General features: G+C 40.0%; 2 protein-coding genes and 1 long non-coding RNA gene across 5 annotated transcripts in view; 1 reads left to right on the plus strand and 2 right to left on the minus strand.

Annotated features, from left to right (window-relative positions):
* LOC127177498 (uncharacterized) overlaps nucleotides 1-12,851 on the minus strand; it is a 24,906-nt gene extending 12,055 nt beyond the window's left edge. Inside the window, exons 1-2 of the long non-coding RNA XR_007829236.1 lie at nucleotides 11,229-12,851; nucleotides 11,080-11,132 (exon numbers count right to left, since the gene is read on the minus strand). This is a non-coding gene — a long non-coding RNA (uncharacterized LOC127177498). The remainder of the gene's footprint in view (nucleotides 1-11,079; nucleotides 11,133-11,228) is intronic.
* A 4,989-nt stretch (nucleotides 12,852-17,840) lies between these two features.
* LOC127177493 (E3 ubiquitin-protein ligase RNF14) lies at nucleotides 17,841-83,438 on the minus strand. Of its 3 annotated transcripts, XR_007829232.1 has the most exons (10): nucleotides 83,114-83,438; nucleotides 66,370-66,522; nucleotides 65,892-66,022; nucleotides 65,045-65,548; nucleotides 64,698-64,920; nucleotides 31,360-31,532; nucleotides 25,829-25,883; nucleotides 20,666-20,783; nucleotides 20,441-20,543; nucleotides 17,841-20,207 (listed from the first exon to the last, which is right to left on the minus strand). XR_007829232.1 is itself a non-coding variant. In XM_051129792.1 (8 exons), exons 2-8 carry the CDS (start codon nucleotides 66,518-66,520, stop codon nucleotides 26,790-26,792), a joined length of 1,395 nt encoding a protein of 464 aa, XP_050985749.1. In that variant the 5' UTR covers nucleotides 66,521-66,522; nucleotides 83,114-83,438; the 3' UTR covers nucleotides 25,930-26,789. The 3 variants fall into 3 exon arrangements, 1 of the variants encoding a protein (XP_050985749.1); XR_007829233.1 differs by lacking the exons at nucleotides 25,829-25,883; nucleotides 31,360-31,532; XM_051129792.1 differs by lacking the exons at nucleotides 17,841-20,207; nucleotides 20,441-20,543; nucleotides 20,666-20,783; nucleotides 25,829-25,883 and adding exons at nucleotides 25,930-26,862; nucleotides 27,053-27,192.
* A 53,553-nt stretch (nucleotides 83,439-136,991) lies between these two features.
* Nucleotides 136,992-139,744, plus strand: lpar6a (lysophosphatidic acid receptor 6a). The gene has a single exon (XM_051130053.1). The coding sequence runs from the start codon at nucleotides 137,801-137,803 to the stop codon at nucleotides 138,917-138,919; it is 1,119 nt and encodes a 372-aa protein (XP_050986010.1). The 5' UTR covers nucleotides 136,992-137,800; the 3' UTR covers nucleotides 138,920-139,744.
* The last annotated feature ends 4,435 nt before the right edge of the window (nucleotides 139,745-144,179 follow it).

Genomic DNA, 144,179 nt, shown 5'->3' on the forward strand with positions numbered 1-144,179 from the left:
TTTCGCTGTCGACGATACGTTATAACAAGACCGGTACATAGGCCTACAGCTTATATCAAAACTGATTTTAAGAATTAACTATATAAAATTAGCTTTTTGTGCACTGTTAACAAAAACATTGTTCTGTTTTGTATTTTCACTGCTTATAATTGATATCAGTGTACTTTTTTTGTTACCTCAGAAGTCATTTTAAAACTTGCATGCTATTGTTTATTTAGTACTGACCTGAATAAGCTATTTCACATAACAGATGTTTAGATATACTCTACAACTGGATCTATAAAAATGACCCCGTTCAAAGCCGGGGGGCGAAAACTTTTTGCATTTTAAGATCAGGGTAAATTTTACTTATTTTGTCTTCTGGGAAACATGCACCTATGTTCTGTAGCCTCTAAAGGGCAGTACTAAATGAAAAAAATATGATATTTAGGCAAAATAAGAAAAAATTACACATCTCCATTCTGTTCAAATGTTTTCACCCCTGGGCTCTTAATGCATTGTGTTTCCTTCTGGAGCATCAGTGAGTATTTGAACCTTCTGTAATAGTTGCATGAGTCCCTCAGTTGTCCTCAGTGTGAAAAGGTGGATCTCAAAATCATACAGTCAATGTTGGAAAGGGTTCAAATACAAAGAAATGCAGGATGACCAAAGAATTTGTGTTTTTCTTTTTTCTGAGGAACAGCATACAGTTTAACTGTTCAGGACAACCAAGGGACCCATGAACAACTATCACAAAACAGAAAAACAGTCATGGATAATTCAGGAAATGACTCACAGTATTAAGATTCCAGGGTATGTAGACTTTTGAATGGGGACTTTTAAATTTTTTCTTCTTTTGGAGTATATATAAACATTTGTTAAATAACTTATTCAAGTCAGTACTAAATAAAGAATAACATGCAAGTTTCATGATCTGTCTTATTTTGTTAATATATATATATATATATTCATTAATCAATCTATCTATCTATCTTAGAAAATGAAGAAAACATGGGATCTGGTGGAATGGAAGGAGGAGCCACCCACCTATGACATTGTCCCTAAAAAGGACATACTAAAGAAAAATTTGAACCTGGGGATGTTGTGGATGTGGCCTACGAGGACGAAAGTTCACCAGCCACAATTATAGACATTGATGGTAAAAAGTACAGCAAACAAGATTCAGTCATGATAGAAGATATGCATTTCCTACTTTAGTATTTTGTCCCTTTAGAGAACAAAGAAACCCTCAGGAGGAGGATGTTTAGGCTGGAGGGGAAAAGAAGAACACAGACATGTGTGCCAAATACAGAAAAAAAGAAACTCAGCAAGAGCAAGAAATCTTTAAAATCTTTTATATCTGTATTTCTCTGTCTATTTAGCAATCTGTTAGTAGGCTAATCACTTTTAATTGAACTGAGTTGAATTGTTATTATTATTTTTTTAAAGAAATTCTACCAATGCTTGAATCCATGGCCCCAAACATTACACTCAGAACAGATACTCTCAACAATCAAAAATCCCAGGAGAATTTGAACCACAAAAATCCCCCTGAAAAGGTGAATAATAATATATTTGTTTGTTCATATATGTGGCCCTGGACCACAAAACCAGTCTTTAGTAGCACCGGTATATTTGTAGCAATAGCCAAAAATACGTTGTATGGGTCAAAATTATCTATTATTAAATTATTTTTTTCTTTTATGCCAAAAAAATCATAAGGATATTAAGTAAAGATCATGTTCCAAGAAGATATTTTGTCAATTTTCCATTGTAAATATATCAAAACATAATTTTTGATTAGTAATATGCATTGCTAAGAACTTAATTTAGACAACTTTGAAGGTGATATTCTCAGTATTTTGATTTTTTTGCACCCTCAGATTTCAGATTTTCAAATAGTTTAGTGTATCTCCTGACAAACCATACATCAATGAAAAGCTTATTTATTCAGAATTCAGATGATTGCTTATGACTGGTTTTCTGGTCCAGGGTCACATATATTCATGTACAGTGCTGTGCATAAGTCATAGAAGGCATGTTAACTTCATGTACAATTTGATTTACTTGGAACTAAATCCAAATTTGGTCAACCCTTTGCCTTTAAAACAGCTAAAGCTTAAGCAAAAGATGCAGAAAGATTTTTTAAATGCAGAATTTAACAAAACTAACACATTTGCACAGTAATGTATATATAGTCATTGTTACATGCTTTTAATTTTGGTGTCTTTAACTTTTTATTATTGTTGTTATTTTTTATTTCTTGTTTTTTTTTGCAGACACAGGGGCTAGGAATTAGTCCTACTGTCCTGGCAAGTTGTGGACGGGCTGGCACATTATGCTGTGCCATGGTTAAAGATCTGGCAGTAGCAGTGTTTGGACGAGAGATGTTTGGCCACTCATGGGCTGTCTGGAAGGGCTGGTAATGCAAATAAAGGCACTACAGCAAAGCCAGCTCTTGACCAAGACAAAGTAATGCTCATCTTGGGTGAGTTAAATGTCCTTTTTTGTACTTTTTTTTTCTTTGCACAAAGGCTGTTACATTTAAAATAACATAATGATTTCAAAATTGTAATCATTGTAATCAATTTGTGAAATTGCATTTACAGGCAGTACAGAAGAAAATTCCAGATGTTCCAATAAAGTTCATCAGGGCAGCACTCAAAAATTAAATGATGAACACAAGCTACGAGTAAGGTAATAATTTGTTACACAGACACAGACACACACACATTGGGTTTTCATGTTTTATGGGCACATTCCATATACACAAGGTTTTATACTAAACTGCAAGCTTGTTTCCTCATTGGGACCAAAAAAATGATATTACTTTACTTGTGTGGAATAACATATGGGGAATACCAGGACTACACACACACACACACACACACACACACACCTTTTTTGACAATTTCAATAAATTAAATAAAATTGTGAAAATACATTGTTTCGTTGTGAAGTTATTTCTCCTGCATGTATCTTGCAGAAGACAACTGGCAACTAGCAGCAACCTACATAACTTCATATCTGTCCTGCGTACTAATCCTGCAGGAACTGCATGTTTTCCTTCATAGAATTCCTGCAGGTATTCCTTCAGGAAAATGAGCTAAAAATCCTGTAGGAAATCTGCATAATATTCCTGCGGGATTCCTGCAGTTTGTTTTGTAAGGCTTGTTACATGACCGCTTTCCCACCATAGGCAAATTTTAAATTAATAATTTCATTCATAAATACGAAACGATCGACTATTTTTCGAGACAGTATCTGTATGTGCCTTGATGTCATGTAAAGTCCATCTTTTAATGCACTAAATCGCTGATCTTTGGTCCGTGTGGAGTTGATGGCATTGGGGAAACGATCGCCCCTGCTGGTACGCCAGTGGTAATTTCACCGTCCTACATGCGTGCGGTGATTAACCATTTGGATGGATGATAACAGCTTTCTGAGCCTACCAGTAGGCGCAGCAGGCCCCTTCTGGCCCATATCAATGAGCTGATAACCACTGATAACGTCCATTCAATTGAGTGATAAATTTGAATTTGCATTGATCAACTTCTAGACTTGATTGTTTGCACTTTTTGGGGACAGATGGTAATTTGCATGAAAGACACAACCTCTATTACACCCTCTACTGTGAGGAAAATATCTCTGAACTCTCAGGTTGTTTACCAAAATTAGTAGTATACAGTAGTTACTTCTTGTGAGAATGAGACCATTGTACCAGGTGCACAAAGACAGTTCAAATGATACCTAACATGACTATGAATATCGCTCGTATCCATGTAGAATATTATATTATATGCAGTTGATGCAGCTATGGACCACAGGTGAGAGGAGATGGGTGAGGGGAAGTGGATGGAAAGAATAGGTGAAAAGAGACTTTTCTCACATCTTCTCTCAGTGAGATGCGGAAACAAATGTCTTTGTCTGCCTCAGAAAATAAAAGTGTCTGAGGTTCTGTAAACCTTACAAACACTAATAGTGTGTTAGTGCATCTAAGCTTATGAAAAGAATGCATGTTCAGAAATGCTGTAAAACGTCTTTCTCATTCAGATATTGTTAGTTTATGCAATGTTATGAATAAAGATGACCCACATTAAAAATGTTTCATATGTTTTAAGAACAGATACAACAGAAAAGAATTACCAACAGAATGTGTGGTTTGTTTCTCTCTGTATCCACTTTTTACACTGTATACCTGTGTCCCTATTTCCTAATCCCCTGACGACCCGCCTCCTTCTGTATAACACCCACCTTAAAGGGCTGTGGCAACATTTAACATTTCTACATCCTTTCCCTTAAATAACACTCAGAAACTGAATATACAAACTGTAATATTCAAAATTAACTAAGGAGACAATACACCATAACATTTAACATTATAGAAAACTAAAAGAACTGTCCTTAACGAGTGAAATAGTCCTGATAACGGGGATTGGGACGGCTAACTTTTCCTGAACGATTCACCACAGGCTGGGCAATTGCAGCACCAGCACCAGTGGCAGGTGCTTCTCCCTGAGACGACATCACTGCAGGTGACAGGGGGGCTGTAGGAGGTGGAGCTATTATCGAATTCCTGAGCTGTCTGCATCTTTACTGTCTGACCCTGTTGTAAAGGTGGAAGAGTGTGGGCATTGTGATCATAGTATACTTTGCTTTCCTTTCTCCTCCTGGTCAGCACTGCCTTGACGCTACGGCATACAGAGGCTGTCATTCTTCTTTCAACTTAGGAAGAAAAGTTCTTGTACGCCTGGAGAAAAGGAGTTGGGCAGGAGATTTCAGGTCAGTGCGTGGAATATTATGCAGATGGAGTAATGTAGCCTGTATGTCTCTGCGCTCCCTATGGCACTTCTTCAGCAAATGTTTGGCGGATCGCATGGCACACTGTGCAAGGCCATTAGACTGTGGGTAGCGAGGGCCACTCTGAATGTGCTTGAAATCCCATGCATGTGCAAAATCTGTAAATTCATGGCATACAAACTGGTGTGCATTGTCCATCATGACAATCTAGACAATCTGTCTCTTGAGTTTCGAAATTACTGTGACACTCCTCATGTCAGGTAGATGGTCGTTGAAACCAACTAGAGAACGAGTCTACTAGAACCAAGTGCATTTTGCCATGCCAGTCAAATATGTCTGCAGAAGTGAACATCCAGCGGAGGTCAGAAACATTGTGCAGCTGCATAGGTTCTCTTGAGTGATGGGGGCTTGAGAGCATTATAAGAAGCACAACGAGAGAGTGCTCTCTCTATATCACCATACATTGTGGGCCAGTACATTGTTTCTTTTGACCTTTGTTTTGTGCCCGTCAGACCTGGATGGCTTGGTGTAGCTGAGTCACATAGTAACTTTGTAGCGATGTTGGTATTAGGAGTCTCTGTCCACAAAAGATCAGTCCATTCTCAACAACAAATTCCTCTCTCATGGCAAAGAATGGGCAGAGATCATGTGGAAGCTCTTTGAAAGAGCTTGGCCAGCCATGCATTATCATATTAACAAGTCTTTGGCATGTCGGATCCGATTTAAGTACAGATCGGAGCTCTTTTGTCTGTTGTGACAAGAGAACCTGAAGCGTCATTACTGCAAGTCATCCAAAAGAGGAGGCTCAGTGGAAGGGAGATGAGCATGTGATAGGGCATCAGCAACAAAGAGTTCCTTTCCCTGTTTGTAGATTCTATCAAGACTGTAGCTTGAGCATCATGCTTTGAATACGTGCTGATTGCAGTGTGTAATGGCTTTTTTAAGATTGTGATGAGAAGCTGGTGATATGTTTCCACAGTCACGGGTTGACCGTAGATGAAGTCATGAAACTTCTGTGTTGCAAACACCAAGGCTAACATTTCCTTTTCAATTTGGGCATATCAGTAGGTGTTAAAGCGTGTCAGGCAAAAGCAACAGGAGCAACCTCCTAAAGACATACAGCGCCCAGTCCATGTTGGGATGCATCAGCTGAAAGAATAATGGGTTTAGTGACATCAAAGTATTGCAGAACAGGCAGACTGATTAATGCTGGTTTAATGCCGTCAGAAGTCAGGAGATGACCTACATAGGAGACAGAGGTGACACAAAATTGGCACTTATCAGGGTTTAATTTCATGTTACAGGCACATTTTGTGAAGTATCTATTTCAATTGCTCATCATGTTCCTGTAGTGCACGCCCCCAGACAAGGATGTCATCTACCATGATCTGACACGGTTGTCCGTCAAACAGATGCTGTATGGATCGCTGGAATACTTCACTGCCAGTGGAGATTCCTTAAGGCATGTGCAGGAATCTGTACCTGCCAATGGGTGTCATGAATGTGGTCAGCTTTGATGATGCCTTATCTAAAGGTATTTGCCAAAATCCACATTTGGCATCGAGGATACTGAAAAAACATTGTAACATGCACCTGGCATGTCAGTTATGACCTGTTTAATAGTTTTCAATGGATGACGGTGGCCTTAAGAGCACCTTGTTGAGACCATCTTTCTTTTTGGCAATGACCATGGCAGATACCCATTCCATGGCATCAGATTCATGGGGTAATGACCGCCAGTTTAGTCATCCTCTCTCAAGCTCTGCCATGACTTTTTTCTTCATTGCAATGGGTACTTTCTTGGGTGCAAATACAGTGGGCACTATTTACTCACATATAAAAACTGACAGGCAGTTTGCCAAGCACTGTGGTGTCAAACAGATCACTGAATTCCTGTACCTCTGGTTCTTGGTTTTGCACCATATGCACATGTGGTCCTAACTGTATCAGACCCATTGCTATGCTGTCTTGCAATCCAAGCAGTGGTCTCACATTATGATCTACAACATGGAATTTTAGTTGGCTTTGTTCACAGTCTAATATTGTGGTGCCCTCAGTGTTGATAGTTTGCCCACTATATGCAATGAGTAGGGGTGTGACGAGACACTTATCTCACGAGACGAGACACGAGACTGGGTTCACGAGAACGAGACAAGACAAGATTTTTAAACTTTTCTTAAGAAATCCTCAATGATGAAATGTATAGGGAAAATAGTATTTTGTTCAACTGAAAAAGACAAAATGCAAAAACAAAAAAATGTAGGTGCATTTTAAACTTTATGAAATTAAACTTCTATTTTAATGAATTATATGCAGTAATAAACAACATTTAAACAAGAGCTTCACAATTCTGGATAAATTGAGAATCCCAGTTATTTGTAATAAATTGGAGATAACGATTCTCTCACGATTCTGGAGAAAAAAAAATTAGAAAACTAAACAAAATAACGTAATTTACTAGTGGTTCTGACAAACTGTTCATTGCTTAAGTCTTTTAAAAATATATATTTAAAAAAAAAACACATCCAATGAAGGAGTCAGTGTCTCACTTCATTAAGACTTGTTTGACTATTGAAATCTGAATGAATGATTCAATGACATACTCTTTTTAAACGGGCAGTTGTCGCCACCTCCTGGCGGAAGAGGATAAGCGTTACAATACATACAAGTGTTAAGATACTTTCGGTTTGATCGCTACTGGAGACAATAAGTGTTTATACCCAAACTATGAACTTTTATCCCAGTGCTTCTATTATTTAAATGTCTGTAACACATAAATAATGATTATAATGTGGTTAAAAAGGCTGTTTGTGTTGCTCTTTCTGCGTTCACATTTACCCCGACCCTCTGATTCATTAACAAGGGCAGCGACAAAACGTGCTTCTCACGCTCCACTGACACTGGCGATGTGAAACAGTCTTAATAGACATAGCTAAATCGTTGTCATTCGGGAGTAAGATCGCATGGGTGTTTGAAACAAGATCTTGATATTTTAAGGATTGATCGTGCAGTTCTAAAGTAAACACTGCAGAACATTTTATGGTGATCTCGTCACACCCCTAGGAATGAGATTTTATTTTTCAGCAGTGTTTATGTGAGCTGAGGGTACAATGAGGTTTAGCTTTCGGACAGATATAATGTTGCATTTCGAACCTTGTTGTAAATATTTCACCTTTCTGAGAGACATCATCCACTGTCCCGCAATAGAAGGTGTCCTCAGGGACATCCAGAGTTGTGTACAGTTCATTCACTCGATTAGATTTAGAGTTTCTGAATTGCGCTGCAGTTCACTTAGGGTAATAATTACGACTCTGGGACTGTGGTGCTGTTTTGTGTAATGGAGCCGATCTGCAGCACTTTGCAAAGTGGTTCCATTTACCACAGTTGTTGCATTTTTTATTGAAAGCAAAACACTTGACCTCATCAGGGGCATGGTATCTGTTGCAGTTGATGCAGCGATATTGTGTGGTACATACTTCAGCTTTGTGTTTCAGTTCTTTTGTGCTCTTTTCAGATTGCTCACATAGCAAGCATATATTAACTGCAGAACCCAGAGTGAGCTTTTTCTCGCGGAGCAGTTCATTGAAAAAAATGATTCTTTTGACCAACTTAAAAAAATTACTGTAAATTATTACAGCAAAATTTATTAGTTTTCCACAAACGCTACCTTTAATTTGGTTGAAACTTTAAAATTTAATTTAACATCAATCAAAATAGTTCTTCTGCCCAAGAGACAAAATTACACTCACACAACGTCAAAATATTTGTTATTAAAGAGACCAAGAATATATATATATATATATATATATATATTTACTTTGGTACAACTTCAGTTTCTATTTTGGAAAAACCTACTTTTTAACCTACTAACATCCAAGTATAATTTTTACTTTGGACTAAATAAAAAAAAATTTTTGTTACAAGCTATTTTAATTATGTTTACTCAAGTCAAAGTTCTGATTCAGTACAAACTATATTTTTAATGATACCCTAAACAATTTATTTTCTTTAGTCATGACTCACAAGACAAAACTTTACTTAATGTAGGTCAATACAGGTGCATCTCAAAAAATTACAATATTGTTTTTTTTTTTCTGTAACTTAACTGAAACTTTCATATATTCTAGATTCATTACATGTAAAGTAAAACATTTAAGAAGTTATTTTTTGTTTTAATTTCTGAGGATTAGAGCTTACAGTATCTTAAAATATTAGAATATTTACATTTAAGTTTCATTTAATGATCATCCCTACAGTATACATTCCGGCTATCTCATGTTCTTTGAAACCACAATAATATGGAAGACTGCTGACATGGCAATGGTCCAGAAGACAATCACTGACACCCTCCACAAAGAGGATAAATCACAGAAGGTCATTACTGAAAGGGGTGGCTGTTTACAGAGTGTTGTATCAAAGCATATTAAATGTCAAGTTGACTGGAATGAAGAAAATGCTTTGGAAAAGGTACACAAGCAACAGGAATGACTGCAAGCTTGAGAAAACTGTCAAAGAAAGCCAATTCAAACACTTGGGAGAGATTCACAAGGAGTGAAGTGAAGCCGGAGTCAGCGCATCCCAGTCACCATGCTCAGATGTCTTCAGGAAAAGGACTACCAAGCCACTTCTGAAACAGAAACAATGTCAGAAGCATCTTACCTGGGCTAAGGAGAAAAAGATCTGGACTGTTGCTCAGTGGTCCAAAGTCCTCTTTTCCTATAAAAGTAAATTTTGAATTTCATGTTGAAATCATGATCCCAGACTCTGGAGGAAGTCTGGAGAGACACAGAATACAAGCTGCTTCAAGTCCAGTGTGAAGTTTCTGAAGTCAGTGATGATTTGGGGTGCCGTGACGCCTGCTGGTGTTGGTCCCTTGTGTTTTATCCAAAGTCAATTCAGCCGTCTACCAGGAGATTTTGGAGCACTTTATGCTTCCATCTGCTGACAAGCTTTATGGAGATGCTGATTTCTTTTTCCAGCAGGATTTTAGTACCTGCCCACAGTGCAAAAACCACTTCCAAGTGGTTTGCTGACCATGATATTACTGTGCTAAATTGGCCAGCCAACATGCCTGACCTGAATATCTAAATTTTTAAGATATTTTCTAGAGAAAGATGAGAAACAGCCGATCCAACAATATACAGATGAGCTGAAGGCTCAGTAGTGCCACAGGCTGATTGCTTCTATGCCACACCTCAAAGATGCTGTAATTTGTGCTAGGACCAAGAAATTTGCTGTAATTTGTGCTGCTGATCAGGTATTGAGTGTATAAATGAACATAAAAAAAAAAAAAAAAAAAAAAAAAAAACTTCAACTTTTCTGTTTTTTGCAAATCTGTTATTTGATTGATCTTAGTAAATATTCTAATATTTTGAGATACTGGATTTTTGACTTTCATGAACTGTAAATTCTAATCCTCAAAATTAAAACAAAAAAACTTTTGAAATGTTTTACTTTACATGTAATGAATCTAGAATATATGAAAGTTTCAGTTTTTGAAATAAGTTACAGAAAACATTTTCATAATATTCAATTTTTTTTGAGATGCACCTGTATTTTTTTTTTTGCTTTGTTACAATTTAACTTGTACATTACATTTAAGCATTTAGCAGATGCTTTTATTCAAAGCTACTTTCAAATGAGGACAATAGAAGCAATTAAAACCAGCAAAAGAGCAAAAATATGTAAGTGCTGTGATAAGTCTCAGTTATGTATGTATTTGTTTGTACACTGACCAAAATTATAAACGCAACACTTTTGTTTTTGCCCCCATTTTTCATGAGCTAAACTCAAAGATATAATGACTTTTTCTATATACAGTAAAAGACCTATTTCTCTCAAACATTTTTCACAAATCTAAATCTAAATCTGTGTTAGTGAGCACTTCTCCTTTGCCGAGATAATTCATCCACCTCACAGGTGTGGCATATCAAGTTGCTGATTAGGCACCATGATTATTGCAATAACACAATAAAAGTATACAACAGCGTGTTCCAGTTCCTGGCAATATCCAGCAACTTTGCACAGCCATTGAAGAGGAGCGGACCAACATTCCACAGGCCACAATCAACAACCTGATCAACTCTATGCGAAGGAGATGTTTTGCACTGCATGAGGCAAATGGCAGTCACACCAGATACTGACTGCTTTTCGGACCCCCCGTGAGATATTTTGAGAAAAAGAATTAGAACTAATAGTAGTATACACATAAATATCTGAGATCAATACCTTAAATAACAACAGGATAATTTTCATTAAATCATCTCATATAATTTTGTAATATACATTGAAGAACCTTACCTTGAACATGTATATATTGCTTAGGAATTGTCCGGATACTGGCTGGTATGTGTCTGTATTATTAGGGTAAAGATGAAAAAATCTCTTAGACTTAATTAATAAAGCACAGCAGAAATCAACTGGCCTCAATAAAAAAAAGTAGCACTTACAGTTGTCCTGTAACTCGATTACATCTCCAAACTGTTAAGAAAAATCATTAAAAATGTCTTTCCTAAAGAAAAAAAACAAACAAAAAAAAACAAGCCATTACCATCTGGATTAAAGGAAAATGAAACATAGACAAGTAAACAGTACTATTTGGGCAGTAACAGGACCAAAAAATGCAATAGAACAATAACACAAATGGGCTTAACAGTAATGAGAAATACAACTAAATAAACTAACCAAATGTTTTAAAATAATAAATGTCTTTACCTCATTAATTGAGTTAATACCTCATTAATACTGCTGTTCTGAGATGAACGATTTAAGTTAGGTTTCGCGGCTAATATCGCTTTTAATGTATCAAGCTCTTTATTTTTTATTTTTATGGATGCTTTTTAATCGCTATAAAATGTCAATAACTTTATACAATCCGCCTAATGAAAGGTGCGTGGATTTATGTACATGCCTCTACATGTTACCTGTGTGAAAACACCCATTAAGCAGTCAACTTCATCATATACATATATCAACTGTAATAACAATAAAATCAAAGTTATTTGTATAATTACTCCGATATTGTGGAATCGCGTGTCAGCCACGGTCTCGATGCGGGAAAACAAGATGGCCGTCGATCAGAAAATTAGATAAGATCCACTAGATAAGACCCTTCTTTTTTGGCTGGGATCGTTTACAACCGCATTTGGGATCATTTGAAGCTGCATTTAAACTGCATTTTGGAAGTTCAAAATAGGGGCACCAATGAAGTCCATTATATGGAGAAAAATCCTGAAATGCTTTCCTCAAAAACCATAATTTCTTCAAAATCCTTGGCGCATGCCGAGTCGAATGAAGTCCAAAATTCAAAAATCGTAAGGTTTAGTTTTTTTCTATAAATATTTGTTTGTAAAACCTACTTTTTCTCTGATTTTTACTGAAATTGGCTCAGATCATCTTTAGACCATGCTGGCAAAAAGTTATGGAATTCAAGTTGATTAGTCAATCCGTTGTCGAATAACACGCGTTGAAATTCTACAAAAAAACACGCAAAAATGGTTGTGAGGCTTTATCTCTGCAAAGGTTTGGCATATTACCAAACTTTGTGTGTGTAATAATAAGCATGACCTGAGGCTACCTGCAGCGTTTTGTCGCAGTGCCACCTAGTGGTCAGGAGATATGAAAAATGCTTATTTTTGCTTATAACTTCTCAATAGTTTGGCCAAAAATCACAAAAGGTCTCTTAAAATTCGGTGCATAATGCCGAATCCAACCATACCCAATTTTCCCATGTCAGCCATTTTGGCTGTCAGCCATATTGAATTTTGTCCAAAAATGCTATATTTTACGAACGCATTGACATATCGTTACGAAACTCGGTTTGTGTCTTTGGCACCATGCTCTGATAGTACTCAAAAAGTTTGGGGGCAGCGCCACCTTGTGGCCAAAAGTTCTAAAGAAATTTACAAAAATGTTAATAACTTCTGCTTACATTAGACTTTTGTAATGAAGTGATCTCAATAGATTCCTTGGGTAATACCGAGAACATTGATACCCATTATGAAGTATTGGCCAAACATCCTGTCCGCCATTTAATGTTGAAAACCTACTTTTTCAAACTCCTCTTAGACTGTTAGTCCTGCCCAATTATCATTAATTGTTTGTGCTGTTTCCCATAAAACATTTAGTTTGGTATCATCTTCCTACATGTCATAATTCTCATCAACATTCCTATGTTGTTTTTCCTACAATCCCGGTTCAGTTGTAGTCAAGATTAAGCTATTATTCCCTTTCTGACCCTATATCTATCCTAAGTCTCCCATGTGGACCAAAAATCCTCTAAATCTTTCCCCCACATATCATTTTACTTCAGGGGAGAAGTAAAATATCCTGCCTCCCTAATCCTTTTAATATTAAAAGTTCTTTCATGACACAGTTTTACATGTCTTCTTCATTCTCTAATTCTGTCTTTCTTTCTCGTGTTCTCCCTTCTTGTCTGCTCCACATTTCCTTCCCCCTTTTTTCCATCTTCACCAGGGTGACTCTTTGCGAGTCGTTGCAATGGTCTTTCCCTCGTTGGCAAGGGAGGGTCGTTACTAGCACGCCCTTAATCCCTCACTCCATGCTGTGTAGGGTTGTTGAAGCTAGTTGGCGTGTTTTAGGGAGAGAGATGTGGTCCCGTTTTGCTGATCAATGTGATTTTCCCCTTGAGATCATAACTGCATACACTGGTGGGGCAAACCTTCCCTGGCCTTGATAGAACTGCTGTTGCCTGTAAATGGAAACTTTCAGAGGTTTTGGTTAGTGATATCAGGCATGTTCATTTTTTTTTCTGGCCAGTCGTCCTTTTCGGTGAGACCTGTAGAAATGTCAAGTGGGTTGAGGGCTGTCCTGGCCCCTTTTTGGCTTCTCATACATCTGTTTGCAATCCATTGTATTAACATAAAGAGCAGGGTTAATACCCATTTTCTATAATAAAGAATTTGGCTTTATTAAATTGTTTTCATCCTTACTATTTTTGATTAATTTCAATGTTATTCTCAACAATTTGCTAATTAAGTTTTCTTTTTGTTTTATAAATTTAGTCCCTCTATCACTGGATAAAATTTTTTGGTCTATTTTGCTAAGTAGCATAGGCTTTTTAAGCTGGAAAACACTCAACCCACTTTATTAAATGTTGACAATCAGAAAGACAATATTTTATCCTTTTGACACAGAATCAGCTCCATCCTGGGATGCTGGAAAAGAAAGTTAGCTGTGGGGTGGACAGAGCAAGCTTCCTTGCTTTGCCTTCCCACGTAATACGCTGCGCAAGTGTGGCACTGTTTTTCTTTTCGCCACAACAATAATTTAGGTGCTGACCAGGAAACTTAACCAATTCATCCAGGGTCATTTTAAGGGCATAATCTGCCCTGTGGGCCCACATTTAAATTTTTGCATACAGCTGTTTTGGCAAATTAATTGATTTGCCTCAGTGTCTCGTCAGACATCTTCTTTCACTCCATGTCACACCATTGCACACCATCATTCACACTTTTTCACACCCTTTCACACCCCACTCTTAGGCTAAAATCAAGTTTAATTTTTTGTGCAACCTCTTTTTTCAACAAAATTTAATAAATTATTTTGTTTGGAATAATTAGCTCAGGTACTGTGCAATTGAGAAAGCCGATTGTAATTTCTCAAATGTCACATGTTTGTCTACTTTGAATTTTAGTCATGCTATCTAAAAAGGATTGGAGATCTCCACATGATCTAGGATCCATGGCCAAAATAATTTCTATCTTGTTACCCCCAGTGATGACAACATTTGTGATTTCATAATTTTGGAACTTTGCAGACATATTATTCTTATTTAATCTAGTCCTAGAAAATGACCATTAAACAAAATGGAGTGACCAATATTTTTATTTTATCAGCCCTATTTTTGTCTGTTAGAGTCTTCTTCATAAGAACTCAGCATTCTTGTTGACGATTCAGTTGTACCTTTCCCTAGTTTAATTAAATAGCGGTGGTTCCTGCCCGTTCTGCTGAAGAACCACACTCAGAGCCTTTGGTCTTGATTTCAGATGATAGACTTTGTTTACAAAGAGAATAAAGCCGAGAAGTCCTCTGCAGAGCAAATCTAACTAAGTTCTTTGCGTTGCCCCTTTTATACAGCTTTTTAAGGCGTGTTCTATACCTTATGTATATAATAAATTTCTCCCTAGAGTGGAAGAGAGAGGCCCCCAGACTGTTTTGGTATAGAACGAGACCCTTGACAGGTCCATATGTTTCTCATTTCTGAGGGTCCACACTGTTTCACCATGCAGGCCTCTGTCTCCCACCAAGGTTTCTAGGCACTATGCCAAATCCAGCTCCATTTTTGTGTGATCAGTAAGTCATGCACTATCTTCTGTCTGTCAAAATTCCTTTTCTTTAAGACCTAAGGCTGGACTGGTAACTGTTGAAAAGCAGATCAAGAATGTTAGTTAAAACACAGAATTCAAAGAACTGCTGTGAGACCAGTGAATAACCAATACTAATTACTCTAATATAATAAACAAATTTGAAGCAGTCTCTATAGTGATCATTAGATATGCAGCACCTGTGCACTCAATGGGAAGTGATGAAAGTTCTTCTGTGTAGACCATTAGTCTGTTGAAGCTGTTTGTCTGTTGCACTGGGTCGTCAGTCTGTGATGGCCTGATGTGATGTATGGTCTTTGTTGTTTCTCTGCCTCCTCTCAGTCTGGCTTTCCTGTCACAGTTTTGCATTTCAGGATGTTCTCTTCATCCTCAGGAAAAGTCTCAAGTGAAAGATTCACCTTTTCCTGTTTTGAGTCAGCCTTTCTCCATGCAGAAGTATGCACTCCTCTTTCTGGAGGGGGGTGGAAAGTCCATCTGCTTCTCCCTCTTCTTCTCTCTGCAGCTTTGTCTTTGCCTCTTCACCACACTGGTAGACAGACTCCAGCACATTGCTTCCTTTTTTCCAGGCACTGTTGTAGCCATCTGAAACTCTAACACTCAGAGACTGCATTAATCAAATTGACCTTAGTCAAACTTGTGTCTTGAGCAATTAGCTCTTTATATAAATTTCACTTTTCAGCCAAATCTTTCAATGGTCCTACCATATAAAACATTCATCTGGTTAAAGCAGCAGTTCCCTTATTCTATTTTAGTAAAGCAAGTTCTTCATTGCAGGAAAATAGCAAGCAGTTTTTCTTTGCAAAATGCAGAAAACAGCAGTAATCTACCTTTATTATCTAGGAATATTACAATTAAACAAAATAATATTTTCTACAACAGCATGACATGCCTATTGTAAAAACCATCATAATTTTCTTTTAAATTCACATAGATGTTCAGAATAATCTAGTAATGGTGAATGAATTTCCCAACCTACATATATTTAATCACCAAAGTTACATTCTTATTGAGAAATGTCTATGGCTTATGTATCAAAATTTCTATTAATTTGGTCACCCAATCTTGCTCTCATTCAACATTGCTCTCCACAAGTTATCTATTTTTTAATTCAAACCCAAATCTTTGAAACTCTGTAATGGATTAACTTCCATACTGTCTCCCAGGGATAACAAGATACAAATTTTAGACGTCTTCAGACATAATATATACATTTTTAAGCACGTGCAATCTTATTTATTCATCTATTATGATAAATCATTAAATAATAAATGTATATCCTATTTTTATTGGTCTCTTGCTACAATAATCTTCAAAGTCCATATCTTATACCTATTTATAACAAAATTCATATAAGTCACTTTATTATTTAGAGCTCTGCACTCATTTATCCATGTCCTTTTATTTCCAGGGCTAATACATTCACACTGTGTCCCTTATTTTGGGATTCATACATTCACACTGTCCCTTGTTTACAGGTTTCAACTTCATACTCTCCCTGTGAAACACAGGAGAGTCAGCAGCCGCCGCTCACAAGATTCAGAGTTTATCACACACCAATCATTCCCCTACACTTCGCACAACTCCCACTCTGCTCTCTCTGGTGCCGTTTAAATACACCAACCACTGTATTCACTATTTCACTTGCACAATAAATAAATAAATAACCTGACAAGCTTGCACTCTGTCTTCCTGATACCAAGGAAGTAAAACGCTGCCCTTACAAGTTTTTCTCTGTCTTCCCTTGATTAATCTTAAATCAAGGAAAGGCAACCATAGGACTTAATAAATAACCTACAAGTTTGCTCTCTGTCTTCACTTGATAACCTTATATCAAAGAAAGGCAACCCTTGTAGTGCCTAACCCTGTAGGACTTTTGCCTAGGAGGACTTTCTTACCAGCGCTTCTCTTTTAATCTTTTAATCTACTTCTACTTAAATATAAAAAATCTGAATTCACTGTTCTCCTCAAGTCCAACTCAACAGAAAATACAGATCAATGCATGCATTTAGTGCTTTTGGAATCAAAACCCATTTTCCATTTATTTTAACTCTTTCCTCCAATTATTACAGTCCGATAAATTTAGAAGGATGTAAAGTGTCTCACCACAAGCAAACTCTGGAAAACAACACAACCTAACTATGTAAGCAAAACTGCTTACCTTTGGCCAAGTTGTTGTGTTGCTCGTCCAGAGTCCGCTCGCCGTGGTCCACCTCGCTGTCCTTTCGAATCCTGTTCGTGACGCCAATTCTGTTGTGGTTTCCCCTTTTCCCCGCTGGAGAATTACTTTTGAGACTTGGGTTTGGATGCCAAAAGATAGACTTTATTGCCGAGGACAATCAAGCCGAGTTGTCTATAGAGAACTAATCTTTACTCTCTGGTTGAGGACCGTTTATATAGTGGTCTTCGCACGCAAGCATGTCACCCTAAATCACTGGGGTGGGGGTCTTAAGGTAAATACTATCATGGGAAACAGATGGTTTTCCTTAAGGCCTCTTAGTGGCCCCTAAAATAACATAGATATAGCTCTGCTGGGGGCCCACCCAAAAATAATAAATAGCTCATATGGGCTTGTCTATTTTTCCATACTACTATGGGCCTCTTACATCAACATAGAATGTGCTAGGCCCAGCAACACATAAGTAGGAACTATAATTATAATAGTAAATTAATTTGGACACAATTCCTCTATATTTTAGTTAATAAAATCTTTCCTCATTCTGCCTCTTTTGTGCTTGGCCCTGCAATTGCTGCTTGCAGCTATATTTTTTTCTCTGTATCTACTTTTTACACTGTTTACACTGTGTGCCTTTTTCCTAACCCCCTGACGACCCCACCTCCTGTTCATATGCATGAAATAAATCTTATCTGTAATGCAGAAAGACACTGGGTTAGAACTTTTATATATATATCAAATTATGTTAGAGCTTCAATGCAGAAAATGCTTAGTTTAGAGCCTCTGTGAACACTAACACTGTGTTATAAAGCTCTAAACTAACCGTGCACTGCACTGAAGTAATGTGCTTAAAATATCTAAGAAGTGTCTTTCTGCATTGCAAATAAAATTTTATTTTATGCATGAGAAACATTTTTAATTTTGGTCAGCTTTCCTTTTAACATTGCATAAACCAACCTTCTCTGCATGAGAAAGCAGCTTTACAGGATATGCATGGATTCTCTCCATTTGTTCATGGTCAGACGAGGCCTCAGAAGCAGACTTGTGGATAGACGAGACCTCTGGAGCAGACTTGTGGACAGACGAGACCTCTGGAGCAGATTTGTGGGCAGACGAGGCCTCTGAAGCACAGTGTGCAGCCCACACACACACCAAATGGCTAACGCCATTGGGGGAAGAGCAGCAGCGGGTGGCAGGACCTCTTTAATTGTTGGGTTTAAAGGCACTGAAGCCACTGGAATGCTTGCAGCCCGCACAGACACTAGTGGTGGATCCAACACGCTGGCCATCATGATAGGTCGTGACCTTTGGGTGTCAGACGAGATGTGACGAGGCTCTGGGAGGTCAGACGAGACGTGACGAGGCTCTGGGAAGTCAGACGAGATGTGACGAGGCTCTGGGCGGACAGACGAGACATGACGAGGCTCTGGGCGGACAGACGAGACGTGACTTGACTCTGGACGACCAGCTGTGATGTGACTTGACCCAGGAACAACAGCAATAACTTGATCAACTGTAACTTGACTTGGCTCATAAAGATCAGCTGCTACCTGACTTGGCTCATGAAGATCTGCTGTGACTTGACGTGGCTCATGGAGATCGGCTGCGACTTGGCTCCTGGAGATCAGCTGTGACTTGACTTGGCTCATGGAGATCAACTGTGACTTGACTTGGCTCATGGAGATCAGCTGTGACTTGGCTCCTGGAGATCAGCTGTGACTTGACTTGGCTCATGGAGATCAACTGTGATTGACTTGGCTCATGGAGATCAGCTGTGACTTGTCTTGGCTCATGGAGATCAACTGTGACTTGACTTGGCTCATGAAGATCAGCTATGACTTGACTTGGCTCATGGAGATCGGCTGTGACTTGGCTTCTGGAGATTAGCTGTGACTTGGCTCGTGGAGATCGGCTGTGACCTGACTTGGCTCATGGAGATCAGCTGTGACTTGACTTGGCTCAGGAACAACAGCTTTGACTTTACTTGACTCAGGAACGACAGATTTGACTTTGCTTGACTCAGGAATGACAGCCATAGCTTGACTGGACTCAGGAACCACAGCTTTAACTTGACTGGACTCGGGAACCACAGCTTTAACTTGCCTGAACTCGGGAATCACAGCCGTAACTTGACTTGACTGGGGAACAACAGCGGTGAAATTACATGACACTGGTTTGGCAGCAGTGAGATGACGGAGCTTTGCCTTCGCCGCCATTTTGTGAATGGGCTCCGCTGTCGCCGGCATTACGTGAGCGCACTCCGGTGCGGCTGCCATTTCATGAGCGGGTTTCAACACCGGAGTAGCGATCACAATGCTAGAGTGTCCCGGGGTTCCTGGCTGACTTAACGTTGCGGCCGCCATTACCGGCATGGTCGCGATGTTGCGTTCTTCCTCCGCGACACCCACGGTGAATAAAGAGCCAACAGTCGCTAAAGCATAATCCATGAATTGGGGGAGAGATGAATGCTGACCCTTGCGTCTAAGTCTTGCCTTTAACGGTTAATTTACACCAAAAATAGAAAATCTCTATTAAAATACAGTCCGGAAGATCGGAATAGTTTGCAATGGCCAGAAATTCACAAACATGTTGCTCAAGTGTTTGTGGGCCTTGTTTTAGTCTGAAAAGTATTTTTGTTGTGTCCATACCTGACCAGTATCCGTCGGAAAATATGCTAAACCCTTTTGTGACCGAGTATTCTGTAACATAGTGAGGGAGACGTGAAGCGAGCAGATCCAAATGCAAGCTTTTATTAGATTCGGACAAAGATAAAGAGATGGTCACAGACAGGCAGGGTTGAATAATAGCAGACAGGTGCAGCGAAGGCAAGACGTGAGAGTAGTCCGTAAAGCAGGCGAGGGGTGATGAACGGCGAACATAATCCAGGAGGCAGGAGGTAATCCAATACTCTGTGACATGCAAGGGGAAATCAGAGGCTTAAATAGAGCGCCTGATTGGATACAGGTGTTAACGCAATCAGTGCGATGGGTGATGGGTAACGTAGTCTGTGGTGTGATGGAACAGTCTGTGTAGTGTGAGATGTTAATGAAATGCACAGCGACCTCTGGTGGTGGGCAGACCAGACAGGATTCATAACAGTATGTAAACTTGTGACCACATCTAAATCACCTAAGTGAATTACCTCAATCATCAGGGCAACATCGTAGTAGAATGCTGGAAGATGTTCCTTCACATTTCCCACAAACACCAGAATTCCTGGCCACACTATCTTCACTGACACTAGGCTTTAAAAATAGATAACATTTTTACAAACATTTTTTTTTTACTTCTACTTTACATAGAATACACTATTAATTACCCAAATATAGATAAACATCCCAAAATCCATGAAAATTAATAAAGGTACCTTTATTTTTTTCTCATCTTGCCTTGTAAGCTTCTCTCGCATATTTTCATGAAGAATGTTCCTGTATTTACCATGGCTGGCACAACAAAGCTGAAGCCCGTATCCTTGGGTTTGTTACCTGTAAAATATATGATGATTAGCGGGGGATCTGTAAATGCACAGGTGGGAATATATTACTTGCAAATGGAAAAGATTCAAATAATTTAAAATCCATCGGTATAGTGACCTAATTGCACTTTTAGCTGGTAATGCATGATCAGGGTGAGCTGACTGGGCAACAATTCATTAAAAAACTAACATCACCTCTTCAGTATTGGTCTGTGTTTCAATACTGTATCTCCAGTAACAAATATTTACTGATCCTACAAAATGAATGAATAACTCCAGATAAGTACAAAAATATTACATATTACAAACACAAGCAGTAATGGAACATCTCGCTCTTCAAATGCAAAAAGAAAACAACAACATTATGTCTAGAGGTGGCTGATATATTGAATATTACTGGTGGGTATAATATTGATTATATACATTCAATATTACAAGATCAGATCTTTATTTTATTTATTTTTTTTGCTTTGTGGAGATGAGACAGAAAGTGAGTGGAGACCCGAGGCGCAACTGCACCATGTGTCGGCGCACTGTCCACAAGCCTACTGGTGCTGACACAGTAGCGTTAAATTGAATTTTAAATCGTCTCTTTAAAATAAAACAGTATTTTCAGAAGCCAAATTTCTTGGTCACGCGATCACATTCCGTCTTTATTAGTTTTAGTCTAGTTTTAATCTATGAAAACTCATTGCATTTTTGCATCAAGGATTGAATTTGGGAAAACTTGAATAAATTATGACAATTTTCTTTTTTGGGTGAACTATCCCTTTAACAATATGGAAAAATGCAAAAAGGAGTACTTATTATACTTGTACTTTTACTTATTATTATAAAATTATTATAATTATAGTTGTTCATTTTATATACATAATTATAGGCACAATAAGACAAATATGCTAGAGATACAAATTAAACTCATTTTGCTGATACAGTAAGTTTAATTAACTTTCGGAAACAGACACTACAGTCTAGACTGGGTAATAGTGGGGGTAGATGTTAAAATTTATATTGTACATTTAAAAACACATTAGAATAGAGAATGCTTGCTGTGACATGAACTGCCATATCTGCTATCGTGACTGGAGTGAAGCACAGACCTAATAAGAAGCGCAAATTTATGCTTTTCAGCTTGAAACAACACAATGGCGAAAGCAGCTCAATGAAAATAAACAACTTCAAAATCTGGCTTTGTCGTTTGTATTTATTATGTATTACAGATTCATAATTTCTGATCCACATGAATTTGTAAGTGCTCACGCTATGAATAACACATTTAGAAATATAATTTAATCTGTGATATGACTCACTGCGATCACTGTCTTTGCTCATAAAACAACTTATTGCACTTCATCCCTTAATGAAATTAGGACAATATGATATATGATTAAATACATCAGCGTTTCCACAATTACAGTCCTCACGTACCGTCGCTCTGCATATATTGCATATGCCTTTCTTATTTAACCTGATTCATATAACCAGCTAGTTCGCACGCTGTTTGAGAACAGAAGAAGTGGAGTCTGTGCAAGAGATCGCACTTCTGGCCTTCCCACTAAACATTGGACGTCGGATAGACGTGCAGATCATGTCTATATTGGGTCCGTCGGTCCATGACCAATTATGGACATCTATTCGACATCCAAACTAGGTCCACTATTTGGACGTCTATCCATTACCCAACTTGGACGTCATTTTGACGTTCAACATTTGATCTGGGTTTTTTTGGACGTCATTTGGACGTCTATGGCAGTTGCAGTAAATGTGTTTTACAAAATAGAGCCTATCAACATGATTATATATATGAATACAGATTATTTATAAACAAACAAGATTTATTATCTGTATTACTATTTATTTATTTGGTAGCCCATATGTTTTTTTTTTGTTTGTTTTTTTTTTTTACATTTTCCTGTTTTCCTTTAACAGTTTTTATTTTATTTAAAGTAGCCTATAATCAAGTTATTTATTTTTTTATTTTATATTGTATTATATATATAAATATATATATAAATTATATTTATATGAATTTATATATTTTATATTAAAAAAAATCATGGTAGCCTAGCCTATCCACCTTATTCCTATCTTAAAAAGAACCAACAGCTGGAAAAAAGTCAAGGACAGACAGCTCTCTATCAAGCTAGGCAACAATATAAGTTCTTTGATCAAGGAGGATTTCAACCAGGCAAAAACCAGTCAGCATCACTCTGATTGGCTGAAACGAGCACATCATCATAAACGCCACTCTGATTGGCCGAGGCAAGACGAGGCATTTGGCGGTTTGGCGCGAGTCAGAGAGACATAGAGACACATACCTAGAGATTGGCATGGTTTTATTTCAGTTAGCCTAATAGCTGGTTTGATTTGCATTAAGAGATGATCTTATGGAAAGTTCCCTTATGCCAATCTCTAGGTATGGTGAAGGTTATGTGATAATGTGGGGCGATTTTAATTCCAAAGGCCAAGGGAACTTTAGCAGGATGCAGACTATCCTGGATCCATGAAATAACTGCCCTTTAAAAATAAAAATCTGCCTGTGTCTCTATGGGAATTTAACATAGGGGTGTCCTGACTTATGCACCCTGTATTTTAAGGAAGAACATTTATTTATTTAGGATACATATTCATTCACAAAGAAAAATGGTTTCCTTAAAGGTTGGACTTCTCCTTTTTTTTTTTTTTTTTAATTAAGGCATTAAGATCAATTTCCAAAAGATGATATATATATATATTTTTTTTATCTTTTTAGGAAACTTTAGCATGGGTGTCTAAACTTATGCATAGCACTGTATATCCTTCACATTAATTTATTGAAATTTATTTTTCTTTAGGCTCTTTACCAACAGCCTCATGGCCAAATTTAATTTGAAGGGCAAGGGGAAAAGGGGGAAGCGCCCTTTAGAGGGTACAAAGGTTTATAGAGCAATACAAGGTAAGCCCAAGTTTCATGTTGACCAGTCTATAAATAATAACTTTGGACAAAACATTTCCTTCCCTTCTGACTTTAAAAAAAAAAAAAAAAAAAAAAAAAAAAAAAAAAAGCCAATTATCTATCTTGATAGATAGACTATTCATGCACAAGAGGTGTTACAGCATTAAGAAAGAAACAAAAGCAAAGTTGAAAGTAAAAGATGGTAAATAGTCACAATTCTCAAAATATTATTCTCCTCTCATGGCACAAAGGTGAGTCATTGTTACAAGAATGACTTCCTGTGGCGGTCCTTATTACATTGAAGCTGAAGCAGCCTCCAACTGAACAGTCTGCTCTCTGACAAGTAGAACATGTAGTGGATGTTGTATTATCCAGAATATAAAACACTTTTTGTGCAAAACTTTTCTCAATAATAATTTCTATGGAGTCCAATGTGTTTCCAAGCACAGAACCAGCTTTTGTAAATTGCACTAAGCACAACAGGCTGATTAAAACACTGTTAACATTCTAATGCACACATTAAACAATGTAAGCTTTCTCAAAAAGTACAGTCTGCTTGGTCTTGTAGACAGCCTAATTGTTACAGTTAACAGTTGTGGGAGATGGCTTTGCATTAATCCAGTATTGGTAGTGGATGCACAGGAAATATATTTTTGCTTACACATGTGGGGACTTGACTGTATGACTGCAGATTGCCTTTGAATATATTTAAGTCATTTATCTATTTCTGCTTGTGCAGAGGGGATCATGAAATTCGATAAAGCAGCCACTGAGGAGTTCATCAAGGGGAGCGTGTCTGAGCACCTCAAACATGCGCCACAGAGAACAGGAGGTAGAGGATTTTCAATGCCCTGATGAGCCTAGTAGTCCAATACACTTTGTTTGATGCTGTTCAATGCATATTGTTTTTTTTTTTTTTAATAAAGTTTGAAAAAGCGATATTGAATTGTGATTTATTTGAATGTGTATAACTATACTGTTGTATGTATGTATGTAGTCCCATGTTTCCCAGAGGGTGGAGGACATGTTTTCTGTGCCAGTTAATTTTCCTGTAGCTTAGTTTGACTTAGCAGTTAGTTTGAACTGGAAATGCATTACACCTTTGTATGCGTCTCAAGTTATCACCTGCTGCTGAGACAATCAAATGGAGTTTTTGGAAAATGATCTAGTCCTATTTCAGAAGGTGGCATACTGTTCAAGATCATTTCCAAAAACTCCATTTGATTGTCTCAGCAGCAGGTGATAAGCATACAAAGGTGTAATGCATTTCCAGTTCAAACTGCTGAGCCAAACAAAGGTACAGGAAAATGAATACATGATACAGAAAACATGTCATCCACCCTCTTGAAACATAGGACTACATAGAAGTTGTATAAAAATGACGTGTTAAGTCAAAATTTTATGTTGAAAAGATGTCCACAAACGACCACTTTTGGACTATAAATAGCCCTTACATGGAGGTCCCACCGACGTCAACATTAGACGTGCGGTAGACGTCGAAAAAAGACGTCGCCTGGCGTTACAAAACAACCCCATCAATGGACGGAAATTGGATGTCCAAAAATGACATGGAAAAGACGTCACTACGACGTCACATTGCACAGTGGGTTGGTCTATCAGCGTGATTCCACCTATCCCACCTTCACTAACTTTAAATTAATCGACAACGAATTGTGACTACCTGGTAAAACGGGACATCTGGTGATTCTATCCCTAACCCTTTAGGTGCTGAGGCCATTGTTTTAGATTGCAAGTTCACGTTTTGTTAGCCTATCTTTCCATTACGGCCGCCATGCTGAGACTAGACATGCAAATGCCTCTTATCCAACTGCAATCTAATGACAGAGACGCACATTTTGAAAGAGGACAGATAGCCAGTTAGGATGTATTTTCAATGTCCGGTAGTCCTCAAATAACATTCTCGTCCCTTCTCGTCTTGTTAACGAAGAGGCTGCATAAGTTTTGTCATACTTTTTATCATCAGATATTAGTTTTAGCTCGTCAACGTCTCATCTTCTTCACAGAAAAAAATGTTCGTTAACAAATATTTTTCGTCGTTGTCTTCGTTGACGAAATTAACACAGTCATCGATAAATTTTAGGACACAATAATTAACTTACCGAGTTCATATAGCAAGAACTGCCGTCATCCATCAGCCGTCATCCTCCATCCGACCTAGTAGACATCAAATCAGAGGAAGGGTGACTGAATGAATGGACTATTCTGTAGTATAACATTTATGGCTGTGAGTGTTCTTAAGCAGTGTCCCCAAGTGGGAGGAAGTAATAGTCAACTTCTATTTTCAGGAATGCTGTCCCTTTAAGACGGAAGGCATGCATACACTGTATAGTGTTATTTGCTTTAAAGCTTGTGAATATTGCAGATGACCAAAGACTTCAATTTTAGGGAATGAAGCAACAGCAGATCCTGTCTGTCCTTCAGTAACAATTTGATTCATAAAAATGACCAACATCATTTCTTCACCATAATGCAGTTTTGATTTAACACATCTCCATCCTTCAGTGAAACATCAGACCTAGTAGACATTAAATTAGAGGATATTTATGAATGTGAGTGTTCTTAACCAGTGTCCCCAGGTAGGAGGAAGTAATAGTCAACTTCTATTTGTTTTGTTTACAAAGAATATTTCATCTTTATTGTAGATTACTGGGGTAATTAAGAACTCACATCATAAGATTAAACAGCAACAAAAATGACATTCATTAAATTACAATATTGTGTGGACACAGAGGCTTTGAAAGCTTTCTTTTTGCATTAAATGGTTCATAATTGGTGATTGTTTATGTCTACTGAAAAGTCTTACCAACATTTTACATACAGCACAATAGGGCACAGAAATATTTTGGATAGGCAACAGGCCTCTAGCTAATAAATAAAGTAAAAATGTGAAAGCTACTTTCTGGTTCTATGGAAGATGTACATGAATTGACAAAGTACAACAGATTAAGTGATTTCAAAGATTTGAGCTTTTCATTCTACTTTCTTTTTCCATTCCCTTACATAATCCTGAGATAGAAGATATTTACATCTTTTTAACCACATTTTTGAATCTACTGTAAATCAGGGGTTTCCAAAGACAACAACAGCAGACCTCCCTTCTGCAAGTGTATATGACGGCATTAGGTTCAGGTTCCTTTGTAAAAACAAAACAAAAACAAAACATGAAAACACGCAGACCAATACAATTTCAGTTGGATAAAATGACTGAAGATGACTGGTAGATATATGTGCTTCTCTACAGTATGACAGGAAGAATTATGAACAGGAGACTGGGTGTACAGTAAAAAATAATTAAATTAAATAAAACCATGGACCCGCATTACATTAAGAACTGGTCATAGCATGGAGAGCTAGAGTCTTTGAAGTGGTTGTAGGGGTCCATTCTGCTTAGAACTGCCAGGCAGAGCCAGCAGAAAAACTGCTTGCAGGAGGAGCAGGTCATCTTGTTGCAGCCATGTACCTTCTAAAAAAAGAAAAATGTAAAGATGGAGCACAAAATGCAGTTTTGAAAAGTTCTACATAACAAGAAATATAATTTACTGGACTTTTTCAGAGATTACCTTTAATGTAGTTTAATATAGTTGTTTGTGAATGTAAAAGGCCTGGCCTGCAGTGTTTCAAAATCAGTACGTGAGTTATTATGAGCACTTAGTCCACAGGAGTTACTGTCTTCCAAATTAATTTATTGTTACCTGCACGCTCTATTAAGGAGTGTCACATAAAACATAACCCTAGTCCTGTGCACGTTTTTGCATTGGAAAAACATCAGACAGGGGCAGTGGTATGGGGGGGGGGATGCAAGGTTATGAAACGCAAGTTGCACTTATTTTAATTTGAGTGCCGCACTTTTAGAATACTATTTAACACGTGAGACACAAGTATGAAACGCATTTGTCAAGTGCTGGAAAAGCAGTGCAGTGGAATGTAGAAACCTGTAAAGAACTCTCGCTGGATGTTTTATACTTCATGTTTACATGATGGTGACGGACTGAAAGCTGCAATACAAAAGCATTTACTGTTTGCTGTGAAAAGTTAAAGGCTGGGACACACCAAGCCGACTTCAAAGAACTAGCAGCGATGAAATTCAGTCACTCAGTGTGAGACAGAGCCGCTTTGCTGCACAAACTACCATGTGTTGTGTGCTTTCAAGTGTGGTTTCGGTAACTTACATTGACAGAGAACTTTCAGTTTTATGGATCTTTACTATTCAAATATTTTTATTGATTTTTATTATTACTACTTAACTTACATATTTCACACCAAAACACAACTACAAACATGTACACACCCTTTGAGAAAGGAGAAAAAAAGGGGGGTCAATTATGATAAATTATGAAATAGTGGCCCATGACAATTCAATATAAGATAAAAAGGGCTGCCAGACCCTATAAAACTTTCCAGAGGAGCCTCGATTAGTATACTTGAGATGCTCAAGATAAGACATCACTACTACCCAGTATTTGTGAGATGGTGGCCTTGCCTTCTTCCAACTGAGAAGAATCAGGCATCTAGCCAATAGTGAGGAAAAGGCAAATATTTCTAGTTGATTAGCGGATAAATGAATTTCTTCTGGTACTATGCCGAAAATGGATGTCAAGGGATTAGGGTCCAATATCTTTGTTACATATAGATGAAAATGTTCTGAAGATGTCGATCCAAAAACCTTTTAATCTTGGGCATCCCCAGAACATATGACTTAAGTCTACTGGTTCCAAACCACATCTGGGGCAAGATGAGTCTGACCCTGGATACATTTTAGCCAGCTTGCTCCTAGACAGATGGAGCCTATGAAGCACCTTAAATTGTAAAAGTCCATGTCTGATACATACAGAAGAAGAGTGTACCCTACTGTAATTCTTTTGTGGACTGCCAAGCTGTATCTGATATCTCTATTCCCAGTTCCTCCTTCCACTGCCTCCTTATATGATCTAGAGATGGGGAGGTGGTTTTTTGAATAATCTCATATAGAATGGACATTATACCCCTTTGAAAAGGGTCCATATTTAACAACTCATCTACCCAGGCCCCTTCTGGTTGATTCAAAGAAGGAGAGAAATGTTTTTTAATGAAGCTACGGACCTGTAAGTATCTAAAAAAATATACTGAGGGATCTCAAAGTCTGTTCTTAACTGTTGGAATAAAATAAATGTACCATCTTTGAAAAGGTCCGTAACACAGCTAATTCCGTTTCTGGTTCCTCCATTGCTTCCACTCTGGGATGCTCAATGGCACTGCGTAACTCTGTCTGGAGCTGGTCAATTTAGCTGCAGAGTTCATTTGATTGAGCAATGACCTTTTCTTCAATTTTTAAAGTCAAGTTCTCTTTCACTGAATGAATTGCTTGAAAAACCATGCTGTTGTCACTTCCTGAAACTGTTTCTTTCTTTGAAGCCACATGCAGTTCGGAGCTAGTGTTAGCATGATGGCTAATAGCAGATTCTACCTTTCTGCGATTGCTCAAACTTTGTTTAGACAACAGGACACTGACTGTTAAGCACTTAATATCCAATAAAGGCAGCTGTATTGCAATAATGCATATAAATAAGAACGATATAAACAAAATTTTAAGTTCCTCGTGAGGAGCTCAGAAACACTTCATCTTCACAGGGTGCCGCTCCAACCAGAAGCCTGGACGCCGACATCTTTCATATTACTTTGGTCACTATGGTTACCTGTAAGGAATACGGACTTGATTCCCGCTGCACATTCATACAGACAGTATTCGAGATGTTTCTGTTAGCTGCTGTGTGAATGGGACATTGCGAGACTCACACCTGTAAGTAAATGTGGTTGTAAGACCCAAAAACTGACAGTATGAATGTAGCCTGTAAGTCACCAAAACCACACATGAAAGCACGCAAAACACACGGTAGATGCGCGTTTGTGCAGCAGAGCAGCTCTCTCTCACACTGAATGATATGAAGGAACACATCAAGAAGTGTCTTTCTGCATTGCAAATGAGATTTCTTTCATGCATACAAAATATTTTTAATGTGGGACAGTGTTACTGACTGAGAAAGACGTTTTACAGCATTTTTGTGCATGCATTCTCTTCATGTGCTTAGAAGCACTAGCACACTGTTAGTGTTCATAGAAGCTCTAAAATAATCATTCTGTGCATTGAAGCTCTAACATAAAGTGATGTGCTTAAAACATCTAACACAATGGTTCTCACAGTGATTTGGAGTGGTATTATTGAATGAATGAAATGCATTTGTCTGTGGCTCACTCCATCTTGAACAGCACTCACGGAAAGCGCCGTGAGTGCAAACGCTGTTTAGGCTCTTACATTAGGTCATAACAGATCAAAGGACTACTCCACAACAAAAATATTTGTCTACAATTTGTTACTGTTGACATTGTCAATAATGTTGACTAATCGTTTCAGCTCTATCGCTTTATCATTTTGAATCAGTTGTCTAATGCAAAGTAAATTAGTTGCATAAAATAGTTTCTCAGACATACAAAGAAAGATTTGAAAGAAAAATAAAACAAGTCAAAAACATCTTTCTAGATTTGATGCAGAGGCCAGAAACATTTTTCAGACAGAATACAAGAACACGAGCTGAGTTAACAACCTCTAAATCTAACTCTGGAAGTTTGACAAATTCAATTGCTCAGAATGGATTACTGTGGACTGTATGCTAATAAGAGGCTTGTGATAAGTGGAAAAAAAACGGTCAGAGATTGCCTGAATGAGGTGGTCTCAGCTCGACTGAAACAAACTCTGGAACAGTTCGGTTGTAGTGAGAAAGCAATCTAATCCAATGGACCAACGAACCAGGCTATATAAATATAATTGAGGCTATATAAATCCAAATGAACTGAACAAGATTGACTCGAGCAAGACCTCAATAAATGCATGTGTCACCTGATCCACAGATGCACTGATTCCTTTTTGCATGAGCAATTTATGATATACTAATGCAGAACATTTTTATTTGCAAACATGTCTGTATTTGTACAAATCGCTGCACAATCATTTAATCCTGAATTCCACAGACTCAAATTGAAAGGCATTTGTTTGTGGATTGTAAGATACATGCATAAAATTGATCCAGTACATGGATAATTGTGCGTGCATCTATTAATCGTTTTGAGTCTAATATCATCCCATATTTTCCTGCCTGTTTCCCTTAACAGACATAGCTGGCTGTTTTTGTAAATTCTGTGTTTGTAACATAAACTTTGTATGTATTTGACAGTTTAAGCAGTAAGACATGAAAGAGAACTTAGTTTAATACTCATATGCCGGTTCTGTAAAAGTAGGCAGGGAATTAAAGGGACATGCACACAGCGTTTTTCTGCTTTTACTCAAAACTGGCGTTTTCAAAATTAATTTTTAATTATTTTTATTTATTTTATTTTTTTTAATTAATTATTTTGAGCTAAAACTTCACATACACATTCTGGGGACACCTGAGACTTATATAACATATTGTAAAAAGGGACATAATAGGTCTCCTTTCAGGTTAAACTTTTTGAAAAGACTTTTTAAAATATTTTAATTGGGTCTTTCTAAAAAAAGTATTATTCCTTTATTTACAAGCTTTTTCTAACATTTTACCCAAAGATCGTAAGCAATAAAAATAAGAAGTCTGTTTGCAGTCTTGTTTTAGTAGATGCTGACCTGTATGTTAGCACCACAGGAAGGGCACCTTTTACAGTTTTCCTTCAGCCAATCTTCGCTTAATAACTCCTCCGTTGCTCTTTGGATCAGCAGCTTTTCATTTTCTTCCCGTTGTATTTCGAGTAGTTCATTCTCCTCTTTTTCTGCAGCATCTTTCAACATGCGAAGCTCATCTGTTAAAGGAATGCATACCTTTTGTACTGTTCAGATTTTAACTGCGCGCACACACACACACAAACACACACATACATACAGTTGGTGGTGAGATATTATATATATATATATATATATATATATATATATATATATATATACACCGAGCCCTAACGTTGTTTTTAAATATGGCGCTGTAGTACTATAGGTTTATGATTAAAAATGAAAATGTGAACAAAAAAAAAAAAAAAAATTAAATGTGTTATTATAACTAAAATATGAAAATAAAAACAGTAATAATAGATTATGACAGAATTTTTACGACCCTGTCCGTCAAAATGACAGACAATGTTACAGTCTAGCGCAACCTCTGATATATATACACCTTTTTTATGTTTTGATACCATATGAAAGCTGGGTTCCCTCTGAGCCCTTTCCAAAACGTTTTTTTTTTTTTTTTTAATAATTTTATGGCTGATAGTGATGGTTTTCAAGAATGAAATTTTGAGAAAAATGGGTTTAAAGTGAGACAGGTTTCACTTTCACTTCAAGGGTTTAATGAGAACTGTCAGGAGTGCTATACTGCATCATTACACATACAGACTAACGTTACACTGAAGAGGACAGTTTTTTTACTGTTTATCATGGGCATATTCTCTGAACTTTTGATTACCCCTTGTGTGTTTAGATGGCATGAAATAATGTACCTTGTAGTCAGAGGTTGCGTTAGACTTTAACATTGTCCGTCAATTTGACGGACAGGGCCGTAAAATTCTGTCACAATCTATTATTACCTGTCATTTTAATTTTTTATATTTTAATTATAATAGCACATTTAATTTCCTTTTTTTTGCTTCACATGTTTATTTTTTATTACACTGACCAAAATTACAAACTCAACACTTTTGTTTTCGCCCCCATTTTTCATGAGCTGAACTCAAAGATCTAATACTTTTTCTATGTACACAAAAGGTCCTTAAACCAGTCAGTATCTGGTGTGACAACCATTTGCCTCACGATCTCGTCATGGTATCTCATTTACATTCGTTGATCAGGTTGTTGATTGTGGCCTGTGGAATGTTGGTCCCAATGGCTGTGCGAATATTGGCACTGGAACCATATACGCCATCCAAACATGGGGTGACATGTCCGAGTATGCCCATGCAAGAACTGGGATGTTTTCATTTCAGGAGTTGTGTACAGATCTGCAACATGGGGCTGTGCATTATCATGCTGCATCATAGGGTAATGGTCTGTCTGAATGGCAAACTGGCCTGATCTCGTCAGTGAAAACCGGAATAACCCCACCGCCACCATGGGCCACCGATCCAAGAGACATCACAATCTGCTCACTCCAAAGTTCTGCCATCTGGCCTGTACAGTGAAAACTTCATCCGTAAATTCCAGACGCTATTAAATGTGAACATTTGCTCACTCAAGTTGGTTACGACGACAAACTGCAGTCAGGTCAAGACCCCGATGAGGATGATGAGCAGAAATTCTTTGGTTATTCAAACCAATTGTTGCAGCAGCTGTCCGGGTGGCTGGTCTCAGATCATCTTGGAGATGAAGATGCTGGATGTGGAGGTCCTGGGCTGGTGTAGTTACACGTGGTCTGTGGTTGTGAGGCCGGTTGGATGTACTGCCAAATTCTCTGAAACACCTTTGGAGACGGCTTATGGTAGATAAATGATCGTGAGAAGTGCTCACTAACACAGATTTAGACAGATTTATGAACAATATTTAAATAGGCCTTTTGTGTACACAGAAAAAGTCTTAGATCTTTGAGTTCAGCTCATGAAAAATGGGGGCAAAAACAAAAGTGTTGCGTTTATAATTTTGGTCAGTGTATGAACCTACAGGATGATATAGGCTTATGCATTTATTTCGAAGAGAACAGATGAACAGATGAGACCAGGGTTCCCACTCTTTCATTAACACCAGATTCAAAGACTTTTTAAAGCACCATTTATTTTATATCGAGCCCCTATCAAATTCACATGCCAGCATATGTAGCGTCATGAAAGACCTCTTACAGTACTTAACATTTCACTTACACTTAACATTTACATTAAAAATTTCAGAGTAACAAGGTTTTGAATGTGTAAGTTTCATAAACTTTTTGAGCAAACAACTCAAACTGTTTTTTGCTGTAATTCTTGTAAAAGATTTACATTTGAAAGAATTTCTCAATTTTTAAATTAATAAAAAATGATTAAACAGTTGTCACGAATCTGGCCGGTGACCTTCGGTCTGCTTACCACCAGATTTCGCCCTCTCATTATATTCACATTACACAAACTGTTGAACCACACCCCGGACTACGTTCCCCATCTTCCATTGCTCTGATCACATGCATCCAATCAGACACTGTATATAAGCCTTGGACTTCCCCTTCGCCATTTGTCAAGTATTGTATTGTGTTAGCATTCGTACGAAGCCTTGTTAGTTACCCGTGTTCTTGTCTAGTTCCCTGAGTTTTGAATCTACGCCTTATTATCTCGTTTTGTCCTGCCCGCTTCACCCATCTGTCACTACGTAACAGAATACTCGACCACACAAGGATCCAGCAGCTTTTCCCCCGGACACTGGCAAGGTATGGACACTGCAAGACTGTTATTAGCCCTCAAGCAGGGCACGCGATTGCTTGAGGGCTATATTCAAGAGTACTTGGCTACTGCACATTATTCTTATCTGCTGGACTGTGTGCTTATAGACTTTTTCTGCGAGGGCGTTAAAGCCGCTGAAATCACGGCTCATTCACGAGGGTCCACGTTCATCACTCGCTGCATTTATGGACTTTGCTGTGTGTGGGCTCGCCATTCACTGTGGGTGTCGCAGAGGAGGAACATGACAGCGCATTGATGGCGGCCGCAAAGTTTTTTCTACCGCAAACCCCGGGACATTCAAGTTTGCCGATCGTCACTCCAGTGTGCAAAACTGCTTGTGAAATGGTGGCCGCGCCGGAGCACGCTCACTTAATGGCGGTGACAGTGGAGCCCATTCACAAAATGGTGCCCACAACAATGCTCTGTCATGTCACAGCTGCCACTCCTGTGTCATGTCAAGTCAGAGCTGTTGTTCCTGAATCGAGTAAAGTCAAAGCTGTTGTTCCTGTGTCAAGCCAAGTTACAGCTGTTGTTCCTGAGTCAAGCCAAGTTACAGCTGTTGTTCCTGAGTCAAGCAAAATCAGAGCTGTTGTTTCTGAGTCAAGTCAAGTTACAGCTGTTGTTCCTGAGTAAAGTCAAGTTACAGCTGTCGTTCCTAAGTCAAGTAAGGTCAAAGCTGTTGTTCCTGAGTCAAACAAAGTCAAAGCTGTTGTTCCTGAGTCAAGTAAAGTCAAAGCTGTTGCTCCTGAGTCAAGTCCAGTTACATCTGTTGTTCCTGAGTCAAGCAAAATCAAAGCTATTGTTCCTGAGTCAAGCAAGGTCAAAGCTGATGTTCCTGAGCCAAGTAAAGTCACAGCTGGTCATCCAGAGTTAAGTCACGTCATGTCTGATCTCCCAGAGCCTTGTCACGTCTTGTCTGACCTCCCGGAGGCTTGTCACGTCTCGTCTGTCCTCCCAGAGCCTCGCCATGTCTCGTCTGACACTCCAAGGTCTCGACCTACCATGATGGCCAGTGTGTTGGACCCACCACTAATGTCAGTGCAGGCTGCAGGCATCCCAGTGACATCAGCACCCACAAGCCCAATCATTATAGAGATCCTGCCACCCACTGCTGCTCTTCCCCTAATGGCGGTTGCCATTTTGTGTGTGTGGGCTGCACACTCTGCTCCGGAGGTCTCGTCTGTCCATGAGTTTGCTCCAGAGACCTCATCTGTCCATGAGTCTGTGCCAGTGCCCCCGGAGGTGGCAGCTCTGGCTGCAGAACCTCCTAAAGGGGTGGCGTTTCCCTATGCACTCTCAGCCTGTCCTGTCACGGCTATGGAGGCCGTCAACGAACTCTCTGCCTGGCCTGTCACGGCTATTGAGGCCGTCATGATTTATATAAGCAGCACGACACAGCAGTTTATATGTAATATTTATCCAGAAATGGATAAATATTAATTCTGCTGTTAAAAAAAAAAAAAGAAAGAAATAGTGTAGAAGAGTGGTTATTATCTGCAAACAATGGGAAACGTCTCGGTTACAACTGTAACCCTTGTTCCCTGAAGGAGGGAACGGAGACATTACGTCAATACTGACGTATTTGGGGTCTCCCTTGGGAGCCTATCACCTCCGATCTTTAGAAGAAAAGGCCAATGAGAATTGGCGAGTGGAATTTGCATGCCATGCCACACCCCCGTACATACGGGTATACAAGATGGTGGCGTGCATCCACTCAGGTTTTTGCTGAGGAGCCGAAACACCGGCATCTCCAGCGCAGTCCAGGGTTGGGGCAAGAGGGACGTAATGTCTCTGTTCCCTCGTTCAGGGAACAAGGGTTACAGTTGTAACCGAGACGTTCCCCTTCAGTCGTTCTCTATGACGTTACATCAATACTGATGTATTTGAGGTCCCTATGGAAAACGCCACAAGCCTGAACCGTGTTACGTCATTGAGGACAAATGCCAACGGGCAAGCATGTCAGAACAAATGTACTCAATGCGTAACCACCCCAACGCCCTGGGAGCCAGCAGAGGGGGCCCCACAGGGATGCCAAGATTGAAGCACCCATTGGGGGGCGGAGACAGTGACAAAATACATGTCCTGGAAGGTTGAAATATAAAATCCTTTGTCAGGTTAGAGAAACACGATGGAACATCGTGGAGGAAATTAAAAATTTAAGCCACATCTGGAAGGGGGGAAGGAAACCCACTACCAGCACAGTAACGAACTACTCCGCTTAGTTTGAACCGGCGGGCACGGGGAACCACAGGGGAAGGCGCACTGATCCGAATGGAATGGCGCAGCAAGCCGACACCGAGCCGTCCTCCCAAATACCTGAGCATCTGTGTTGACAATCACATGCCTCCGGACCTGCCCAAGGGGCACCCCCGCCCGTAGGAATGCCAGGTCTGACCATGGGCTGAAAAGGAGGCAACACCGACCCGAAATGTGCCACGGTGCCATGCCCATCTCGGGATCCAGCCATGGAGCCAGTGCTGAAGCGGTCTCATATGAAGCAAGCAGAGCGGCGTGACCGCGGCTGCAGCTGCCATATGGCCCAGGAGCCTCTGAAAAATCTTTAGAGGGACCGCCGTGCTGTGTTTGAATAAATTCAGACAGCTGAGCACTGACTGCGCGCGCTCTTCCGTGAGGCGTGCCATCATGCTGACCGAATCCAGCTCCATCCCGAGAAAAGAGGTGCTTTGCACAGGGGAGAGCTTGCTCTTCTCCCAGTTGACCTGAAGCCCCAAAAGACTGAGGTGCTGAAGCACCAGATCCCTGTGCTCGCACAACAGATCTCGTGAGTGAGCTGTTATCAGCCAGTCGTCGAGATAGTTGAGAATGCGGATGCCTTGCTCCCACTGTGGGGCGAGGGCACCCTCCACGAGTTTGGTAAATACGCGGGGAGACAGGGCTAGTCCGAAGGGGACGACTTTGTACTGATATGCCCGACCCTCGAAGGCAAACCGAAGAAACGGTCTGTATCGAGGCAAAATCGAGACATGAAAGTATGCGTCCTTCAGGTCGATGGCTGCGAACCAATCCTGGTGCCGAATGCATGAAATAATGCGTTTCGGGGTTAACATCTTGAACGGCATCTTGCATAGAGACTGATTTAAAACACGGAGATCCAGGATAGGTCGTAACCCACCGTTCTTCTTCGGTACGATGAAATAAGGACTGTAGAATCCCAATTTCATCTCGGCTGGAGGGACAGGCTCGATTGCGTCCTTCGCTAAAAAAAACGCAATCTCCGCACGCAGGACAGAGGCATCTGTGTCCGAATGGACAGATGTGAACAAGATGCCCCTGAACCTGGGTGGACGCCTCGCGAACTGAATCGCATAGCCGAGTCGGACCGTCCGGATCAACCAACGTGACGGGTTGGGCAGCGATAGCCACGCCTCCAACCTGCGTGCTAGTGGGATCAATGGAGGGAGAGATGCACCGACGGTGGGGCAGCCATGGTAAAGGAAGATGACTCAACATGGGAGGCGTCGCATCCCACCGAAGAGTCGGGCTGCAAGGAGCAGCATACATCTTCCATCCCAGACTTCCTTGTTTTTTTAAGTTTAAAACCCGAGTCCGAGTCTGAGGAAGCAGAGCGTCACTCAGAACTTGAATCCGGGGAGAATGACCCAGAGATAGAGAAATTTGCTCTTTTTGTGAATGGGTGGGTACTGCTGACCCGGAGGTCAGCGGCGGCAGCAAGGATACCAGCCCCAGGGGCAGGGGCACAGATGTTGAAGTCTCCCGCAGAGCAATCTCTCCCACGGCCAGCTCGACGCCCTCGCTGAGGAGCCGTAGACTCCTTAGGTGGCGGAGGCGGAGCAGGTGTAGAAGCCACAGGGGGGTGCCCTCGGCGATGGGCAGACGAAGACTTAGCCACAGGCGGCTTGGTGGACTCACGCTGGGGCAAGATGTGCTTAATCGCCTCCGTCTGCTTCTGTACTGCCGAGAACTGCTGGGTAAAGTCCTCGACAGTGTCGCTGAAGAGGCCGGCCTGGGAGATGGGCGCGTCGAGAAAGCGAACTTTGTCGGCGTCGGCCATCTGCGCCAGGTTCAGCCAGAGATGGCGCTCCTGGACTACCATAGTAGCCATCACCTGACCAAGGGACCGCGCCGTGACCTTAGTCGCTCGGAGAGCGAAGTCGGTCACCGTGCGCAGCTCCTGCATAACCCCTTTGTCAGGCCTACCCTCGTGCAGCTGTTTTAACGCCTGGGCCTGGTGGACCTGCAGGACGGCCATGGCGAGGCAGCCTGGCCCGCCGCACTATAAGCCTTCGCAGCGAGAGCCGACGAAAGCTTACAGGCTTTGGACGGGAGACGTGGACGATTCTTCCAGGTGGCGGCATTTTGCAGGCACAAGTGCACTGCAACTGCACACTCCACCTGGGGAACATCCGCGTACCCCCTAGCTGCCCCGTCCTTGAGGGTAGTGAGGAGGGAAGAACCCGGACGTGTACAGGCGCTGTAAGGCACTTACCACGTCCTAGTGAGCTCTTCATGGACCTCCGGGAAGAAAGGAACAGGGGCCGGACGCGGGTGATTTGAGTCGTGTCGGGATCCCAAGAACCAAACATCCCGCCGCGAGGGCTCGGGGGAAGGCGGCTTGCGCACAACCAACCCGATGCTCTTGGCCGCCCGGAGGAGCATGGCCGCCAGTTCAGCGTCGGCCTCCGACTGAGCAGCCGCCGCAGAGGGGATTCCTCCGCCTCATCTGGCGTAAGCCCCTCCTCTGATACGGCGATAGACATCCGATCTTCCTCTGGAGCGCCGAAGGGGATGCAGGGCTCGCCGCGGGACAAACCGGTGCTTTCCTTCGGCAACTTGACGGGGTGGCGTGACGAGTCGGACTTCCGAGGGGGCTGGCCCGTTGGAGCGTTCCGAACTATAACCGTCAGGTTACCCTTCTTTGATCAGGAACAGTGAGGCTCCGAAGCAGAAATCTGAGTGAGTGGATGCACGCTGCCATCTTATATACCCGTATGTATGGGGGTGTGGCGTGGCATGCAAATTCCACTCGCCAATTCTCATTGGCCTTTTCTTCTAAAGATCGGAGGTGATAGGCTCCCAAGGGAGACCCCAAATACGTCAGTATTGACGTAACGTCTTAGAGAACGACTGAAGGGGAACAATATATTTGCACAGTGTGCGCATGCAAAAAAAAAATCTATTCCAATTTGAAGCTTGTGACAAACGCGCACATTAACCCGATCACTTTATTTAACGTTCATGTAAACACTACATTCAGATTCATTAATCAGAATTAATTCAGTCAGATTGAACCAAAAATTCAAACTTAAAATAAATACCGTTCTGGCACTTTTTAATGTGGCGTGATATATTGTTGTAGCTTCTGTGTACTCGCCTGTGCGTAATCAAATGCATAGCAAAAGAAGTTGTGTTTCGTTTTTGTTCTGGATCCAGTGCTCTGCTGCTACACTGGAGCGCACAGGGGTGGGAATTACAGTTACAATTTACAATAGATCATCATCAATGTAATCTGTCAAAGTGACGGACGGCCTTCAGATTTTTAAATCACTGATGAAAAATTCCATCAACGACGGACAATTTTTGGTTAACGTGACATCTGCTTGTAGTTTACATTTAGAAAAGCGAGCGCACTGTGCATATAACAGACTGTCAACGGACTTCTCCTCCTAAGTAACTTCTTCTGGGGAACAATTCCACTCATTCTCTAGTATAGGAGAGGAAGAATTGTATAAACATGTTAAATAATCTATCTAACCAACAACATTTATGCTAGACCCTATTCCATCTAAACTACTAAAAGAGGTGCTTCCAGATGTCATAGGTCCTCTTCTGAATATTATTAATTCGTCATTGTCATTAGGATATGTCCCCAAAAACCTCAAACTGGCTGCTATTAAGCCTCTCATTAAAAAAAAAAAAACACAACTTGACCCCAGCAATTAATTAATTACAGACTCGAATCTTCCTTTTTCTGTCAAAGATACTAGAAAAGGTAGTATCCTCACGTTCCTTCCTACAGAAAAGTGGTCTATGTGAGAATTTCCAGTCAGGTTTTAGACTGTATCATAGTACTGAGACTGCTATTATTAGAGTTACAAATCATGGTTGTATCTCTCTGTTAGTGCTGCTGGATTTTAGTGCTGCGTTTGACACTGTTGACCACAACGTTATTTTGAACAGACTTGAAAATGATGTTGGCATTAGTGGTAGTGCATTGGCATGGTTCAAATCGTATGTATCCAGCAATTCATGGCAGTGAATGAAGAGGCATCATATTGATCACAAGTGCAGTATGGAGTACCCCAAAGCTCAGTACTAGGGCCATTACCTTTTACACTTTACATGTTACCCTTGGGAGATATCATCAGGAAACATGGTGTTAGCTTTTTTAAACGGATTGTGTAGTTGTTTGTTAAGGGTGTCTGATCTTCTTTGCATGTTCACCTTGCAAAGACTGGTTCGGTACTTCTGCAGCAATGTAGGGTGATTTTTAAATGATTTTTGAAATTGAGGGAGAAAATATGATTGGAGTTTTTCAACATACCCTAACTGTCTTGAACTAGAATGCACAAAGTTTAGGCAGAACGAGACAAGATGAGCGTTTGTGGTTTAAAAGTCTTTAAATAGTATTTTTAATGAAAATAACAGATCGTTTCGCTAGATAATACCCTTCTTCCTTGGCTGGGATCGTTAACAATCGCATTTGGGATCGTTTGAAGCAGCATTTTAAACTGCATTTTAGAAGTTCAAACTCTGGGCACCGTAGCAGTCCATTATATGGAGAAAAATCCGGAAATGTTTTCCTCAAAAAAACATAATTCCTTTACGACTGAAGAAAGAAAGACATGAACATCTTGGATGACAAGGGGTGAGTACATTATATGTGAATCTTTGTTTTGGAAGTGGACTTTTCCTTTAAAAGCACTATATATAAAGGTGACTTGACTTGACTATTAAGGGTATGTAAACTTTTGATTGGAGTCAATTTTAGAATTTCAGTTACTATTTTGTATTGTGGAGTGTATATAAACATCTGTTATGTGAAATAGCTTATTCAGGACAGTACTAAGTAAAAAAAAATATATATGCAATTTTCATGATCCCTCTTATTTTGTTAACATTATTAACATTTTACATATGCTGCAAGGCGTATGTAAACTTATGAGCACAACTGTATATATATCTTTATGCACAGCATAAATGAGTACACCCCCTCTGATTAAATATGAAAAAAATATTTTCTTAATGATCTCTAAAATTTAAATGTATTAAACATATTCTTAATAAAAACAGAGAAATATATGCCATTGATATCTGTAAAATAAGTAACTTTTGTTTAAATGAGCAATTGCAGAAATGAGTACACCCTCGATTTATTTCAACAAAGTGTAAAATTCTAGTACTTAATATGTCCTCCATAACTGTAAGTACACTGCTCTAAGACATCTTGCCACTGAGTGTGTAAGTTCATGACAAACTTGCACATCTGTCCTGTTTAACTCCTGGAGGATGACCTCCTTAATTCCCTGGTCTTTATTGGGAAGTGTTGCTCAGCTCGTCTCTACATAATCCACCACAGGTGCTCAAGAGTGTTAAGACTGGGTGAAATACATGTCTACTGAAGGATTTTTACCTTGGAAGAATGAATATCTTCATTTCCATGTTGAAAAAATGCCCAATAATGCAGAGAATGAGAAGAGGGTAGTATCTTCAGTGTCAGTTTTTTGTATTACATCACACAGTGGTGTGTGAATTCATGACAGCACTGATAAAACTCCCTCAACCTTTATCACCCATACACCCTTATATAAACGTTTACTACCACTGAACATCACTGTAGGAACCAGGCACTTCTCACTGTACTCCTCCTCTAGCAACACCATAACATTTTGGATGCTGTAAGATCCAAAATTATTGACTTGGTCTCATGAGACCAGAGTATGGATTCCTAGAAGTCTATATTTTGTAAATATGCTAAATGAGTTTATTGTGCTTTGGCTACAGTAGGTAGTTCTGTGTGGATAAATAACCACGTATGTCACTTCTGCAGGCTGCATATTACTCTGAGATAAAGTGTCACTCTTTTCATAGCTTTTGCTGGCTCTGAGACACTTTCTTGGTGTTTCTCCTGCTCTTTTTCTAGCAAAAACTCACTCATCACTAAATGAAAGCTTCAAGTGAAGACCTAATCACTTCAGGAGCCTTTTCACAAGTACACAAGTACAAGTACAAGTACAAGTACAAGTACAAGTACACAGAACACGCTACAGGCTAACACCAATCAGCAAACCTGAAGAGAGAGAGCGCAACTTATATACTAAACAGGGAAACCACATGACAAAACAAACCAATGAGAGCAGACACAAGTAACCAAGGAACCAATCAGAATATAGCACACAGACAAGGGTGACACATGACCATATAACATGAGAGGCAACATAGTCGTAACAGAAAGAAAGAATAGAACTTTTTATTAATACTTTAATTGTAACATTGTAACTACAGTTTTAAAATTTGGGGTCAGTAAATTTTTATTCATTCTTTTTGAAAAAAAAAAAAAATTGAATACTTTAATTCAGAAAGTGACAGTAAAGACTGTTAGAAAAATTTTCTATCGTAAATAAATGCTGATCTTTTTAACTTTTTATTAATCAAAGTATTGTGAATAGATATTAAACTATATATAAAAATAGAAATTATTTTAAAACGGAATATTATTTCACAATATTGCAGTATTAGTCTGCATTTTTGACCAATTAAATACAACCTTGATGAGCCTAAAAGCCTTGCTTAAAAAACATTAAAAGCCTTACTGTTCCCAAACTTTTGAATATATATATATATATATATATATATATATATATTATATTATATTATATTATATTATATTATATTATATTATATAATATAATATAATATAATATATATATATATATATATATATATATATATATATATATATATATATATATATATACACATACATATACAGTGGGTACGGAGAGTACTCAGACCCCCTTCAATTTTTCACTCTTTGTTATATTGCAGCCATTTGCTAAAATCATTTAAAGTTCATTTTTTTTCCTCATTAATGTACACACAGCACCCCATATTGACAGAAAAACACAGAATTGATGACATTTTTGCAGATTTATTAAAAAAGAAAAACTGAAATATCACATGGTCCTAAGTATTCAGACCCTTTGCTCAGTATTTAGTAGAAGCACCCTTTTGATCTAATACAGCCATGAGTCTTCTTGGGAAAGATGCAACAAGTTTTTCACATCTGGATTTGGGGATCCTCTGCCATTCCTCCTTGCAGATCCTCTCCAGTTCTGTCAGGTTGGATGGTAAACGTTGGTGGACAGCCATTTTTAGGTCACTCCAGAGATGCTCAATTGGGTTTAAGTCAGGGCTCTGGCTGGGCCATTCAAGAACAGGCACGGAGTTGTTGTGAAGCCACTCCTTCATTATTTTAGCTGTGTGCTTAGGGGCATTGTCTTGTTGGAAAGTAAACCTTCGGCCCAGTCTGAGGTCCTGAGCACTCTGGAGAAGGTTTTCGTCCAGGATATCCCTGTACTTGGCCGCATTCATCTTTCCCTCAATTGCAACCAGTCGTCCTGTCCCTGCAGCTGAAAAACACCCCCACAGCATGATGCTGCCACCACCATGCTTCACTGTTGGGACTGTATTGGACAGGTGATGAGCAGTGCCTGATTTTCTCCACACATACCGCTTAGAATTAAGGCCAAAAAGTTCTATCTTCGTCTCATCAGACCAGAGAATCTTATTTGTTACCATCTTGGAGTCCTTCAGGTGTTTTTTTTAGCAAACTCCATGCGGGCTTTCATGTGTCTTGCACTGAGGAGAGGCTTCCGTCGGGCCACTCTGCCATAAAGCCCCGACTGGTGGAGGGCTGCAGTGATGGTTGACTTTCTACAACTTTCTCCCATCTCCCGACTGCATCTCTGGAGCTCAGCCACAGTGATCTTTGGGTTCTTCTTTACCTCTCTCACCAAGGCTCTTCTCCCCCGATAGCTCAGTTTGGCCGGATGGCCAGCTCTAGGAAGGGTTCTGGTCGTCCCAAACGTCTTCCATTTAAGGATTATGGAGGCCACTGTGCTCTTAGGAACCTTAAGTGCAGCAGAAATTTTTTTGTAACCTTGGCCAGATCTGTGCCTTGCCACAATTCTGTCTCTGAGCTCTTCAGGCAGTTCCTTTGACCTCATGATTCTCATTTGCTCTGACATGCACTGTGAGCTGTAAGGTCTTATATAGACAGGTGTGTGGCTTTCCTAATCAAGTCCAATCAGTATAATCAAACACAGCTGGACTCAAATGAAGGTGTAGAACCATCTCAAGGATGATCAGAAGGAATGGACAGCACCTGAGTTAAATATATGAGTGTCACAGCAAAGGGTCTGAATACTTAGGACCATGTGATATTTCAGTTTTTCTTTTTTAATAAATCTGCAAAAATGTCAACAATTCTGTGTTTTTCTGTCAATATGGGGTGCTGTGTGTACATTAATGAGGAAAAAAAATGAACTTAAATGATTTTAGCAAATGGCTGCAATATAACAAAGAGTGAAAATTTAAGGGGGTCTGAATACTTTCCGTACCCACTGTATATATATATATATATATATATATAAAATCCATTATAGAGGGTCATATCATTTGTGTAGGCTACAATGAAGGAAAAAAAACAAAAAACAAAAAAAAAAAAAAAAAAAAAAAAAAAAAAAAAATCACATTATCTTTTTTTTTTTTAATCTATTCAGTATCTGTGTTTAAGAATGACAGCTTTTTTTTTATTATAACCGTGTACACAAAGCACATCAAGACTGCAATATCAAAGACAAACAATTGGCAAAAAAATGGAAGTAAATGGATTGTTGAAAACTATGAAGGATTGTGCCAGAAGATGACAGAACTATTGCAGGAAACTGGTATAAAAATGAAATTAAATAAAAATCAACATTCACTATTAAGACCACAAAAACCGACCACAGATATTTTCACAAAGCCAACATCCATGAAAGAGCTGCAAGTACTATAATGACAGACCAGTACTAAAAAAAAAAAAAAAAAAAAAAAGAAAAAAAAGAAAAAAGAGAGATTGGCAGATGGCCCTCTCTTCGCTAAGTTTAATGTGCTAGAGTGATGGAAAGAGTGGTTCAGGGTTCATGCAAGGAATCTGACTGAACTGAAGGAAGCGTAATCACCCTTGGAGAGAAGCGCTATGGCAAGCTAAATACCATGCCAGTCTCCTGAGCCTCAGAGTTTGTGTTTAAGACTCTTGAAAAAACTGGTTCTATTTGCAGATGATAAAATTTGTCGAATGTTAGGTGTAGCCCAACCTGCAGCTCTACAAATGTCTGTTAGAGACGCCCCATTCATCATGGCTGCTAAAGCTGCGTCGCCCCTGGTAGAGTGGGCTCTTACTCCTAAAGGGCAGGGTAGACCTCTGGCCTATTAGGGTGTTCAGATCGCATCCAACAATACAGTGGAAGATCCTCTGTTTGGGAACAGCGTTCCCCTTCTGCTGTCCCTCAAAACAGACAAAGAGCTGTTCAGACTGAAATTCTGTTTATGTTCGATATAAATGCGTAGGGCATGTACTGGGCATCACAAAGACAGGTTGGAGTCCCCTTCCTGGAAGGGGATAGCTTGCAAGGTCACCACTTGACCTCTGAAGGGAGTGGTGGGTACCTTGGGCATGTATCCAGGCCCTAATTCTAGGCATGAATTGTTAACAGAAAGGCCATGAATGTCGTCCACCCTTTTAAAAGAGGTGAGCGCAGTCAGGAGGGCAGTCTTTATAGAAAGGGCTCAAAGATCGACTGAAGTGGCTCAAATGGATCTCTCTGTAGGGCCTGAAGGACCAGAAACAGATCCCAAGAGGGGATGAGGTGCAGCCTGGGCAGATTCAACCTCCAGGCGCCTCTGAGGAATCTAATAACTAAATTCTGATTCTCCACTGATCTGCCTTCCATTGTGTCATGGTTTGCTGAAATCGCAGCCACATAGTGTTGAAGCAGAAAGGTGCCCATTCAGGCTTCCTTGAAGGAAGGATAGCAACGATTCCATGCGATCTCCATGGGTCTTTTCTTTGGGAAGAACACCAAATCACAAAAATGTGACATTTCAGGTTGTATAGCCACCTAGAAGAGGAGGCTCTGGCCTGCGTGAGGATGTTAACCACCACGGGTGCAAGGTCTTTGAAGTTCTCTTGGTCATGTCCAGGGACCATAGATAGAGGCTCCAGAGATCTCGGTGTGGGTGCCAGATTGTGCCCTTCCCCTGGAAGAGGAGATTTCTCCTCAGAGTAATGCGTCAGGGAGGAGCTGACGACAAGAGTACAAGCTCAGGGTCCTGCTGGGCTGTTCCCTGTCCTGCCTGACTGAGGGAAACGCATACTTGTTTAGATCCCTGGGCCAGCTGTGTGCCAGTGCATCTGTACCGAGGCGAAACACCATAGCTCAGTGTTTCCCAACCACTGTGCCATTACAGATTGTCGGATGTGCCTTGAAAAATTATCAAAAACTTCCAATATCTATTATATTTCGTTATTATTATTTTAAATCAGTGCTATTGGTTATTAATATGTCTGTTTCTGGGTTTTACAAATATTTAACAATCTGTAAAATGATGAAAACGTAGTACGATTAATTTACTGCCTTAGATGTGGCTGCTTGAATGAAGGACAAGACACAGATCTCGGTCATTCACCAAAAAAATCTGTCAAAAAAAACCTTGTTAACTACATTTGAGAATGATTTTCATAAAATGTTAATTGCTAGTGTCTGATCATATATAAAGCCAAAACACCAACTATGACAAAACATTTTAATACTGGGAAAAAAACCCCAACAACTTTATATCACATTTCTATCTTTTTTTTGTGTGTGTTTGTTTTTAGTGTTTAGTGGTGTACTGTGGGATTTTTTTTTACTTATCAAAACTGTGCTGTGGCAGAAAAAAGGTTGGGAAACACTGCCATAACTAACAGTGAGTGGATTCTGGTGAGGCAAACAGATCTACTTGTGCCTGGCCGAATCGACTCCAAATCAGCTGGACCGTCTGAGGGTGGAGCCTTCACTTGTCCTGAAGCGAAACTTGTTGTGAGAGAGAATCTGCTACACAATTGAGTTTGCCCAGGATGTGAGTGGCACGCAAAGACTTGAGTCTGTGCTGGCTCCAAAGTAGGAGATGGCGGGCAAGTTGCATGTGAAGGAAGCGAACTGATGGTTGATGTACGCTGCAGTCGTGTTGTCTGTTGTTGTTGACCAACAAATGTTTGCCTTGAATCAGATGTCGGAACCCCTTCAAGTCCAAAAACACTGTCAGCAACTCCAGGCAACTGATATGCCAATGTGGCCGAGGGCCTGTCCAGACCCCTGAGGCTGCATGACCATTGCATATGGTGCCCCAGCCCATCCTGGAGGCATCTGTCACGATCACAATGCTTCTGGACACTTGTTCTAAGAGGACTCCCCGTAAAAACAAAATGTCTTCCCAGGGACTGAAGGTTCTGTGACAGTGTGTTCATGTTCACACTATATGTTCCTTGGCACTAGTGTTGTTTTTGGCGGCCTGTTTTAATTTTAGTTTTAGTCTAGTCTTTGTGTGAAGCCGTCATCTTAGTTTTTATTAGTTTTAGTCACGTTCATACTCTTTTTAGTCTAGTCAAGTTTAGTCGACTAAAAGTCGTCATAGTCATGGAATTATCGATGACTATTTTCGTCTAGTTTTAGTCGACGAAAACTGATGATATTTTAGTCTAGTTTTAGTCGACAAAAACTGATGACATTTAGTCTAGTTTTAGACTAAAAATTTTATTGTAGTCTGACAAATGTAGCTACAGTATTTGGCCAACAAGGGATGCTTAGCAGTAGGTTACTTCCAAAATGTTATACATTATATAATACTAGTTACTGTCTTTTAAAAAATTAGTTACCTTACAATATTACTGTCTCTGAATTGTAATGCCTTACACTACTTTTGAGTTACTTTCACCAAAATATCCACAGAAGTACGACTAGGCATTATAAAATACCAAAATGTAGTTTACTGCAGCTCATTATGCATCCAGTGGAGGGTAATGAGGTAGGTCTATATAGCATAAAATTCTAAAATTATATTTAGATAAGCTACCGGTATGTAGGTCTAAATTAACGTTATAGTTTAGGTTAAACACAGATAAGCACAAAATTGTTACATTTTTTAATAATGCCGGTAAATAAAGACAAATGTTATAATGTGCAAACAATAAACACAATACCTAGCCTATAGACTATTTTGAACGGTTTTCGGAACAGAACAAGAATAAAATATATAAGTTGCTAAACAAGCCAAAACAAATAAGGCTAATTTAAAGCGAAACTGAAAGCAAACGCGTTGTGCTCACGCAGCCTACCTCTCTCATTTGGCATGAACCCAATTAAATGTGTCCATATTTGCGATGTATTTGAATGTTAAACTATTATTTATTAGTAAACCAAGCTTTGTACTTAATGCGCGTAAAAACATCCTCACATGTGTTTGGCCCGACCTCAGGCTGAACAACACGGATTACACTACGCAGTATGCAATATTTGAATTAATCAGTGTATATGTTTGTTGACTGTATGTGTGTGCGTGAGGTGCCGGCGCGATCGAACAGCGGAAACAAACAACAAAAAAAATACTCAGTCATTTTTGGTCATACAGATCATTCGAAATTGCAGCGCGTTTACTTTTATTTCTGTCATCTCCTTTTTCTTTACGTGAACTTTCGACGAGGGCCGCGCCACACTCTTTTCCTTTCGTTTTGTTAATCTGTTAATTAGGCTATTTAAGTTAAATATATTTCGCGTATTCATTCATTTTATGTATAGACTATGATTTGATAAAAAACAGATCTTGTTATTTTTAGTTTAACTTATTTTTGTTGCATCCGCCGCATTCTCTACTCTTCAGCAAAAAGTATACTACTGTAATATTATTACTTTTGTAATGCAGTACTCCCAACACTGATGCTTAGTACACATGGAGTCAGGTAACTTAACTTGTTTGTTGTCATCTTCTAAATAACGCCGCGAGTGGGGCTTGAGGAAGTGACGTCGAGGAAGTGACGTCGCCTGCGTCTGCGCAGTATGACCTGATGCAGCCCACTTCAGAAGTACTGCGAAATAATAATAATAATAACGCGACTAAACAAAACGAAATAACGTTTCGTCTCGTTTTGGTCAACGAAAATGAAGAGACATTTTAGCATAGTTTTTATTTTGTAAACCACATTTAGTCTCGTTTTTATTCGTCAACGATATTGCATTATACATTTAAGTATACAGTAGTCAACATTTGAAGTGGATCAAAAATGTTAATCAAAGTTGTTCTGAAACAAGAAGGGGTATTGTTCAAAATTCATGTTTAACATGTAAGTCTGCTATTAATCAATGCTGTCATCAATGGAATTTCATGCCTCATCACTTTTAATGGTGCCCAGACATGATTATTTGTCACAAGGCATGAAGTGCCTTGTCACACACTCATGACGACAACAGTGCATCAAAAAAACTGTTGGTTGTTCAGTACTTTTGTGATTCACCTGAAGTCACAATGGACTAGAAATGCCTCTTAAACATTTTTTCCTGCAGTGCAGTGCCTTTGGAGTGCCTTAAGGAGCCAGCACAATGGTCATAATGGTGATGCACTGGATACTGTACTGTTACTGTACTGTAGTCACTCTGTGTGGAGTGTCAGAGATTGAAGTAGGACGCAAAACAGGAAAGAAAGCTTTTTCAGTTAAAAAAAACAAGATGTTATTGCACATGTTACAGCAGATCAAAAATCTGAGTTCGTACTGTAAAACAAACATGAACTGAATGGTTTAACAAATGTAAAAAACAAGTCAAGAACGAGAAACAACAAACGTAATGTGCTGAGAGAACCAGTCAGTAGTCAGTGTTACCACCTCTGACACGGATCACAGCCTCACATCGCCTATGCATGCTTGAGATGAGGTTTTGGATGTTCTGTTGAGGGATGGCTTGCCATTCCTCCAGCAATGCTGTTCGCAACTCCACACGGGTTCCTGGAGGGACCTGGCGTGCTTGCACTCTTGACTGTAGCTGCTCCCAAATGTGTTCAATGGGGTTCAAGTCAGGTGACCGGGCTGGCCACTCCATTCTTGAGATGCCCTCCTCCTCCAAGAATTCCGTCACCAGTCTTGCTCGATGTGGGCCGGCGTTGTCATCCATTAGCACGAAATCTGGCCACATTGCACCAGCATACGGCCGCACAACTGGTCTCAGGATTTCATCCCTGTACCTTTGGCCTGTCAGGCTGCCATTTTCAATGATGACAAGCTCTGTCCTTCCACCCATGAAGATGCCTCCCCATACCATGACGGATGAACCACCAATACGGTCATGCTGTACAACATTTTGCGGCAAATTTCTCTCCCCAGGACGACGCCAGACCCTCCTACGCCTGTCTAGGAAGTTCACGCAGAACCGGGACTCATCTGTAAAAAGCACTGTACCCCACTGATTCAGTGTCCACCTGCGGTGTTCTCTGGCCCACTGCAGACGTGCCAGTTTGTGTGCTCTGGAAAGAGGCACCCTCACAGCTGGTCTTCTGGCTCTCAAGCCATCTTCATGAAGTCGTCTTCTCACAGTCTGAGTGGACACTCGCACCCCTGTTGCATCCTGAAGGTCATTTTGCAGGCTGACTGCAGGCATGAAACGATTTCTGCGGGCATGCAGGGTCAAGTATCGGTCTTGATTTGGTGTTGTGACCCGTTGTCTGCCTCCACCATGCTTCCTACTCATACTACCAAACCTTCTGAACCTGTTCCAGGCTCTGGAAATGACACTTTGAGATGTCCCCACTGCATCTGCAACTTCACGCTGAGTCATGCCTCCTTGCAGCATCCCAATGGCCCTGTTAAGGTCAGAATCCTGCAATCTCACTAAATGTGGCATTTTCAGTGTTTTTTGACCTCAAGTGAAGCATTCAGAGCCTTAAATAATGAGCAGTTCCCAATTACGAACACCTGTGACAGGTCAATTGGTACCTAATGACAAACAATCATGTCTGGAGACCATCAAAAGCCATTAAGGATGAAATTTCATTAATGACAACATTGACTAATAACAGACTTATATGTTATGCATAAATTGTGAAAGAAACACATTTTGGTTTTAGGACAACTTTGATGAAACTTTTTGATCCACTTCAAATGTTGACTAGTGTAGTCATCATCACATGACCAGCATTTACGTTGTGTCTCATCTCGTTTTCTTTACGTGATAAAGGTTCGTTGACAACGATATTTAGTCATAATTTTCGTTGATGAAAACAACACTACTTGGCACCATGCCAATCACAGAACTTGGGTATGAAGCCAGTGCTGCAGCGGTCTCATGTGCATTAGACCCAGTGGTGTGACTGCGGCTGAGGATGCCATATGTCCCAGGAGCCTCTAAAAACACTGTTCTGTGTTTGAGTGCTCTCACGCACTTCAACACGGCGTGCAGTCATAGTGACCAAGTCCAAATCCACATAGAGAAAAGAGATACTCTGCACCAGGGAGTGTTTACTCTTTTCCCAGCTGACCCGAAGTCCCAATTGAGCTAGGTGTTTGAGGACCACGTCCCTGTGGGCACAAATCAATTCTCGTGAGGGTGCTAGAATATACCCACTTCCCTGAGAGGGGCAAGGGCAGAACTTGGGCGGACGCCTCGCAAATTGAATCGTGTAGCAGAGCCGGATGGTCCTGAGAAGCCAACGAGAAGGATTGGGTAGGCTTACCCAATCATTCAAGAACTCTGCCAGCAGTCTTAGAGGAACTACACCCAACATACCTGGAGTGGGATGCTGTGGCCAAACAAAGCAGACTGGAGATGAGAAGCCCCGAGTGCCTTGTCCGATGAATTCGTCAGGCTGGGCGGTTTGTCTAATTGAGAGGGACTGTCCAGGTGATGAATCTGAAGAGTTGGAGATGAATGTGTGGAGACACAAGGTGTGTGTCCAAACACATCCTGGTCTGCAGTGTCAGCGTCTGGCCATCTTGTGGAGGGCCAGTAGCACTGTGAAGATAACCCAGCGTAGAGAAGGAGAGAAGACCAAGTGGTGGTCAATAAAAGACAGCCAGCCAGGATGGAGCACAGCCAGCCAGGATGGAGCCGAATCCACCTTTTGTCACCCCGTAGAGAGTAAATCCGGGCAGGTCAGTTGGCACAGTTCCTGCAGCAATTTTGGGTTGGGATCACCCTTGTGCAGAACTCGTAACACATTGGCCTGGTACACATGCAGGATGGCCATAGCGTGCAGGGCGGATGCCCCTCTCCACTTGGGGAATCTCTGTATATCCCCTCTCTGGACCCCCATCGAGGGTGGTAAGGGAGGAGTTGGTGTATCACGTTCTGGCCGAAAATGGGGCCTTTCATGATTTTGTCAATTCCTTGTGCACTTCCGGGAAGAAAGGCACTGGGGTCCAGCGTAGCTTAGAATCACGGTCATCATCCAGATACCAACTGTCCAGCTGCAAACGTTCGGGCCGAGGTGAAGGATTTCACTCCAGCCTGATCTCCTTGGCTGCCCGTTCAAGCATGGCTGCTATTTCAGCATCCGCCTCTTACTAAAACTCGGCCCCTGCAGAAACCTGCTCAGCCTGAGGTCTCAGCTTCAGATGGCTCATCCCCTCTCTCCGATGCTGCAGCTGGCTGTTCTTGCCCTTCAAAAATCAAAGCCGTACTGAGACAGACTATCAAACCCATCCAGAACATCGACCAGGGGACACAAGTTTTCTCTTAAAACCTATTCACAAAGCTGCTGAGACAAACTTTTACTAAGCAATAGAGAGAAGTCTTAAGCTAAGAGTAAGGGCGGGGTTGACCTCGTTGCTATGGATGATATCAGCATACTTACTAACTATGCACACAGTGATTGGCTGATATGGGACGGGTTTCTGTAGAGATTTATTTATAGAAGATTTATATTGCAGAGCACAATATTATGTTATATTTATTCAAATAATGTTTTAAATTTAAAAAAAAATTAATTGCCACATTCAAATAAAGATTTTAAATGCAGGCTAAGTGTCACTAATTAAACAAGTATATGATGACAAGGGTAGAGCGCTCCCACTTAAGGCACTGTGACTTCCCCACTCAAATGCAGATGCAGAGAGTGGGTTCTCTATGGTGGGTTTAAACAAAACCAAAACGAGGAAGAGTCCAAATTTCTTTTTGCCTGTTGTTGTTTTGTTTTTGTTTTTTTAAATATAAAAATGTTTTATTTGGATGAATTTGTCTGTCTTTTAAAAGATTAACTAATTGTTATAATTTGTGCTGGTCAATTATGAACAATAGGTAAAATTTAACTGCTAGCAAAAACTTAAGAGAATTCGGTGGGGCTGAGGGGCCACTGCTGCAAATATTTGAGTGGCCACTCACTCCAAACTTTTGAGAAAACTTGAGAGCCCTGTAACTTTAAGTGAACTTAAAACAATTTTTACATAAACCCATTATTTACCTGTGCCTTCCAGGAAAGTAGAAAATATACAGAAATTAAATAAAGTTCCAAGCAAACACTAAACAAACATAGATGAATCTTTAAGGCTACAAAAGTTATTGATTTCCTCTTTTTTCTTTTGTGCTTTGATTAATAGACATCACAGCAGCTGGGTTATTAGGTTATTTGGCTGCTATTACTTTAAGAGCTGCCGCTTCTGAATGTGACGTGGATCTGACACGCATGCTTGTAGTTTCATTTGTGATTTAATATGAAGTAATACAGTGCAATGTTTAGTGCAATGGAAGTGCCCTTGCTACAAGCATAGTATAATGGGTGACAGGACAGGTAAATCGCCTGCGTTAACGTGCTAATTTTGACAGTACTAAAGTAAACCAATCCAATCCGGCTTAGATTGAAACTAGGGGTGGGTGATATGGCAAAAATATCATATCACGATTTTATTTCAGGAAAATCACTATTTATGATTTTTTAATCACGATTTTTTGTCGGTTTTACTATTTTTTTGCAAGTTGTCTGAGCAATACAGCCAAACTAATTTCCTTATTTTTGTAGGATCAGAAGTAAATGCTCATTTGTACGATTGGCTAACAGTTGTTTATGTTTGACAGTCTACATTAGGGGTCTCCAAACTCGGTCCTGAAGGGCCGGTATCCTGCAGAGTTTAGCTCCAACTCTACAGGACTCTGGCCCTCCAGAAATGAGTTTGGAGACCCCTGGTCTACATCCTTTATAGAATGCTGCCTTGCTTAAGGTTTAACAATGCATAAATACTCAGTATATATCAAACGATTTGTAATAACAGACAAAGCAATAGTGACTACATAATAAAACAGTTATTTACACGTGTCTGGTGCAACATTACTGTTGGATCCAATACAGTCGGCACAATTTTTCATCAAATTTTTGTTTCAGTCTTTCTGAAAATCAAATTGTGCCTTGTTTCTAAATGAATCCATGGTCAAATGAAGTAGGGGAGAGCAGGGACGAGGGGCAGTTGCAACATGGTTTATTTCTTTAAGCAGGAATAAGCTACAGTGATGATATTCATACTGCACATGCTTTATTGGCCCCTCATCCTTCCTTGAAGAAATCAGCCACGTGACTGCCTTCTACAAAAAAAAAAAAATTCATGGTAAAAAAAAAAAAAAAATTTTTAAAGGTCAGATTTTTGGTCATAGTGTCTGAGTTGTTTGTGTAAAACCATAACATTTTAATCAGTGTTTTCGGAGTTTCTAATAGGCATAGCTAGTGTGTGTCAATTATATTGTTTCAAGCTAATATAACAAGTTTTATTACGGCTATTGTCAGACCTTTTGGACTGTTTTTGTGTGTTTTCTCCCGTGTATGCCCTTATTTGGACTTTCCGCTTCCGTTTGTAATTATCACGTCACTGTTTAATCGTCTGCACCTGTCTCCCCCTTGATTTGTCTGTGTATTTAAGTTTGGTTGTGTTTCAAGTTTGGTTGTCGGTGATTGTAATGTCATACCCGTCTGTTTGTATTGTTACTCCGTCAGGTTATGTTGTGTTTGCTGGTTCCCTGCTGTTTCCTGTCCGTTCCTGTTTCCCTGTGGATATTATAAATAAAACTCTATGTTCTGGACCTCCTCGCTCATCCTTATCATTCCCCGCACACGACACCGTGACAGCTATCAGTGTAGGGAAAGTTACAACGCATTGCAACCATCCCAACATGCTGTTCCTTACCACAAGACTGAATGAAAAGCTTGCCATATTTAGGGCCCGAGCCCTAAAAGGGCGAAGGCCCTATTGATCCCCTAAGGATTATTAGGGCCCGAGCCATAAAAGGGCGAAGGCCCTGTTGTTTTTCTAAGGATTATTAGGGCCCGTGCCCTGAAAGGGCGAGAGCCCTATTGTTTTTCGAAGGATTATTCTTCTTTATTAGGGCCCGAGCCCTGAAAGGGCGAAAGCCCTATTGTTTTTCTTAGGATTTTTAGGGCCCGAGCCCTAAAAGGGCGAAGGCCCTATTGATCCCCTAAGGATTATTAGGGCCCGAGCCCTAAAAGGGCGAAGGCCCTATTGTTTTTCTAAGGATTATTATTAGGGCCCGAGCCCTAAAAGGGCAAGAGCCCTATTGTTTTTCGAAGGATTCTTCTTCTTTATTAGGGCCCGAGCCCTGAAAGGGCGAGAGCCCTATTGTTTTTCTTAGGATTTTTTACTATTATTAGGGCCACAGCCCTGAAAGGGCGAGAGCCCTATTGTTTTTCGAAGGATTCTTCTTCTTTATTATTATTAGGGCACGAGCCCTGAAAGGGCAAGAGCCCTATTGTTTTTCTTAGGATTTTTAGGGCCCGAGCCCTGAAAGGGCGAGAGCCCTATTGTTTTTTGTTGGATTCTTCTTCTTCTTATTATTATTATTTTTCTTTAAGGTTTTGGGGGGTTTTGGGGCCCTTAACATGCTCAAAAACTCTTGAAAATTGGCACACACCTTGGAATCTGCGGCCATTAGGGCCGGGCAGAGACTGGTACATGGGCGTGGCAAGGGGACTCTACAGCGCCCCCTGGAATTTGGACGGTCATATATCACACATACTTGCACGTACACATATGAAACTCGGTACACATATAGAACTCATCAATTTGAATAACTTTCACCTCTATGTCATTAGCTAATCCCAACAGGAAGTTAGTTATTCTGGGTTTTGTCAAAAACGCATGCTCTGGAATTTGATATACTAGTCCTAGGTTTTTTACCTGATTGCCACCAAACTTGGTCAACCTGATCTCAAGACATTGGGGATGAAAAATTGTGAGGGGATTTTTGATATCTCGAACGGTTTGGCCGTGGCGAAGCGTTGAAATTATGGCGAGAAATTAGAAACAGGAAATGGCTAATAACTACTGCACACATTGTCTGATTCTGATGAAACTTCAGCGGTTTGTTCGTTCTATGATGCCGATCACATAGATGTGACTATTAGGAGTCAAAGTTATGGCGCCACCAACTGGCAACAGGAAGTGTGTCTCTTTTAAAAGTGCTTTGATATCACATGGTTATTTTTACCCGATTTGCTTCAAACTTCATCAGAATAATGTCAAAACACGGCCGATAAGAATCTGTAAGGGGGTCATTGATACATTAAACGCTGTTGCCATGGCAACATGTCAAACTTTAACATTTGTTTCCTGTGCTTTTGGGGCACTTAATAAGCTTAGATTTTCATGAAACTCAACACACACATCAGTATTAATGATAGTTAGACACTGGCAAAGGCTCATAAGTGGGCGTGGAGGAGGCGCTCTATAGCGCCACCTTTTGTCAAAAGTGGGGGGGTTAGTTTAAGCTACAGACACCAAACTCGGTATGTATATTGTTCTCATCAAGCCGGACAACTTTCTAATTTACATCCATTAGCTGCAACCAACAGGAAGTCTGCTATTTTGATTTGAATGTGGATTTTTGGAAAAATCAGGCTATAAACAAATTCATACTCCTCCAAGCAGGAATAAGTGGTTCACACCAAACTTTGTAAACATGATGCCAACATAATGAAGATGTTAAATTGCGAGCAGATTTTGGATATCTTGAACGGTTGATTTATAGTGATTTTTTGAAATTAGCAGAAAAAACATAACCGTAATACTAAAATGCAGCATCCAAACACTTTAAAAAAAAAATCATACATAGAACTAGTCATTCTGAGAAATAAATGCTTAGTTCCATCGATATAAAATAATCAACAAAAATTAAAAAACTATTAAACATCTGCTCTCACTCTAACTCTCTCACTCTAACTCTGTGTCGGGGGATGGGCTTAAGTCTGTGTATGTGTGTGTGTAAGTGTGACTGGGGGTAGTTGAGTGGCTGTGTGTGTGTGTGTCTGTGTGTGTGTGTGTGTGTGTGTGTGTGAGAGAGAGAGAGAGAGACTGAGAGAGACAGAGTGCATTTAAAGTGTATTATCCTAACTCTTCACAACTTTTTACATATGAAAAACAAGTCATTCTAAGGAAATGTGTTTATCATGTTTTCAGAGGCTGCAAAAACATTTGAAATATCACACTTGTAAACTAGCTGATGAAGACTGTAATACCGAGGATGAACACAAGATGACCTCATAGGATAAGGAATCTTTTCAACTCTAATCCTATCTCATTCTCATTGTGACAGAATGACTTAAAAGCATTTTGATTTTAACCCTTTCATTGCTGTGACACTTCAATCCAAACTGGTACAGGGATACTGTTAATGCATGTGTCCGCTGGGCACCGTTTTTCTGATGGCACCAGGGTTGCGGATGCGCTGGCGGCGAGTGCCTGTCCATCGCTGCTTGCAGCTATATTTATTATTATTTTTTTCAAGGTTTTGGGGGGTTTTGAGGCCCTTAACGTGCTCAAAAACTCTTGAAAATCGGCACACACATTGGAATCTGCTGCCATTAGGACGCCCCAGAGGCTGGGCCCCGGGCGTGGCACAGGGGCTCTACAGCGCCCCCTGGAACACTTTTCAAATCTTGATGTATATCACGCACATACTTGCACATATACATATGAAACTCGGTACACATATAGATCTCACTGAGCCGAACAACTCACGCACTCTGTGTCATGAGCTAATCCCAACAGGAAGTGAGCTATTCAGGGCTGTTTAAAAAGCGTATGCTCTGGAATTTGATATACTAGTTCTAGGTTTTTTACCCAATTGCCACCAAACTCGGTCAACCTGATCTCAAGACATTGGGGATGAAAAATTGTGAGGGGATTTTTGATATCTCGAACGGTTTGGCCGTGGCGAAGCGTTGAAATTATGGCGAGAAATGTGAAACAGGAAATGGCTAATAACTTCTGCATACATCGTCTGATTTTGATGAAACTTCATCAAAATTCTCTTTTAAAAATGCTTTGATATCACATGGCTAATTTTACCCAATTGGCTTCAAACTTCATCAGAATAATGTCAAAACACGGCCAATGACAATGTGTAAAGGGATCGTGGATACATTAAATGCTGTTGCCATGGCAACATGTCAAACTTTAACATTTGTTTCCTGTGTTTTTGGGGCACTTAATAAGCTTAGATTGTCATGAAACTCAACACACATCAGTATTAATGATAGTTAGACACTGGCAAAGGCTCATAAATGGGCGTGGAGGAGACGCTCTATAGCGCCACCTTTTGTCAAAAGTTGGGGGGTTAGTTTTAGCTACAGACACCAAATTTGGTATGTATACTGGTCTAATCAAGCCGGACAACTTTCTAATTTACACCCATTAGCTGCAACCAACAGGAAGTCTGCTATTTTGATTTGAATGTGGATTTTTGGAAAAACGTAGCTGTGAATGAATGAATACTACTCCTACAAAAAACAATGAATTTACACCAAACTTTGTCAACATGATGCCAACATACTGAAGATGTTAAATTGTGAGCGGATTTGGGATATCTTCAATGGTTGATTTATGGTGATTTATTAAATTAGCAGTAAAAAACACAACCGTAATTTTAAAATGCAGCATCCAAACACTTTACAACTTTTTATATACATAGAACTAGTCATTCTGAGAAATAAATGCTTACTTCCATTGATATAAAATAGTCTACTAAAAATTAGGGTTGGGTACCGAAACCCGGTGCCAATACGGCACCGGTACCCATGTGACCGGTATGTACCGGACCGAATCAGAACGCGAATTTCGGTGCCTCATTTCGGTGCCACTTAAATGCCTGAACTGTCGATTTAAATATTTGTCTTCTGGTGCTATGACACGGATGTAGAAGCATTGATTCATCAACATGCATGATCGCTAGTTAAATTTAAATACTGCATTCATGGGGTGTCAGAATGATCAGAAAATTTATTTACTGAATGAGAACTCACGTGAACGTCGGAAAGCTTTGATGATAGAAATCCAAGACATCTTTGTAGTTACTACCCATTTTCACATTTCAAATTAAAAACACAAATCGTCTGGAAATGAGACCATCCGAGAAGTGCGTGAATGCTGCAACTATCGTTACACTTGCTCTGACTGCAGCAGGTGGTTTGCCGTTAGCTTAGCGAGCTACATTAAACGCGTCTAACTTAAAATGCCAAAAACTAAACATTCTAAAGTGTGGCTATATTTCACGAGAAATGATTCAGACACTGCGACGTGCAGCAAATGTTTTACAGCAGTTGCGTGTGAAGGAGAAAACGCGTCAAACCTAATGAAACATTTGATGGTATGTGGAATAAAGTTGAAAGCAGAGGGATGCACCGTGTTTGACAGTTTGCAGACTTCAGCTGGAGAGGTGTCGTATTTTGCCAGAGACGGCAAATATGTGATGCGATCTAGGAAAACCCAACACATGGTGAAATGTTACCTTTTTATTTTTTACATAACCTACGTTATGGCTATCTTAGGTTGGCTGATAGCGATGATTTTCAGGAATGGGATTTTGAGAAAAACGGCTTTAAAGTGAGACGGCTTTCACTTTCACTTTACGGGTTTAACGAGAGCTGTCTGTCAAGTTAGGAGCGCTACTGCATCATTACACAAACAGAATAACGTTTGTTTTCCGTCGATCACCCATTTTATGTTTAGTAAATAATGCAGCACCTTGTAGTAAAGCGAGCGACTGTCATCGGACTCCTCTTTAGTAACTTCATTATCCGATCCTTCATCTCTGGATGTGAAATAGCCCGTAACATCATTTAGGGCACTGACATCACCAAAACTGAGCAGATTGAGACGAGTAAGATCGGTTAAGTGAGCAGCTGCAGTACTTTACACAGCGTTGTTGTGCTCCGACATCTCACGATATTAAAATAAATAAATAAATAAATAACTTTGCTTGCCGTACTTTACACAGGACTGGTGGAGAATGTGAACTGATACGCCTTTACTAAATATGTTACGTGGTTTATTTTGACAGGTTAACTGTTTTTGTGGTGTTAAGGGAAAGCACCTCGTTCTTAACATAGGAGAAAGACAGTCATTTCTGCTTGCTGCAATAAATGTCTATTTTTCTGCACTAAACAAGTGAATATTTTCAGAGATGACAGACAATAGATTATTATAGAATAATAATTTAATGAAAAACGAATTTCCTGAAACCGTCCCACCGCGACATCCGATGGGTTTTCCCAGATCTCATCACATATAGTCATATTTCTGAAAAAGAATTGCTGAAATTTTAAGCTGTTAAATTATTGTAGTTGGGTTAGGTGGCTTAGGTTTTATTGTTGTTGCGTTTTGCATTGACTTAATAATGTATAGTACTACTTTTTTTTTTTTTTTACTTTTAATACATTGTTCAATTTAAAGAACTTTTTTTGTCCAATAAAAATATATTCTTGTGTCATCCACCACTTTGTGGCTTTTTTAAAAGTATCGGTTCAGGCACCGTTTTGGCACCGGTACCATTTTAAAAGTATCGATTTGGCACCGGTATCGAAAAAAAACCCCAAACGATACCCAACCCTACTAAAAATAGAAAATTAAAAAACTATTCAACATCTTATCTCACTCTAACTCTCTCACTCTAACTCTGTGTGTGTGCGTTAAGTGTGTGTGTAAGTGTTGACAGTGGGGGAGGGTGGCTGTCAGAGACAGAGAGACAGAGAGAGACAGAGTGTATTGAAAGTGTATTATCCTAACTCTTCACAACTTTTTACATATGAAAAACAAGTCATTCTTAGGAAATATGTTTATCATATTTTCAGAGACCACAAAAACATTTCAGATATCACACATGTAAACTAGCAGATGAAGACTATAATACCAAGGATGAACACAAGATGACCTCATAGGATAAGGAATCTTTTTCAGCTCATTCACAGTCTGTCAGAATGATGTAAAAGCATTTTGGGTAAAACTTTCTATGAAGCCCCTATTTATAATACATTATAATGGTATTTATAAGGGATTAAAATGAATGCATAATGCATTATAAAAACCTTATAATATGTTATATCATTTCATGAATAATCATAACATCAATTATAATATTAAAATACTTGAGTATTTGAGGATATAACTTTTAAGATTATGATTTTTTATAACACACAATGGACAACATATCAAATCTACTTAATTTATAACGGACTATATCATATTACATTTCTTTTTTTACATTATATATTATGTTTTATTTTGATGGTCCCCCTAGTCTATTGACAATAAGCAATTGTACAACTACATGTGAACTAACACTCCTTAGAGTATTATAAATACGGGCTTCATCGAACGTGTTGCTGCAGTTTGCTTTTAACCCTTTCATTGCTGTAACCCTTCAATCCAAACTGCCACAGGATTACTGTCAATGCATGTGCCCGCTGGGCACCATTTTCCTGATGCTACCGGCATGGCGATTGCGCTGGCGGTGAGAGCCCGTCATCGCTGCTTGCAGCTATTTTTTTTTTATTTTTTTATTTTTTATTTAGTCTTAGTTTTTTTCTTTAAGACTGGGGCATTTTGAGGGCCTTAACATGCTCAAAAACTCTTGAAAATTGGCACACATGTTGGAATCTGCGGCCATCAGGACGCTGCAGAGACTGGGACCCGGGTGTGGCACAGGGGCTCTACGGCGCCCCCTGGAAAATTGTCCGAAAACTTGATGTATAGCTCACACACACTTGCACGTATACATATGAAACTCGGTACACATATAGATCTCATTGAGCTGAACAACTTTCGCACTCATGTCAAAGGCTCCACCCAACAGGAAGTGAGCTATTCAGGGCTGTTTAAAAAGCGCATGCTCTGGAATTTGATATACTCCTCGGAGGCCTTTATTCCGATGGCCACCAAACTCGGTCTGCATGACCTCAAGACATTGGGGATGCTAAATTGCGGAGGGATTTTTGATATCTCGAACGGTTTGGCCATGGCGAGGCAACAAATTTATGGCGAGAAATGTGAAACAGGAAATGGTTAATAACTATTGCACACATTGTCTGATTCTGATGAAACTTCAGGAGTTTGTTCGTTGTATGATGCCAATCACATAGATGTGACTATCATGAGTCAAAGTTATAGCGCCACCAACTGGCAGCAGGAAGTGTGTTGTTTTTAAAATGCTTTTAAATCAGCCTCTTAATTTTACTCGATTTGCTTCAACCTTCATCAGAATAATGTCAAAACCGATGAGAATCTGTAAAGGGATCGTTGATACATTAAATGCTGTTGCCATGACAACGTGTCAAACTTTAACATTTGTTTCCTGTGTTTTTGGGGCACTTAATAAGCTTAGATTTTCATGAAACTCAAAACACACATCAATATTAATGATAGTTAGACACTGGCAAAGGCTAATAAATGGGTGTGGAGGAGGCGCTCTATAGCGCCACCTTTTGTCAAAAGTTGGGGGGTTAGTTTTAGCTACAGACACCAAACTTGGTATGTATATTGGTCTCATCAAGCCGGACAACTTTCTAATTTACACTCATTAGCTGTGACCAACAGGAAGTCGGCTATTTTGATTTGAATGTGGATTTTCTATTAGAATAATTTAAAAGCATTTTGCTTTTAACCCTGTCATTGCTGTAACCCTTTAATCCAAACTGCCACAGGGTTACTGTCAATGCATGTCAATGCAATGCATTTTTCTGATGTCACCAGGGTTGCGGATGCGCTGGCGGCGAGGGCCCGCCCATCGCTGCTTGCAGCTATATTACATAATTGTAATTTTATGGATTAATAAAAAAAAAACCCTTTCAACAGTTAGGCATCTCTCCTTTTTTATTTAAGTGAACAGGTTAAAAATCTACTTGTTACTTGAGAATGTTTTTTCCATTTACTATGGTTTTAAACAGCCAATTTACCTTACTGAAGACCCTGTCTGTGCACAAATAAAATAAAGAAATTGCAAAATGATATTTAAGAATGATTTAATTACATTTTAATGAATGTTGCAACTGTCCTCTGTTGTGGGGTCAATTGCAACATTTTGTCTATTCAAGTGTAAATTGTACATATATTATCATATGTACACATGTTGCAGCAATGTGGGTAAGTAGCTGACAGATGTGGCTTTATTGTATTGTATTTAGCTTTCTAATACAGTCTCTGAGAAACTAAAGGAAATGCAAAAAGTGTTGCAACCATCTCCACTCTCCCCTAAACAAAGGACCAAGTTTTTACTGACGAGGACTGTTTATCATTTGGTTTCTGCGTAGACCTGCGTTTGCCGCTCTCCTCATTTACCTAATATGTGCGTGAATCTGTGTGTGGGGCTAGACAGGCACCTGCTAAGCAGGCTAAGCAGGCACTGATCTGCGGAGGTGTTCAGCCACACTATTATGTCATGAAGTGGCACATTCCACAACCTGTTGTTTTGGCAGACTGGCTTCAATATAAGTTGTTTTTAAACTAATGAGAAAGTTATAGCACAATGAACGATTCGAGCACAATGACCGCTTGTGAAAAGATCATGAGAATTTTAATTTCTCAATTCATGAACCCTTTGAAGCTGATTGGTCAAACTGCGGTTTGAGATTTGAAAACCAGAAAATAATCTGCCCCAGAGCAGTTTAGCTGTGGAGTGTAAGTTCTTTTGGCGATGAACACTGATAAGAGCTGAACTAATTTCATCGTGCCTAAAATCTAGAGTTGGCATAAACTAATCTAAATCAAACCTGGCTAGCCAGCTAAACTGGCTTTGGCTTTATTCAGCCAAAGAGGACCCTATTACACTTGTCCTCACTCCACTGGCTTCACAGCTGCTACCAAAAAAAAAAAATGCTTTGATGGCTATCAATACTGCCACTGCAACAGCGTCACCCTAAATTCAGTACCATCTTCCTGCTAGTTACAGTCACTGAATGAGCCGCACCTTGTTGTGTCTTAACAACAAAGTACAAATTTACTCCAAGACCTTCAGGGACCTTCTGTTTCTCTCTGGTGGAATGAGCTGCTTTCACCCAATCTGCTGAGACCATCACAACTTTCTAGAAGCCACTCAAGACACCTCTTTTCTGCATTTTACTGCTGTTTTAACTAATTTAGCTGTCTCATAAACCTGCCATTTTATACTACATCTGCTTAATGCATACATGTAAATTGCCATACAAATTAAATTGACTTAACTGTACTTGTGTGTATAAAAGGACACATCAGTATGATCTTACGTTCTTTGCAGAGAGAGAGGCCATGGTATGTTCGCTTGCAAAGGGTGCAGAAGACGAATTGGCATGAGGGGCAAATGCCGATGGTGGTGTCAGGCTCGATCATTACAGCCATGCAGCAACTTATGCGTGGACAGTAAACAACATCTGCCATTAGGTTCAGACTCCACTGCAGAAGGAGGTGGTCATAGCGAGCAAATTCATCTTGGCTCACAAGAAGTTTCACCTATTATAGCAGTATAGCAGTGTTAGTTTTTAAACTTCTGTTTAAAATGCTTAAAAAAAAAAAATAAATAAATCAAAACCTATTTATACCTCATATTATGGTACAAACACACAAGAAAAATTACCTGTGTAGGAGTGGCCATAGACATACACTCTGGCTTAGGGCAGGTAAGGCACTGGACTTTACCATCTCTAATTTGGAACTGAAAGTATTCCTTCATGCAAGTCTTGCAGTAGACATGCTGACACTCTTTGAAGAGCAAAGACTTGGAACCCAGATTCTCAGAGAAGCAGATTCCACAGCTAAAAACCTTGCCATCAAAAACCTTCTGCTTTTGAATTTCATTAAAATCCAACAGCTGGGTTAATATATCTGTGTGAGGGTCAACTTCTTGTACTGCTCGTTTGTCCAACTCTTGCACTTTACTTTTTTCTACAGCAGTGTCTACTGCTTGGTTCTGACCAGATTTACATTGAGGCTGACCACTAATATTTTGGATCTTAAGGGAAGACTTGATGTTCAAAAATTTCAGAGTTTCTTCCTTCAGGAACTGGATCCAGATAAAAAGAACCACATTTCCCCTGTTCTCTTCCCAAAGTTCATCCAGTCTCTTGCAAAGCGCAGTCATCTTTTTAGACCAAAAAAAAAAAAAAAAAAAAAACTTTTTTCAGCAGAGATTATCTTAATGGCTATGCCATTATAATTATGCCAATATCATGTCCAAAAATGAAAATAAAAGCAGCTGCTTATTTGCATTTAAAGAGATACACACAAAAACAGCATGTTTTTGCTTTCATACAAAAAGGGGTATATTTACAGCATGGGATAATAAATTATAAGTGGGTTATTTGAGCTGAAACTTCACAGATACATTCTGGGGACACCTGAGTCTTATATTACATATTGTACAGAGGGGCATAATAGGTCCCCTTAAATTAAAAGAGCTCAGATTAATGCTAAAAAAGACAAACCTGGACTCTTGAAAGCCATTTGGAGCTTAGAGTAAAAACTGGAGCTGATGATGAAGGATAGTCTGTAGGTAGTTCAAAACTCAGAACCAAGGGGGGTAGAAAGGATATACCACACTCTATGCATACTTGTCCTATGAAAAATATGCACAAAACACAAACACATCATAAAGACTATGGGAGTACATGAAATAGAACTCTAAAGTTTAAAAAAAATTAAAATCTGTAATATTAATCCACAGACGTCTGTGATATAATCAAATAAATATACTAAATTTGTACTTCAAAGTATACATAAACTTGCAATTGTGAGAAAAAAGAACCGAATTGTGAGAGAAAAGTCGCAAGTACAGTTTTTATTTTGTAAGCTTTCATAGTATTGCGATTTGCATAACTGCAAATTTAACAGTGCAACATTTATAGTTCCTAATTCAAATGACAAAATCTTGCATAAAATCTCAAATCTTGCATAAAATCTCACCCTTAACTAGCAGTCTGAAGTTAGGTGGAAGCTCAAGGCACAGACGGATCTCGCCCTTCTGCACTGATTCCGTCTTGCAAAACTCCTCTTCATCATATATACTTGCTAGAGCCAGAAGCTCATCTGATTGTGCTTCCTGATTGGCCGACATTCCTGAAGATCAATATAAAAACAATTATTATAAAATTTCACCAATGGATTCATATACTGCTAATTGCTAAACTGACAGACGACAACGCAATAACATGCAGACTTCATGCAGAACATTAAGTAGTTTTTTAAAGTACATAAAACAGTGTTCACATTTAACTCATGTAAGTGAAACAATATTCATTGAGAAAACATGTAGAGCAGGATTGCAGGATTTAATAGACTGAATGACAAGTGAGTTTCTTGTTATTGTTCTCAGATGATTAGTTAACATTTTAGACCAGGAATATGGACATATTTTTAAAAATGATAATTGTATAATCTAAATGTTTCCTCACTGATGTATTTGTGTTTTTACAATTCATCAGTTGTTGATTTTATTCTGAAGATCCAGAAATTTGAAAGCCTGGTGGTAATTTAGTTGTGCAATACACACAGCACAAGGAACTTTAATTTCAAACTTTGAATTTAACTGATTCTAACTAAAAAAGACAAGTAGTCAGTAATACAATAAGATTACAAATTGTAAAAAAAAAAAAAAAAAAAAAAAAAAAAAAAAAAAAAAAAAAAAAATTCCCAAACAACAGCACATATAGATACAAATGAATAAAGCAGGGGTGTCCACAAAGTTTAGCTCCAACTTGATTCCGTCGAACCCTGGTGCGTTTACGTTCAAATTACGGCATCACAAACGTGCACAGCACATGATAGAAAACAGAACGTGGATTAATAAATTGTGTTCTTTATTAATTTCGTGATATTATGTTCAGCGGAGCAAATAACACTTGGGTTTACTATACTGTCATGTATAGTAAAATATCAGCACCCTTGCAATTCTGTCAGAAAATGCTAAACTTATCTCAGAAAACTATTCCAATTGCAAATGTTTTGGTATTTACATGCTTATTGTTTTTGTTTGCACTGCAACAACTCAAAAAAAAAAAAAAAAAACAGAGAAGAAAAACAGACTGGACAAAATTATTGGCACCTTGTCAAAATTGTAAGAAATAAAGCATGTGATGCTCCTGTAATTTGTATTTAGACACACCTGTGGCAAGTAACAGGTGTGGCCAATATAGTAATCGCACTTGCAACCAGTTAAAATAGAGAAAAGTTGACTCAACCTTTGAGAAAGAAGTGTAAAGAGCTGTCTGTGGATTTGAGAGAAAAATTGTGGAAAAACATGGACAATCTCAGGGCTACAAGTCCATCTCCAGAGATCTTAATGTTCCTGTGTCCACTCCAGATCTGAATCCCATAGAACACCTGTGGAGAGATCTCAAAACAGCAGTTGGGAGAAGGCATCCTTCAAATCTGAATGACCTGGAGCAGTTTGCAAATGAAGAGTGGCCCAAAATTCCAGTAGAGAGGTGTAAGAAACTCATTCATTGTTACAGGAAGGGATTGATTTCAGTTATTAGGGGGGGGCTACCAAATATTAAGTTAGGGTGCCAATAATTTTGTCCAGTGCATATTTGGGGTTCTGTGCAGAATTGTATCAGATTTGACTTTTCTCAGTTTTTTTGTGAAAAAAAAACAAAAAACATTTTTACCAAAACATTTGCAACTGCAACAATTTTCTGAGAGAAGGATTGCATTTTCTGACAGAATTGCAAGGGTGCTGATATTTTTGGCCATGACTGTATGTGTTTAGACTGCATTCTGTAGCCTACAAACAGATTATTTTGAGGGTATGACTGATTGCCATTCATTTTGCACTCTGATTGCACTCGCAACGCTGCATACACTGCAGGCCTTGCATCAACACTTATCTCTTACATGTGTTTTATTGAAGTGAATACATTGTAATTGTCTGAAACGCATGCGCAGGTTACTTTGCTTCCTGATCAAGTGTGTACTTGAGTTCATGTTGCTTTCATATTCATGCGATCTGTGCCACAGTTCGAGTGCAACCAAACTCAGACCACCTGCTTCAGGTAGTCTGTGGTTCAGTAACCCAGTACACACTTGCGTTTGCATGGCAGCTTTCCCACTAGCCAAACACAGGCATGTTCTTCAAGTTCAGTGTGTGCCTTCACATCCTACCACTAGGGTTGGGTATCGTTTGGGGTTTTTTCGATACCGGTGCCAAATCGATACTTTTAAAACGGTACCGGTGCCAAAACGGTGCCTGAACCGATACTTTGAAAAAAGCCACAAAGTGGTGGATGACACAAAAATATATTTTTATTGGACAAAAAAGTTCTTTAAATTGAACAATGTATTAAAAGTAAAAAAAGAAGAAAAAAAAAGAAGTAGTAGTACTATACATTATTAAGTCAATGCAAAACGCAACAACAATAAAACCTAAGCCACCTAACCCAACTACAATAATTTAACAGCTTAAAATTTCAGAAATTCTTTTGCAGAAATATGACTATATGTGATGAGATCTGGGAAAACCCGTCGGATGTAGCGGTGGGACGTTTTCAGGAAATTCGTTTTTCATTAAATTATTATTCTATAACATCTTGTCTATCATCTCTGAAAATATCTATTGCAATTTATTGCAGCAAGCAGAAATGACTGTCTTTCTCCTATGTTAAGAACGCGCTGCGGAGGTGCTTTCCCAAACAGTTAACCTATCAAAATAAACCACATAACATATTTAGTAAAGGCGTATCAGTTCACATTCTCCACCAGTCCTGTGTAAAGTACGGCAAGCAAATTTATTTATTTATTTATTTATTTACTTACTTACTTACTTAAATATCGTGAGATGGCGGAGCACAACAACGCCGTCTAAAGTACTGCAGCTGCTCACGTAACCGATCTTACTCGTCTCAGTCTTCTCAGTTTTGGTGATGTCAGTGCCCTAAATGATGTTGCGGGCTATTTCACATCCAGAGATGAAGGATCGGATGATGAAGTTACTAAAGAGGAGTCGTCCGATGACAGTCTGTTTTATCACAGTGCGCGAACAGTTGCGCTGCGCTCGCTTTTACTACAAAGTAGGCTGCATTATTTACTAAACATAAAATGGGTGATCAACGGAAAACAAACGTTAGTCTGTTTGTCTAATGATGCAGTAGCGCTCCTAACTTGACAGACAGCTCTCGTTAAACCCGTAAAGTGAAAGTGAAAGCCGTCTCACTTTAAAGCCGTTTTTCTCAAAATCCCATTCCTGAAAATCATCGCTATCAGCCAACCTAAGATAGCCATAACGTAGGTTATGTAAAAAATAAAAGTTTTGGAAAGGGGCCTGAACGCAGCTTTCATATGGTGTTAAAACCTAAAAAAAGTAAAATTTCACCATGTGTTGGGTTTTCCTAGATCGCATCACATATTTGCCGTCTCTGGCAAAATACGACACCTCTCCAGCTGATGTCTGCAAACTGTCAAAAACGGTGCATCCCTCTGCTTTCAACTTTATTCCACATACCATCAAATGTTTCATGAGGTTTGACGCGTTTTCCCCTTCACACGCAACTGCTGTAAAACATTTGCTGCACGTCGCAGTGTCTGAATCATTTCTCGTGAAATATAGCCACACTTTAGAATGTTTAGTTTTTGGCATTTTAAGTTCGACGCGTTTAATGTAGCTCGCTAAGCTAATGGCAAACCACCTGCTGCAGTCAGAGCAAGTGTAACGATAGTTGCAGCATTCACGCGCTTCTCGGATGCATTTCCAGACGATTTGTGCTTTTAATTCGAAATGTGAAAATGGATAGTAACTACAAAGATGTCTTGGATTTCTATCATCAAAGCTTTCCGACTTTCCCGAGTTTTCTCATTCAGTAAAGAAATGTTCTGATCATTCCGACACCCCATGAATGCAGTATTTAAATTTAACTAGCGATCATGCATGTTGATGAATCAATGCTTCTACATCCGTGTCATAGCACCAGAAGACAAATATTTCAATCGACAGTTCAGGCATTTAAGTGGCACCGAAATTCGCGTTCTGATTCGGTCCGGTACATACCGGTCACATGGGTACCGGTGCCGTATTGGCACCGGGTTTCGGTACCCAACCCTACCTACCACTGTGATAGCGGACCCACATACACAACAGAGCATTCTCTTCTCCCTGCTGTCACCTGCAGTGTCTCGGATTGAGAATCAATCCAACCAAGAGTCTTTTGATTTCCAGACAAGTTGCCTTTCTGGGAACAATTATAGACTTGGTACAAATGCGAGAATGGATTTTGCTGCAACAATCCCTGAGTATTTAGCGATTCAACGTGTCATTCAAATTAGGGACTCTGCATCCCCTAAGAGCCTTTCAGAGGATGCTCGGCCTCATGTCGGCTGCCTCCTAGGGGATTCCTCTGGGGCTGCTTCACATATGGCCCCTTCATTATTTGCTCAAGATTCATGTTCCGTCCCAAGCATGGTGCCTCGGCCGATGTTATGTCAGGGTAACCCATCGCTGTATCAAAGCTGTGGCCCCCGGACAACTCCACACCTGTTTGAATCAGGCATCCAACTGGGACTGACCTCCAGAAGGAAGGTGCTCATGACAGATGCTTCCAGCATGGGCTGGGGTGTGCTGTCCGAGGGCAATCTGGCATTCAGCTCCTGGTCAAGCGAAGAACAATGTATGCATATCAACTGCCTCAAGATGATGGCAGTCTTTTTAGCCCTGAAAACCTTCCTGCTGGCCTTTATAGGACAACATGGCCTAGTCCAATTGAACAGTACGATGGTGGTGGCATTCACCAATCGCCAAGGCTGCCTGAGGTCACCCCTCCTTTACAAGATGACTCGACGTCTCTCCTCGACGAGGACAAAACAGACACCTCTCATTACGAGCGGTTTATGTGCCAGGCAGACTGAACCAGGGAGCAGACATGCTGTCCAGAGGCAATGTAGCTCCAGGGGAATAGAACCTACATCCACAGACAGGTTCAAATGATTTGGTCTGTCCTACACAGCTTCCTGAGAGGGCCACTAATACCATTTTAGAGGCTAGAGATCCATCTATAAGGCATCTCTACACCCTTTAATGGTCAGTCTTCTGTGACTGCTAAGTTTTTAAGGGAAGTGCGGAGGCTGAATCCACCTCACTCTAAAACTGTGCCAACTAACGTACGGTGTAGTGGACAGCACATTCCAGGTGTAGTGGACAGCACATTCAGACCTCCAGATGCAGCAACATTGGGTGAAACAGAGGGAGATCACAAAGATTCATCCAAATCCAATCATAACTAGGTTTTCAAACCTTAAAACTGATGCACACTACAATACACACATTTTACACTTACTCAGAGAAATAAGTATTCCTTGTGACAGCAACGTGTAGTGCAACATCTTACACAAACTCAGCTGTTAATGGACAAACGAATGGATGCATGACTGTTCAATCTTTTTCCATCACGTTTGGACTTAATGTGCTCGTAACATTGCCAAATGCATTCTGGTTATGGTTTGGAAAGTGATTAATGCACCGGTAAAACTTTAGTGACATTTTTCTAACCCTGTGTTTGGACTATGCAAACACATGTCCCCCCACTCTGATGGAACCAGCCAATCACAGCATGGAAATGGAGAAGCGCCAAATTGCAATCCCCTCCTCATTGGAAAGGGATAAAGGTACCCTTCCAAAAGACGCTCCTTGTTCTGAGTCTGCCGCCTGCAAAGGAAAGGACTGTAACAGAACAAAAACGTTCTGAGTCTGAGTCCCATAGGGGAAAGACACCAACAGAGCACCAAAGTTCTGAGTCTGCTACCCGCGAGGGTGAGACAATAGCAGAAACACCTCTGTTCTGAGTCTCCGGCCTGCAAAGGTGAGACAATAACAGATACCAAGTCCAAGTCCCCAGCTTTTGAGGCAGCAACAGATACGACCACGTTCTGAGCCTCCAGCCTGCGAGGAAAGAGATGATCTACGTTCAGAGTCTTCGTCCAGCGAGACAACAACTGATGCGGCGTCCTGCGTCACCATCCTTGGGAGACAAAGCGGATTGACCAAGTTCTGAGTCTCTAGCCCAGAGAGGCAGGAGGCACGCAGACATTTGCAACAAGGTTAAGCTCCGGCGAGCAAACCTTCACTTCAGGTACTTTTGCTTGCGTGTTTCAAGCTAAGGACCTTCAGCACCTACTCCAGGGCCACATCTGCGTGTTCCAGATCTTAGGACCCTTGGTGCGCCAGGAGATCAGCATCCTACAGCGCTTCACCTTCAAGGCTGTCGAAACGGATTCCTGCTCCTTTCCCCACTGTACTGCCACCACAGAAACCAGTGGAAGAAGTCGCCGCCACCGGACTGCTCACTCAACCGCAGCGAACATAAATATCACTTCCAAACCTCTTCCAGAGACCTTGGCATTGTTGTATATTATCAGTATATGATTTTCTAATTTACATTAGATATTATATAGCTGATTCCAGTTGATAACAAATCTTACACGTATTTGTTTGATGCAAAGTAAGGTTATTCACCTTATTTGTTTCAGAGTAGCAACAGTTTATCTTTCCAGATAACGTAGCTCTGACATAGCAACACCCAACATAATCACTTGCATTTTATGCATCTTATGCACTTTATTCCTTTCTCATTCATTAGTAGTTGTTGATTACTCTTGTCTATCTTTTGTTAATAAAATTCATTTTATTACAACTTGTGTCTTCCTTCTGTTAATAATACAGAAAAGGTTCTACAAGTTAGAGATCCCACCAATCTCTCTTATGTGATGTACTCATAACCACACATTAATTGACGCAATCCAAGAATCATAACGTCAGCTGTGACATGAGTATCCATCACTACCCTATTTCACCTCCCTAGGTTGGCGAAAGTTAAATTCACTACCTTAATTGGCGTCCCTAGGTTGGCGAAAGCGAAATTTATTACAGTGGCGATGTAGGTTGTGTGTTTGTTTGTCAGGGAAATAAAGGTGAAGTGGTCATATAACCAATTGCTTAGACTGGTGATAACGTGGACAAAAAGTCATATAATTTCCTTTGACATCTTTATGCAAGGGGAAAAAGAGGAAAGAAGAAAGTTAAACAAGCTTGGGTTGACATGGCTTTGTGGCTTTGTGGACAACTGTTTGTGGATTCAGCATCGGCCTCTAGTAGCACAGGGCCGAAGTTTCAGCAAGAAACGGAATCACAATGGTTTGACACATGTCCTGACTTTGATAATGAAGTTGTTGTTGCTGCCCTTTCGGATACTTCTGGAATCCAGCAGCAAAAAAATAGAACCGCGTGGAATCTAGTGGAAACGGTAATGAGGATGTCTTGGCTGCAATACGCGAGCTCGCCTTAAAGCACAACAAAACTTTTCAAAAGATTTCTGCGATCAAAACTACCACCGAAACAACCTCTAAACAAATAAAGAGTCTGACAGCAATGGTGCAACAGCTTATTGTGGATGTCGGCGTTCATAAAGAGGCTCTTGATCATGTGAAATCAGAGGTCCACGCTTTGAAAGGGAAAACAAATTACTAAAAGCAAGCGTACAGGAATGTACACGTTAGAGTTGGAGATGGTGTCTAAAGTTGCACGGCGCTGCGGAAAAAGATGGAGAGGATGCCCGAAGTGTGGTTGTTAACATAATAGAGAAGATCACTCCTGTAATTGGAGCTGGGCTCCAGGAATGTGTCGATGTCGCTCACTGTCTGGGACAGAAACATTCAGATGGGAAGGCCAGATCAATCATAATCCTCTTCTCATTGCGTCGCATTCGTGGCCTTGTTTGGGCCGCTGCAAAAGGCTGCAAAATCCTGACGATAGAGCAGCGCGGGACAAGCTATGGCCTCTCGTGAAGAAGGCACGGAAGGAGGGCAAGAGAGCAAGCTTCCGCAGCTCGTTTGCTTTGATTGATGGGAAGCAAGTCTTCTACTCGGATGTTACCTAAGCCAAGTTTTTGACTGCACTGGCTATATACCTCCCTCACGCAATGTTCAAAGACCTGTAAACAGTTATCGACATAATTTGCATAATAACTATTTTAAGTTTTATATGGAAGGTATTATGCTTGATTATTAATACTGACTCTTTAAAAAAAAAAAAAAAAAAAAAAAAAAAATGTTAATCACCTTGAAGCCAAAACATTCTATAGGTTATTAACCACCTCTCCCTTTACATGCAAGGTAAAGCTAAAGAAAGCTGTTTTCGTTGTTTTTGTTGAAATTACTTAAATTAAAGGCGTTTTTTCTTATGGAGTTCATGTTTAAAGCTTTGTTGGTTGTAACGTTGAATGTTCGAGGTTTGCGGGACAGTTTGAAAAGAAAAGCAGTTTTTTTTGTTTTGTAAAAAAAGCAAGGCTGATCTTATCTTTCTTCAAGAAATTCACAGGGGAAACGGATGTTAGGTTTTGGAGGAATCCATGGGGAAACTCAATTTTCTTTAGTCATGGCAGCAATCACTCGGCTGGAACCGCTATTATGTTACACTGTTTTAAAGGGACTGTTTTAGAAACTTTAAGTTTTGATGAAGGCAAATGGGTTATTGCAGTAATTAAACAAGATTATGCCACCTTCATAGCTTGTTGTGTATATGGTCACAACTCTAGTGCATCTAACAGAGTAATGTTCTCTCATTTAGTGGGTAAATTAAGGATAGTAAATAAAAAATATATTGATGCTTATTTTATTTTGAGAGGAGACTTCAACGGATGTATGGATGATTGTCTGGATAGATACCCCCCCCTAGACTTGATGGTGGAATGAATAATGATTTAATCTTTTCTCTTTGCGTGGATCTCTCCCTGACTAATGCATGGCGGTTCTCTAAAGGGGTCATCGCATGCCCATTTTCCACAAGTTGATATAATTCTTTAAGGTCTTAATTATAAGTCTAATATACTTTTGTTAAAAATTCTCAATGGTAGTGTAGAACAACACCCTTTTTACCTTTCCAAAATCAGCTCTGCAAAAATCATCCTATTCTGTTCTAGGCCGCTTTAAATGCAAATGAGCTCTGTGCCCCTCTCTTCTCTCTGTGGAGTGACGAGCCTGTTTACTTTAGCCGCATTTAGCCACTAAACTTGCTAAATGGCACATTATTAGGAAAGGCGATCGCAAAGATTCATAAAAAAAACCCCTTATACTCACTTCTGCTGTTATGAGATAACTTCTCTCAAAAATGAGATAACAATACTGAGTGAATGCTCCTGACACATAGTATACATCCATCAAATACTTTTACTTCAAACTCACTAAATTCCAGCCTCAGGCCAATCAGAAGTACCAGTACTTACATTGAAACCAACACAAAGTAGCCAGAAAGAAATGATAATTTTAAAGAAATACCTTTTTAGAGGCTTTTGCATCTGAACTCTTCATATGTAGATTGGGAGACATATTCCCTTCACAAACAAACGTAATCAACTGCATCTTCAGCAGCTCAGATGTCGAGAGTAAATGACGACCACTATGTTCATTATTATATCCAGCAACACAACACTTCAATCGCTCAATCAGAGATATTCTTGTCTAACTTAAATCCCTACTCCGGCATCAAAACAATGGAGGTGGGACTGTTACAACTGCTCTGAGGTAAGACGCTCATGTCAATCAACTATCATGGGAGTGGCCTCTGTTGGTGTGAAGCCACAACGACAGGCATCTGAGAATGGCTCGATTTGAAAAAGGGAATATTATTTTTACAGATTAATTACAAACTACTGCATGGATTTTTATCATTATAGGGTAGATGTGTACATACACTGTCAACACACATTAACGTTCAAACAACATGTAAAAGTGAATTTAGCATCCGATGACCCCTTCAACCCTTATACAAAAGAGTTTACCTGGTCAAATAAAACTTTGACTCTTAGATCTAGGAGTGATTTCTTTTTAATTTCTTCTTCCATCCTCAACTACATAAAGGATATTTCCCATACCACTGTCCCCTTATCAGATCATAAATTAGTTTGTATAAAGATGAGTGACATTCATGTTAACCCGAGACTCAGGGGCTATTGGAAACTTAGTAATACCTTGTTAAAAGACCAAAAATTTAATGATAGTATTATTAATCTTATCAAAGAATTATTCACTCACTTAAATAGAGATTATAAAAAACAACAACATGGGAGGTCTTCAAATATAACAGTAGACATATAGCAGTTAAAAGTAAATAAATTAAAAATGAAACATCAAACTGATTCAGAATTGGTGAATAAGCTAAAAACTAAAAATATAATTACACAAGAGGACAATTTAGAAATAAAAGTTATAGTTATATAAGTTATAGTTTAGACAACATTATTTCAGAATTTCAATCTGGTTTTATGAAAGGCCGTCACATATCTAACAACATAAGATTAGTTCTGGACTTTCATTTATTCAGATGGTCTCATACTCTTCCTTGATTTTCATAAAGCTTTCGACTCCATTGAACACAAATTTTTTCATACACTAGAACTATTTGGATTTGGTAAAGCATTTATAGATACTGTAACCATGTTTTATAAGGATATTAACAGCTCAGTGATTGTTAACTTTGACATTTCTAAGAGGTTTACCATATATCGTGGAGTCAGACTAGGCTGTCCATTCTCCCCATTTTTATTTCTTTTAGCCACAGAGTTACTTTGCTTAAGGATTGGTTAGGAATTAAGAAGATAAAAAATTTAAAGGAATTTCAATATTTGACAGGGAGATCAAAATTGCGCAGCTTGCAGATGAAAATATGCTGTTACTGGAGAACAAAATTCAGTTACCAAATGCTCTGGTTGAGCAATTTTTTTTAACATTCATGTGAAATGTGAAATTATAGCAGTTCATGATACGTATTATATATTCTTAGGAGATATCCCAGCTAAAAAAAAAAAAAAAAAAAAAAAAAGTGTCAAATATTTAGAAATTTATATCACTAAAAATTCAATTAGTAGACATTTTTTAAACTTTTCTGATAAAATTATAAAAACAAAAAATATTTTTAACATCTGGCTTCAGAGAGATCTTTCATTATACGGTAGAGTTCTTTTATCTAAAGTTGAAGGGCTCTCTCATTTTGTATATTTTGCTCTTTCTTTGTTTGTGAACGATAAAGCTATAAAGGAAATTAATAAAATATTTTTGGATTTAGACCTCACAAATTAAAAAGAGAAGTACTTGCTAATTCCAGAAGCGAAGGTGGCCTTGATTTTTTGGACTTTGCAGATACTGTAAACACCTTTAAAGTAAATTGGTTGAGAATATGCCTTATATTCCAAATAAGATATTCGACCAACTTGGTGGCTTATCTTTTTTACTAAAGTGTAATTTCTTGCCTGGCAAGTTATCCATTTCCTTATCTAACTTCCATCAGCAATGTCTTCTGTCACGGAAATTGTGTTTTGTCCATGGTTTTTCACCCCCGCAAAGTACTCCTCTGGAATAATGCTGAAATAACTGTTAAAAATAAGTCTCTTTTTTTTTCAGTAACAACTTGAATTGTATTCTTTATGTATTTAATTATTGTGGTAATATTTTAACTTACAAACAATTTCTGAATCTCCATAACTTTCCAGTCCCACCAAAGGAATATAATACTTTGATGAGAGCTATCCCAGTAGGCTTAACCCAGTTAAGTAGAAAACACCTTAAATTCAGTAAAGGCAACAGTGTTTATCCAGCTTTGTCTGGGTGGTATCGATATTTTAGACCAGAAATGCAATAATATACATATTCGCAAAATATTTCAGACAAAGAGAAAGATTTACTCCAAGAGGGCAATTCTACTGGGCCTCCTTTCTAACAAATATTAGTTGGAGAAAGGCCTGGCTTTTGCCAAGTAAATTTTGTTTATCTAATAAGGAGATTCATTATAAAATTCTTCATAAAATTTATCACGTTAATTTGTCTATTTTTTAAATATTCTGATATTGATGAGTCTTGCTCCTTTTGTGAGGAAACAGCTTCCCATTTATTTTTTGACTGTGGTGTAACCAACAAATTATGGGTTGATTTAACCCCTTAACTGTCACCGTCCCCCCTGTGGGACGCCTAAGTTTACTTTGCCTTATTACAAATAAATCCTAATCTAATAATGACAAACTGTACATCGTTGGAAAGGTCTAAGACTCCTAAAGAGATATTTTACCATATTTTTGTGTTAGAAATTATGTAGGAAACGTAATAGATTAATATATGTCAAGAGTGCCACTGAAAAAATCTACACGGTAACACTTTCTATGAAGGCCGTAATTATAATACATTATAAGGGTATTCTTAAGGCATTATACTGAATGCGTAATGCATTATAAAAAACCTTATAGTATGTTGTATCATCTCATGAGTATTCATAAGAACAGTTTTAATGTATTATAATTTTTACTTATTTGTGGTTATAGCTTTTAAGAGTATGATTACTTCCTCATAGTTGTATTATAAGTCCCATATCTTGCCATGTTACGCATGTCACTTTACTTAAAGCATACAAAGACCACTTATAAATAATAACAATAATAATAATAATAATAATATTTCTCAAAGAGCCATAAGATCAGGTATTAGATCAGATTAATGTGTAATATGACACATTTGTATTATCAGTTTGATTATTTTGATGGTACTGCATGTCAGCTAGCAGTAATTATTATTAGTAGTATGATAAATATATGCTAACACTGTATTTTGATGGTTCCCCAAAAGACAAACTGATTATAAGTAACTTTGCAAGTACGTGAACCTGCTACCTAACCTAACCTTAACCCAAGTCTACTAATACTCTAAGGAGTGTAAGCTGACATGTAGTTGGAAAATTGCTTATTGTCAATAGACTAGGGGGGCCATCAAAATAAAACATAATATAATGTAAAAAATAAATGTAATATGATATAGTCTATTATAAATTAAGTAGATTTTACATGCTGTCCATTGTGTGTTATAAATAATTATAATCTTAAAAGTTATAACCTCAAATACTCAAGTATTATAATGTATTATAATTGTTGTTATGATTATTCATGAGACGACATAACATATTATAAGGTTTTTTATAATGCATTATGCATTCATTATAATGCCTTAGAAATACCATTATAATGTATTATAAATAGGGGCTTCATAGAAAGTGTTACCCTTTACATCATAACATGAGTTCTGACCTTTGTCACAAAAGACTTTCTTCATTGCCTTTTTCCTTATCACGCTTTAGATATCATAAGAAATTATATATCAGCTCAAAACTTAAAATCTCAAAATTCATCTTTTGAAAGGCATTTTAAAATCAGACATTGCATTACCATGGAAAATGTACATCAAAATCATATTACAAAATGTTTTCATTCATAAATTATAAAAATTTAAGTCTGGATAGTGCATTTTTATGTCTGTGTTCAAAAATAGGAGTGACAGTTAAAGGATTAAGCACCTATGTTTTTAGCCTTACAAATGTGACCCATACCTTCGTCCTCAAATATGTTATTTTTTATTATGAAAATCCCAAACTATGGCTTAAATGTCCTCTGTCTTTTTCCCTTTTTCTTGCTGAACTTGATTCTCTCGTTTCATCTCTTAGACTTACAAATAACAAAAAGAGTGCCAAATTTTTGTTGCATTATGACAACTTTTCTAAAAAGAGGTAATTTATTTTTATACTTTTCTTTTCTGTATGGATAATGCCATAATTTGATGTACGCAAATCCAGAATATTAATTTTCTGTCTTTTTCTCTATGATTGTTCCTTGTAGGAATGATCAATGTCTAATTTCCCTGTTCTTTTTTTACAAGTTTTTTACAAGCTCTGCAACAATAAAAAAAAAAAAAAAAAAAAAAAAAAAAAACTAACAAAAAAAACCCCAGCAGCCTCAAGCCACTCTCCTGTGGGATCCGGGAGTTGTGTTGCACCTGGCCGCTTGGCAACAATGTCCAGAATATTGTAGCTGGCATCAAAAACCACCTACGTGTTAATGCTGGGAATTTTTTTTCGGTTTACAATTGCATGTTCATCTTCTGATGGCGCAGTGATTTGGACATGTGTCCTATCTATAGCACCAACTACACCAGATAATCCATATGTGGCCATGAAGTGGGCTTTGTTTATTTGTAGTTGGCGAACGTCAAGAGGAAAGCATATAAATTGTCTGATGATGTGAGGTTGACAGAGAGCATTTATTGTTTGATGCAATATTCTGCTGACAGGTGGCTGAGATATACCTAGTTCGTCTGCTCTCCGTAGCTGCATTTTACCTGTGGCCAGGTATCGTAGGGTTGTGTCAAAAAAACCTTAATATGTGGCATTATTGGGTTGTTTCTATTTGTTGGTGAAGTGACTGCGTCCCTGACAAGTTCTACAACAGTCATAATACCTTCGCGATTAAGATGATACCTTCTTACAAGCTCATTATCGTCAAATGTTACTAAAACATTTCTGTTCTGAGGCGGATTGCCGACAACAGCCATTTTAGGATAGTTTTAGGACTTGATCTTAGTGACTTAGGAGTCATCTTCCCTACTCCTAACATTTCAGATTTAGGAGGTAGTTTTAGCGCTAAAACACTTTGTGAACGCTTAGAGCAAAAACTGCATTGAGTATAAATCAGCCTAAATCAGGCTTAAATCACCAAAGACCAAATCCCAACTATCCTAAAATGGCTGTTGCCGGCAATCTGCCTGGGAACTGAAACTTTTTATAAACTGCATTTATTTGCACATTTATTTGCACGTATACGTTTTCCCACACAACTTGTTTTAGTCTTGGAGGTTATCATTTATGTTTGCATATCTTACTATCAGCCATGATTATTCTATTCTGTTAACAAAAAGGCTGTTTATATGCATATCAGCTAATTGTTTATAAGAAGCACACATGTAAAAGGCTGACAATCAGCTGAACATATACTTAAATAGTGACGCATAGCCTGCATTTTAAAATTTTAAAACTTTATTTGAATGTGGCAACATTTTTTAAACTTTATTTGAATATGGCAACATAATGTTGCGCTCTACAATATTTCTATTAACAAATCTCTGACAGAGTCCCCTCCCCTATCAGCCAATCACTGTGTGCATGGTTAGTAAGCATGCTGACATCATCCATAGTAACAAGGTCAACCACGCCCTTACTTTTAGCTTAAGATTTCTCTCTGTTCCTTAATTAAAAGTTGCCTCAGCAGCTTTGTTAATTGGTTTTAAGAGAAAACTCTTATCTAAAAACTTTTACTGCTATTTAGGAGAACTCTTAGTGATAAGATAAAATGTTTTGTGAATACAGGCCCTGGTCATTATCCACGAAAGGGCTGCCTGTTACAAAGCAAAGATTATCTCACTGGATATTGGATACTATAGTCCTGGCTTATGCTGTGGCTGGCTTGCAATGCCCCATAGGCGTGAAGGGATTTTCACTAGAGAAAATGGCCTCTTCCTCGGCATGGTCTAGTGGAATTTCTACTGGTGAGATTTGTGTCGTCACCATCCACTTTAGGTAGATTTTACAGTTTAAATATCCCCTCTTTACTACCTTACTACTTTGCTTAACTACCTTTTCCCCCTCTCTCTGAGTGAAAGGGCAGAAGTAATAGACCTCAGGTTAATAGCTTGGGGTCTTTTATGGCTCAGGTATGGGGGCCCTCATTAAAGTACTGTTGACTTGAGATGGTCCTCACTGCAAAACAAAAGATCCAGGGGGCCACTGGCTCCCACCTTTTTGACAGGCGAAAGTGTCATTGGCTTATGCAGCTACACAATCAGAGCTTCAGTATCAGAGTAAACAGGGGTTTATCCATAGCGCCAACGACGCAATGCTCATATCCTTTTCTCAGGGAACCGAGGTTATGTTAGGACCAGAACATTTTTCAGGTAGGTCTAACAGTAGTATTCAGGTACAGAAATAATCCAGACACTGAATAAAGCAATCAAAAGTAATATAACAGTCTTCTCTTTATAAATAAATACAGGAAAATACAGGAATCCCTACAATTAGTAACAAGTTATTAATTTAAGAGCAGTGAGTGATTTTCTCTGTCTTTTGTGGTTTGATTAACATTAATGGCACATATAACAGTAGGATTGATAGACTGCTCTCTCTTTAAGACCTCATGCACAGATCACAGATTTAAACTGTTTATGTGAATGCTCACCAGGACGAGCATTTTGACATATTTTTGTATATCAGAACATTTACATGCAATATGCAGTGAAAAATAACTTAATTTAGTTTTCACATTCTGTCTGAGAAGTGGGCTTTGTGTGCTTACAGTCTCTCAGACAGCCCTTGAGTACTGAATTGAGTACTGTTTATTTATATATGTTCAGAAGTCCCTATGTATGATAGTTTAATCATGGAGCTTTGAATTCATTGATAAAAAGCAGACTGTCTTATTGCAGGTGATATTGGCAATACTGTGCATTTTTTCAGTCATAGAGATCATTAATGGAAAAAGCGTTCCAATGAATTTGCACTCACACTAAAGAGTAAAGAGTAAAAACAAAATCAAAAATCACATTGTGCCCCCTTATACAACCTGTGAAAATGTTTTAATGATATGTGTACGTTAACACTAAAAAAACATTGATACAAAGTTTTAAATAAAACGTGTCGACGTTTTAACGTGGAATCTTTATTTTTTAAACTTATAACTAAGATTACACATTTCGATTATGTAAACAACAGGTTTAACGCTGAACTGACTGGTCAGTTCATTCTTTGTATTACTCTAAATGATCGGCCAATAAAACTTAAAGTTTCTTAATTGCTCAATAAGTTTATTCTTACCTTTAGATTATTCGTAGCTTATTGTAATTAGTATCCTTCTTCTTCTTCGTCGTCGTCGTCGTCGTCTTCTTCTTCTTTTATGGTTAGCAAACAAGCTCGTGGTGCATTTCCGCTGTTATGGATCAACCGGGGATCATGTTATCTGGGGATATGCGTGTGCACGCAAATAGTTTTACCTGAGATTCCAACAGATGTTGGACGGCCACAGATTCGTCACATGGAATTTTCCACGGAACAGATTTCAAAGCTTTCCACATTATTTTTGAATGTTTGTATCATTATTGGACTGTTGTTTTCCCTTTCGCTATTCCAATGTATCAGACTCCGTTTAAGGGAAGTTTAATGCGTTTTCACGTCGCGTATCACAGACCACGCCCAGACTGTTTTGTTTAGGCTACATTCGTGGATTGAATGGGTTTTGTTTCCTAATAACAATTAGCAATAAGGTATTTACTTTGTAAAACACCTGTATGTGCAGTAGTTAAAAAAATCTTTAATTTGTGTATTAATTTTAAGTAGGAATATTGCTGTGGTTAAAGGGACGTCAAGCATTTATTAACTTTATTTATTTATTTTAATTTTTTTTTTAAATAAGATGACACAAGATGCAGCAATTATCTGTGCTTAATTAAGTTCAACAAATTATTTAATGTTTAACAAACATTTATTTAATGTTTATCAAACATATATACATAGGCGTTAAAGCAAAATCACAAAAAGCACTTTTTGTGTACATAGCAATACATATACCATAGCTTCAAAGCAGCATTACATAAAATGCATGTTTCTGTTACTAGGAAGAGAAATCTGAAATGTCAGTGTAATGTCCATATGTGACCCTGGACCACAAAACCAGTCATAAGGGTGATGTATGGTTTGTTAGGATAGTTATTTAGCTAAGATACAACTACTTTAAAATCTGTAATCTGAGGGTGCAAAAGAAAATTAAATATTCAGAAAATTGCAGTTAAAGTTGTCCAGATGGAAGTTCTTAGCAATGCATATTACTACTAATAATAAAAAATTATATATTTACAAAATATATGAATATACCCATGCTATTTCAGATCTAAAAGTAAACAGTAAATTTTTTCTGTTAAAGTCAGCTCTTCGTACCACTTCTCTTGTTACCACTGAAATGAAGATAACTCATAGTTATATTCAAAGTTATATTACATATAAAGAGGCCCCCGCTCATTACATTTCACTTAGAAAATTTAATATGCGTCATTTTTTCAGTTTAATAAGTCTGCAATTAAGAACATAATAAAGCTTATCCTATTCTAATTGATGTTTAGGAAAGAGGTATCCTATTCATGATTATGAGGTTAGTGATGTATACTGTCTCTTGGAATATTAGCCATATATGTAATAATTCATCATCACAGTATATGTTCATAACATGAAAAAGTTGTGGTAGCCACTGAGTGGTTGTCACAGGACAAAAGACAGTATGAAAACTGGAAAAGGAACCCGAGTCAGTAAGAAAGTTCCAGATGTAGTATGTAAAAAATGAAACGCAAGAGTTATGAATTGGTCTAAACAGAGATCTAAGCCTATGCAAAATGTTGATTTCAGATCAGTCATAAATCAGTCATATGTCCAGGGAAGAGGATACAGAGGCATCAGAGCAATCAAGAGATCTCAGAAAATAATAATAATAAAAAAAGAAGTTTAAAATCACTTAGACTCAAGCCAAAGCATCTGTTCTTTTTCTTATTTATTTTCTTTAATATTAAGTAATAACTCAGAAAATGAATATCCATCCATCCATCCATTTTCACCCGCTTATCCGGAACCGGGTCGCGGGGGCAGCAGTCTAAGCAGAGACGCCCAGACTTCCCTCTCCCCAGACACTTCCTCCAGCTCTTCCGGCGGAACACCGAGGCGTTCCCAGGCCAGCCGAGAGACATAGTCCCTCCAGCGTGTCCTGGGTCTTCCCCGGGGCCTCCTCCCGGTGGGACATGCCCGGAACACCTCCCCAGGGAGGTGTCCAGGAGGCATCCGGAACAGATGCCCGAGCCACCTCAACTGGCCTCTCTCGATGTGAAGGAGCAGCGGGTCTACTCCGAGCTCCTCCCGAGTGACCGAGCTCCTCACCCTATCTCTAAGGGAGCGCCCAGCCACCCTACGGAGAAAACTCATTTCGGCCGCTTGTATCCGGGATCTTATCCTTTCGGTCATGACCCAAAGCTCATGACCATAGGTGAGAGTAGGAACGTAGATCGACCGGTAAATCGAGAGCTTCGCCTTACAGCTCAGCTCTTTCTTCACCACGACAGACCGGTACAGCGACTGCATTATTGATCTCCCGCTCCATCCTTCCCTCACTCGTGAACAAGACCCCCAGATACTTAAACTCCTCCACCTGGGGCAGGGACTCCACACCAACCTGAAGAGGACAAGCCACCCTTTTCCGACTGAGAACCATGACCTCAGACTTAGAGGTGCTGATTCCCATCCCAGCCGCTTCACACTGAACTGCAAACCGCCCCAGTGCCTGCTGTAGGTCCTGGTTCGAGGAAGCCAACAGGACAACATCATCCGCAAAAAGCAGAGATGAGATCCTGTGGTTCCCAAACCAGACCCCCTCCGGCCCCTGGCTGCGCCTAGAAATCCTGTCCATAAAAATAATGAACAGGACCGGTGACAAAGGGCAGCCCTGCCGGAGTCCAACACGCACCGGGAACAGGTCCGACTTACTGCCAGCAATACGAACCAGACTCCTGCTCTGGTCATACAGGGACCGAACAGCCCTTAACAAAGGACCCCGGACCCCATACTCCCAGAGCACCCCCCACAGGACACCGCGAGGGACACGGTCGAATGCCTTCTTCAGATCCACAAAACACATGTGGACTGGTTGAGCAAACTCCCATGAACCCTCCAGCACCCTGAAGAGGGTATAGAGCTGGTCCATTGTTCCACGACCAGGACGAAAACCGCATTGTTCCTCTTGAATCCGAGGTTCGACTATCGGACGAATTCTCCTCTCCAGTACCCTGGCGTAGACCTTCCCGGGGAGGCTGAGAAGTGTGATCCCCCTATAGTTGGAACACACTCTCCGGTCCCCCTTCTTAAAAAGAGGGACCACCACCCCGGTCTGCCAATCCAGAGGCACTGTCCCCAGCCTCCACGCGATGTTGCAAAGGCGTGTCAACCAAGACAGCCCTACAACATCCAGAGACTTTAGGTATTCAGGGCGGATCTCATCCACCCCCAGGGCCTTGCCACCGGGCAGCTTCTCAACTACCTCGGCAACTTCAGCCCGGGAGATGGTCGAGTCCGCCTCTGAACCCCCGGCCTCTGCTTCCTCAATGGAAGACATGTTATTGTCTTCCTCAATGGAAGGCGTGTTGACGGAATTGAGGAGATCCTCGAAGTATTCCTTCCACCGCCCGACAATGTCCCCAGTTGAGGTCAGCAGATTCCCACTCCCACTGTACACAGTGTTGGTAGGGCACTGCTTCCCCCTCCTGAGGCGCCGGACGGTTTGCCAGAATCTCTTCGAGGCCGACCGATAGTCCTTCTCCATGGCCTCGCCGAACTCCTCCCAGACCCGAGTTTTTGCCTCCACAACCACCCGGGCTGCCGTCCGCTTGGCCCACCGGTACCTCTCAGCTGCTTCTGGAGTCCCACGAACCAACCAGGCTCGATAGGACTCCTTCTTCAGCCTGACGGCATCCCTTACTTCCGATGTCCACCACCGGGTTCGGGATTGCCGCCACGAGAGGCACCAGAGACCCTACAGCCACAGCTCCGAACAGCCGCGTTAACAATGGAGGCGGAGAACATAGTCCACTCGGACTCAATGTCTCCATCCTCCCTCGGAATCTGGTTAAAGCTCTGCCGGAGATGAGAGTTGAAGACCTCTCTGACAGGGGGCTCTGCCAAGCTTTCCCAACAGACCCTCACAGTACGTTTGGGCCTGCCGAGTCTGTCCAGCTTCCTCCCCGCCAACGGATCCAACTCACCACCAGGTGGTGATCAGTTGACAGCTCCGCCCCTCTCTTCACCCGAGTGTCCAAGACATACGGCCGGAGGTCAGACGAAACAACCACAAAGTCGATCATCGACCTCCGCCCCAGGGTGTCCCGGTACCACGTGTACTGATGGACACCCTTATGCTCGAACATGGTGTTCGTTATGGACAAACCGTGGCTAGCACAGAAGTCCAACAACAAAACACCACTCGGGTTCAGATCAGGGGGACCGTTCCTCCCAATCACGCCCCTCCAGGTATCACTAGAATCGCCCACGTGAGCGTTGAAGTCCCCCAGTAGAACAACGGAGTCCCCGGTCGGAGAGCTTTCCAGCACCCCTCCCAGTGACTCCAGAAAGGCCGGGTACTCTACACTGCCATTCGGCCCGTAGGCACAAACGACCGTGAGAGACCTATCCCCAACCCGAAGGCGCAGGGAAACGACCCTCTCATCCACCGGGGTAAACTCCAACACATGGCGGCTAAGCTGGGGGACTATAAGCAAGCCCACACCAGCCCGCCTCCTCTCACCGCAGGCGACTCCAGAATAGTGAAGAGTCCATCCCCTTTCGAGGAGTTGGGTTCCAGAGCCCGAGATGTGCGTGGAGGCGAGCCCGACTATCTCTAGTCGGTACCTCTCAACCTCCCGCACCAACTCAGGCTCCTTCCCCCCCAGTGAGGTAACATTCCATGTTCCTATAGCCAGATTCTGCGTCCGAGGATTGGGTCGCCGAGGCCCCCGCCTTCGACCGCCACCCATCCCACAATGCACCGGTCCCCTATGGTCCCTCCCGCAGGTGGTGGGCCCACGGGAGGGCGGCCCCACGTTGCTTTTTCGGGCTAAGCCCGGCCGGGCCCCGTGGGGTAAGGCCCGGCCACCAGACGCTCGCATACGAGCCCCAACCCCAGGCCTGGCTCCAGGGTGGGGCCCCGGCTGCGCCATACCGGGCGACGTCACGGACCTATGTTCTTTTTCAGCCATATGGGTTTTTTTTGGACCGCTCTTTGTCTGGTCTGTCACCTAGGACCTGTTTGCCTTGGGAGACCCTACCAGGGGCATTATAGCCCCTGACAACATAGCTCCCAGGATCATGCAGACACTCAAACCCCTCCACCACGATAAGGTGGCGATCCCCGGAGAGGAGAAAATGAATAATTTTAGGTAAATAATTTCGCATGTGACGAATCTGTCGTCGTCTAACATCTGCTGGAAATCCAGGTAAACATACTTGCGTGCACGCGCGCATCCCCAGTTAACATGATACCCACTTGATCTATAACACTGCCACTACTTGCTGTGAAGTAATGACGTAAGGTCAAACTAGTAAAAGAAAAATATTAACTAAGTCCTATATCACAGAGCTTAGATAAGCTAGTAAGTCCAGAGAGTTTTGTACAGAAAGCTTAAAAAAAGAATAATAATAATAATAAAAAAAAAATCTGTTAGTTGTAAAATGAACGTACACTTAAATTTAATATACATTTAGTTGTACTTTGTTTTATTTGATGATGTGTCAAGTGTGCGACTGATGATCTTGCAGCAATATAAAGTGACAGCTGACGTGATGCGACGCCAATAGTTTTAAATTTCTTTTTTGTTTTTGGTTGTCGTCCTGGTGCTGTATAATGCAGAAACTTAATATTAAAACCGGCTAGTTTTCAGGAAATAAAAATATATAAAGTTGATTTTATAGCTTTGTATATGATTAGACACTTGCACGTGTTATTATATTAATTATTATATTATATTATTATTTTATCTAGCTCAAAATCAAGCTCAAGTGGAAATCCCATCGCATCTCGGCAGTATATACTGTACAAAGTAGGTCGCATTACCTACGTATTACGTATTCATCAGTTTAGGACTGCGGTTAAGCCTGCCTCCAATTAGAAAAACACGGTCATTCTAGCCGCCACTTTAGTTTTTCTGTTTCCTGCATCAGAGGAAAAGCGATCTTTGGCTTTCATTTATGGAGCCAGTTATGTTCACGCCATATCGGAATTACCGTAATTACGAGATTCCAACTTGTAAAAAACGCTCACTTCCTCGTACAACTCGTAATTACAACTTGTGAACTGGGAGTCTTCTGAGAGCTACGACTTGTACCACATGACCGCTGTGCCACATAGACTCTGTTTAGGCGTTGATAGTGTTGCCATAGAAAAGCATAATTCCGAGTCTGGACGTGAACGGCTCCGAGTAGAACGTCACATATTTTGTCATCTCGAAATTACGGTAATTACGATATGGCGTGAACGCAGCATTTTTCTGTCAATATTGAATGAACGAATGAATAAATGAAAATGAATGAATGAATGAATTTTGTCTTAGAATTTGGATAGCCCTGAAAAGAAACTTCCTGTTTGCACAGAACAATTTCGATTTAGATTAACAGGCCACCACCCCAGTTTGTCACTGAGCCAGTTCCAGGACTATCTGATGTAGCATTACATTACATAAGCCTTCCAAAAACTCATATATAACCAGTTTTGTCTTTGGAAAGCTCTAAGAAGGAAACAACATGTTTCCACAGAACAATTTCAATTCAGATTGACAGTTTCCTTATTTAGAGCTATTCCAAATTAAAGACAAAACTGGTTATGTAAATTTTTTTTTATAAATTGAAATTGGCTGTCGATCTGAATTGAAACTGGTCTTTTTTTTTTGTTTGACCTCTCCAAAATCAAAGACAAAACTGGTATGAGTTTTTATATGAGTTTTTGGAGGGCTTATTTTATGAAATGCTACATCAGATAGTCCTGAAATTGGCTGAGTGACACCCTGGGGTGGTGGACTGTCAAACTGAATTGAAACTGGTCTGTGCAATCAGTGAGTTTCATTTATTTTATTTTATTTTTTTTTATGACGAGCTGACCGACAAAAAGAGTGAGGTCAGGTGATACAGACAAGACGATGGTTGAAGTTTGTTTTTTATTTTGAAAAGCCTGTTGACTTTTGCAGTTTATCTATGGTGGTTTTAGAAGTTATTTATTTATTTAGCTTTTAATTTATTTATATATTTAACTTATTTATTTGGTTCTACAGTGTTTGCTGATTTTTACTTTGTGTGATTTCTTTCTTATTCGTTTTGCTAATAAACGTTCTACATTTCTTATATTTATTTGGTTCCCCAGTGTTTACCGATTTTCAGTTTTGTATACTAGGCTTTATGTAAATCTAAGTTATTTGTTATTTTATATTAGGCATATTGCATGGTGTAAGCTATTTTTATTCGTTTTGTTAATAAAAGTTCCATGATTAATTTATAGGCTAAGTGAGTTTAACGTTGTATTTTGTTGTTGCGTGAATGGGATTCAAGCAATTGAAGCCGAATTGCCACAAATTTAAAAGTGAAAGTAAAATGTGCACTGCGCATTTACAAGTTTGCCATTGAAGTTTGGAGCCAGTTTCCTACTTTCATCATAACTGAGAAACTTGTTTCTGATATAGCCAAAACTTGTAAAAGCGGGTAGATTTCTTTCAAGACAAGTTGAGAATCACGAGTCTCGGGACTCGCGAGGATATGGGGCTTAAATTAAAAATCATTTACCCAAAACGTAGGCCTACTTATTCTATCCACTAAAATAATAAGATAATATAAATACAATGAAATGGGTACGATGGGTACAGTTCATACACCCTCTATAGGTCGCTATGTATACAGTAACAGTTCAATCAAGTGTGTGTTTGTGTACTGGTATTATCTACGTTATGGCACCAAATGTCCCCACAAGTATAGTAACACCAGTAAATTCTAACCTAATGTGAACATTTTTTTAGGTTCCCATGAGGAAACAAGCTTATAATTCATAGAGAATGGTTGAAAATCTGATATTATTTTAGTCTACAATCTGTTATATATCAGTTTAAATAGTTTTTAATGCTTTGATAACTAGCAGAAGACACTAAACAGTTTTGAATCCCAGTTGTGCAGATGGGGAACATTGTAACAATGTGCATTACAATGTGCCTTGCTATTATTAAACTATGCTATTCTATAACATTAGCAAAGTAATTTACACAATTTACTTTTATGAATTTTAATGAGAAACCACAACAAACAGATTAATAAAGACTGACAGTCAGTGTTCAATATTCAGAAATTATTATTTCATTTTTATTTATTATTGTCATAGTTCACTTATATTCTTTTGAGATAAATTAAGAAAATTGTATACACTGTAATTATGAAACAAATAAACATATTTGTGCAAGACAAGTGTGAAATGAATGTGAATAAAAAAATTATACTCTAAAGCCCAAGTGGATTTACACAAACTGAGAAAGTCAGAAAGTGTGCCGTGCTTTCCCCCTACAGTTTTAATCAAGATCAGGTAAAGTAGGCCATCAGGTAAAGTGGGCTGTCTAAGCTTGATTGTACTGTGCTCAAAGGGTTTACACTTTCAGGGCATAACAGTGGTTATTACTTGAAGTGACACTATTTCTTTAAATGACAAAATAATTTTAGTTGATGCAATATGACACAATATGACACGAGTACTGTGTCATGGTGAAAGTGAAAGATAGAAAACCTTGACATAAGATTTTTCCTTATAACTTATAAGGTTGCTCACTAAATGTAAACAAATGATGTCTCATGTTACGCATGTAACCATGGTTCCCCGAGAGGGAATGAGACACTGCATTCTCTAGCCTAGTGGACACTATGGGGAATGCTGCCAGCATGACAGGTGTCTGAAGCATGTGTAAAACAATGCCAATCCTATTAGTCTACGTGGCCCCTGACGTCATAGGTGGGTGCCCGAAAGTATAAAAGGCCACCTGCTCAATACTTCACCAGCTTAGTTGTCTGAAGGAGACGTAAACAGACAGGCTGAAGGCATGGCGAGGGGACGCAGCATCTCGTTTCCTCTCTGGGAACGATGGTTAAATGCATAACCCAAAACGTTCCCCTTATGGGGAACTCATGCTGCGCCTTCTAACGGACACTATGGGAAACAAAATGCCAACTATGCCATGTCGAGGCACATGCCTGTCCACCTGTTGAAAAAGAACCAAGGGAGTAACAGACATACACCAAGCCTTTTTTCAGAAAGGGGCCAAGCTACTGACGCCCCAGACTGTTCACATAACCTGGTAGAAATGGGGAACCCGATTTCAAATTAATGAAGTTGTCGCAGTGAAAACAAAAAAAATAACCACGTGAATACCAAAATATTTGCAAATTTAATGTCAACACAAAAGTTTCAGTTGTTTGGGATTTTCACACATTTATTTTACTCAACCTCTAGGTTATATTTTGGGTTTATTTTTTGGGTTTGTTAAATATATTTGTCTGATTATATGTGTTAATAAATATTGTAATGTGATTTCAGAAGTGGCATTATATCATCACATATTGGATTTAGAGATTTTGAGCCTGCTTAATAAGTTGTTAAATGACACAAATGTGTGATCAGAAAACAATCATGAAATGACACTAGGCTCTTCTCCCTAAGCTGTGAAAAAGTTAAATCCAAAGTAGATGTGTAACATGGGGAGAGAGAAGAGAGGTGAGCGGATCCATTCGCAAGCTTTTATTGAGACGAGACAGAGACATGGTGAAAACAGGCAGGGTCGAGACAATAGCAAACAGGTGTAGCAAAGGCAAGATGTGGGAATAGTCCATGCAGCAGGCATGGGTCGATGATCGGCGAACGTAATCCAGGGCGGAAAAGCAAAGGGATAATCTGTGAAACGAGCGAGTACTCCAAAAGGCAGGTGGCGAGACAGATGAAACGAGATGGCCAGGTGAGAAAGCTAAACACTGGGAACTCGGAAACTCTGGAACTCAGGAACTCAGGAACTAGGGAACTCAGAAGACACGTGAAACAACAACAGAAAACACCACAATACTCGGTGAGAAACAGGGGGAAAGTCCGGGGCTTATATAGCGCGTCTGATTGGCCACAGGTGCCAGCGCAATCAGCGCGATGGGTGATGGAAGACGTAGTCCGGGGTGCAGTGCAACAGTCTGTGTGATGTGAAAGTGCGAGAGCGACATCTGGTGGTGAGCGGACCGAAGGTCACCGACCAGATTCATGACAAGATGGAGCCACAGTTAGGCATGAGAGTGGACGTATTTAATCTAATGTATTTAACCCTTTAATTGTCACCGTCCTCTCTGTGGGACGCCTAAGTTTACATCAGCATATTATAAATAAATCCTAATCTAATCATGACTCTTTTGTGTTACAAATAATATCGAAAAAGTAATAGATTAATTTATTACAAGAGTGCACCGCAAAAATCTACATCATAACAGGAGTTCTGACCTTTGTTACAAAAAGGCTTTTTTCGTTGCCTTCTTTACCTATCACGCAATAGAAATCTTAAGAGATTATGTATCAACTGAAAACTTTAAATCTCAAAATTCATCATTTGAAAACCATTTTAAAATCAGACATTGCATTACCATGGAAAGTGTGCATCAATGTGTGCATGGGTTTTGGCTGGTGCACTTGGATGGGTTACCATACTTGGTAACCCAAATTCTGAGTATGGGTCACCATACTTGGCCACATGTCACATCCTTTCCTTTCCTTTCTTAATGGCCTTGTATAAAGCCTGTCTCTGATGGATGGAAAATTCAGCTCATCCAGGTCACTGGCTGCATCTTAGCCAGATGAGATTAATTGAGAAGCAGACTGATGTCTAAACTGAGATGACCAGCTCTATCTCCATGCTCATAGTAAGTTGCTCTTGTCCCTTTTAAAAAAATCCTCAGCTTGTTGGTTGTCAGTAAGTCGATTTCAGTTTGTAATTGAGCCTCCAACCTTCAGAATGTCTGTGTGAATTTTAAGGGAAGAAGTTTAAAATGCGTGGAGCATGGTCTGAGAAAGTTATTGCAGAATATTCTGTGGATGTAACTAGAGATAAGAAAACCTTTGTCTATAAAAAATAATCAATTCACGAATAGACATGATGGACATCTGAAAAGAAAGAAAACCCTTTTGTACTTGCATTGAAGAAATGCCAAGTGTCTACACATCCCAACTGGTCCATTATTGATGAAAAGGACCTAGACATTGATGCAGGAGCTTCTTGGGTTGTGAATAGTCAATTAAAATAAATAAATAAAGATTTAAATTCATTTAGTGGACTAAATTAAAAGAAGAAAAAAGAACAGTCAAATAAATAAAGTAAGCAATCTGAACTGCAAATAATATTTTTATTTTAAAATATGCACTCATTCAATTTTAGTTGTATCATTCATTTATTTGTCCTCAGACAGGAAATTTATCTTTACAGAAGGTGCGTATATAACACAAGAACAACTAAACAATATATACAAACTTATCACAAAAAATAAAAATAAAAAATAATAATAATTCCAGAGCGTATGATGATAACTGATTTCCCATGTGTTTAAAGCACAAATAGCTGAAGGAACAAAACTCTTACTAAAATTAGTCCTCCTACACATTGGTAGTCTATGCCTATGGCCAGATGGAAGAACAATGAAATACAGATGTAGTGGATGATCTGGATCATTTAGGATTTTATGTGCTTTCCGGATCATAGTTGAAGTAACACAGTCTGAAAACTTAGGAGTAGGAATACCAATAATCCTGCTCTTGTCATCATAATCAATTATGAATTACATGAATCACGTAAATAACAGACCTACTTTCAATTAAAAATGGCGGAACTTGACAAAAAAAAGTTTAATGCTTTGCATCACTGGATATTATTGGTCTTTTCCATCATAGAAAGGGAATACTCACTGATCAATACAATTCCCTATTTTAGATCAGTGGGAACGCTACGTTTCTTACAGTTGAGCCGACTGTTGCTATAGCAACAAAAGCAACTTTCATTGCACAAGCTCTTATTCACTTTCAGTTTACTTTCATACATTCAGCATTAACAGCAAGTCAAAAGGGGTAAGCTAGTTTCAACTGAACTGTAGCATTTAGACAAGGGGTAGCGAACGTTGGTCCTGGAGAGCCGCAGCCCTGCATAGTTTTGCTTCAACCCTAATCAAACGCACCTGAACAAGCTAATCAATGTCTGAAGGAACTAGGAAGCAACAGGCAGGTGAGTTTTAATCAGGGTTGGAGCTGTACTCTGTAGGGCTGTGGCTCTCCAGGACCGGAGTTCGCCACCCCTGATTTAGATGCTTATATTATGTTATTGCCCAGTCAATGCAATGAATGCACGTTATTGATTAAGCAAATTTTTTTAGATCATTAATTCAACTGCTCAGGTAAATTCAGGGGTAGGCTATAATACATCTTTGCATAATTTCTGGTGTTATTTAATGATTGTTGAGGCAGTCCCCAGCTATATCTTAAATGTCTCAAAAAACAGTATGCTTCAGATTGGTTTTAATCACTGCATAAAAAAAAATTAACGCAATATTAATTTAATTCTGACTGGTTGGGCAAGACTGTCATTTGGGTGGGCTCAGCCCACCCCTGCCCATGTGTGGAGCTGGTGTTATGCCAAATTCTTACACCCACCAGATTACTACACTGCTAGTATTGGTAGGTTTAGAGTTAGGTGTCGGGGAGGGGTTAGAATTAGGGGTGGGGTGGGATTAAGCAATCAGGTAGCGATTTCAACAAGAGGAGGTAATAATTTAGCAGGTGTCGAAAATGGGCACAACACCAGCCTCATTTAATGTTTAAGATTACTAGATTACAGCCCACAGTGTACCGTGTAATTAAACAAAATTTACAGCGTACCTATTTGTAACTATGGAGTACCTCCACAGTACCTACTCTTAGGTATAGATAAAAGATATAAATATGACATCATAAAACACAACACGTGTTTATTGCATAAATTATGTTTTTTGATAGCTGTAGTGCTATCAAGTAAGTTTAACATCCACGGGTTTAACGCCACGCCAGCAGAGGGAGCCCTCACCCACTGACTGACTGTTGCTGCTCCCTCTGCTGCTTCGTTTGTTACTTCCTGTTTGGTGGCCATAAAAGGAGGCCATTTTCAAACAGCAAGCTGCGAAGTATTGTTTTGCCTTTGCGGACTCTACCAAGCATTTTTCCTTGTTTTCATTGCCCTGTTTTTGTCATTGCCACGGTTTTGTTTTATTATCATAGTTTTGCTTTTGTTTTTCCATAGTTCTGTCTAGTTTTTGCCATCGTTCCTTTCCTTGTTTATTTGTTACTTTTTGGACTGCTCTCCCTGGTTTTTGAACTCTGCCTGTTTTGTGGATTACGTTATTGTGTTGCCTTCGTCACTCTGTTTGTCTGGATACTGACCCTGCCTGTCTGACTACGATCTGTAAATAAAAGCTCGCACTTGGATCTTACACGCTTCCTACGAGTCCTGCTTGTTACAGAATACTTCGCCTACCTAAGATCCAGCGGCTTCTACACAGATCTAACCATGGACCCAGCATCACGCCTAGTTCTACTCCGCCAAGGTAACCGGCCAATTGAACAATATGTTATGGACTTTTGTGAGCTCTGTCACTTGGTGGATTTTCAAGACAGCTTTCTTAAGGACATTTTCTTTTTTGGCTTGGACAAGGACATTTCAGTTAAACTGCCAAGACATCACCACCACTGGTCATTAATCCGTTATATTGACTATGCTCTGTTGCTGGCTGGATCGGCATTTACTGTAGGGATCGCCGATGATCAATCCTACCATCCTCCTGTACCAGCCACACCTAAATGCTCATGTGTCATGTCCGGTATTGTCACTATCATGCCAGAGCCTTCTCATACCAAGTCTGCCAAGCCACAGCCTGCTCACGTCACGTCTGCCATACCACAGCCTGCTCACGTCACGTCTGCCAAGCCACAGCCTGCTCACGTCACGTCTGCCAAGCCACAGCCTGCTCACGCCATGACCGCCGCTCCAGGGCCTGCTCACGTCATGCCCGCCGCTCCAGGGCCTGCTCACGCCATGCCTGCCGCTCCAGGGCCTGCTCACGCCATGCCTGCCGCTCCAGGGCCTGCTCACGCCATGCCTGCCTGTCCAGAGTCTGCACCTGTCATGGCCGCCCTCCTACAACCAGCTCACAAGATGGCTGCTATCTCCAAGCCAGTCCACAAGATGGCCGCCATCCCAGAGCCCATCCACAAGATGGCTGCCATCCCAGAGCCCGTCCACAAGATGGCCGCCATCCCCAAGCCTGTTCACAAGATGGCCGCCATCCCCAAGCCTGTTCACAAGATGGCCGCCATCCCCAAGCCTGTTCACAAAATGGCTGCTCCATCTGAGCCTCATCAAGTCAGAATCATCTCATCCAAATCTCATCTCGCCATGTCTGCTGCACCCAAATCAAATCAAGTTATGCCTGATCCTCCGGTGTCAAGTCAAGTCAGGGCTACACTTTCTGTGCCAAGTCAAGATACAGCTGTTCTCCATGAGTCAAACCAAGACACAGCTGTTGTTCTCCATGAGTCAAGTCAAGATACAGCTGTTCTCCATGAGCCAAGCCAAGATATAGCTGTTGTTCTCCATGAGTCAAGCCAAGATACAGCTGTCCTCCATAAGTCAAGCCAAGATACAGCTGTTCCCCCTGAGTCAAGCCAAGTCACAGCTGTTCCCCCTGAGTCAAGCCAAGTCACAGCTGTTCCCCATGAGTCAAGCCAAGTCACAGCTGTTCCCCATGAGTCAAGCCAAGTCACAGCTGTGCCCCCTGAGTCAAGCCAAGTCACAGCTGTTCCCCATGAGACAAGCCAAGTCACAGCTGTGCCCCCTGAGTCAAGCCAAGTCACAGCAGTTCTCCATGAGTCAAGCCAAGTCACAGCTGTTCCTCATGAGTCAAGCCAAGTCACAGCTGTTCCCCATGAGTCAAGCCAAGTCACAGCTGTGCCCCCTGAGTCAAGCCAAGTCACAGCTGTTCCCCATGAGTCAAGTCAAGTCACAGCTGTTCCCCATGAGTCAAGCCAAGTCACAGCTGTTCCCCATGAGTCAAGCCAAGTCACAGCTGTTCCCCATGAGTCAAGCCAAGTCACAGCTGTTCCCTATGAGTCAAGTCACGTTACAGCTGTTGTTCCTGAATCAAGTCAAGTTACAGCAGATCTTCATGAGCCAAGTCAAGCTGCTGTTGTTGTCCCTGAGCCAAACCAAGCCACAGTTGATCTTCATGAGCCAAGCCAAGTTACAGCAGATCTTCATGAGCCAAGTCAAGTTGCTGCTGTTATTCCCGAGCCAAGTCAAGTCACGGCTGGACTGCACAAGCCAGGTCAAGTCACCGCTGTTCTTCACGAGTCAAGTCAAGTCATGGCAGGCCTCCCTGAGTCAAGTCAAGTCACGGCATACCTCCCTGAGTCAAGTCAAGTCACGGCAGACCTCCATGAATCAAGTCAAGAAGCGGCTGTCCTACCAGAACCTCACGTATCAGCTGAAACCCCAGAGCCCATGTTCCCAAGCCACGCAGAGCCCACGCTCCCAAGCCACGCAGAGCCCACGCTCCTAAGCCACGCAGAGCCCACGCTCCCAAACCACAAGTCTACAGCATCCACACCCTCAAGGCCAACAGACATCCCACCATCTACTGTGTTGCCTGTAATGGCCGTTGCCATTTTCAGTGTGTGGGCTGCACACTGTGCTCCAGAGGCCTCGTCTGTCCATGAGTCTGGTCCAGAGGCCTTGTCTGCCCACAAGTCTGCTCCTGAGGTTTCATCTGTCCACGAGTTCACGTGCCTATACCTCCTGAGGTGTCAGCTCATGCTGTAGAACCTCCTAAGGAGGTGGCGTCCATTTATGAACTCACTGCCACGTCTGCCCTAGAATTGACGCCTATGCTTCCAGAGGTGTCAGCTTATGCTGTGGATCCTCCAATGGGGGCGGCATCCTCCTATGAACTCTCTCTCTGTCCTGTCACGACCAAGGAGGCCTATCACAAACCCTCTGCCTGTCATGTCACGGTCAAGAAGGCCTATCATGAAAACTCTGCCTGCCACGTCACGGTCAAGAAGGCCAATCATGAACTCTCCGCCTGTCATGTCACAGCCAAGAAGGCCTATTATGAACTCTCTGCCTGTCATGCCACGGCCAAGGAAATCGTCCGTGAACACACCGCTCTGCTATGGATGTCACTAGTTTCACTGTGGATATCTCTGCTCCTGTCTGCTCTGCCTGCTCTGCCTGCCCTGCCTGCCCCGCAATGGCTCCCGGTTCTGCCTGCTCTGCCTACTCCACCATGGCTTCCTACTCTGCCATTGCTCCACGGCCCAGGCCCTCCAGTGTTTCACGGTCTGCTACTGCTCCACGGCCCAGGCCCTCCAGTGTTCCACTGTCTGCCATTGCTCCACGGCCCAGGTCCTCCAAGTTTCCACTTTCTGCTACTGCACCACGGCCCAGGCCCTCCAGTGTTCCACTGTCTGCCATTGCTCCACAGCCCAGGTCCTCCAAGGTTCCACTGTCTGCTATTGCTCCACGGCCCAGGACCTCCAGTGTTCCACTGTCTGCCACAGCTCCACGGTCCAGGTCCTCCAAGGTTCCACTGTCTGCCACAGCTCCACGGCCGTGGTCCTCCAAGGTTCCACTGTCTGCCACAGCTCCACAGTCCAGGTCCTCCAGGGTTCCACTGTCTGCCACTGATCCACGGTCCAGGTCCTCCAGTGTTCCACTGTCTGCCACAGCTCCACGGTCCAGGTCCTCCAAGGTTCCACTGTCTGCCACAGCTCCACAGCCCAGGTCCTCCAGGGTTCCACTGTCTGCCACAGCTCCACAGCCCAGGTCCTCCAAGGTTCCACTGTCTGCCACAGCTCCACAGTCCAGGTCCTCCAGGGTTCCACTGTCTGCCACTGATCCACGGTCCAGGTCCTCCAGTGCTTTACTGTCTGCCACTGCTCCATGGCCCAGGTCCTCCAGTGCTTCACTGTCTGCCACTGCTCCATGGTCCAGGTCCTCCAGTGCTTCACTGTCTGTCCCTGCTCCACGATCCAGGCCCACCTCCTCTACATGGACCTGGCCCTCCGTCCCACCCCCTGTTTTGCCTCTGTTCCCCCACCCTCCTGGACTGTTGTTGTTTGAGCGCCAGGGGTTGCTCCTAGAGGGGGGGATTCTGTAACGCCACGCCAGCAGAGGAAGCCCTCACCCACTGACTGACTGTTGCTGCTCCCTCTGCTGCTTCGTTTGTTACTTCCTGTTTGGTGGCCATAAAAGTAGGCCATTTTCAAACAGGAAGCTGCGAAGTATTGTTTTGCTCTTGCGGACTCTACCAAGCGTTTTTCCCTGTTTTCATTGCCCTGTTTTTGTCATTGCCACGGTTTTGTTTTATTATCATAGTTTTGCTTTTGTTTTTCCATAGTTCTGTCTAGTTTTTGCCATCGTTCCTTTCCTTGTTTATTTGTTACTTTTTGGACTGCTCTCCCTGGTTTTTGGACTCTGCCTGTTTTGTGGATTACGTTATTGTGTTGCCTTCGTCACTCTGTTTGTCTGGATACTGACCCTGCCTGTCTGACTACGATCTGTAAATAAAAGCTCGCACTTGGATCTTACACGCTTCCTACGAGTCCTGCTTGTTACAACGGGCTGTAATTTAAAGTGATTACTTGTTACCCTATTGCTATGTGTAGTTAATGCGTAAGTGTAACATCCGTGGACTGTAATTTAAAGTGATCCTTTGTTACCCTCTTGTAACGTGTAGTTACCCATAAGACAAATGAATTGCTCAGTGGTTGCTCTTCCCAAGCTCAGAAAGATTCTCATATAACTCTCTATTTAGCGTCATCATCATTTCAGATGTTTCTCCTAAAATTACGTAGGACAAATGAAAGTAGACACAAATGAGACATGAGAAATATTTGAGAAAAACAAAACAAAACTGAGAATGTCATGGAAGAAATATACAATATCTCTTTATTGTCTTGCTGCAATCTCTATCAAGACTGCACTATTGAAATATTATTTCAAAGCTCAGTGATTGCTCTTGTAATAAGCTAATAATGAGACTTAGTTGTGATTCTCATATATCTCTAATTTTAGTATCAATAGTGATTCAGATGTTTCTCCTAAAATTCCTTAAAAGAAAGAAAAGTAGACACAAATGAGACATGAGAAATATTTGAGACAAAATGAGTCCAAACTGATAATGTTGTGAAAGAAACACAGAATATCTCTTTATTGTCTGCAATCTCTAACAAGACTCCATCATAGGAATATTTTATTGCTCAGTGGTTGCTCTTTCTAACCTCAGGAAACTTGATTCTTAGTGTCTCAGATGTTTCTCCTAAAAAAACCTTAGGAGAAATAAAACTAGACACAACTGAGACATGAGGAAGTTCTGAAAAAAGGGAATCCAAAATGGAAGTATCTCACAATTCTGACTTTTTTTCTTGCAATTGCGAGTTTGTATCTCGCAATTCAGACTTTTTTTCTCAGAATTAAGTGATACGAAGTTCAGTTCTGAGGAGAAAAAAAGACTGATATGTTCACAGAATTTCGAGTTTATATCTCACAATTCTGACTTAACTCGCAACTGTCAGTTTATATCACACAATTTTGACTTTATTTCTCAGAATTGTGAGTTTATATCACACAGTTCTGACTTTATTTATCGGAATTGCGACTTTATATCTCGGAATTCTGACTTTTTAACTCACAATTCTGAGAAAAAAAAAAAGTCAGAATTGTGAGATAACAAGTCGCAATAACCTTTATTTTTTATTTATTTTTTTTATTCAGTGGCGGAAACAGGCTTTCATAGGGTTTTTCACCTTTAATGGTCAGGACAGTAGGAGTAGAGACAGGAAACAACTGGACACATGAGAAAGGAACAGGAGCAGGAAAGGACCTTTAGCTGGAATTCAAACTCATGCTGTCTGAGGTGTAGTTGTGCCTTCATGTCGATGTGCTGTCCACAAGGCTATGGCTCTGATAAAGCTTACTCTATGCTCAGGATACTAAGCGGTGATTCTTTTATATATCTCATTGAGATATCAGCTTTGTCTTAAGATTCAGTTCTTCAGTTCTTTAGTTTCATTTTAGGAGAAACGTTAAACTTTTAGTAATATTGTAAATACTAAACTATCATTTAAAAAGCATTAAACATTTCAGAATATCAAGGGTTACTAGCTTAAATGTTTAAATTTATGTGGCGTATATACAATGTGCAGCAATGTATATACGCCACATTTTTCAAATACACTAGAAAGGACTTACAAGTGCAGGATGTTGTAACAACAGTATATATATATATATATATATATATATATATATATATATTAGTGATACAAATGTATCACTAGTGTATCAGTTTTTTTTTTTTTTTGTGATATATTGATAAAGATAAATATTGTCTTGTACAGCCCATGCATGTATGTAAATAAAGGTTATGATTTCCCCTGTAAAATCACTGCAATAAAACATTGTCTACAAAAAACAAATTCAAATATGCAAATTTGATTGGAATGGTGTGGATAAATGACATTGAAGCTAACCAGTGGGTAGAAAAATAAAATGAAAAAAAGAGATCTTTTTAACATTTCAAATATTTCAAATAATAGACAGAAATGAGATTAAATGGAAACGTTTGCTTGACATTCTCACAATTGTCTCCTTTAAAGCTTTAGAGATCTCAACTATTTTACACTGCTTTTCTCCTAATCAAAAGACTCTGGTGGTCTCATATTAGTCTCCTCCAATGTTTCAAACAAGATCTCAACAAAATCACACACTGTGTTCAAATATTTCTCCTTAGCTAGAGACTCTGGATCACTCGCATTTGTCTCTTTTAAAGCTTTAGAAGAGATCTCAACAACATCACACACTAAGCTCAGATATTTCTCCTTAGCTAGAGACTCTGGATCTCTTATATTTGTCTCCTCAATAGTTTAGAAAAGATCTCAACATCACACATTGTGCTCAGATTTTTCTCCTACACTAAAGACTCGGGAGCTCTCACATTTGTCTCCTCTAAATTTCAGAAGTGAAAAAAACAAAGCAAAAGTGTACATCAAGTAAAATGCCTCAGTATGAGCTCAAACATTTCTACCATATAATACATATTAATAATCAGTTTAGTCAATTAATAATCAAGACTGAATCATAAGCCATGTATATGCCTTTCAGCAAAGCAAGCTCCAGGGTTACATTTTATGAAGTTCGGGAGGAGCCTAATCATTCAGTCCTGTCAATCATCATTACAAGCCTATATAAGCAGCTCTTATTGCACCGTCCCAGCCTCCGTTCTTCCAGCATCCCTCCACCTCCCCTTCTTCTCCTCTGTTTCTGTTATTCTCCCTCTAGATAATACCGCAATTGGGGGGTTAAACTCTGCACTCAACCCGAGCCTCGGGTTCGAGCCTCCATTAAGGACAGCAAGCCAAGTTTGTTTACCATTGCCCATCAGGACTGGATGGGCAGGCAAACTCGTGAACTGTAAATCAGTTTTGGTTAAGGCATCCAGTACATTGCTAATTCCAACAACAAATTATGTGCTTAAGTACATAAATATTGTCCTATAAACAGTAAGATCATCCATATTTCAGCATAATTTCTCTCTCAATATAGCCTTTAACTCTGAATTTATAATTTCCACTTTATTTAGTGTCTTTCAAATACTTGACTTGGTGCACACTTTGTAAGCTTGTTGAGATCTCTAATCTACACTTTTGAGGAGAGAAATGTGAGATATTCAGAGTCTCTAGCTAAGGAGAAAAGTCTAAACACAGTGTATGATGTTGCTGAGATCTCTTCTAAAGCCTAAAGGAGACAAATGTGAGATATACAGAGTCTCTTGCGAAGGAGAAAAATCTCAGCACAGTGTGTGATGTTGTTGAGATCTTGTTTGAAACTTTGCAGGAGACAAATATGAGGCCACCAGAGTCTCTTGCTAAAGAGAAATATCTGAACACAGTCTGTGATTTTGTTGAGATATTGTTTGAAAAATTGGAGGAGACAAATGTGAATGATCCAGAGACTTTAGTTTAAGAATACTAAGTTACTTTTGAATTTCTAAGAAAATATCTGAGTTACTTTTTCAAAAAAGTAATGCCAGTTACTTTTTTCCCCATTTACTGATTGACAAGTCTCCTGTCTGGAAATTGGGAGTAAACATGTTACTGTATTCTAGACTAAATGTGAACATGCATTAATTCATCTCACTCACAAAAAACAGATTCAGTATTCCACAAAATGAATAAAAACAGTGAAATGCAAACTCAGAATATGACACAACCCTGCAATAATTAAATATGTTAAATAAAACAAATATCCTTTATGTATTTAATCACATTTTATTAACATGTGTCTTTGCTGCTGACCTTAGATGAGGCAGTTCAACCATACTAAAAATTACTTTAGATAAACTAACATTTGTGCTTCTTTTTTTATAGCTGAAGAGTGATCTCCTGCATAAATGTACATTTCTTTCAGCCTGAGGTAAATTAATTTCACTTTTGGTGTAAAAGGGCTTTTACATTATAGTTGTTTTATATTAAAAACAAAGACGCAAGCCCCGCCCAGTTTTAAAAAGTAACGCAACACATGACTTTCCATAAAAAGTAACTAAGTAACATAATTAGTTACTTTTTCAGGGAATAATGTAAAATTGTAATGAATTACTTTTAAAAGTAACTTTCCCCAACACTGAACAACACGTTACCTTGCCAGAATCAGCTCTGCAAAAATCATCTCATTCTGGTCGAGGCTGCTTTAAATGCAAATGAGAAATGAGCTCTGCTCGCCCCGCCCCTCCCTTCTCGCTGTGGAGAGATGAGCCTGTTTACTTTAGCCGCGTTTAGCCTCTATTTAACTAGCACGTAATCAGGAAAGGCGATCACAAAGATTTATAAAAAAAAAACCCTTATACTCACTTCTGCTGTGAAGTGAAGCTGGATCATGAATGATTTGCGTGAACATATGTAGATCGGGAGGCGCATTCCCTTCACAAACAAATCCTCTGTCGGTGTGACACCACACGTGGCTCGATTACAAAAAGGGAATATTATTTTTACAGATTAATTAAAAACCACTGCATGGATTTTTTATCATTATAGGGTAGATTTGTACATACACTACCAACACACATTAATGTTCAAACCACATGTAAAAGTGAACTTAGCATCCGATGACCCCTTTAAATGCAGCTTCAAAAGGCTCTAAACGATCCTAGCCAAAGAGAAGGGTCTTATCTAGCGAAACGATCTGTCATTTTTGTTTTAAAAAATAAAAATTTGTATACTTTTTAATCACAAAAATTTGTGTAACACAGGTTCTGAGATTACGTTGCAAGCGAACGTGCAAAGACTAACAAAGTGCAAGCAAGTCAAACGCTGTTTACAAACAAAAAGCTACAACGATGTTGGACAATTCTGAAGTTGTAGGAGAAAATAAGATTTTTCGCTATTCTCTACCTTTTTGAGCCGAAGTACACAGACGATGAACTTAGACGTGATTCGTAGTAGTGATGGGAAGTTCGGATCTTTTACCGACTCAGACCTTTGAGTCTCGTTCAGCAAAATGAACAGTCATTTCGTTCATTTTAGCAAAATATACTTAAAATGTTATGTGTTACTTCCCTAACACATCTACTGCTTTCACAAATGATGATCACACTACAAACAAGACAAAACTGTAATGCTATAAGAAACAGAAAATATTAATTCATTGTTTATCTGGGTCTTTAGCTCACCTCACCTCTTATCTGACAAGTTTTCGGGTTCGAGTCATTCATTCATCATGTGACAGCCCCATAAGATGAACGAACGTCTCGAAAACCCGAAGACTCGAAACGGGTGAACTAATTCCAGTACAGGACCTAATAGGATGTTGCGCATGCATGACTGAACGAATCACTCCCCAAGATGACTCGTTCTTCCTGAGTCACATTAAAGATTCGTTCAAAATGAACAAATCATTCAAGAATGCGCATTCCAGAGCTTGTGCTACACGAGCTTTTGTGCTTAAAAAGTATACACATTTTTATTTTTCAAAAAAAATGACCAAACATTTCCCTAGATAAGACCATTCTTCCTCAGCTGGGATCATTTAGAGCCTTTTGAAGCTACATTTAAACTACTTTTTGAAAGTTCAAATTGGGGGGCACAATTGAAGTCCATTATATGAAGAAAAATCCTGAAATGTTTTCCTAAAGAAACATAATTTCTTTACAACTGAAGAAAGGAAGACATGAACATCTTGGATGACAAGGGGGTGAGTAAATTATTTGTAAATTGTTGTTCTAGAAGTGGAGTTCTCCTTTAAAGTAACCTCATTTCTGTGTAATGTTTGAGATGGTAAAGAGATCTCACTTTTGATTTTTCTTTCTTATGGGTACTGTGTAAGCATAACATTAAACAATTTTGGTTATGCTACAATAAATATGTTTCAAAGTGATTAACAATGAACTGCATTACAGAGTTAAATGCAAGGTCCAAAGACCTAAGTTAACAAAGAAACATTTTTATTATTTAACAGTTTTAACAGAACTTTTCTGAAACCAGAACTAGAATGCAAAAATAAAAATAAAAATAAAAATAAAATAAAATTTACAACCACTTATACAATTACAAAGAACAGTAAAAGAGAAAGAAAGAAAAAAAAATTCTAGTTCTAAAAAGGCAGTGTTTCATGGCAAATCTGTAAGAGTTGCCAACACAGTGATATGGTAAAGCAACAAATAACAAAATAACAAAAGACTACAAAACTTACACAGGTAACTGGAAAATAACAAACAAGAACTTAATAGTAAAACAAAATAGAGAACATGCAGCAGTCAGTGGGTGAGAGTCAGCTCCACTCTGATGGGCTCCAACTCACCTTAAGCCCTGGGTATATCCTATACCTTACGAAAATAATTATGTTTATGCTGTAGGTAAAAAAAAAAAAAAAAAAAAAACCACACAATGTTACTACAGAGTTAAACCATGGGTATGTAATGATAGTCCACTGAAGGCGAGCTGTAAATGAACCCAAACGCAGCTTTATTTACACACACACGTGAAATCCAAAATACAAACATAATTAAAATGTGATGTGACTTGACTTGACATAAACAGACTTGTCTTTGCATTGACAGACTTGGCATGAACAGACATGAAACAGACTTAGCTTAAAACAAACTTGGCTTGAAACAGAAACACAAACTCATCAACAGCAGGTTACAACATCAATACATGACAAGGAACAATGGCTACATGAGGGCTATTTATATCAAACAAAGATGGTCACATGACACAAACAAACGAATGAGAAACAAGACACATGACTTGGACAACCAATCAGAACATGACACATTGAATAGAGGAACCAATAGCAGGAATACAAGAGGGCAAGGGAAGTACATGACTAGACAAGGACCATGGCAAAACTTCAAAATAAAAGACATGAAAACATGAATGTGAAACAAAATCAAACCCCACGTTACATGTCCCCCCCTCTAAGGGCAGCTCCAGATGCCCAAACAAAGCCTAAACCCCAACAAGTCCAGGAGGGTGGTGGAGCTGAGGCAAAACAGGGGGAGGGACAGAGGACCAGGCCCATGCAGAGGAACAGGACTACGATCATGGCATGGAGTGTGAAACAATGGGCAAGACCATGGGCCATGGTGTAGTGGTGGACCTGGACCATGGGGCAATGGCAGACCTGAGCAGTGGAGCCATGGTGGACCTGGACCATGAAGCAGTGGCAGACAGTGAAACAATGGAGGACCTGGGAGCAGTGGCAGGTCTGGATCATGGAGTGGAGGTGGGCCTGGACCATAAAGCACTGGAGGACTTGGGCTGTGGAGCAGTGGCAGACAGTGAAGCACTGGAACAGGAGACCACCAGGTCAGATCCAGAGGAGCAGAAAGGCATGGCAGAGCAGGAAGCCATGGCGGAGCAGGCAGAGCAGGAAGCCAGTTCAGCAGAGCAGACAGGAACAAAAAGCAGAAGCTGCCACCTCAGGGGGTTCTGCAGCAGACACCACCTCCTCAGGAGATTCTGCAGCAGGAGCCACCACCTCTGGAGGCACTGGCATGAATTCATGGACAGAAGAAGCCTCTGGGGCAAACTCACGGACAGGAGAGGCCTCTGGGCAGAAGCGGACCCATGAACACGAGAGGCCCCTGGAGTGCAGTGTGCAGCCCATACACTCAAAATGACAATGGTCATCACGGGCAGTGCAGTAGACAGAGGGATGCCTGCTGGGCTTGAGACCACAGGGATGATGACGGCATCAGTGACACCAGTGGTGAATCCTCCACATTGGCAATAAGTCTTTTTGATCTTGGCCCAAGCTCTGCATCAGTTTAACTTAGTGTATCTTTACCCCCGCACATCCCTTGTGGGTGGGGGTGGCCTGGGAACACGTGTCCTCTGGTAGAGTGACACTGACAAAGCTCACGAAACACTGCCACCTGGTGGGGCTGTCCATGCTTCCTGCCTTAGCCTGTAATTGTCAACTTGCCAGCCCTGGCTGTAAAGCAGGGCTCACAGCGCTGCAGGCCATGGCCCTCCTGCATTATATCAGGTGCACGAGGGTAGTTCTGACTTGAGATTGATGCAGGAACTGCGTACAGTGACTGAAAAGTCTCAGTGCAGTCCCTCTGTCAGGTGATGTCCATTTTTGTTGCCTAAAAGTACTATTTTGGCTGAACCTAGTGCAGATGTATGACATAGACAAAGCTTGCTTTCTTGTGTTTCGTCTCTCAGGCCTCTTTGGTGTCAGATGTATCAGTACAGGTCTCCCCTCGGCTTCCCTGCTTTTCGGAGTGATCTGTTTCCTCGCTTTTTATAAACTTGCGGGGCGTGCCCTGCCCCCACTTGGGAGAGGGGCACCTGGATCTTCGACTATTTCAATGACTGGAGTATGAATACCTCATTTGTGAGATTTGTTGAACGAATACAGGAACTTGGTGCTTTCGCACCTCAGCCATGGGGACTTCGGGTCAACTGGGAGAAGTGTGAGCTCTTAAAAATACAGAGCTCTTTATTTTCTCGGAATGCAGTTGGATCCAGTCGAGACATGTCAGCTGAAAAGTCAGTGCTGAACTGCCTGAGTCAGGCACAGGACAGCGATCCCTCTAAATTCCAAGGCTCCTGGAAAGGACCTCGACTGCAGCGACATTGGTCGCTTTGAGTTGCTAGCAGTGCTTTTCCCTCTGCTGGTTCTTACCAATGCTGCGGGATAAGCGCACGCTAGTCCTTGAGGACACACCTACCCCTGAGGTGGTCTACGCTCCCGTCGCATGTTGCAACCCGGCCGCCATCTCCTCCTCGGGAGTCTGATGCAGCTCAAATCACTGCATGCCATTCAATTTTCAGAGAAGTGGATTGCGACCAAAAGAAAAAAAAGAGGGGCACTCTTCCCAAGAATGGTGACTCCAAACCCAGGTGTTCAGCTTATCTGGAGTCGATTCAGCGAAGCTCAGGTAGAAACCTGTTTTGCTTCTTCTGAGTCCACTGCTAGCTTCTTTCTTTCTTTTTTTTTATTGACAAAAACATGAAAAACATTGTGTACAGGACAGAGACATACATGAAAAAGCATACATGACAACCAATATAATTTATGTGCTTGTGTAGGTTTGAATAAATATGACAGACAGAGAATGACATAAACACAGGAACATAAAGGAAAGTACCACATGTACATCAGTAATATAAAACAAAAATAGTAATATTGTCATTAGTAATAATAATAGTTCTTGTTGGTGTGTGTGTGTGTGTGTGTGAGTGTGAGTATGTGTGTGTGAGTGTGAGTGTGTGTGTGAGTGTCTGTGTGCGTGCAATATTGGATCATGTGGGTAAGAATGACAGACACAGGAGTAGGCTCAATGCATAACATAGTAGTGATTGCAATAGCAGTAAATTATGACAGTGTTGAAGGAGGTAGGAACCGAAGTTGGCAGATGGGTAATGAAAATCGTTACTCAGAGATTGGGAGGGGGTGGGGGCGCCAGGAGGAGGAGAAAATGGCAATAGTAATAATGATTAATACTAATGATAATAAAAACTGTCCCACCCGTAACAATATAGATAATAATAATTATAATATAGTAGTGTATAATAGTGCCGTTAATAATAAAGCTATATATTAAGGCTGCCTCTGAACCTTCAGTATAGACCGTGTCACCCGGGACCCGCCGGCACCGCCTAGTGACGGGTTGACAGTGGGGGCGCCGGGGGGCCCGGAGCCCAAAGTGCAGACCCAGCCGCCTTGCCTGCCACTCTGTGTAAACAATTATATGTACATATATGTATATATGTACATATATGTACACACACATACACTCATACACACATACGCACACACATACACATTCATGAATCTGTCTGTGTCAGCTTGTATGCGATGCATTAAAAGAAGTGTGACGTGTAGTGTGGGACCAGGCCCGTTCAGAGCCATGGCCCCCACACTCCCGCCACACTTACCCTCTGAACGAGTTAAATACGTGTTTCCATTATCCATGTCCATATATATATATATCTATTAACATGAGGTGCATTAAAAACATAGAGTGAGGCACGCAATGCTGGTCCGGTCAAAGATAAGAACTTTGTACCAGAGTTGGTAAAGGCTGGGGCTCTAGTTCCCTGGCTTCACCCCACACCCACCGCCAGACCACCAGTCAACTGAGGCTCAGAAGCAGCAAAAAGAGCAAGAGAAAGATATAAAGAGAGAGGATATGATAGAGAGAAAGAGAGGAAGAGAAGAAAAAAAAAAAAAAAGTAAAAGTAAAAGTGATAATAATAATAATAATAATAATAATAATAATAAATATTAATAATAATAATAATAATAATAATAGAATACATTTTATAGAATTGCAAGTTTAATATAGATGTGTCTTTTAGAATGGCTTCAGACAAAAAGGATCAACAGATTTGTAATTGGTGTGGATTTATGAGAGATAACCAAGATTGGTATGATTCTATTGTATTACAGTGAGCTGGTGTTGATTATATTGGACAGGTTTTCCATGGAGATGTATTCTAAAAGTAAGTTTTTCCAGGTTGCAATATGTAGTGTGTTCTTTGATTTCCAGTTCATGAGGATAGTTTTCTTGGCGATAGCTAGTGCCACCAGAACAAGTTGATTATTTGTGTTATTGGAGTTAATGATGGATATGTCACCTAGTATACAGAGGGAAGGGGACAAAGGAATGTGACATCCCATAAGGGTAGTTAGTGAGTCTGTGATATTTTCCCAGAATTTCTTAACAGGGGTGCATTGCCAAATAGCGTGAAAATAGGTGTCTGGGGCATTTTGTGTGCAATGTGAGCATGTTTGTGAGCTAAAACCCATTTTAAATAATTTTTGTCCAGTTAGGTGAAATCTGTGTAGTACTTTGTATTGTATAAGTTGTAAGTTGGTATTTTTCGTCATGAAATAGATGTTTTTGCAAATTTGTGGCCAGAAAGTAGCATTGGGAGCAATAGCTAAATCTAATTCCCATTTTGTACTTGGAAGACTTACTGTATTGTCTGAGTTAGATAACATTCTGTATAGTTTGGAGAGTATTTTTCTTGATGAAGATTTATTGAATAATGCTGAGATTGGAGGAGAAAGGTCTAGGTTAATATCTTTAGTGTTAATCTTTGATTGGATTGATGATTTGATCTGTGAATATTCCAAGAAGCAATTACTCCCGATGCCGTATTTCTGGACTAGGTGGGAGAATGGTGCCAAATTATTATTATGAAAAATGTGCTGAAATTTTGTGATGCCCTTATCTACCCATGTGCGTAGGTTGGTTGTTTTTTTATTTACTGTAAATTCTGGGTTATTCCAAATTGGGGTGTGTTTAGATAATTCAAGAGGTGAGTTTGTGATTTGATGGAATTTCCACCAGGCTGTCAGAGCTGCTGCTATTGATGGCATTTTAAAGCAATGGTGTTTTTTGATGATCTGTTTGTGAAACGGTAATTCTGAAATGTTAATGTCCTTACAGATAGTTTGTTCAACATCAAGCCATATATTTTCTGATAAGTCGGGGTGGATCCATTTGTGTATATATTGTAGGTGATTGGCCAGGAAGTAGTGGTAGAAATGTGGTGCTTCCAGTCCTCCTTGTATTTTGGGTTTTTGCAGAGTAGTTAGTTTAATTCTTGGTGTCTTGTTTCTCCAGTAGAATTTAGTAATGATTGAGTCTAATGATTTGAACCAGGAGAGATTTGGTTGTGTTGGTGTCATTGCAAATAAATAGTTTATTTTAGGAAGTATAGTCATTTTAATTACTGATATTCTGCCCATAATAGATAGTGGTAGGTTCATCCAACGTTGAAGATCTGCATCTATTTTTTTGAGTAATGTAATATAGTTAAGTTCAAACAGCTCTGACAGCCTGGGGGAAACCTTAATACCCAGGTATGTTACATAGTTTGTGCATAGAGGGATTGGTGTTGCCTGGGATGTCACATCCAAGCTGGTGGGAGGCAATAAAATGATAGCAGATTTACTCCAGTTGATTGAATATTCAGAAATATTTGAGAATGTTTCTATGAGTTTAGTCGTTTCTTGTAATGATGATGTGGGTTCTTGCAAATATAATAATATATCATCTGCATAAAGACTTATTTTATGATGTATGTTTAATGTTTGAATTCCTTTTATGTTACTGTTTTGACGGATTGCTGCAGCTAACGGTTCAATGAAGATTGTAAAAAGTGAAGGAGAAAGTGGGCATCCTTGTCTAGTTCCCCTGTGTAGTGTAAAGCTTTGTGATGTGAGACCATTGGTGATGACTGTAGCTGAAGGTGACGCATACAAAATTTTAACCCAGTTAATAAATGACTCCCCAAAACCGAACCTCTCTAATGTGGAAAAGAGGAATTTCCAGTTAACCCTATCGAAAGCTTTTTCTGCATCCAGAGTGACAATGATGGTTTCAGATTGTTTGACAGATGAGTAGTACATTAAATTGAAGAGTCTGCGTGTATTGTTAGATGCTTGTCTACCCTTAATGAGACCAGTTTGGTCTGGATGGATTATGGATGGCATAACTTTTTCTATTCTGTGAGCTAAAGCTTTTGCAATGATTTTGATGTCTACATTAATTAGAGAGATTGGGCGATAGCTTGATGGTGATGTTGGGTCTTTATTGGGTTTAAGAAGAAGTGAAATTGTGGTTGTGTTCCTGTTGTCTGGGAGTGTAAATTTTTGTTTTGATTCATTTATCATGCGGAAGAAGAGTGGCGATAAAATGGACCAGAAGTGCTTATAGAACTCAGCAGGGAATCCATCAGGACCGGGTGCTTTATTGTTTGGCATGAGTTTAAGGGCATTTAAGATTTCTTGTTCTGTTAATGAAGAGTCCAGTGTGCTTACTTGATGTTTACTTAGTTGAGGTAGGGTAATATTGTTAAGAAATGAATTAATATCTGTCTGAGTTGGATCTTTTTTAAAGGAATATAATTTACTGTAGAAATTTTGAAAGATTTGATTTATTTCTTCTGGTGAAATTGTGATTTTCCCTGCTGCATCCATAAGCACTGGGATTGTTGATTTTTCCTTATTTTGCTTGATTTGTGTTGCCAAATATTTGCCAGATTTATTGCCATGGTGGAAGTTTTCTTGCCTTAACCTATGAATTAGAAATTGTGTATGCTTATTGATTAGTTCATTTAGTTTAAATTTGCAGTTTCTTAGTGCATCCTGTGTTTCTTCAGATGAGTTATTTATATTGATGTCCTCTAATTCTTTAATTTTTTGCTCCAATTTTGCTTGTTGTTCAATTTCTTTCTTTTTTTTGTAAACAGAGAATGAGATGATTTTTCCTCTTAATACTGCTTTTCCTGTTTCCCACAGAAGAGATGGGGAAGATTCTGGGGAGTCATTTATTTCTAGAAAGCATGCCCACTCTCTTTTAAAGTAGTTGTCGAAGTCTGGGTCTTTCAGAAGGGATGTATTGAATCGCCATCTAGTAATGTTTTTTTTTTGACTAGTTATATTCCATTTTAATGTTATTGGGGCATGATCACTGATAACTATTGGATGGATTTTTGCTTCAGAAATGTTTGGTGTGATAGAATTGCTGGTAAGAAAAAAATCAATGCGTGAATATGAATGGTGGACTGGTGAAAAAAAAGAGTATTCTTTAATGTTAGGATGATGAAGTCGCCAACTATCACCAAGACCAAAATCACTCATGAACTGTTTTATAGTTTTTGTGGATTTCCAAATGCGCTTATTACCCAAAGTGTTTGATCTATCTATTGTTGGATCTAAAACAGTATTGAAATCGCCTGCTATTATGACTGGACAGTTAGAAAAATTTGAGATGGTGGAAAAAAATGTCTGAAAAAAAGATGGGTCATCTATGTTTGGGCCGTATAAACTACCAATTGTAACCGGGTGTCACGGGGAGTGAGAGGCGAGAGCCGAGGGGATCCAAATGCGAGCTTTTATTTAATGGACAAGGCAAAGACATGGTCAGACAGGCAGGGTCAAAATCACAGCAAACAGGTATAACGGAGGGATGCACAAGAGAAGTCCGTGAGGCGTGGGTCGATCAACGGCGAACATAATCCATAATGTGCGACAGAAGAATAATCCTTATAACGAGCAATAGTCCAGAAAGGCAGGCGGCGAACAGTCAAAACGGGGAAGCCAGGCGAGGGAACTAGAACTAGGAACTAGGAACTAGGAAAACGCTGAAGACAATAAACACAACAATAATACTCCGTGGCTTGCATGGGGAAAGACCGGGGCTTTTATAGTGACGCTGATTGGTCACATGCGATGACGCATGTGACCAATGAAGGATACTGGGAGATGTAGTCTGGGGTGTAATGCAACAGTCAGTGTGTGATAAGGTGAGGGTGACCTCTGGTGGTGGGCGGACGGCGGAACATAGACCAGATTCGTGACATAGCCCCCCACAAGGAGCGGCTTCCAGACGCTCCAACAGCAAAACAGTCCTGGGGAGCGGTGAGAGGGCCAGGAGACTGAGGCAGAACTGGTAGGGAGGAAGCCTTCCAGGGCGGAGCAGGAGGCGGAGCAGGAGGCGCCGGAACCCTCCAGGGCAGAGCCGGAGGCGGAGCAGGAGGCGCAGGAGCCCTCCAGGGCGGAGCAGGAGGCGGCGGAGCCCTCCAGGGCGGAGCCGAAGGCGGAGCAGGAGCCCTCCAGGGTGGAGCCGGAGGCGGAGCAGGAGGCCCAGCAGGAGCAGGAGGTGCTGGAGCCCTCCAGGGCGGAGCCGAAGCAGGAGCCGGAGCAGGAGCCGAAGGCTGAGCAGAAGGCGCCGGGGCCTTTCAGGGTGGAACCGGAGGCAGAGCAGGAGGCGCCGGGACCCTCCAGGGCGCAACAGGAGGCGCCAGGGCCCTCCAGGGCTGAGCAGGAACCCGCATCATGGGCTGGGACCTGGGGAGAACAGGGACAGAGGAGACAGACAGAAGAAAGGGAGAAGCAGAGAGTTTTGAGGTTAACGCCCCCTCCATAAGAGATTCTACAGCTGGCACTGACACCTCTGGAGGCATTGGCGCAGCTTCTCCGACGGGGAAGGCCTCTGGAGCGGACTTGAGACCAGACAGGACCTCTGGAGCAGACTTGAGACCAGACGGGACCTCTGGAGCAGACTTGAGACCAGACAGGACCTCTGGAGCAGGCTTGAGATCAGACGGGACCTCTGGAGCAGACTTGAGACCAGACGGGACCTCTGGAGCAGACTTGAGACCAGATGGGATCTCTGGAGCAGACTTGAGAGCAGACGGGAGCTCTGGAGCAGGCTTGAGACCAGACGGGAGCTCTGGAGCAGGCTTGAGATCAGACGGGAGCTCTGGAGCAGGCTTGAGACCAGACGGGAGCTCTGGAGCAGGCTTGTGATCAGGCGGGAGCTCTTGAGCTCAGGGGCAGACTCGGGAACAGACGTGACCTCAGGAGCTGAGTGTGCAGCCCACACACACCAAAAGGCAACTGCCATTAAGGGAAGAGCAGCGGCGGGTGGCAGGACCTCTTTAATGGTGGTTTTAGAAGGTGTTAATGCCACTGGGATGTTTGCAGCACTCACTGACACTAGTGGTGGGTCCAGCACGCTGGCCGTCATGACAGGCCGTGGCCCTGAGATGTCAGACGAGACATGGCGTGGCTCTGGGCAGTCAAACGAAACACGGCGAGGCTCTGGGCCGTTAGGCGGGACGTGACTTGACTCTGGGCCGTCAGGAGGGACGTGACTTGACTCTGGGCCGTCAGGCGGGACGTGACTGGACTCTGGGCCGCCAGGCGGGACGTGACTGGACTCTGGAAGCTACAGCCGTAGTCTGACTTGACTCTGGAGCAGCGGCTGAAGCTTGACTTGGCTCTGGAAAAACAGCAGCAGCTTGGCTTGGCTCATGAGGACCTGCTGTAACCTGGCTTGGCTCATGGAGATCCGCTGTAACAGGACTTGACTCCTGAACAACATGGCCTGGCTCAGGAACAACATGGCTTGACTCAGGAACAACAGCTGTAACGTGACTTGACTCGTGAAGAACAGGTGTGACTTGGCTTGATTCGTGGGGAACAGCTGTGACTTGGCTTGACTCGTGGGGGACAGCTGTGACTTGGCTTGACTCGTGGGGAACAGCTGTGACTTGGCTTGACTCGTGGGGAACAGCTGTGTCTTGACTTGACTCTGGGGTAGCCACCGCGGCATGAAGGAGTGCCATTTTTGCTGCCCATACCGTCACTAGAGTTGTGTCCAGCACGTGGGCCATCATGACCACAGGTGGCGTCCGGGTGCTGACCACAGGTTCTGTAATGGTGGCCATATTGTGGAGTGGCTTGGTGACGGCGGCCATCTTGTGCAGTTGCTTGGAGACGGCGGCCATCTTGTGCAGTTGCTTGGAGACGGCGGCCATCTTGTGCAGTGGCTCTGGCGTGGCAGCCATCTTGTGCAGTGGCTCTGGCGTGGCAGCCATCTTATGCAGTGGCTCTGGCGTGGCAGCCATCTTGTGCAGTAGCTCTGGCGTGGCAGCCATCTTGTGCAGTGGCTCTGGAAACACAGCTGCAACTTGACTTGACTTGGAAACTTGACTTGACTCAGGAAATGCAGCCGCAACTTGACTGGACTCGGAAACTTGACTTGACTCAGGAAATGCAGCTGTACCTTGACTTGACTTGGAAACTCGATTTGACTCAGGAAACACAGCTGCAACTTGACTTGACTTGGAAACTTGACTTGACTCAGGAAATGCAGCTGTAACTCCATATAGCTCTGGTATGGCAGCTGTGACGTGACGGAGCTCTGTTTCCGCCGCCATCTTGTGAGCGCGCGCCGGCGCTGCCGCCATCCTGTGAACGGGCACCGCTGTCGCCGCCATAGCTTGAGCGCGCTCCTGCACGGCCACCATTTCACGAGCGATCAAGGCGGCAAACATGTTTGTGGGATCGTGCTCCGGCATGACCGCCAATTTGCGAGTGGGACGCGCGGGCGCCATTACCGCGTTGTTGCGTTCCCTCTGCGCGACCCCCACGGTGCACGGCGAACCCACACACAACAGCGCAAAGTTCAGAAATGCCTCCAGTGACGAGCGCGGGCCCTCGCGTCTCAGTCGCGCACGGAGGGGCTGGTTCACGCCGTCACAAAAAATCTCAATTTTTATACAGTCCGGGAGAGTGGAATAGTTGGCAATCGAAAGAAACTCACGGATGTATTGATCAAGTGTGTGCGGTCCTTGTTTGATTCTGCAAAGAATTCTGTCAGTGTCCATATCGAAAGATTGTCCGGGGGTGAAGCTGCTGGATCCTGTTGTGACGGAGTATTCTGTCACGGGGAGTGAGAGGCGAGAGCCGAGGGGATCCAAATGCGAGCTTTTATTTAATGGACGAGGCAAAGACATGGTCAGACAGGCAGGGTCAAAATCAAAGCAAACAGGTATAACGGAGGGATGCACAAGAGAAGTCCGTGAGGCGTGGGTCGATCAACGGCGAACATAATCCATAATGTGCGACAGAAGAATAATCCTTATAATGAGCAATAGTCCAGAAAGGCAGGCGGCGAACAGTCAAAACGGGGAAGCCAGGCGAGGGAACTAGGAACTAGGAACTAGGAACTAGGAAAACGCTGAAGACAATAAACACAACAATAATACTCCGTGGCTTGCATGGGGAAAGACCGGGGCTTTTATAGTGACGCTGACTGGTCACATGCGATGACGCAATCAGCGTGAAGGACACTGGGAGATGTAGTCTGGGGTGTAATGCAACAGTCAGTGTGTGATAAGGTGAGGGTGACCTCTGGTGGTGGGCGGACGGCGGAACATAGACCAGATTCGTGACACCGGGCTATTGTTGATTGAGATGTTTATGATGATAAAACGTCCCTCAGGGTCTGTAACAGTGGTATTGTGAACAAATGAAATGTTTTTGTTTATTAAAATGCATACACCTCTCTGTTTTGTATTGTAGTGTGCTGAGAATAAGTAACTGTATTTTGATGATTTGATTTTGTTATGGTCAGATTCTGATAAATGTGTTTCTTGTAGAAGGCAAATGTCAGCTTGTAATTAATTTAGATGGTTAAAAACTTTAATCCTTTTTGTCTGAGAGCCAAGCCCACGAATGTTCCATGTTACAAAAGTGATAGATGACATGATTTGAAAAGCGATAAAAGGTAGTCTGAATTGATAAGTACGCCTGTCAGTTCTGTATGTGTGTCAATGTGTATGTATGTATTCAGAATGGTGTTGGAGTGCGTATGTGTGTGTGCATAACATTGCAATGTTATTAAGACACTGAAAAAACTACATAAAGACGATTGGCAGAAAGTACACATCAGGATAACAATAACAGAACAAAGAACGTTAAACATGAATGCAAACATAAACGTAAACTGAAATATGGGGAGGGGGGGAGCAGGTACAAGACCTTGGTGCATAGCAATAACATACCTTAACGATTAGAGAGAGAAAGTTAAATACCAGGTGTTCATAATGACAATTATTGATTTAATAGTTAACGGAAGGTAGGTGTTCAGAAAAGCCAGGGTGTAATGTCCTTATCTCGGTACAGTTGACCGTCTATGTATAATTTGTCCACTATAATGATCGCTTTTTTCCTTCGTTTATTTTCTGTTTGCGGATTGGAAAGAGCTGCTTGTGACGTAGTAGAATGTCCTTAGGATACTGCTCATTGAGACCATAGTTTGTACCTTTAAGTTGTCTGCCTTGTTTCTGGACCAGTTCTTTGTGTTTGTAGTGTTCAAATTTTGCAATGATGGGTTGTGGACGGCTATTGTTGTTTTGAGATCTGATACGGTGAACGCGGTGAAAAGTTATGGTCTGCACAGTTTCGGCTGGTATTTTGAGCTGTTTGGTCATAAAGTCTTTAACTAATTTTTCGGGGTCATCTGGAGTTTGATGCGGGATGCCAGTAAAAACTAAGTTGTCTCTCATGCTGCGTGTTTGCAAATCCAAAATGAGTTCTTTCATGTTTTTGTTTTCTGTGATGACGGAGGTAAGTTGATTGGCAAGAGTGTGAACTGAGTCCTTTAGAAAGTTGTTTTCTTTAGTTAAAGTGTCTATTTGTTCTTGACTGAATTCTAGGCTGTCATAATTCCTGAATATCCTTGTGTATAACTTCCATCAGTGCGATCCTTTGGTCAAGTCCGGAAAGTTTATTTTCAATGGAGAGTAAAATGTCGCTTACCTCAGTGCAGCATGGCGGTTTGGGTGATGCGGATGATAACATAGACGGGCTGGAAGGTGAGTTGGGACAAGGTCTCTTTGAGTTTGGATTACCTTTGTTTGTTTTGTTGTGATCAGTTTTGTCCCTGTTCATATTGCCGCAGAGTGAATCGTAATGAGCAACGATGTATTTTTCCAGATGATCCAGGTTTGAGACGGGAAAAAAAACGTGGTATTAAAGAGGTGATGTGGAAGAAAAAAGGAGTAAGTAATGTAGATGTTTTTAGAAGTTTATTTTGAAAGTTTATCCTGTGGCTTTGCTCTAGCAGACGGGAGCCGCCATCTTCGTTCTCGCACCAAGTCTCGTGGGGTCTCGCGTTACTCAGACAACTGCTAGCTTCTTTCTGACCGAGGGCTCGGCAGGCATGGGCTGGCACACAGCTGGATCCGGGGACTACGAACAAGTAGACCTTCCTGCACAGACCCTGTGCTAGATCGGGGGAGGACGAGGAGCAGGTTCTCTGGTGTGTCTTACTGGCCCACCCGAACCTGGGTTGCTAACATGCTCCTTGCTACAGCCCCTCCCTGGAAGATTCCCCTGAAGAAGAAGCTTCTTCTTAGGGAGGGCACAGTCTGGCACCCACATCCCGATCTGTGGACCTGTACGTATGGTTTCTGGATGGGACGCGGTAAGACCTCACTGGCCTTCCCAGGCCATGGTAGACATTATCACTCAGGCTAGAGCCCCCTCTATGAGGCAGGCATATGCTCTGAGGTGAGGTCGTTTTATTGTATGATGCTCCACTCGCCGACTGGACCCCCCTGAGATGCTCGGTCAGAATTGTGGTTTCCCTTTTTGCAGGAGAAGTTGAAGCAAAGGATGTTTCCTCCACTTTGAATGTGTTCATCGTGGCCATCATGGCATAATACTATGCAGTGGATGGTCGTCCCTAGGGAAGCATCACCTGACCGCCAGGTTCCTGAGGGGTACAGGAGGATAAGGCCCTCTTAGGTCTACGGAGTGCTCCCTTTGAGCTGCTTGAATCAGTGGAGCTAAAATTCTGGTCGCTTAGACCTCGCTCCTGATAACGCTCATTTCCGTTAAGAGGGTGGAGAACCTGCACGCATTTTCAGTCAACGGAACGTGCCTTGAATTTCATCCAGCTCACATAGCTTCTCACCACTCATCTTTGGGTTCAGGTGGTGAACCTGCAAGCATTGCCGCTGGAGGAGGCAGACCCGGCCTTAGTGTTCGTGCTATCCATGTTTACGTGGACCACACCCAGAACACAGACGCTCTGAGCAGCTCTTGTTTGTTTATGGGCTGGCCTATTGGGTGGTAGGTGCCTCACCTCGGCTTTTTAGTACCAAGGTGAGCTGTGTCCCCCAGGAGTTGAGTCCACTCTACAAAGAGCTACTCGTCCTATGCGGTGCACAGCGCCTCTCTAGCAGATATATGTAGGAGCTGCAGGCCGGGCGACACCCATCATTGCACAAGATTCTTTTCTTGCACTGAGCTGTGTCCTCCTGCATGTTGTGGATAACTTCAGGTAATTGGCGGGAGGACGGTGTCGGGTTGCTGTGCCATTCGTTACAGATCCGTACACTTTCTCCCAGTTGTTTCCCCCAGTGAACTCTGGGTCCTCCATTGCCCCGCAGTCCGGATTAGGGCGGAGTAGTCCGTGACTGTGCTCCAACAGGGGGTCTCCTTCACCCCCTGAAGGTTGTGGCATAATCTCTCAGCATTTTATCCCTGATTTATTCCACCATGTTTCCCCCTAATATCTTTTCAGACATTTTATTTTATCCAGTCTCCAAATGGTTTTAAAATTCATCATTGTGCTTCACCCCCAATGGTTGCTTCAGATACCTGCCACCCATGGTGGGCCCATTATCTGGCTTACAGAGCTTCATTTGTCCTGACACGCTTTCCTGTCAGCATCTGTTCCTCAACTACGTAACGCAGTTCAGGATTGTGGTGTTTTCCAGAGGTTGTAGAGTACAACTGAAGGGGAACATCCTGGTTACATCCATAACCCTCGTTCCCTGATGGAGGGAATGGAGACATTACATCCTCCTGCCACAATCCTGAATTGCGCTGAATGCCGGGATGCGTCTCGGCTCCTCAGCATAACCCTGAATGAGTGGATGCACGCTGCCATCTTATATGCTCATATGTACGGGAGAGTGGCTTGACATGCAAATTCCACTCACCAATTTCATTGGCCTTTTCTTCTTAACCTCAGAGGTGATTGAGCTCCCAAGTAGGACCCCAAATATGTCAGTCATGACGTAACAGAGTGGAGTTGAGTGTCACCTACTGACTGCCGTTCTCTGTTTTGTTTTACTTTTAAGTTCTTGTTTGTTTTTTTCCAGTTAACTGTGTAAGTTTTGTAGTCTTTTGTTATTTTATTATTTATTGCTTTACCATATGACAGTCTTACATATTTGCTTTGAAACATTGCCATGACACTTCAGAGAAGTGCTCATTTTTTTATATATATATTTGGTTAGATATAAGCTTTGTGCAACATTTCTTTACATTGTGCAAATTTGACATGTATTAACAGTTTTTTTTTTTTAATGTATATTTTTCTAATTGTGATCACAGGTGAAAGCTACATCACACGGAGAGGACATTTCTGGTCCATCAAATACTGCAACTTTGCAAGAATATGTGAACGATCTCCAGAAATTCAGTCACTGCTGACGTGACTCGCTGCTGAGATGACTATATAGTTACATAGTTACAAATAGATACACTGTAAATTCTGTTTAATTAAGTGGTACATTGCGGGCTGTACTGTAAAGCGTTACCCATATTTTATATAAATTAATCATTGCCAAAAATGTAACACATTAAACAAACCAATAATGTTCAAATATATACTTATAATGATTTAATGTGCAATAAACAAAAAAAAATCTAATTTCAAGTAAAATAAATATATGAAAGCTCACTGGCTATACCCCCATTGATTATAGTGGTCTTAATTCTGCACAAAAGAGTTTGCTTCAGTCCAAGTAATGGCGTATTTGCCACTTCTCAGTGCTGCTTTCTGCTGCTGACTCTGTGTTTGCTCTGCCAATTAGTAGATCAGCTTCATCTGGTGCACCTGGCTGGGAGGGCTGCCCACAGCAGTCAGTTTGCCACAGCAGTAGTTTATAGTATTAGTAAATAGACAATTTGTCATTTATAAAGCATTGTCCCTACATTAAAAGACAGTAGTAAGCAGTTATCAAAATACTGATATAAATTCTTTGTTTTTGTTTTATGAGCATATCTATAATGTGTTTAATAATTGTATTATAGTATTATATTATAAAAAAGTATTATATTATTAAAAACATACAAACAAAAGTTTTTTAGGAGTTGTCAGTGGTTCATAAGATCATTTAGAAAATGTAAGTAAATGACTAATAAACTATTTAAATATTATTTATACATTATTTATACATATTAATAAATGCTTTATTAGCACATATTCCTACTGTAATTCATGGTTAATTCAGGTAGCTAATAAACATTTAGTAGTTGTCAGTTCACTATTTTTGTGAGCTCATCTAAAGTTAGGACTATTTGGAAAGGAAATTTAAAGGTTCAGTTATCCTCTAAACAGAAAATGGTGATGGCGTGCAGCTAGCATAGGGACCTGGCTGGGTTTTTGGCTACACATGTCCATACACAGAAGGTTGCAATTAACTGTGTGCTGTGACACATTACCCTGGTAATCACTGTTAGATCTGATGGTGATTTGTCACACTGTGGCCCTATAGTCACTGTGAACATTGTGTGACAGGTTCAGCTCCTATCTGCCAACATTGAGCTGAGGATGACACATGGCTGGATGACGGTTTGTGCTTTGGCCATCCGCATGCCACTTTTGATATGTACTCAAACCGTGAATTTTCCGAGATCAAAGTGCCAAGGCAAAGTGCCATTTTAAAGGTTGCTAATATTGTTTTATAAGTCTCCTAAAAGAGGTTTACATGTATGCAAGGCAAAGTCTCCAAAAATAGATTTAATTTGACCTCACTTCTAAATGATTTGTAAACGACTTGTGCAAAGCAGTTCGAAGAATCAGTCTCTCTAAACCTGGAGACTTGTCAATACATAGAAAAGATGGCATCGATTTTACCTTACCAATTCGAGCCGAAGTCTGACGATGAAACAATTAAAGTGGCTGATCAACAAGTTAGCACAGACTACTGTGGAACATGCTCGCAATTTGCTTATGTAAGTGAACCGGGTACACCTCTGTGTTGTAAACTCCAACACTGTATAATGCATTAAGCAGCTTTCACACCGCACGCGGAAAGCTTCCCTTCAGAGCGCAGCGGCAAAAGTTAAACTAATTTGAACTTTGAGTGCGGCGTGCGCGGCTTGCTTGCCAATAGTGTGCTCGGCTGCGCGTTCGCTTTGGTCGATGCAGAAACAAGCCGTCCTCGCACAGCACAAGCATTTAAAATGAATGGATTTCATAGCGCAGAGCTTTCTGCATTCGCTGTAAAAGCCGCTTCGTACGCCATCCTTTATCATTACTCCAACTAATGAGACACACAGACAATCAAGCTACATTAATAACAATTTTTTTTAGACTACAGTGGGCCCACAGCTGAACAACAGAACTACAGAAGCGTGAGTTAGCCAGTTAGCAAGACATGTGCAGGGTTGTTACACAACATAACATACACAACTACGTATTTTGAACGATCGCTAGAAAATACATCTTTGTAGATTCATCTTTTGGAAGTGAAGATAAAACAAATTTGCTCTCAGAGCGTAGGATACAGCGTCTTCTCCACATGACGTAAACCACATAGAAATTTTACTGTGTTTGTGGGCGGGCAAGTTGTTTGCGATGTAGAATGTGGGCGGGCATTATGCAAATTACTTCATGATGTATAGCCATAACAGAATAAGATTCTAATTCCTGACGACTCGTTCAGGCGATTGTGAGCCAACTCTTTTTTTGATAGACAAAAACTTTATTAATCGTGCACTGTCAGTTTTGGAGATAGTTTATGTTCACATACAACTACATGACACACTGCATGAAAGGTCATATTTGAAAAGGCATAATAGGAGCACTTTAACAGACTCTGACATTTCTGGTAGCCTGGACATTTCTCTTGGAGCTCGGAGATGGGCCTGAAATATACACTGATAATACTGTATGAACTAATAATGATGTTTAACACTATTATATACTTTTGTGCCTTATTTTGTTTCACCACTAGATGGCAGAATATAACATGCAAACACTCTTTTCTCTTTTCACATGCATTGTGTCTTCTTCAATTGGGGGGAGTTGGGGAAAAGGACGTGCAGTTCTGTAATCCAAAGAATTGAACAAAGTCTGTGTTTAAGAATATAATTTCACTTCACCAATTCATACATACATGTATTTTATAACATGGTGCCCTTTGGAGTTATCATGCAATTTTGAAAAATGTAATGGGGGTTGGGGGGTGGGGGTTGGGGGGTCAGCACACTGTATCAACTGTACCTGACCTGGGTTAGGTACTTCTTGTCTTTATGAACTGTGAGAGAAACATCTCACAGACTTTCTGTAAATCTGTATGACCTCAGAATAAAAATGCATTTGAGGTAGACTAAAATTAATTCAAAAACAAGAAACAGGGGTTTTTATAAGGTTCCAAACTAGTTTTACTTACATTGAATTGTGTCGTATCTTAAAGTGTGGGTAGGCCTATATTTACCATGACCAAATCTGTAGGTGTCTGGAAACCTTGACATTGTCTTATCGGTTTAGTCTCTTGGTTTTCCTGTTTGTCAAGCCTTTTCCTTACAACTACTATCACACAGTGTTTTCCCTATTCAGGTATCGCATGCCAAAAATGTATTATCCTAGATTTGAAATCATAAAAAAAAGATTGAAAGTTATCATTTGTTCACAGTAAGTGGTCTCTAAAAAGATATTAGATATTTGTACACTGCCACACCAACTAGGCATCAGTTTTAAAAGAATGAGCCCAAAGATTTACTGTAAGCTAATAAGTAGTCCAAACCTGCCTTTTAAATTATTTATATACCAGTTCTTAGTTTGATTCCCATTTCTGTGATTGCAGGGCACAACATAACACTTTTTGACTTTCTCAGTTTGTGTAAATTCACTTGAGGTTCTTTTTTTCCACATTAGGTGGGCCATGTTAACATGAAGAAGAAAGTAATAACATTGAGGTTCTTCCTCTTAGTCTTTCTTCATCTGTCTCTCAGTAGAATTAAAAAAAAAAGAAGAAATACATCACTAACTTAATGAAATAGCATAGTTTTAGTAATAGGATATGTTTAGTAATAGGATATGTTTTAGTAATAGGTATGTTGTAACAAAATGTTATAATGTGCCCCACTTTCCCCACTAAATAAGATTTTAACTTGGGCTGTTTCCTGAAACCTTCTTAACGCTACGTTGTTCTTAAGTTTAGTTTGTACTAAAATTTTTGTTTCTTGGCTACCATGTTAGAAGCTGGAATTAAAAAAAAAGCCTGCCACGGCAGCACATTCAGCATGCTTTTAGATCTTGTTGGTCCAATTTTGCAGTGACAAACTCAACAGAGTTACTGTACTCCCTCAGCCCCAAAATTCAGCTGTATGTGCTTATTTGTTTCGCGTGTTGCGGTTTTATTGAGTAGCTCATCCAACAACAGAAATGAGAGATTCATACCAACAATGTGATGCTGCTGCTGGGCAATCAACCCTGGTTGTGAAGTAAATGAAAACACTATGGAAAATATATTAGGATAATATAAATTACCCTTTTAAAAACCAGTGAAGGCATAGTCCTATTGCCAGTTAATGATACTTATGTTTGGACATGAGGGTGCTGGCTTGAAATTATATAAAATGTTCAGAGTTGGATTTAATTTGCAATTTGAATTGATTAGTGTACTTTTGCTGGTTAGATAAGCATTAAAAAACTAATACTGGAGCAATAAATAACACATTGGAGATTAAAACAACCGTACGTTTGTCTCATTTTAAATAAACACTAAAAACTGAGATGAAAAAATTAATTTCAGTAAGAAATGTATTTTTGCTGTGGTTCAGTGATATTGTTCAGTTATATTACTATCATTATTATTATTATTATTATTATTATTATTATTATATTTTTTTAAATTCTGGTACAATTGTTTCTCCATATAGTGTTGATATGGCAACTTGTAAATACAGTATGTTTCAACAGGCTAGCATGTGTGTTAACTTTTAAACCCTGTGTTACAACTTAGTTTGTGCTTAAAATGGCTCTGGTACATGACTGTCACGAATCTGGTTCGTAGCCTTCCAGTTGATTGCCACCAGATGCACCAGTTGCACGCTCTTTACATTGACTCTCACACTACACAAACTGTTGCATGTCACTCCGGGCTACGCTTTCCAGCATCCATTGTACTGATTTACACACAGAGCTGCAACCAATCACACACTGTGTGCTGACCATGCCTGTTTCCGACCACGCTCATGAATAAAGCTCTGCAGATAGATCTGCACGCCTCTCTTAGTCTGTCCGTTACAGAATACTCTGCCACACAAGGATCCAGCAGTTTTACACACGGACACTGGCCAGGTATGGACACTACTAGAATTTTATTAGCCCTTAAACAAGGCACGCGAATGCTGGAGGACCATATTTGTGAATTTTTAGCCATCGCAAATTATTTTGATCTCCCAGATTGTCTTTTGATTGAGATTTTCTGTGATGATTCGTCACTAATTCAGTTTATGGACTTTGCTTTGTTGTCTGTCAGCTCCTCTTTTACTGTGGGTGACGCGGAGGAGGAGCACAACATCGCGGTAAGGACGACCACAAGGTTTAAACAACCACAAGCTCCGGGACATTCTAGTGTAATGATCGCCACTTCTCCACTTGTGAAATGGCGGAGACAGCGGAGCCTTGTTCACAAGATGGTGGCGACAACAGTGCCTCGTCATGTCACAGCTGCCATTCCCGTCCCTGAATTCTCTGCTAGTCCTGTTCCGGCCAAAGAGGCCATTTATAAACCCTTTGCCCATTCTGTCACAGCTATGAAGACTGCTCCTGAACTCTCTGTTAGTCCTGTTCTGGCCAAAGAGGCCATTTATTAACTGTTTTTCGGTCCTGAGCCAGCCATGGAGGCCGTTCGAGAACTGTCTGTGTACTCTAAACTGTCTGTTTATCATAGTGCTGCTGATACTGTTTGCCCCAGCCTGGACTTCTGCTTGTGTTTATGGATTACCCCTTATGTCTAGGACCTCTGAATTTTGTTCGCAGATCGATGACCCACACCCAGCCTAGGAATACTCTTCGTCTTGCCTCATTCATTTCTGTTTGCTGTGTGCTGACCATGCCTGTATCTGACCATGCTCATGAAAGCTCTGCAGATGGATCCATACACCTCTCTTAGTCTGTCTGTTACAGTGACATCTGACTTCATATTTTCAGTCAATATTTTTCCCCCAAAGGTTTGCAAATTTTGAGGTTAAATTCATCTGTTTCAGTCACTTCACTTCATCTGCCATATTTATGACCATAAAAACACATACACAAGCCACAGCCATGTTGTCATTTGCAAACTTTTGTATGGTCATTTCCTTTGCTAACAGGAAATATCAGTGTCAAATTCATTGTGAAATTCATGGTACATGGCAAAGTACATGGCAGACTACATGACACAAAGAAACGTCTCGGTTACGTACATAACCCTCGTTCCCTGATGGAAGGAATGGAGACGTTATATTATGACGACATTAGGGGAATTATTTGGGAGCCCCGATCATCTCTGATTAAGAGAAAACGCCAATGAAATTGGCTAGTGAATTTGCCTAATGCGCTACTCCCCATGTGCACAGGTATAAGAGGCGGCAGGTGCATCCACTCATTAGATTTTCGCTGAGGAGCTGAGAACGTGTCCCTGGCCACCAGTGATGGTTCGAGATTGTGGCATGGGGACATAATGCCTCCGTTCCCTCCATCAGGGAACGAGGATTACGTACATAACTGAGACGTTCCCTATCTGTCGGACCCCGTAGCCAGATCTGGCACCTCTCAGGAACATAATGATGAGATCATGCTTTCCCAGGGACCGCCCATTCACTGCATTGTGATGTGCTGCGATAGCAGCCACATACACTTTCAAGGTGAAGGGTGACAGCCTACGCTCCAACCTTTTTTGCAGGAAAGAAAGCACTACTCCAATCATGCATCTTCGGGGGTCTTCTTGGCAAGAAGAACACCAGTTTGCAAACAGTTTGTGGGAGACCTCTCAAGTCTGCCGCGTCTCGTCCAGGAACCACACATGGAGGTTCCAGAGATCTGGACGTGGGTGCCACATGGTGTCGAGCCCCTGGGATGCGCCGTTGGGGGCTGTCGCGAGGAGCATGCATTCCAGAAACCAGGTCCGGGTGAGGACCTGTTCCTCGTCCTCCTTGATCTTGCACAGGGTCTGTGCGAGGAGGCTCACTGGGGGAAATGCATACTTGCGTAGAGCCCAAGGCCAGCTGTGTGCCAGAGCATCCGTGCCGAGGGGCCCCTCAGTGCAGGAAACATACAGCTAGCAGTGGGAGGACTCGTGGGAAGTAAACAGGTCTATCTGAGCTTCCCCGCATCGACTCCAGATCAGCCGGATCGTCTCGGGGTGGAGTCGCCACTCCCTGGGGAACGTGAGTAGATGTGAGAACGTGTCTGCCACACGATTGAGCTCCCCTGGGATTTAGACAGCGCGCTGCGATTTCAGCTGCGTCTAACTCCAGAGGAGGAGATGGTGGGCGAGCTGTGACATGCAACATCATATACCACCCTGCCAGTTGATGTACGACACCGCCGAACTGCCAACAGCTCCAGGCAGTTGATGTGCCAAAGCAGTCGAGGTCCTGTTCAGAACCCAGAGGCTGCCTGCCCGTTGCACGTCGCGCCCCAACCTGTACTGAAGGCATCTGTCGTCACAATGACATGGCGGGACACTAGACCCGGCACCTAGAAAAGCAGGGTCCGACCAGGGGCTGAAAGAGCGTGATAGCCCATCTCGGGACCTGGGAGTGTAACCAGTGCTGTGGGAGTGGCCTCATATGAAGTATTCCGAGCGGCGTGACCACGGCTGTGGATGCCATATGTCAGGGAGAGCCCGAAGGGGAGGACCCCTAAATTAAATTAAATTAAATTTAATTTAATTTAATTTAATTTAATTATTTCAATTACTTTAATTGAATTATTCCATTCTGAAACAAAATGTGTCGATTTTAAATATATTGCAAAATTGAATATAGATAGAAATATAAGTTTCACTAGTAGTGACATGACTTTTCGTCACTGCATATGCTTTGCTTTGTCTTGTATTGCATTAATCCCAATACACTGGCCTTGGTTACTTGGTTGTGTACTTTTGCATCACTAATTATAAACGTAACATTTACTTTGCCTTCCTGCTAATGCCCAAAATTATGCAAGTATGGCCAATGGTAATGGTGCAATACTGACTCTTGCTGACGCACTTTTTAGCTTGAACAAACATGTTGCCACACATTCTCTCAATATGACAACAACCAGCCACTCCTACAAATGTGAATTGCAACATCAAATAAACACCAAACCAGAGATATTTGAAAACTAAGGGCATTTGCCACAAGTACCAGCAAATACAATTGCTTTCACTGTATATATATATATATATATATAAAAACAGACTTTCAGACTTGACTTGCTTTTTTAGTGATACACAAAAGGAGATATTTATGTTCAGGCTGATATTTTTCATATACATATAAAGGAAAATTCCCAAGGAAAGATTTGGAATAGTGCATCACTTGACTTTGAAAGGTCAGTAAATGATCTTCATTTGTGGATGTATTCCTGGAAGAACTGTGAGTGCAGCTTAGCAAAGATGTAATTATAACACTCCTTCAGTATCAGTATGAAACAACTGGTACACATTAATGTTTTTCTATTTGCAAAAAGCAAACAATTAGCTATAGATTGTTTACTGATTGTACCACATAATGGCAAGCAGCCATCAGTAATATACCCGCATGTACTATATAAATGTATCCACTCAATAGCAGTCAACAATAAAAGAACCATGATATTGATTTCTTTGTCCATTATATGCAGAAAAACTGTCTAAATATTTAATGCTTTTCAACCAAGGCAGCTATTAAACTAACCTTAGCATAGTGCTGTCTAGTGATAAAATATTATGACCAAAGGGAAGTGGGAAGAGCAAATAAAATATATTTTCCCACAAAACACTTTTCCCTAATGAACAGATAAGTGCAGCATGTACAGACTTTGCAAAATGTCAAGTTATAATGCAACTTTCATTGAGGGTAAAAGGCTTTTGACATGGCACACAAATCTAAATTGGCTTTCAAATCTGAACTGTCTGTCCGCACTGTCATTTAAAATCTGATGTATCCAATGTTTCTAAATTATTTTCTACTTTAGATGGTACAGTGATTATGCAAACACAAAAGACTTTTTGGTAACACTTTCTATGAAGCCCATATTTATAATACATTGTAAAGGCATTCTTAAGGCATTATAATGAATGCATAATGCATTATGAAAAAAAAAGCTTAGAATATTATGTTATATCAAATGAATAATCATAACAATTATAATTCTTACACATTTGTAGTTATAACTTTTAAGAGTAAGATTATTTATAACACACTATGAACACCATACTAAATCTACTTAATTTACAGTATGATGGAGTGTATTATATCTTGACATTGTTTATTTAAGATCTGCCCAGTATATTACTATATCTTTTGAGTGGTTAGGTGTTGAATGTTATTTGAGTATTTCCTGTGAGGCTAATGATACTTAATTAATTGATTTGAGCTAGTTAATTCTCTTTAACTGAAAAAAAGCAATATTTTATATGGTTACATTTTATTTTGATGGTCCTCTTTGGTCTATTGACTATAAGCAACTTTGCAACTATGTCAACTAACTCTCATTAGAATATAAGGTTAGGCTTAGGTTAAGATTAGGGTAGGTAGAATGTTGATGTACTTGCAAAGTTAATTCTAGGGCCAGTTGCATAAACTTAAGGCCCGGGTATAATTTTCCGTCCTGTCTCGCGGACAGCCGGGTCCGCACAGCTTTCAAAGCATACTCATCCGTGGATAAGCGCGGATTGCCGAGTTCGACACATGCGGAATACAATTGTTTGGACTCGAGTTTCTGCTGTTTTTTTTCTTGCGCGTGAGCTGCTGTACGCGCACCGTCCGCGCGGTCTGAGGTGCGCGGCTCTCCTCAAACCCACCGGATGAAAATTAGACGATTAACCTTTAAGACTAGTCTAAACCTTTAAGACTAGTCTAAACCTTTTATGCAGCCTGCCCATAGTCAGTATGCCTTTTGTTAGACCATCAAAATTGTTTAACATATATTTACAGTCGCAGACATAGGGTAGCGCGGGGCACAACCTAACACTTTTTGAATTTCTCAGTTTGTGTAAATCCACGTGGGGTTCAGAGTATAATTTTTTTATCCACGTTAATTTCACACTTGTCTAGTACAAATATGCCGCTTTGTTTCATACAGTGTATACGTTTTTTTGTTATTTACCTCAAAAAAAAAAAAAAAAAAAAAAACATGTGTAACATGACCATATAAAATGTTATCTGATCGAATGAACAAAATATACCCGACAAACTAAAATATTGTGTCAATAAAATAAAATGATTAACCTTTTCACGAAACACACTAAAAGCACATGCAAGTACTTGATTATTTTAAATAAAGTGTGTTACACAATATTACATTCAAAATTTAACATTTGTTGAATTTCAAAGACAACCAGTATAAGAAATTGTGAAATTTTATATAAAGATTTATTTAAGTAAATGAAATTTTCCTAAATATTTACTTCAATCCTACTGAATTGGGTTAAATAATGTTATACAATTCAGCAATTGAATTTAAAATAAATGTAAATTATAATACAATTTAATGTAATTGTATTTAATGCACAAGTAATTGTACAAAACCAGTACATTCAGTATGCCCTTAATTATATTCTTTTACAGTATAATACTGTATTTCTGTAAAATGCACTAAGGTCTACTTCTTTTTCAGAAAGAAAAGAAAACTTTTTTTTTTTTTTTTTTTTTTTTGGCATCTCACTGCTATTCTGAACAGTTTATTTATAGAAAATATCATGTACACAAAATTACTGAAATGTATTAAAACATATTTCACTTGAGGACAAGGCTGTAGATTCTGGAATTGACACAAGGGATGGCTAACACTTCTGTTGGTCCCCAGTCCAGCATTTGCACAGTTTCCTGCTATTGAAATGAAATGCTTTGCGTTCCTGAAACATGTGTTTCATCTAGTGGCAGTGCACAATTGAGAATCTTGTTTTTATGTGTTCAGTGGAATGGTTTTGTTGGAGGTCTTGCATGCAGCAAACAATGACATTGTTTTTCATAGAAAATGTCTCCCTGACCTTGATGGTGTTTGTTTTAAGGGAGCCCCATGGGGAAAACAGAACAATGGCCATAAAACATCTTACATGTTTCACTGTGTCGGCACAGGCTTCAAAAAGTTGTTTTTGTAACTTTTTGTTTCGTAAGCATGTCACAATGTCTAGTCTCAGCATCAGAAAGAAAAAATGTTTGAATATCAAAACCTCAACATCAAATATATGAGTTTTATTGACAAATGATAAGTTCTTAGCTTCAGAGTTACTATAGTTAACTAATACGAAAACAATTAATAAATAAATAAATAAATTGAACATATATGAAATGAAATTAACATAATCTTGAAATTAAATAAACATTATCTGAAATTATATCTGAAAATATACTTTTAAAAGTATACTTTTATAAGTATACTTTTAAAAATACTTATAAAACAATAAAAACTTCAATAATGAAATGAAATGAAATGAAATAATATTCAAAATATTAATAAAACTTACAATAGTATCTCAGTGATATATTAAAATACTGGTAAGCACAAAGTTTTGTGCAAAGATTTAATACTTTAATTAATACTTTTTTATGTGTCTCATTAGCAACATTTTTGATGGATACAACTTAATCAATGATGTTTACTTTACTGTATATATCAGACTATTTAAAAAAAATTATAGACATCAAAAGCAATAAAGAAAAACAAAACTGAACATTTTTATTCTGTGAACTAATTACATGTAAATAGAGAATAGCAGTCAGGTTTGGAAGTAAAATACCCAATATTTTTAATATTTTATAAACTATATATAACAACTATATTTTAATGTGTATAATAGCTACTACTCTATCCAGAAGGCAGCACTTTGGATCAACAAATTAGAGTTGTCATTTTTATTACAGGAATGAAATCTATGTTTAAAAAAGCATTGTGAATCAGTCTTTCTACAATCTCAAACAACTGTACAGCTTTATAAAATATATATCTATATATCTCAACATTACTATTATTATTATTATTATTATTATTATACCATTTACTGTGTTTCATGGTTAAGTTTACATTAAGTGCACAGTTGTGCTTTTTCTATTTATTTATTTATTTATTTATTTATTTATTTATTTATTTATTTTCAGAACAATTTTTTTTTTTTTTTTGTAATGTTGTGATTCAACTCTGAATTGATTTTGTTTGGTTAGCCTAATACTATATTGAAGACTTTTGTTTATAATCCCACATACAAAATAAAAAAAAAAAAATATGGGAAAAATAATTCTAAAACTACTGTCCTTGTATTGCTCTATTATTTAATCAAAGACCGGTTCCTCACAATATAATATGTTGCATATTGTTGATGCAAGTTAAGTGCAATGTGTCATAGGGTGCAGTATATAATACAAAATCCCTTGCCAAACCCTAACAGAATGTCTCTTAACAGAAGTTTTTGCTGAGGAAGCTGTTGCACTTCATCTTTCATAAGCATAGAGTTTGGAAAAGGCACAGACTTGCAGTTTCTATATTGTTAACTTAATAGTAAATAGATAAACAACTGAGAGCTCTTTAATATTTAACTTGTTTCTCTCATATTAACTTTTTGCACAGGTCTCTTGCATGTCAAATGTTTTTCCTGAAGGAAAAAAGAGCCACCGAGTGCTAATGGGAATGCTAACCAATATCTTTCTAGTTAGTCCTCCAATTCATCTCAGTAGCCCTTGCTCGGCTGGAGCAGGACCCCTCAGAATTTGAAATCTGCCACCTTTACTCAGTGCTTTGGGTGGCTCACGTGCACTCAGTTCTGCTGCTATTTTTTTCTTTGAGCCAAGCACATGAGCAGTACATATTATGTGACTAATGATGCTAGAGCTGCAGGAAAATTACGTAACTTTTACAACTAACAGCATCACAAAAACACACACAGTGGCATGCCCTTCACTCAGGTCAGCAGCGGACAGAAAAATAGAAGTACATTTCAACTTATTAGGGGAATATACATTCCCGCCCACTAATATCACCCTTGGTAAATATGAGCAAAGGTGACTGTGAAAATAAATCTGCAGTGTTTATCTTTTTGATCTTTCATTCAAAAAAAATTACAAGATTCTAACCTTTCATTGAAGTAAAACATGGAAAGTGGGAGGAAAATCTCATGATATAAATGTTTTTCTCTAGTTCACATACCCACATTTATCGGCACCCAATTATTGCAACGTACTTTTCCCAAGATAACAGTTCTAAGTTATCTCCTATAATGCCTGATGAGTTTGGAGAACACCTGACAAGAGATCAGAGAGCATTCCTTCATCCAGAAAATTTCCAGATTCTTCAGAATACCAGCTCCATGCTGGTGACTCTTCTTTTCAGTTCACCCCACTCATTTTCTATAGGGTTCAGGTCAGGAAATTGAGACAGCCATGGCAGAAGCTTCATTTTGTGCTAGATGACACATTTTTGTGTTGATTTTGATGTTTGTTTTAGATCATTGTCTTAATGGAAGATTCAAACATGGTCCATTATAAGATTTCTTACAGAGGCAGTCAGGTTTAGATTTTTTATCTGTTGGTATTTGATAGAATCCATGATGCCATGTATCTAAACAAGACGTGCAGCACCTCCGGCAGTAAAATAGGCCCACAAAAGATCCAGCAGTATATTTAACCATGGGCATGGGGTGCTTTTTTTTATCCCTGTTTGCACCAAACCCATCTGGTGGGTTTGTTGCCAGAAAGCTCTTACTTATGTTTCATCTGACCATAGAAGCCAGTCCCATTTGAAGTTCCAGTTATGTCTGACAACTGAATATGCTGGAATATGTTTTTGGATAAGCCAGGAGGTTTTTTTCTTGAAACCCATTTGAACAACATGTGGTGAAGTAGGGGCTGTTTAATATATTTTTTAGGCTTTCTGACCCCAAGATTCAACCAATCTCAATTTTCTTACAGCCACTATTTTGTGAAGCTCAACAATCTTGTTCTGTACATCAGAACTATATTCTTTGGTTTTAGCCATCAGTCAAGTCACCTTTATTCATATAACGCTTTTAACAATACAGATTGTGTCAAAGCAGCTTTACAGTGTTAATAGGAAAATATTGTGTCAATAATGCAAATGGATTAAAGTAAAGTAAACACTCAGGGGGCCAGTTCTAAAGGGGTTTAACTCGTGATCAATGATTAAGGGAATTTGGTCTTTGTGTTCCTCATATATATAATCCTGTGGAACAGGAGGTCATGGCTGGACAATTTCAGTCACCCTGGTGTGCTACAAAATGTAAATATGGATGAATATACTTCTGAGATATTTTGTGTTTCATTTTTTTTAATGTAAGATCAAAAAGATAAATGATGCAGATTTATTTTCATAGCCGCCTTTGCTCATATTTACAAAAGGGTGCCAATATTAGTAGGTGGCACTGCACTGTATATATGATGGTATAACACTGAATATGTAAATATATGTTTTATATACATAATCACGCAAATATATTCATATAGTCAATGCTCTTTGCTCCTCAACAAGGAGGGACTAACTGGACCATGCTAAAGGCAAACGGTGACTTGGAAAAACTAGTAATCTTAAATGTATCTCCTAAGAAGAACTAAGAACTCTTTGCCAAGATACCAATGTCTGTACAAGTCTGAGATTTCAATATTAACTACAATATTGGAAGAACCAAAATTCTTCCAAAGCTCCACTAACTGAACTCTTCTATCCACATTTTATAGCTCCAGATTGTTAATTTCAACAAAACGGCTGACAATTACAAGAAAATACAAATTAGAACTCCAATAAGAACTCTAAGCCTCTTAAACATTTAAAACATAATCTCTTGATATAATTTTCTTTTGGGTAAGATGTAATATTAAATAATACAATAACAAAAGCTGTTGAAAGAGACTGTCATGTTAAGCTGTTAAAAGGACAGTTTTTGCTGTCTGGCTTCTCTGTCAGGGGGGAGGGGTCTATCCAGGAGGTAGGAGGAGCCATTGTTAGCCAAATATGCTAGTCATGATAACACTGGGCTGTAAAGTTCTCCACAGCACAGCTGCCTCTCCCGCGCCTCTTCAATGCTCACAGCACAGAATGCCCCTGAGGCTACTGTTGACGGAGACAACAAGACAGAGCAGCAAGGAAGGGGGTGGGCCGGGAAACGGACCCTTCGATGAAGCAAGTCTTGCTCATTTGCACTGTCAGACTCAGAAAGAGCTGTATGCAGTCTACAGGTGCTCTACAATCACTGGACAATCTGTCGGACTGAGAACAAAGTGGCTTAATATAAAGGGTATTTCAAGACGAGGACTTGGGAATGCTTTAATTACCATTTTAGACAAAGACATTTTTTTTTTATTCTCAGTAGGATTTACTAGGAGTGGATTCTAACAGGACTACTCCCTTTGACTGCTTTGGATGGTGTTGCTCAAGTTGAACCAGAGGAAAGGACTGTGTGAATTGAAACTTTGGAGTGAGTAGCTGTTAAGCTTGGGGCAACAATCTTGTGGGGTGGCTAGGGAAAGGACAGGAGGAAGGGGGAGGGGAAGAGGTAGTCAGGGTCTGGCTCCAGTTTCTGGGGTGAAATGCTTTCAACAAGAAACTTTGTTCAAGAATGTTGCAGAGAGGTGTTTGATCGCTTCATTTTTGAACTGCCAACAGAAAAAAAACACATTAAAAAGATATATGTGCCCTTGAAGGCAAGACCATCTTGCAGTTGGAAGCAAGTTGCCCATGCTTTGTTTTGCCCTGTTGAATTGTGGATTGAGGAAAATCCTCTTATTGTGTAGTCGCGCCTAACTGCCACCCCATAGTGCGCCTTTGTTTCTCAAAGAGATGTACAACACCACTGTTCAGATGGAGGCTTTGACCGAGATATGGGCTGGCAGTGTCAGCAACAAAAGTTCCTCTCTGCAGCTACACAACATCACCCACTGCCCAAAGAATGACAACTTCAAATATCCACTCTACAGCATAGTATTTAGCATTGTCTTCATGGTGGGACTGATTACCAATGTTGCAGCCATGTACATTTTCACTTGTTCACTGAAACTGCGGAATGAGACCACCACATATATGATGAATCTTGTGGTTTCTGACTTATTATTTGTGCTCACACTCCCTTTGAGGGTCTTTTACTTTATCCAGCAGAACTGGCCGTTTGGCAGCCTGCTCTGCCAGCTCTCTGTCTCGCTCTTTTACACCAACATGTACGGGAGCATCCTGTTCCTAACATGCATCAGTGTGGACCGGTTCCTCGCCATCGTTCACCCCTTCCGTTCAAGGGGGCTCCGGACCAAACGCAATGCCAAAATTGTGTGTGCTGCTGTTTGGGTTCTGGTGCTTTCTGGAAGTCTTCCGACAGGCTTCATGCTAAACAGTACTAACAAGCAAAAGAACAACACAATAGCCTGCTTTGAGAACTTCTCTTCAAATCAGTGGAAGAGTCATCTCTCAAAGGTGGTGATCTTCATAGAGACAGTGGGGTTCCTTATCCCCTTGATACTGAATGTGGTTTGCTCAGCTATGGTGCTCCAAACTTTGAAGAGGCCACAGACCGTTAGTCGGGGAGGGAAGCTGAACAAGAAAAAGATCTTGAGGATGATCATTGTGCACCTTTCCATCTTTTGCTTTTGTTTCATCCCCTACAACGTCAACCTTGTTTTCTACTCACTTGTGCGGACAAAAACCTTGGAGGGCTGCGGAGTAGAATCAGTCGTTCGAACGATCTATCCGATTGCTCTGTGTATTGCTGTGTCCAACTGCTGTTTCGACCCCATTGTCTACTATTTCACATCAGAGACAATACAAAACTCCATTAAAAGGAAGTCTCAGATGAACCGTTCCTTTGATGTCAAGTTCTCTGAAGCCTTGCAATCAGAGACAAGCTCCTCTCTTCAGTTCAGCCTAAGATCCATAAAGAACAAGATGTTCCTCAATGAATCTAACGTATAAGGACAGGTATTGGACAAATGGATGTAAAGAAACTGAATGCACAAAAAAGCACTCTGCAGTGGATGACATGTGGAATAAAACATGTGAATATGCCCAAAATTGACTTGTTAATATCTCTCAGGGCAGTAAATAAACTACGCCCTTCTAGAGGAATTTACCTCCCTATTAAAATCATTCTTCAGCCCAGTACTGGGGGGCATACCTGTTCTCAGTGGAATTACACAACATTCAAACATTTGGAATACTTTACTGTGGAGTAAGAATAATGCAAATATAGTGTAAGTCAACTGGAACTTGATAAAGTAGACCAGAACCTCTAACTATATGCGAATGTACTTACATTTCCAGAATGGTAAGTGAATGTGAAAATAACTTACTAGGATATAACCATTATTTAATTAAACCGACAAACAAAATAGAATGATACCATTTTTACAATGCCATAATATGGCAATGTAAAGTCATCGACTGCCTGAAGTGTCATAGTATTAACAAGCTGAAAACATTTGTTGGCACTTTATATAATACTGTATATATGCACTGACATTGATACTGCCATAATGCACAGTTTTTTTCTGTTTCAAACTTGATTTGGTAATAAAGGTTTACAATTATAGAAAGGTGTTTTTTTTTGTTTTGTTTTTTACAGTAATAAACAATAGATTATCGTTCCTTCTCCCTGTGTAATGTTTATACAATACAGTCTTGATTGCAGTTGCAAAGTTTAAATATCATCTTTAAATATTCAGCAGTTACTGTTTAAAATCTATCTATATGCCTCTGTAAATGTACTACCACCCTCTTATAAAAGATGTGTTCTCTCTGTGTTGTTAGCCATTTTAATTGTCTAATATTGTCTAAAATTGACAAAGAACAGTCTCTCAACTAAATGAAATGTAAAATAATTTCAACCACTCAAGTGGCATAACTGAACAGTAAACTTTATTCACTGGCATACGAGCTGCATTGAAAAACCAACTGTGCTTTTTCAGAATTAGTTTTATTTTCTGCATTGTTATAAATATGTCATCTGCTCCAGGCAAAAATAAGCTGAGCTTTGGAGTAAATGAGGTTGAGAAATATCTTTGTAACGACGTAATTTGTGACATTACAGCACAACGGTAGATTTGGCAGGAACTGTTAACACACTCAATTCCCGACCAAAATCCTCACTTCTAAACATGCCTGTAAAAGCCTGTTGCTATAAGGTGTTGCTATATCTGTAAAGGGAGATCAGGTGCTCTTAAGCTATTGGCACAACTGATACCTCAGATCACCTGCACACATTGTGTTGCCATGCCATCCACAATTAATCTAGTTTAGCACATGAAAAACAAAGAAAATGAGGAAATGAAAAAGACCATTGGAGGGAAAAAAGTCTAATGAGAAGTACTGACTTCACTCTTACTCACTTCAAATCCAACAGCTCACATGTAGTCATGCAAAGTACATTAGTCTTAGTGTTTTGGCTTTAGCAGCAGTGAAAAAAGTTCAGAACAGTGGTAATCTACTTTGTTTTTTTGGGGCTGGGGGGGGTTCTTATAATATTATATTTGGTTACATTAATATAATATTTTTTGATATTTTGTTACATTCTTGACTAAACTTTATTCATCCTTACATAAACATCTTGGTGGTAAATTTTCAAGCAAGGGCAAAAAGGTAGATTGGTAGACCTGTAGTTGGTCCACCAATTACTAATTAAAACCACATTTTGTATTTAAGATTATGTCAGAAAATGTAATATTTTGGTAAGAAAGCTGCCCATGCTACACTTAACACTTTTTGAATATGTTTTAAAGTAAGTCTTTAGGTAATTAGCAAAAGCAAAGATCTAAATATTAAAAACATCCTCAATAAGCAGTATGTTAGTTCCCAAATATCAAACTAAAATCCTGTTTTATTTTCACTTCCTCAAGCTCCTCTTCTTTTGGCACGCATGTAGGTGAATGTCATAAAAACATGCAGATCACTTTTCACCAAAAAAATAACTAAATAAATTAAATAAAATAAGGAATAAATTAAAGTTTACTAAACTACTATACTAAACTTTAAATTAAATGAAAATAATGTCACAAAACAAGCTTAATTTTAAAATATGTTCATGACAGTTGCTCTGAGACACATCCATATGTGTATTTGCATAAATGTTTACGTTTCACTTGATATTGCATAACTTTTTTCTTCTCAGCAGCTTGCCATTCTATCACTGAGGATGGAGCTGGTGTGTTTTGATAAATACCAGATTAGATCTCCTAACTTCAAACAAGCATTACACACCATTTTTTTTCCCCACTGCTCAGCCCTGCACAAACACAGCATCCGAAACCCAGTATGCCACCTCAAGCTCCACTTCAAAGCTTAAAAAACATCAGCACAGGCTTGTTTACTTTTTTGCACCTTTGACTGGTTCATTTCCTTAAGTTGTGAGAGGGAGGGGCGCATGGTCCAGAGAAGTGAACAGAGTCTTAACTAGATTAAGACTACAGATATTATTTAGTCTGTTTAGTCAGTCTGTTTGATTCTATTCTGGATTTTGTAATAGGTGATAAAATGTTTGTTTTCCATTTAAAGGAAAAGTTTGCTCAAAAATGTCATTTTTGTCATTTAGTTAACCCAATATTAGTCTTTAGAATGTTTATGCTGTTTTTTTCCCCATACACTAAGGATGAGGGCATTACAAAAGTAGAAAAAGTAATAGAAATAATAAAAATATGTGTTTGTGGATTCAGCTCATACAGCTTAAACATTCTAAAAATATATATCAACAATAATCACATCAAGTTTGGTTTTTGGTTTTAAATCTTTGAGAACAAAGACCACATTACAGAGAAACCATGGTCATGCAGATTTGAACTGCGCAAGTTTAACTTATGGATGTTTGCATACAAAACAGCCGCAATCTCCACATGGCTCATGGTGCCACTACAGACAGGCACAAAATCAATAAAGCAGAACATTTTTGTTCACTGTTCCTTGCTGGTGGAACTATCTTCTCAACCCAATATGGGATGCTGAATCTCTGACAATATTAAATAAACAGCTGAAAACTCATCTTTTCCATCAGCACTTAAATGGCATCCTGTTGAAATTAAAAAAAAAAAAAACCTCCCTCAATGCTTTCACTTTAGTTAAATGATGCCTGCAACTTTGTATCACTAGCACTTCCCTTGTTTACTGCCTGATTATAATGAATTATTGGCTGTATTTCTCATTTATAAGTCGCTTTGAATAAGGCATCTGCCAAATAAACGTAAATTTAAATATGTCTATTAGATTTTAAGAACAAGAATTATGGTGTTTTTTGTCCTACAAGGTTTTTTGTCAGCATGTGAGTGCCACATTACAAGAGATGCTATGAGGCACAGCAGTTGTCCAGAAAATAGCTCAGCCATCATGTTCTCAAATCCTGTTGTTTTTATTTTCCACTATCTTTAAATGGGAGATTAGTATGTTTATTGACCTGTACTCATGGCGAAACAGAACAGCTGAACAAGCAAAGCAGGAATCAGCTGAAGTTATTAATAGAATCCTCAAGGTTGCAAGATTAAGTTTCTCGGTCACCCTTGACCCCATTTCGGCAGCACATGTGACAGGAACTGCTCTCAAAACTGACTCAAGTATGGTAACCCAAAATGAAGCATGCCTTTTTTGCTTGTTTCCTGAGTTGAAGTGTGTTTTTTCCTATAAGGCTATTGACCATGCTGCAGAATTCTGGTGTTTCTGACACAGTCACTATTGCTAGCAGTATCTGTTGTTCAAGTTTATTTTAAGAAAACTTAAAAAAGTTCAAGTATATTTTGAGCATGCTTTATGTAGCAAGTCTACTAATATCAATGTACCCGTAGTAAACTTATGTGTATTTCAATGCTTCTTGGGACTAAATTGTCACTTTTAGTTTATTAAAGTATGCTTTGAGTGTAACAGTAGTAAACTTTAAGTACACAACTAGTTTACATCTAACACTTAGATGTAAACTAGTTGTGTACTTAAAGTTTACTAGTAAACTTTTTTTAGTATAGCATCTTTACAACAGGTGAACTTTAGGCACCCTTTTGGTTACACTTTATTTTACACTTCATTTATCAAAATAAAGTATTACCATACTTTTAGCCAAATTTTGAAAGTAGTCACAGTAAACTACTAGTTTTATATTTTTTATGGTCTTGTTGTATAGTTGCAATAATAGAGAAAACGTTAGAAAGTACACTGTAAAAAAAAATTCGTAAAATGTACGGTAAAAAAACGGCAGCTGTGGTTACCAGAGTTTTACTGTAAAAGTTACGGTAGCAACGTTTAACATTTTACGGTTTTCACTTAAATTTACAGGTAAATACTGTAATTTCATTAACTGATATAATGTTAATTTACCAACTTATTGAAGTACTGAAATCTGTTTTGTACCTTTGTAATACACTGATAACCACCAAAAAGCAGGTGGTGATGAGAAAGTCGCATGATGAACGAAAGCTCATCGCAAACAGCTTTTAAATATTAACATACATAGAAGATGCGCAGTGTCATTCACACAATCACTAAACACCATCATGGTAACACACATGAAACTGAAATAATGCAATAAACATTAATTTAACAATATTAGATGTAACATACAACCCTATTGTACAAAACTAAGTAAAAACTAAGAAGAAAGAGTTATTTCAACAAAAAAACCATCAAATAATAAAAAAAAATGTAACACAGGGAATTCTGGGAATGTCAATTTATGGTTATTCACTGTAAATTTTACAGTCTTTTACTGTTAACCATTTAACATGTTTTTAGTGTAGCATTTTTACAGTTTTCTACTGTTAAATTCACCGGCATTTTTTACAGTGTAGTTTCCTTACTCAAAATATACTTCTGTTACGCTTAGGGCTGTCACGATATCAGATATTTCACTACAGAATTATCGTGACCTCAAATATTCACGATAATGATATATTGTAATATCTATAGAAATCTTGAAAAAAAAAAAATTAAATGAATAATAATGAAATTAATAATGATAATAATAATAATAATAATAATAATAATAATAATAATAAAAAAAAATAAATAATTCTATCTTTTTTGACCACACCACTGCATATAAAAGGAACAAATACTAAACATAAGAGACTAAAATGCCAACCGTTTTAATTTAGCACAGTGTCAAAGTAAGAGAGTTTATGACAATAAGTACATATTTTTACTCCAAACTTGTGTTATAGCATCAATCGATTGTTTGAAATTACTTCCTTCTATGAACTGATTCTTA

The sequence above is a fragment of the Labeo rohita genome, chromosome 15 (assembly GCF_022985175.1).
Source record: "Labeo rohita strain BAU-BD-2019 chromosome 15, IGBB_LRoh.1.0, whole genome shotgun sequence".
Classification (NCBI taxonomy): Eukaryota; Metazoa; Chordata; class Actinopteri; order Cypriniformes; family Cyprinidae; genus Labeo; species Labeo rohita.

Bases quoted from the DNA above. Each gene is read 5' to 3' on its own strand.
- LOC127177493 (XM_051129792.1), bottom strand. From the start codon at position 66,520: ATGTCGGCCAATCAGGAAGCACAATCAGATGAGCTTCTGGCTCTAGCA. The intron at 66,023-66,369 runs GTGAGATTTTAT...TATTTTTCATAG, and splicing joins CTTCAGACTGCTAGTTAAGG to GACAAGTATGCATAGAGTGT. The intron at 65,549-65,891 runs GTTTGTCTTTTT...TGGTCTAAAAAG, and splicing joins AATGGCTTTCAAGAGTCCAG to ATGACTGCGCTTTGCAAGAG.
- lpar6a (XM_051130053.1), top strand. From the start codon at position 137,801: ATGTACAACACCACTGTTCAGATGGAGGCTTTGACCGAGATATGGGCT.